This window comes from the organism of the source record quoted next, unplaced genomic scaffold (genome assembly GCF_019419815.1).
Source record: "Pyrus x bretschneideri cultivar Hongxiangsu unplaced genomic scaffold, Pyrus_bretschneideri_v1 Contig11, whole genome shotgun sequence".
NCBI classification, from domain to species: domain Eukaryota; kingdom Viridiplantae; phylum Streptophyta; class Magnoliopsida; order Rosales; family Rosaceae; genus Pyrus; species Pyrus x bretschneideri.
Window position 1 is genome coordinate 3,201,819 of NW_025999402.1, and position 130,987 is coordinate 3,332,805.

Genomic DNA, 130,987 nt, shown 5'->3' on the forward strand with positions numbered 1-130,987 from the left:
TTTAGTCACGCGCGAAACCCTGTCTAGAACTCCAAAAAATGCGCAAATTCTTTATTACTATGCTAATCTCATTTCTTGCACACACACCCTTGTTTTCTCCTTCAATAAAGTTCTCTGTAACTTACGTCACATTCATTTCATGTTTTGATACGACCTAGTATCTACTAATGGGAACGATTATATGAAAGCTTGTCTAACAAAGCTACTTATGCTATGTTTAATCATATTTATTTCTTGCACGCACCTTCTTTGGATATGTGTTTTTGAGACATGTAGTAGTTTTGATATATATTTTTCTAAAATTGTCAAAATAACTCATAGAGTTACGAATTCTCACATCATTGACCTTCCACCGCCAAGTTATACTTTATTATTTGGGTGTAGTATTGAAATTTCTCATGTTTTGCACCAATGGACGTCGTACTATGTTGAATAATAAATCTCATTTGATTGATGATAGTTAATTTTTTGTGTTTGATGGATGGAGGGGTCAACGGTGTAATAGCCTATAACTTTAAAAGTTAATTTTGGTTTGTCCAAAAAAAAAAAAAAAAAAATCTTATAAGGATGTCACATGCTATGCATGCGTTGGATGTTAAATTGTAGAGAAAATAAAAAGAAATTGAGTTAGAGGATTGACTGAAATTTCTGAAAAAGACAAAGCGGGAACCAATCAAACCGTCACTTGACATATTTCACTTTTTCCTTTTTACGTCATCCATATAAGTTGAACTCTATACCTTACACTTATAAGTAAAGAAAACCAAAGTTTAATTGAACCCTTTTCTTATCTCCTTTGCTGGAGGGGTTGATTTGGGCCTATGTCTTTTTCTCAGTGACAAACGTGTGCTAGCAAGCTAGTAGTGAGCTTTATCAAGATCTCATATCTAATGGGTTTTGTGTATTGTAGGCCCAGGAGGCTCTTCTAGCCATCTAAGGTAGGCTTTTTAGTCAAAATAGTCTATAAGATTTGCATAACTCCTCAATTTGGTCATTGAGATTTAAAATCAATAGAATTAGTCTCTAATTTTGTCCACCATCAATCATACTAGTCCTTCATTGAAAAATCTCCATAAATAAGAATAGAATGACTGAAATACCCTTAATTTTTATCAAATCATTTTGGCCATTGTTTATTAAATTGAGGATATATTTGTTACTTTGATCCTTATTTAACATAATTTTGCACGGAATGACTAAAATGATTAATGGTGGACAATCTCAATGACCACTTCTATTGATTTCAAATTTCAGGAACCAAATTATGTGTTATGCAAATCTCAAAGATCATTTTAGCTAACAAGCCAAAGAAAATTACTGGCACTTTCTCACGAACTTTTCTCTAGTGTACATCAAAAGTACAAATTTATGTTGCACATGTGAGCAACTAAATAGTTTGATCTAATTAAATTTAACGACTCTTATTTATATATAACTTAAATGCGCACTTTTTCATGTGTGAGAAAATTCAACTTTCTGACTCATTGAGTAATTGACTGGGAGAAGAAAGTTGCCTCAACTAGAGGCAAAGAATGCAAGTCACCCTGTCTAAAATCCGACCTAAAAACCACTTAATATTACGATTTGGTGATATTCCTTTTCATTTGGAAGTGAGAGGTCTTAGGTTCAAATCTCGCAGATGGTGAATTCAAGACCAAATTAGACTACTCATTATGTGGCTTAACCGAACTTCACATCTCGTTAATGTAAAACTATCAAAGTATTAAAAAAAAAATTCCGACCTAAAAATCAAATAATATTTTCAGCCAACCCAACCCAATCCAAGACCAGGTCCAGCTAACTAGTATTTTCATTTTCCTCGGGTCGATGACAACCCGGTAACCCAGGCGGAAACCAAGGCCTATGGCCCATTTACCATGAATTTTTGCAAAGTTTTTAATATTTATAAATTAACAATAAATGACCATCAGCTGGGTCGCGTGACACAGTAACTGTCCAAAGAGTAAACTCTACTACAACTATTTTTAAATAAATAAATTTCCAAAATTTTATGTGATCAAGTGAAGACCTGTAGGGATAAGGGATGAGTTTTGGAGGTTTTCTTGTTTATCAAAGAATTGCGAGGCCGGGCTATTTCAGAAATATTAAACGATAATAACTGTTTATAAGAAGATGGAGCATACTTAAAGTGGACTAAACTAGAAAGACGATAGACGCTCGGGTTGGCCAAGTCATTAACAACAAAATTCATCTCACAATAAGTACATGCATCATATTATATTTCCCGTGACGTTATTTTGTAATTTTCCTTTTGTCGGGTTATTAGCCCATTTACTTAAAAAAAATATTGATCAATGGTAAGTCTTGTATATGCTAAGTAAAAGTTATCATTTATCCATGATATTATTCTAACAAGTTACTTTTTACAGATCGAGAGACATAATTTGAACTTATGATCGTTCTCAATATCAGAAGGAGAAGTACCACTAAAATAAGAGCTACTTGATGTTTTAACAACCTTCAACATTGGAAGAGAGAATCAAACTTGCTATCAAAGTGCAATAGAGGATCTAGATTTGCTACTTAGCATAGCTTAGAGGGTGTTGGATAGAGGAATCAGCTTCTCACGACTAATTACATAATACTAACGCCAACTTGCATTTGCCTATATATAGGATAGCAAGTGTGATGTTTTATCGTAAACTGTCTCGGTACAATGCACAATATGATAAAGATCTTCATCAACAGGGCGACAAGACCATTGGCACATTACGGTTTCTTTCAACTAGCAAGTAATACCTCTCGATCACTGTCAAATTCTGCAACCAAGGCTTATTATTTCTTTCTTTCAACCAGCAAGTAACCGAAAAATCCACAATTTTTGTCATATGAAAGTTGGATTAATGCAATGAGTCGAATGACGTACGAATCTCCCAAAATATTCAATCCAAAACTTGATAGGCATTAGGCATTTTCCTTTTTTGTTTATCTACTCTACCCTTGATTCATCAGCCACAAATATTCACAAGACCCCTATAAAGAATGCAAATCTAATGGCGTGTTTATGAAACCGGAATGAAATAGAAAGAAAGTAAATTATACTTCTTGAAGCATTCGAGCGTTTATCAACATTTTAGTAACAAGTAAAAAAAGGTGGGATCCACTCAAAATCAAGAATTAAATTCTAAATCTCTTATAATTGGATCTCCTTCAAGGAGCTGGTATCTAAATTCCAAAGAGAAGCCTCTTTTAAGAATCCAACTTTTCTATCCAAACTATCCCTGCAACTTCTACCTTTCAGCCAAGTCTGCTGACTCCCTTGAACATTCACCAACTCAATCTCATCCATCATTGATAGGTTTCAAAGTTGAAGTTGATGAAGAATAGGTTGTTGTTGGTAAATATTAGATTTAGAACTTGTTTGGTGCACATCTAGCGAATACGAGATATAAAACTCGTTCAATGCGCATCTAGCGTTCCAAATTCATCCAACACTTAACAGGAATTAATTATGCATCCAAAATGTTTAAATTATTAGTAATGATAGATGAGTGAAAGTTACTAGTTACTAGTTCAACTTAAACCTATTTAGGCACACCAACGTAACGTTTGCCACTTTTTTCGTGCTTACCATTTGACACTAAAACAAATTAAGGGTTGAGATTGTCCGATCTGAAAAAGCAGTCATCACGGAGTATATGATGCTCAAACAGTTAAAAAAACAGTTGGTTGGGGTTGCAAAGCAAGATTCGATTCAATTCAATCCAAATTACCGATGACGTGTCCCCAAGCTACACGTGGCAACGGATCCGATCCTTTATCTCCCCACGAGGACCCCACCGCTATATATACCACAAGAACTCGATTGCTCATTAGGAAAAAGTGACAGAGACCCCCACTAGCAAACAACCCAATACTCTCTCTCTCTCTCTCTCTGTGGAAATCCAGAAAGCAACAAACTTTGAGTGCAAGAGCAGCTCGGGAGGGTTGATTCAGTGAGTCAGTGACCGAGTCATGAGGACCCTGTCGAGTCCGAGTTCGAGGGTGGCGGCAGAGAAGAAGTGGGTCGGCGGAGAAAATGTCTTTCTCCGCAAGCATGAACCTTGTTTCCTCAGGCCAAAGAGAAGCAGCGAGAATTTCCGGTTCTTGAATTTGGTGTGTTTTCTGAAACAGAGCAAGCCCATCAGACCACTCATTTGCCTCTCGTCAAAAACCCAGGTGGAATCTTTTTTTCGATTTTCTGAAAACTTTTCGTAATTTCAGTCAGTTATTTCGTTTCTTGTTTTTTAAAATTTTGATGAAGTTTCCATTTTTGTTTTCTCTGTTTTCAAAAATTCTAGAATGTGATGTTGTTCTTGCTTTTTGTGATCATTCTTTTCTTTGGGTTGCCAAGAAAGTTTGGAATCTTGCTTTTTCGGGTTGGGAAAGTTTGGAATCTTGCTTTTTTGGGCTGGGGCTAGATTCTTATTTTTTGTTTTTGTTTTTTGTATGTTTATTTATTTTGGAGTAGATTATTAATTGGCAGCTTTATGATGCATTGAAGATTATATAATCATTTTATTCGTTTAATTTATTTTTAATCTTGTTCTTGAAGCATTTTGTATCAGAGAATCAATCATGCTGTGTAATCGGATGTACAATATATACATATATATATATGTATGTATATTATAATGTATGTGTGTGTATATATTATATATACACAAAGCAATATGATTGTCTAAGATTTATGATCAGTCTAATAATTTGTTTTCATTCTTTAGGAATGTTGTCATAATTTAAAATATTTCTTTGAAGAAGTTGTTTCCATATCTGATTTCTGAGCACTCTCTTTGCAGACAGAATTGGAGGTTGCAGATTCTCAAATGCAGGAAGCATGTAAGTTCTTGCCTTTTCTTTTAAAATAATATATATATATATATATATATATGTGTGTGTGTGTGTGTGTGTGTCTATGTTTGTATGTATGGGCATATTAATCTTACTGACAATGCCATGTTGTGCAGATCATACAAAAACTATTCATGTGAAATTCCAGTTGCAGAAAGAGTGCTCGTTCGGTCAGGAGTTCCTCATTGTGGGGGATGATCCTATGTTCGGTTTGTGGGATCCTGCAAGCGCGATACCGATGAACTGGTCAGATGGGAATGTGTGGACTGTTGAGATGGTGAGTGAAATCTACCAACAAGTGCAATTTTTTTGTTAGGTGAATACCAGATTTGTGGTTTACTGTAAGTCTTTGTGTTTGATTAGGATATACCAGTTGGGAAATCGATTCAGTTCAAGTTCATACTAAAAGAAAGCACAGGGAATATCTCGTGGCAGCCTGGCCCTGATCGGATTTTCCAGACCTGGGAAACTAAGAATGCGATCACTGTTTGTGAAGACTGGGCAGATGCTGAGCTTCAGAAAATAATAGAGGAAGATCGGGTTTCAGATGAAAGCGATGGTTCCAATGTTAATGCAGATACGTTGATTGTGGATGAGAACCTGACACAGCCGAATGATGAACTGGCTTTCAATATAACCAATGAACCTACGATCACCAATAGTAACACTGATCTGGCAGAGAAGCCATTAGTGGAACCATGGAAGGAACAAATTGGTGCCGGAAATGGTTCTCCTTCACAAGAAAATGTGACCCCTAAATGGCCAAATGCATACGTGGAATCATATGAGGAACCAGTTGCTGCAAGAGCTGCAGTGCTTAATGAAGAGAGAGTTATTTTTCCGAGCGAGGATTGTGCAGCCATCTCAAGTAAGGAGTTGTTGGTGGCAGACAATATTTTCGGAAATAATGGTGGAGCTGCAACAGTAATGAACCTTTCAAGCACTCAAATCGAGGGAAGTCTAATTAACTACGAAGAAGGTCCTGTTCTGGTACCTGGGCTGACTCCTTCACCACCTGTTCCAACTGAAGAAGCGAACAAAGAGGGCATCGACAAACAGATGTCTTTTGATGGTTCGGTTGGAGCCTTTGAAGCTAAGGATCGTAATATGCCAGAGGTAACTGCTTGATGAGAGTGACGTATCTTTTATCTTTTTCTGTTTCTTCTTGTACTGCATTTACCTCATCCCTGAAATAACAATCCATTCCATTTCCGTAAAACTGCAAGTTGTCCAGGGCTATAGGAGAGATTCTTTACTACTAGGTAGTTTTTGGTTTCATCTTGTATGTTGTTGGAATCTATGTTTTCCTTGAAGAGAAGTTCATGATGATGGTGTATGGCAAGGCAATTATTTAATTTCATCGAAATTGAGCAATCGTCTATAAATTCTCATGAAGAAAAGTTCATGTTATATCTTACAATCATTAACCAACAAAGTAGACCATCTTCGCACGATATCATTGCAGTGTAATTAACGTTGTAAATATAAATCCCAGGCCAAACATTCTCCTATTGCGAATCGAAACTGCGCTGTCTGATTCAAATTGAAACTATTAACACTCTGGAATATGACATCCGAATTCTCTATCAAGCATTTTGTGTATATATTTTGTTTCTGCTGGCAATTCATGAGCATTTCCATATGGTCAACTATTCATATTTAGAGGGACCCTATTCCTAAAAGCATATGAAAGAGTTCATATAATCATAATTATGATCAAAGTTAGACCGCCAATCATGATGAATAATTTTTCAGTTGCCATGCGTAAGGCGATGTATTGTTGCTAAACAGCAGTATTTGATTTAGATGTTATTGTCCCTTGACTATGCTGTTATTGATGTTCTCCTTTCTGTTATCTCTTCATGGCCTCAAACAAATGGATTCAGCTAGAAGAGAAGCAAGAACAGTACAGTGACCTACCTCAAGAAGTAACAAATGTGATGATCAACGCTAATGAGGAGAATTTTGACGATGAAATCAAGCAAACACCTCACCCTGCAAATGAGGAAGAACAGTTCCACTCAGAGCCAGTCAATGATAAGGTCTTGTGCAATGACCAACCTCAATGTGGAAACAGCTGCCGCAATCAATGATAATGAAGAGAATTCTGCTAAAAAGGAAGAACAGTCTGACTCAGAGGCAATCAACGAGGTCTTGCACAATGACATGCAATGGGGTCGTAAGATGCTGCAGAACCTTCTGTCTAACTTCAGATTGCTATAGCATGCACATTGCCGATAACCTGGGAAGAAATTTAGGGAAATTGAGCCTGTAACTCACCTGCTTTGTTGCTGATGTTTTCTGGTGGCCTACAAAGAGGGGAGAGAAAGAGGCAATCTTATAAGCAAACTGTTATATGTGCATATGATATGAACATAGTTGTTTGGGACTAGTATTGCCACTTTCCTGTGATGTAAGAGTGCTCTGGTTTTTGTATTCTTTTGGTTTGGCATATTAGAATTTGTTCCAAATACAAAGTTTTGTAAAGCTTCTTCACAATGCTGATTTGGTAAGGATTGGGTTGCTTCTTTCTAGTACTGTCATAACGTGATGTTGGTTGAAAATATGCTACCCTTCGGGTTGAGCCCGGGGAGGGGGGCGGGAAAATGAGTCAGGATTGAAATAAGTCAAGACTCGAGAGTTCGATTCCTTACATTGTCTGAAATGGTATCAACTGATTAGCAAGATTTATTTTCTCACCACATTTTATATTAATCCCTTATAAAACCTTGCAATTAAAACGCTCTTTTTTCATCTATCAATATTCTTAACTGTCCGTGCATCAATTTAAATATTTTCCAAAATTTTAAAATTAGAACTGAAAAAAAAAAAAAACCAACTCCAACACCACCCAACACAATTTAACAACGCCCTTGAGCACCTTCTTCTTATGACGGCCTTGACATATCGTTTTTTCTGTGTGGTCTTTCTGCGTAGGCTTGTAAAAGGTGAGTTTTCTGAAATGGATGGCTGAGCTCTTTCTTTTCTTATTTTTTATTTTAATTTTTCAGTTGACAACTTCTTCCAATTTGAAGAAAGCCATGTGTTCTCTTTGCGTTTTTAATGTTTCTTGTACTTTTTCTTTTGGCTATAAAAATAGATTAGGATAATTTTTATAAGGGCATTAAAAGTCATTTTACACAAGGTCAGATGTAAAAAAAAATATTAAAACGTGGTAGGGAAATAGGGTTGTGTAGTGGGTGTAGTGGCGTTTTATGAGTGGTGATAAACTCACTCACTGTCATATCTTCCCACCCACATTTTAGTAAAAAATGTTAATGACATGTTTATCCTTTTATAAAAAGACTTTTAAACCCTTATTTATTTTATTATAATTAATGTTATTATAGCTCAAAAAGAAAACGTAGAAAATAAACCCAGCTACCATTTCCCCTGTTCCCACCCCATTTCTCTCTCCCCCTACCACCGTCTCTCCATCTCTCTCTCAAACTGGAAAAACTGAAAATCTCCCTCCTCATCACCCACCACCACTCCATAACCCAGCCCCCACCCCACTGTTGTCCACCTATGTTCCATCAAAATTGCATTTCAACCATCGCTGACAAAGAGAGGGGGTCTTCATTGTCTCTCTCCCGTGCTTCTCTTTCTTCCTACCCTCCCGTTTCTCTCTTCCTCCATTCATGTTTCTCTCTCTACTTCCCTCTCCCATTTTATTCTCTTCCCAAAGGAGATGCCACCGAGCATGTGTCAAAGGTTTTGGTTACTTACCGGGGTGGGTGACGTTTTGAGGGGGTGGTGCAGCGAGTGTGATGACATTCTAATCAATTAAAAGAAAATGAGTTTAGATATAAATTAGAGGGTATTTTAGGAATAATAGTGGATGAAGAAATAACATTTCAATTTTTTAACTTTTTATAGTGAGTCAAATTATAAGTTGGGTGGAGAAATAAAAGAATGGGATGGGTCTAATAACTCTTTTTTTTTTTTTTTTTTTTTTATATATGAACGATATTGAAAAGAAGAAATCAAAATTATAAACTTATTGTATCTAAAGGTGAATATTCTTAAACAACCGAACTACAAGCTTATTGAGGTCAGTCTATCCTCTAATGGGATTTATGATTTCAATCACTACAGCTAGATTATATTCTTTTTATCAGAGATTCTGAAGCTGGATTTATATAATTTTTTTTACTTTCACTTCAATCAAACAAGAATATTTTGGACATCAAAACTCACCATATCCTAACATATTTTTGGGGCAAATGACACCCACTTCCCGTTTCTTTTTCTTGACCCCTCGTTCATTTCTAACACCTGGATTGGATAAATCAACAGAAAATCAAATAATAGAAATGAAACATATGGGTTGTGCGAAAATCATTTCCCGACCAAAAAATAAGGTCAATATTTAATTTTCTTCTCCAGCGATTAGGGAAAGAGCTAGTCTTACATACTCGGAATCTGTTTGTATCTAACATACAGCCGGCATACGATTTAGCAAGGAAGCAATCACAATGTCATTATTTATCGACTTTGACGGGATAACAAATTTGTTACACGTCTTGGGAACAAGATGGATCTCAAATTTCAGTTTCCATGCTCAAATCTTATGATCAACCAGATTTACGTAAAATGTATGTTGTATTCAAATATGGCAATCCCGAACCTCAAGATTCACGACAATGTATGCAAGCAAGAAAAGATGGAGCAAGATGAAAAGAAATATAGCCCACCTTTCCACCAACAAAACTTACACGCCGCCTTGGCGATATTGAAACCAGCATTCCGCAAGGGGAAAAGATATTCTGAATGTACAAGATGCCAGAGTCGTGTGCCTCAAAACGCCAATCTTTTCAATTTTACTTGTTCCTTTGTTTTCCAAATCTTCAAGCTAGTGGTAAAATCGGAGGCTGGGAAGAGATGGAGGCACCGAACCTCTTCGAGACCTTCATTTCATTTGTGAGGAGAAGAATGTGCTAGCAGGAGCCTTGATTGAAATGACTTGTGTCTCAAAGTTTGTCTGTAACCCCATTCTTCTGTTGCCGTGAAAATGATAAACTTCGTGAACCATGCAGTATTTCTTCCTTGGATCGTTTTGCAACAGACTCTATCAATCTGCAAAAGGAAGGTAGACAGTGGTAATGAAAAAATTTGGGGAACAAAGATTTGTGAAATAAGGGCAATGAACTCATAGATCGTTTATTATTCAAGAAAGTTCCATGAGAATATCGGGGCCTTTTATTCTAGATCCCAGGCAGTGTCTGACCATCATCTTGTCCTATTCGTCAATCTTACAGATACACAATTGCGTATAGGCTAGAAGTTTGCTTTGTTTGGCTTCTAGCTTAGCAGCGGCAAGTGGGAAAAGAAAAAAGAAAAAAAGAACCTCATTGAATGCTTAAAATGGACCATGAAGACATCCAATAAACAAGCAGAAAGAAGCAGCCAAAAATCAACATTAACCATAACTTGGCCGTGCTCTGTCCAGCCAAGAACCCTTGAGGATTCCAGAATTAGCCCAGAAAATAACAGAGAAACTCAGTTTCGGACATGTCTCAACTCAAACAGGGTGAAAAGAAGCTTAATGTTACCTTGGGGAACTGGCATGCTTTAGAACTTGCTGACTCACCGTAGAAGTACTCCCGGGTTCAACTTCAGCAGCCTGTATATTTCGCATCGAAAAGACAGGAATTTAATCAGGAAATTCAACAAAGTCAAAAAGTTTACACGCTAGATTGAGGTCTCCTGTTTTCTATTCCTCCAGAAAAGGAAGAAACTTTGGGTTCAGAAGCTTCTCTTTCACAGGAGGAAAAAGGAGATGGTTTCCACAATGCACAAGTTAGATCCAGCACAAACATTGGGAAGAAAAATGAATCTGTGAGAAGTTTAAAACGAGTCTATGTGAAGTTTAACATTCAACTAGAAGCGATAATGGTGATGAGGACGTCTAAAAACCTATCGATTGAGGTACAAAATAATTGTTCACTCAAACCAAAAAGAGAAAAGAACATAGCTAAATCACGCACATTGGAATACTTGGATAACGGGTAGAAATGAGGGACTGACAACCAAGCCCATACCTTTCAAAACAGGAATTGATGGAACCAATAAGGCAGCAGTAGCAGACATTGAAGCCAGCTCAATCCGCTTTCAGTGTTTTAGCCATCACATCTTTGTCAGATGCAAAATTCAAAATGGGAGTGGTTCTCCTTTCGGTGTCTTGCCCACATACCCTTTATCCAAGCATCACCTATGTTTTTAAACATTGAAAATCAAATCAACTAATGAAAGCATCATCAATTATCCCCACCTCAGAAGTGCTTTCTGTAGGCAATCCATCCCTTAGTAGCTCAGCCGATCCTGGACCAACCATGTCCAATAGAAATCCGTTTTCATTTCCTTTATCTAAATCTCTGTCCACGACACCAGTATGAGGTGCAAGATATGCTGCATATTTATCTGCCATCCCACACAAGAAATATATTCAGCACATGCAAACAAAAACATCTCAAAATATTGCAAGGAAAAAAGAAACTTGTGGTTTTAAGAATAACATTACCAGCCAAGCTGTGAAGGGCATTCTCAGCAGCCTGTTGTTGAGCATCCTTCCTCGTCCTACCGGTTCCAAAACCTATCTTCTCTCCAGTGAAAAGAACCTTTAAAACAAAGTTAACAATGAGCACATTAGAGTCCAAAACTGATAAAAGATCACTCCTCAAATCAAAATTAAAACATAAATACAAAATGTATAAACAAAAAAATTGAGAAGGAAGCGAAGTCTTGAATTTTTCTCCAAGTTTCTTTTTCATTCTACCAAAGTAAAAAAAAAAAAAATTTATGACACTGTATTATTGATTTGACATTTTTTTTTCTGACTCTATTATTAATTTGTTCTGCTAAAGAAAGAAATATGACAAATCAGGGTCAGCTTATGTTAGGAAACACCACACCCTAAGACAACAATTTAGTTTTACAATATCTATTGTTTATAACTATATCATTTCACAACAACTTCATGCATTTAAGGCATGTAAATAATAAGTACAACAGCCGTGATGTAAATAAGTAGTAAAAACTACCAAAGTACAAAGGGAAAAAAAGTATAGAAGGAAAGTTCACTGACCTCAACAGAAAACTGCAAATCATTGCTGGTGCTTAAAACAGACCTGAACTCAATCTGAGCAATGGGCAACATCATGATAAACTCCGTTAGGAAAAATAAGAAAAGAGAAGAGAGAGAAAGGACGGAATGGGGCACTGTGTTGGGGAGATAAAACTAAAGCTATTTGTACCTTTGAACTGCACCTCCGTCCAATTTCCTGCAGCACTCCAATAGATAAAGGGGATGGCAGCAGGGTCACTTTACCAGATTCTATTTGAGCTTCTCTATTCAAAGAAGATGCTTGATTCTGGGATACACCCGCCTCTGAACGAAAAAACTAAGTTATAAAACGATAGGTATCACTCATAAAAAAACACCATACTATTAATCCTAAAGGAAGATTATAACTTAAAACCATACAAAAGCGAATGATAATCCTATTCCCATCCTCCAAGTTGTGAGGTTGGATAACAGGCTAAAATTAAAACGAAAGGATAGAAAGATAAAGAAGAGAGGAAGGCTCATTAGGCACGAAGCAGAAAACTTTCAGTCTCAAAACCAACACAACAATAATCTATACTAAAACGGAAGGACAGTAGCCTCGGACTCTTGATTTCTTCTTAATATCTCAAAAACATTCCTCATATAAACTTCAAAATTAAAAAGTAGAATGATGATTAGGCAGCAAGCATTTCAAATAAGAAAACCTCTCAAACCACTTGAGAGAACAAGGACACATCAAAAGGAAACTTAACAATCTATATCCAAGATTTTCCAAGGTCCAAGGAACATCAACGTCTCACATCTATGTTTAAAATTTGTAAATATATGGATTAATGCATTGACCACTCAAATCCAACACATCATTCAATGGATCTTACAAATCCATATGATACTTTCCATTTGTTTGACAATCTCTTCTCAGGTTACTTAACTTGTGCATGAAAAAGAGGACATAAGAAGACTCATTTGCACAGAGTGTACCATGAAACGTTGACTGCAAGCTATAGTGTTATTCTATAATATCATCAAGGTGACATGACCTAAAATACAATGCAAAGCCCAGCAACCTACTATTGAAAAGATGATGGCTAGGAAGTGAAAGATACATTCTAATGAAATCATCCAATTCATTCCAGTTCGACATGTAGGTTTCTACTACCAGGCGATAAATTAAATTACCTGACGGCTGACTTGGAAATGGAAGATTCTGTTTTTGCAAATCACGCCCAGAAGATACCTGCAAATAGAGAAAGTTTTGGTCACTGAGACATTTCTGGAATTCTTATAGTAACACCTTAATTCAAATTGTCAAAACAAGTGACTCTGAAAGAAATTTAACAAATTCTGGACATACCTCTTCCCTCTTCAAATCAGATTTGTGTGGGAGCAAACCAGTGGGTGTAGCAGGACCGAAAGGATTCTGGTAAACTAACTTTTCAGGTTTTGAAACACCAGGCTGTTGAACAAGCTCAGAAGTGTGATTACTCGAATGTCCTCTGTTGTTGTCATCATCAACCAACCATCCTCCTTGTGCATTTATTGAGGATGCTGGCAGTTGTAGAGGCACTTTAGATAACAGAGGGGGCTCAGCAGAGCTTTGACTCCTTATATCTAGACCAGGATTTGTACCAAGGAGTCCTCTCCTCATTTCATAGTCACGATCAGAAAAGCTATCTCGTCTAACAGGAAGTCCAAGCAGACCAGGTTTCTGAGAAGGTATGACCGGCCTCAAAGATGTCGTACCAGCAGCATTGGGAAGAATTGCAGCCGGTGCTTGAGAGTTGTCAGATCTTGACTCAGCATGATTTTTCACAGAATGAACCACCGACTCCACACCACCCTTATCATCAGATTGGTTTAATCTTCGTTCCACTTCGACACCATTCATTCCTTCACTAATGGGAGCATTAGCATTTCCATTTGGTGCAAAACCAGCATCCTCGGACATCAAGTAATTGCTCACATCAGGAGCAGGAGGCAAATTTACCACCTCATCTTCATAAAAAACTCCAGAAATTCTTCGCAACAAAATTTCATCAAACTCTTTGAAAAAACAACCTCTGACATTGCATGCAACATTTCTTGCTACACAGAGGACTGGAACTGCACTAGCTGTCTCTGCTTGAGGAGCATAATAAGGGCTGAAAGCCGGAACAACATGGACTCGAGGTTGATCCTTATCTTCCCAGACATTGGAACGGTCATCAATAACCAGTGCCATCTTTGGATGGCACACTCCTTGTTGGAAGACATTCAGTAAAGATTTCTTGGAGCCTGATTTAACACAAACAACACGGTCCAGAAGTTGCTTTGAGCCTATTAAGTGTGACCCCGGGTCAAGAAGCCTCCACATTTCTAAGGCATAATCTCTTTCAGCCATAGTGCAGACGTAAACTTCAAACCTCTTGCGTCCTTTTGCAGTTAAATAACTTCTCAAATCTTCCCATGCAGGTCGTAACCGCACAAGCACACTGGTATCACGAATCTGCAATAAACAACAAAATTGTATTGTAGTCTTTTGCACACTTGTATGAGAATATGTAGCTATATTTGCAGCTACTATGACGAGATTGACTTATCAGTAATCACTCATTCTACTTTTTTGTAAGATAACAGTTGTTTTACTAAATAACTTCTAAAAGCTTCCTACCTAATCAAACTGCCACATGAATTTTGGAGAACTCAAGGGAACATATCGCACAGATAGGTGAATGTATCAATGGATCAAAAAGTTAACAAACATATGTTGATCAAAAAAGCACTGCAAGTGTTTGGAAAACCTACCGAGGTCTAGCCAAATGAAAAAAAAATCTAAAATTCTGCAAACAACATTAGGCTACACTCCTAGCATGCAGCTAAATTATCTCTGCCTAAAGAACACACTACGTTGTTTTCATAAATTTTACATTAGGATGGTGTTGTTCTCAAGTCCTAGTAATGAATGATATTGCAACATATTGTCTCAATGCACTCATTCATTATCTCCAATGACAGCATTTAGGGTATTGAATTCCTATAAAACAAAAGGGAAACAAACATATAAAACATACAGAAATAAAAAATAAAAAAATAAAAAAACATGACTAGAGGATCACCTCAGGATTGATGCGAGTGAGCACAATGTTCTTCTCTGGCAATCTAATGATAGGCCGAATCATTTTCTCGTGGTTATCAGACAGTGGAGGAACCTCCTCCAGTTGAACCTTATACAACTTTCCATTATCCATCACACAATCGTTATCTATATACTGCTTCAACAGCCACCTCTCGTCCATGTACCGCTTCATTTCAGCAGACATACCGGCTATTCGCATCCCATCACTCTCCCGTGCAATCCAACTTCGTAAAGCCTCGATCCTATCCTCAAAAGATTTCATGGTGTTGGCAACAATCAACGTCTCATCGAGATCAAACACAATTGAGAGAACCCTCAGATTCAGCATTCCTAGAGAAGCACTGTACAGACCAACAGGAACCGCATAGCACCAAAAGCACGGAAATTTCTTCTGCTTACTAGGCATGGCTACCAAGTGAATCTCCTCATCCCCTACCAACACAATCGCCGTCTGCTTAAGACAATTAATCACCTTATTAGTACATTCCGCCTAATTAACTCGAAAAAAAGAAAAAAACTAAATCTGGATCACATTCTTGATTTAACCACGATACTAACTGAGCTAACTTTACTAGGTCAGTTAACTAAACGTTTATCCAATCGAATTCCCACCAAAAACTTCATATAAAAATTTCTGTGCTGCTGGTACATTTTCTTGGGAGCCAAACAGAAAGCTCAATCTAAACAATCTATATAAACAAATGCAAACATCGAAAAATGGAAGCAATTGAGTGGGAACCTTGAACTCGTAGAAGCAGGAGGCGTGGAGATTGATCAAATGCGGCTGTTCGGCAGGGAAGGCCGATTCGAGTTTGCATCGAACAGAAAACGAAGAAATCGTCTGGAGAATTGAGAGCGGAGGACACCTCTCGCTTTGCTGCGAAATCCGGTGGATACGAATCTCATTGTTCGGGAACTGGAAATTCCCGTCCGTCACCGGAATAGCGTCCAGCTCTCCCAAACGCAGCTCGCCATGGTAGACCACGGACTTGAACCCTAAACGGCTCATTAATTTAGATCAAATTTAAGAGGGAAAGCGCGAAGAATTTGAGGTCAATTCGTAAATGTTGAAAAGATCAGGGGGGTTTCTGTGAAAAATTGGGGAGTAATTCTCCAGTTTTGCTCTCTGCTCCTCCTTTCTCTCTCACTCCTCTCAGACCTCTTCGCTCTCTCTCGCTCTCTCTCTGCCTTCGGTTTCAAACAATGAGACTCGCCGGTTATTTATACGCCCAAGGGGGGAGGGGGGCGGTTATGTGTCCGAAATTACCATTATATCCATTCAGTCCTGAAGTCCGTTGATTTAGGATGGCCCCCTCTGGACCGTTTGATCAAAGGTATGATTTTGGACTTTTTTGCGCATCCTTCAGTTTTTTTTTTTTTTTTTAATGAGACAATTGACACAGTATCCATCATTTTTGGAAGTCAGAAGACTCACAAATGTATTTCAGCTTTTTTTTTACCAGAGTCAAGTAAACTCACCAGCTTAGGTCTCGAACCTAAAATCTCCTTCTTTTTATATTTTAGGAGCCGAAATTCACGCTCTTACAACTGGATCACTTGTTGTGGTTTGCGAATCTTTTAGTTCAAAATGCTTAAAGTTATAAGGTATTATATTTTATTTTATTTTGGGTTTAATTCTTTTTTATATTTTATTTTTAATCCGTGGGAATAATTTAATTTTTATCAGCTAACCAACGGAAAACAGGCTGAATTTTGTTGTTAATTAACCGTGGTCTTAAACATTAATCTTAGTAATGTTGGACTATTTGTAATTTTATATGAGATCCATTGGGCTTTATTTAAATGGGCCACTAAAAATTGCTTGCAGCAACTTGGCCCTCAAAATCCAAATAGAAAACCCAAATAGCATTTGACAACTCAATTTATTGAATGGAAAAAACCAAAAAACCAATTATGCAACAGAAAGTTCTAGAGCTTTTATTTCATAAATAAGAAGTTGGTAGGTTAGTTGGGCTAGTTTGGTATTATTGTGTTCTAAAAAAAAAAAAAAGATTGTTTTAAAAAAAAAAAAGGGTTGTTTTTGCTATGTTATGAGAATAAACAGCTGTAAAATAAAGTTGTTGAGTGCTTAGTAAATTTTTTTTATTGGTAATAGTGCTTTTAACAAAAAAAAAATGTGTCAAAGCTTTTGATAAACTTTTAGATAAATTGTTGTGAATATGTAAATAACTAAAAAGGATATGGTATTTAATGTGATATTAATAATTGTCACTGAGAATAATGTAGGGGCAATCATTGTAATTTTGTAAAATATGGTGAGATATATTTGTCATTTGAAAATTTCATTAAACGAGCACTGATTATTATGCTTTGAAAAAAAAAACACTTTTTTCAGAAGCATGATAAAACCTGCCTCTGATTTTCTATGATTTTGTACTGTCACTTACAGCAATTTTTTTAAAAAGTACTTTTTTTTAAGGGCAAAAGACTGTTTACTACCCTCATGTTTCATGGTTTTCAACATTTAGTACATCAAGTTTTTTTCGTCTCAAAGTCATACCTAAAGTGTAAATTTTGGAATAGTCTCATACATCCGTTAGTCAAACTGTTAAATCTCCCGTTAACTGTGACGCATCCTATGTGGACAATGACTGGGCTCCACGTGGGTCCTTGTGGATTTTTTTATTTTTTTTATCTTTTTAGAGAAGGGGTTTCAATGACAAAAAAAAATTCAAAATTCAAAATTCGCAACCCCCATCTCCCCTAGCAAAAGTAAAAAAGTGAAAAAGTGAAAAGTAATCGCGACCCCCCATCTCCGTCCGAAACCCTACCCACGGGCCGTCACTCCACCTTGCACGCCGTCACTCCACCTCTCACGCCATCGTACGTTGCGCACACGTTTCTGGGAAAGATTGTTGTGAAGTCATCGCTAGCGATGGGGTGGGAAAAAAGGAGGATCGAAGTGGGTGAAACACCACTTTATTGTAAGTAACCTACCTTTTTCGAAGTGTAGATAATATGGGTTTAGGCTTTCCGATTTTTCAATTTTGAATTTTAGGGATTAGGGATCTGTGAGTTCCAATCACTTTTTTTTCTATGGTTTCTGGAATTGTGTTTTGTAGTCGGTTGTGCATGTGGTTTTGTCTTCAATCGTGGTCCCCATGGTTTTGTTTTCACCTGTTTTTCTATGGTTTCAGGAAAAAAGGTGGAACTGTATTAATGGACCCCATGGTTTTGTTTTCACCTTTTTTCCTCATGGTCCTACTAGTGTTTTCACCTTTTTCCCCATGTGCTCCAGGATTTTATGTTGTTTTCACCTTTCTCCATGACTTTGCAAGCATGCCCAAATTATTTAGCCTTAAAATTAATCATGGTGAGAAGTGGTCTAAAAGTGCATATACAGGAGGGTTTGAGGCTTGGTTTGATTACGTAGACAAAGACTTCATGTCATTTTTCGAGATTGATGAAATGGTTAAGGAGTTAGGATATGATGGGTTTATGTTGTATCACTATAGGATTCCTATGATGTCTTATTGGGACGGATTAAGGCTTATTGAACGGAACCAAGATGTGGGTGAAATGTGCAAATATGTTCCAGGGGTTAGGGAAATAGAAATGTATCTAGAACATCTAAGTCTGAAGTAAGCTGCCTTGAAACATAAGCTTTTGATGAATCTAGATGAGAGTGCCATATTAAAAAAAAGGTGTCATTATAGAAGATATTGAGGAATCGAGGGTGGCGATTTCGATTACAAAGGGAAGTGGATCAAAACTGAAGAAGGGTAGAGCAAAAAGGGGTGCAGATGACTTAGAAAAATGGCTATGTCTTTTAATTGACATAGCCTACAATGGTGATGATGAACATGAGGCTGAAGCAACTGAGGAAGCATAAGGAAGTGGAGATAAGGCTGAAGATGGTCCTCTCAATGCTAATGATGAAGGTGAAGAAACTGAAGAAGGTCACGAAGCTGAAAAAGTTAATGAAGGGACCAAAGTAGAAGCTAATGCTAATGAAGGTAAAATTTTTGAAACATTTATTTTTACAATTTTAATTTCAGTATTCACTTATTTTTGCAAAGTTTAGGTATTTAACAAATATGCATTTTTTGTGGCAGTAAATGCAGAGGATGACACGACAGATAGTGAGTTTGTGGATAATGACTACAGTTTGGAAGATGATGATCATCATGAAGTAGATGATACGGCTGTAGAAAGTGTCGTTGGAGATGCTGAAAGGGGTGAAAGGGGTTGGGATCCAACATCCAGAAGACGTTATTGATGAAAGGGATGTAGAAGACGTTCCCCTTGATGATGAGAGACAAGACTCATATGGCCTGCACAATGTTGACGATTCAAGTTCAGAATGTGACGAGAAGGTCATTTATCCTGAGTTTAATGAAGAAGCCGACATGGATGATCCAAAGTTTGAAAAGGGATTGAAGTTCAGAGATGCTGCACAGTTGAGAGAGGCAATGTGGTCTCACTCCATTAAGAATGGTGCACCTTCTATTAAGCTAAAAAGGAATGAGAAATGGAAGATTAGTGCAAGGTCTGAGAAAAACTTTCCATGGAGATTGTATGCTTCCAGGATGTACAATGAAGATTTAATGCAAGTGAAAACCTATGTTAGGAAACATGAACGTCCGAGGATTTGGAAGGAAAATCCTCACTGCAAAGTGGCATGGCTTGTGAAGAGGTATGTGGACAAATTCAGACTCAACCCAAGCATGCCCATCACTACATTTATGGAGACAGTGAAAGAGGAAAGAATGGTTGAGATCCACATCAAGACAGCCTATAGAGTGAGAGCACAGTGTTTGAAAATCCTTAAGGGGAGTAACATGGATCAGTACACAAAGTTGTGGAAGTATTGTGATGAGCTTATGAGAACAAACCTGGGTAGTACAGTTCAGATGAAGGTGCTACTCTATGATGATGCTCATGTGATATTTCAGAGGATTTATATTTGTTTGGGGGCTTGTAAAAATGGATTTAAGAATGGATATAGGCAGCTTGTAGGGTTGGATGGTTGTCACTTGAAGGGAGTGTTGAAGGGTCACTTACTATTTGCAGTAGGAATGGATGCAAATAACCAAACTTAGGTATTGCATATGCTATAGTAGAGCTCGAGAACAAGGACAATTAGGTTTGGTTTCTGGAATTGCTAGCTACTGACTTGGGAATTGTGAACCAGCATGCATGGACTTTTATTTCTAACAAACAAAAGGGTTTATTATCAGTTTTTGAGAAGGTGGTGCATAATTGTAATCATCGATTCTGTGTTAGGCACTTATACACCAACTACAAGGTAGATGGGTTTAAAGGGAAAGAATTAAAGGATGCCTTGTGGAATGCTGCCAAGGCAACAACCATCGCTAATTTTAGGGAGAGTATTGCTGAGGTGAATAGGATGAATGAAGAAGCTTATAAATGGTTGGAGAATAGACCAGCCTTGCATTGGAGTAGGTCACACTTTGAGAGACACACTCATTGTGACATTCTTTTAAACAACCTCTGTGAGAGCTTCAATTTTTTTAGCCTCAGGTCTAGGGACAAGCCTATTATTACCATGTTGGAAACTATATGAGTTTTATTGATGAAGAGGATATGGTTGAGAAGAGATGCAATGAGGAAGGATAAAGGAGATATCTACCCAAAAATCTAGAAAACGTTGGAGGAGTATAAACTGAAAAGCTCACACACTATAGCTACATGGTCTGGAGGAGAAAATTTTGAAGTGGATGAAGGCAGAGGCAATGTATTTGTGGTGGATTTGAATGGGTGCACTTGCTTATGCAGAAGATGGGATTTGACAGGCTTTCCTTGCATACATGGTTGCTCAGCCATCTATTATGCAAGGAGACAGCCTGAGGAATTTGTTTCCTCTTGGTATAAGAATGAGAAGTACTTTGAAGCTTACGAAAACTTGATTCAACCCGTCCAAGGCATGAAATTTTGGGAGCCATCTGAAAACAAATGCATTCTTCCTCCAACTTTTAAAAGGTAGCTGGGGAGACCAAAAAAGAGGAGACATAGGGAGGGTGATGAAAATGAATTCAAGTTAAGCAAGAGAGGGCAAAAAAGTGTGAAGTGTAGTGTTTGCAAGGCCTCGGGACACAAAAAGGCCAGATGCCTTACCACTCATCCTCATCCAATTGCTAGAAAAGGAAGAAAAAGCAAGAAAAATGAGGTATAATTTTGATATTTTTTGTTGATTTTTCATTTGAATTTGTTATTTGTGAAGTGTAGTATCTGTCAGTGCTAAAGCTATATGGGTTCATTACTTAGGCCTCAACATCTAAGGCATCATAACCCTCTCAGTCATCGCAGCCATGCGCTCATAAAGCTCCACAACCTTCATCTCAGCCAACTCAAGCCTCTCAAATCATTTCAAAGTCTATTGCAAGAGGTCAGAAAAGGAGGAGGAACGTTCCATGATGCTGCTTTAATGCTTTAGGTTGTTTAAAGGTTCATTTTGTTATAGTTGAATATGCCCTTAGTTTTTTTGGAAACAACTTTTCGATAGATCTTTAGTGTTTTGGACAGAGCTCAATTAGTTGTTTAAGTTGACCCATTAGTATTTTGGACAGTGATTTGGACAGATCTTGAGTGTTTTTGGAAGAACACCTTGACCCATTAGTTGTAAAAGTTGTGGTCTTTTGATACTTTTGTGTGAATTGAAGGGTGTATATTGAACTTTGTTGTGAATTGAAAGTTGTTGACAATTCAAATTTGTTGGTAGTTTAAATGATGAATTTGCATATTTAGAATTCAAAGTTTGTTTAGAACTGAATTTGCAGATTTGGAATAGAAAGTTCTGGCTTTTTTTCCTATTTAATTTTTTTTTTTTTCAAAACGTTTTGGCGGGAAAAAAAATGTAAGGTACATGGTTGTGGGAAAAAAAATTTGGGCGGGAAAATTTTTTTTTGAACCCCTAAAAAAAAAATCCACATCGACCCACGTGGCGCCTAATCATTGTCCACATGGGCGCCACATCACAGTTAATGGGAGACTTAACAGTTTGACTAACGGATGTATGAGATTGTCTCAAAATTTACACTTTAGGTATGACTCTAAAACGAAAAAAACTTGATGTACTAAATGTTGAAAACTACAAAACTTCAGGGTAGTAAATTGAGTTAACCATTTTTTTTATTTTACCAAACACATTTTATGTTCCAAATTTGTTAATAAGCTTCTTTTTTTAGAAGCACCACCCTTAACTAAAAACACCTCTTATATTAGAGGTTCTAAATTCGATTCCTCCTCCTTGCTATTATTTGTATTAAATTTTTTTGAGTTTTTATAAAAAAAAATAGTTCCACCTCTTCAAGCTAGTTCCTGCAATTGAAAATCGTTCAATGTAGTCTTTGAAATGGATGTCTGAAATTAAGGGTTTAGGATTGTCAATTAACGTGGTCCTTCCTTCACAATTCTATCAAAGATTCTATTATGTGCTGATGTGGCACATAATCATGTTCCATAAGTCTAATTAAATATTACCATGTGAAATAAAAATATTTAAATAAAAAAATGTATAAATTAGGCAACGCACGAACCACACTGATAAGACAAACATGGTTTAGCATAAAATCTCGAACGAAGGATGTGAGGGTTAAATCATTCATGCGGATGTCGCCCGAACACTAATCAGTCTAGAGAAATGTTGAACAAAGAAACAATGTTCTGAGAACTATTGCCACATAAGCCAAAAATAATGTACTTTGTCTTAAGCTACTCGGGTAAGTCTTAATAGTCTGAGTTTTAGAGCTGTAAATTGGCTCGAAACAGATCGAACTTGTACCGGTTTCTACTGGTGTTTGGCTCGTCGAAGTTCGGTTCATGAAAGAACCAAGCCAAGCCTAGTTCAGCTTGATTAAAAAATAAGCCAAGTTTGAGCATTAGTATGTTTGCCTTGTAAAACTTGTGAACAACTCAAAATTTTTCATGAGACAGGTCAAGGTAAGCTTGAGCTCGGCTTGGTCATTCAGGCTCGACAACTATTGAGAAGTACGCATCTTGAGTCCCAAGTCTAACTAACTCAATTAACAAAACAAAGAATATCCATTTAATATTACAGTCTAGCTACGGTCTAGTGGTATTCCTCTTCACTTGAAGTGAGAAATCTTAGGTTCAAATTTATATAATGATGAGTTAGCAACTAATTTATTCCACCCGCTTACTATAAATATATTGTTGTATTAAGAAAACCTAGAAATGATACTTTGATGGGGGTTCTTTCTCATGGAACCAAGTACAAATAGGACTTCATGGTTGTCGCTCAAAGAAGCCTAAACCATACAACAAGATACGTAATGTCGCACTACGGACGTTACAAGTTTTCAAGAAATCACGCGTCACCTAACAAGATTAAAAATCAGCAACCGCTTGCATACTATAAGCTTTGTTACTCATTTTATACTAACAAATAAAAGGAAAAATGTGAAGCAGCCAGGAACTTTTGCAACGTTCCCGCAAAACAGTTATACGACACCGTGTGAACGATCATCTGGGAAGTATTTGTGTTTCAGAATCATCAAAGATCAACGAGCTGGTGGAAGTTATATCCGGGTTTGCTGTTGATTTCTTGCGTTTCTCTGAATGAGATGATGACGATGTCTCCTCCAACGAACTGGTACCGCCAAATTTTCCAGTTGCATGCATCCTCGGCCTTGGTTTTGTTAGTGCCTTCTCATGTTTCAATCGGAAGAGGACGTTTATTAACGATTAAAATGCGTAACATCATCATTCAGCACCTGGGAAATCAGAAGTACCTTCTCGTTTAGGTGGACCTCTTTGGAAAGCATTTCCACAACTTGCTTCATTGTTGGTCTCTGTTGTGCAGTGGCTTGAGTACAAAACAGTGCAACCTTGATAAAGCGCATAACCTCGGCCTCTGGATATGCAGTCAATTCTGGATCAACAAGTTCCAGGAGCCTTTCTTCTTCTCTTAGTTTCCATACCTGTAAAAGCATTTATACGATTGTCAAGGGACTCGGAATATACCTCTTGTAAGTATGTTTTAAGTTAAGATGAATGCACGCAAAACATCCTGTTAACGACCATTGCATCAAAACATGAAAAGGGTTTCTATGATTCATTGCCTAAGAATTTTGTACTTTGGCTGAGCACAATGTAAAAATTTATACATAACAGAAGCATACCCATTCGACGAGAACCAGCAGTTGCTCCCCGAAGGCTACCTTACTACTACTTCTGCCACTAATTATCTCAAGCAAGAGCACCCCAAAGCTGTACACATCTGCTTTCTTCGTAAGTTGTCCCAAAAGCGCATATTCTGGGGCGAGATATCCCCTGCAGAAGCAGAACATTATTGTTGTTAGTGCACAAAACATTAGTAGGAACATTTATATTATATCAGTTGCTAATGGCTATTGGTTCCTACTCTCCTACGCAGTACACACTACAAGATTATTGACTAAATTTCTGGCAGATTAAGAGCAACTATGTACTTCGTAAACTCTGATACTGAATTGAACTTGAAGTTACTACTCGATCATATTGGTCATTCATTTTAAAGTGGAAACCTCCAACACACCACATTCAAAAACTAAATTCTGAACTACATAGCTGGGTTGCAGTTGAATTAAATGTTATAAGAAATTCTTACTCCGTTCCAGCTACTCTAGTACTAAGATGAGTGACATTATCAGGAAAAAGTTTTGCCAGCCCAAAATCTCCAATTTTAGGACGAAAATTTGCATCAAGAAGTATATTGCTAGCCTTGATATCTCTGTGGACAATTTGCTGTTCAGCTTCCTCGTGAAGGAATGCAAGACCGGTAGCTGTACCAAGGCAAATCGAAACTCTCGTTGGCCAATCTAGAAAAACATATTTACTTCTCGAACCTGGAAAGATAGTTGTTGCATATTAGCATATACAGAATGTTTGACAGATTAGAATAAAAGGGAAAAACGATGAGATAAACAGCTCAACCAAGCGGGTTAAAAATCATGTCAATCCCCCCGCAGGTGGGTGAAAAATTAACTTTAGAAAATGAAATCTGAGATAAAACATAGTACTTAAATATTCCAATAATTACCAAGCAAAGATTTAGAAAGACTGTTGTTCTCCAGATATTCATATACCAATATCCGATGATTGTCCTCCACACAGCAACCAAGGAGCTCAACAAGGTTTGGATGTCGTATACGCGATATCACATTAATCTCTGTCAAAAATTCATTTGCTCCTTGTCTAGATTCTGCAGAAAGACATTTGATCGCAACTTGGGCATCGTCTCTTAGAACTCCCTGATGTGATAAATGATATTAAAGTATCAGAAATAAAGAAACCGTACAGTAGTCAATCTTGAACCTTTAGACCTAGGATTAAAAATCTTTCATTTTTAAGTGCTTCAATGCTGGCCATCATGAAGAAATTTAGACCTACTACACAAATAAAAGCTTCATTGACCTCACCCTATAGACAACTCCATAACCTCCTCCACCTATCCTGCTCGATGGATGAAAGTTCCTAGTAGCTGATCTCAGAGAATTATACGAGAAAAGCCTTACGTTGTTGTTGATAATCCCTAATTTCCATACATACAGACATAAAAACCCTTGTGAGATCAATTTATCCAGTTCAGAAATAATATAAGAAAACTTCTAATAGCATGTATGTATCCGACAGCATAATCTAAGCCTAACACAGTAATCTGCATACACATTTTTCGGTCTTTCTTTTCTGCTTCATATATGAGATTTCTAAATTCATTAGTTGAACCGATGGTCAAAGAGGTGGAAGTAGAAATAAATAAATAAATAATTAACAGGGTCTTGGAGAAATTAAAGACATAAGACATACGAATCTGCATAATTTTACTCTTCTAGCTTGCTATGAAAATTCAATTTATCAGGGAAAGAAAATAGAACCTGGACACAACCATTCACCATGGTGGTGATATACAAACACGACACTACCATTCGTCATGGTGATGAAATACAGACACAACACGACCAATTAATTTACGCTACAGCAACAATAGGAATCATTGTATTCGGGGAGCTTGTGTTCTGCTAGATTTGAGTACTCTCATTTCTTACGTGCAACACAATAGATGTTTCACAAGCTCAGAACTTGAGCTACATTGCGGCCGTTGCCCACAAAAATTTTACCCTTGTACATCCACTGAAAAGGTACAAAGGTGCAAACTAAAGCTCTAACAGAACCCTTTTGCATCCACTTGAAAAAAACCTAGACTTTGGTTCTGAAATTCAATAGAGACCCAAAAATCTGCAATCAAAACGATAATTATGCTACAAGCAACTTACAGAAGGGAAACACACAAAAATGGAAAGTATTTACTATTTTACTGCTTTTACCATATAAAGAGTTCATTTGCTAATTAATTACTAACAAATCCTTACCTTGCTCCTGGAAGGAAGACGAGGAAGCTCTCTCTTCTTTACGCCATTTCAGCACAGAGAAGCAACCACAAACCATTGCAGCACACAATTTAGTTGCCCTAAAACCCTAACACCATATCTCCTTAAACCCTCATCTGAAAATCACAGAATCAAGCTCCAAAATCCAGCACAACCCACTAAAAGCAAAAGCACAAAGAACCAAAATTAAAGTCGAGAACTTTTTGTTCTACAAAATGAAAATTGAAAAAGCAAAAGCTGGGAACTTTGAAATAAAGCAGATCACTGCGGAATCTGGAACCCTAACCTGAGTTGGGAACCTATGGAATTCTTCTTCTGTAACAGGAAAAAGCCAGAAAAGTGCTTTTGCCTTTCTGGGCCTGTTGGGTTTTTAAGCAAAAACGACAACCCAAATGGCATAGAAACAGGGAAGGCAGATGAAAGGTGGGAAATTAATAGTGGAGGATTAAATTGAAAACCCATGTTACCTATGAACAAGGGTATAAGAAATAACAAGAAGTGGGAAACCTGATAAATATGAAGGGGTCAAAAGTCTGCTATTTACAGAAACGAGTGAACCGCTTCTGATGGTGACATTGTTTTTCTTTGGTTTAATTTCTTACCCGAGTTGCAAGAGAAGGGAAAGATTAATCAAAATTAAAGTTGGGGTTTTGGCGGAGAGGGACATAGTGGGAGTGATCACATTGGTAAGTCAAAGTTGAAGATTTGGGCGTTTATCCTCCGTAATTCTTTAGGCCTTTTCTGGTGCTGGTAGGTAATCGGTCACACACGAATTGCTGTAGTTTCAAACTCACCCACCAAGTTTTTGATTCTTTTTTTTTATACGCGGCAACCATTTTCTTCCCTTGACCCCGACAATAGTTTTTTGAGAAAATTAATGAAAGTGGTTTAAAAACTTTGAGTTTTAACGATAAATACAAAATAAAAAGTAAAATAAACAATACCGGAAGTTTTTCGTTAAAATCTCCTAGTTTTTTTAGTGTACCCAAAGACCATCACGTAATATTAATTTTCAACGCATGACAAATGTTTCGAGTACACATAATTTCTCATATCCCACATCAATAAGCCACCTAAAATTAGTATAGACCAGATAGGAAAGTTGGCAAAACTGAAGTTAAAAAAAATATAAAAATAAAAATAAAGAGGGTCATTTTGGAGTTGATTGAGAATCGAACTTAAGTTAACATGTGGACGTTATCAACCCACCTAGTTATTCTTAATCTGTTTATGTTAAAAGGATACACACAAAATTAACATTCTTTAATTTATATTAAAGGTAGACATGCAAAATTGACATTCTCTAATATAAATAAGATCTCGTATTATGAGTTTTCTTTTCTTTGCTGGACTATGATTGAACACACAACACATCCATCTTTCTTTGATTTGTAAAAGTTTAGGAGGAGATTGGTTTCTCTCACTGCTAATGTCAGGACATACCCACAATCTCGAGCAGGAATAATTTACGTTTGGCATCTAACTACCGGTTGTCACCTGTAAGGATTTGTATAGGAATTTACAAATAGCAAACCAACAAGGACTGCTGACAGTGGAACTCGAACTTTGACGGAATGACACACAAAACAAGAACCTTACCAATCATTTGTTACTATTGAACAAATTTCTCCTTTAGTTTTCTTCTTATTCTTTGCCTTAACGCCCATTCGGGACAAGTTGGAAGAGGAATTCCCAATTCTTACACCGATGAGACCATTGAGCCAACCCTTGTTGGCAACACGTCAATCTTTCTTTCAAAGGTTTCCTTGTTAGAGTTGAATTAGACGAACCAACCACAGTCCACACCTTTCATTTCCCCTATGCATCATACTTTGACAAAACCCAAATGTTTTTTTTTTTTTTTTCTTCTTCTTTCTTTCTTTCTTTTTGTTAGACGATAGATTTTTAACTCGGTTAACAACATAAAGTGCTATAATAACAACCATCAAAATTCGATTTAACCATTGCACAAGCTGTAGAGCTGGTTACTACGATCAGGATTTTGCTTCTTTTCTTTTCAATGTACACCAACTTTAAGTCGGTTATGATTAATAAATAACACAATGTATACATCTTTAATTTAAAGATTAATTACCTAACCAGTCCTTGGAAATGGATTAGTTGAACTAACACCTTTCCCGCATCTGTTATATAAGAAGGCCCACATCTCAAAGTCTTTAACGATGGAGATTAACTGCTTAAAAACCATAGCTTTTTAATGTGTAATCCTATGAAAATAATAATGTTTTTGAGTCCCCACATTACTGTTCTAGATACATGATGCACAGAGAGAGATAAACACAAGAGAATAAACAACTGATTACATAGTAAAATCTTTTATGCACGTGTGAGCAATTCTTTTTTATTAATTCAAGCATTTTTTTAAGGAGATTTTTTCAAAGTAAGACTCTCAATAAATTATTAACAGTTTAACGTCAATTTCTATACCAATATTATAAAAAATTATGCTAAAAAATAAGTGACATAAAACGTGCAGAAAATCTCACGTCTGAAAAAGTCTTCTTAGCATTTCTCATTTTCAAAATATCTGTAAATAGGTTGGGTATTCTTGCCAGGACTAGTGGAGTCTGCACTTCTGAAGCAAAAAGAAAAGATTGAAGTTTGAACGTTTTCTTCCTTTTTGCTAATTTTTAGTTTATTACTGAGTGGGTTCGATGCGGAAGCAGTAGGGGAAGAACACGGGAAAATGTTGAATATCATATATATGCAAAGGGATCCGGATTAGGTGTGGAGCTCACTTCACGTCGAACTTTAACGATCCGAACTGTCTATTTTATAAGTCTCGATTGATCGATCATGCTTGCAAAAGTTCAATTCAATCCGAAACCATTTGTCTATTTAATTATCAAGATAAAATTTCATTATTTCTTATATAACAAAGTATTCGGTAATTTCTTTGAACTCAATTAAATATCTTAAACATTTCCGATTTAGCTAATATCTTGCAAGGATGATCTATGAAGTGCAACTTAAAAAATAGATGGTTCGGATCGTTAAAGTTCAATGTGGTATAGACCCTACAACTAATCCCATTTTATAAAATAAAATAAAAAATGGAATCCATTCCCTTAAAGGTTCCTATATAAGAAAAGGATTCTTGCCGGATTTTTTTTCTGAAAATCCTATGATCATGACCGTTCATCATATATCATGTGGTCCGATTCCCTCTATACATATGTGTTGACAATTGACAGGGACATGTATTCATTCACGCAGAGCATATGAACACTTGTTCGATTGTCAAACGTTTGTAATTTTGTCTCCCTCCGCAATATATATGTTGACAATTGACAGGGACATATTCATTCATGTGGAGCATACTTGAACAATTGTTCGATTGTCAAACGTTTGTAATTTTGACTCTCTTCGCAATCCGAATTGACTTGTTGTCTCTAGTTTTCAATTGCTTGGCCTTTTTCAAATAGAAGTTTTAACGAAAAGCTCACGTACTGTTTATTTTAACGAAAAACCATATTTTTACACTAAAAAGTTAATCTTGGTACTATTCACTTTACCCTTTATTTTGTCCTTATCATTAAAACTCAAAGTTTTCAAACCCTTTTCATTAGTTTTCATTTTTCAAATTACTTTAAACACCCGTTTCTTTCATTTGGTTGTCTATTGTCAAGATGCACGATTACGCAAGAACTGATTTCCACACTCCCATTTTCTCTTTTGCACTCCACCCTTTTTCGTTGTGTTTGGATTGAATAAATCAAAAGATAATGAACGGGCAAAGAAAAGGGGATAAGTGCAAAAGTAAACGGGAGCGTGTAAGCAACTCCCATGGAATGTCATGTCTAATATGATAGCAATATGAAGAATGAAACCTTAATAAATTTCAATTTTCAAGTTTCATAGTATGAACAGTAAATTGTAAATGCTGAAGGAGGTCTTCAACTTCCAAATCATCGAAATCTAGTACAAACAATCATGGCTACGGATAATATGGTTCATCAAAAGCACTTGATACTTGTTCTGGCATAGCGAGGACTGATACTCAGAATCGACATGACTCACAAACTTTCTCTAACATTTACAGATCAGCTTCGTTCAGGTATGCGCTGTAGCTTAAACATCGCGCTGAGTATGCCAATCCCCCGTGTAAAATAATACTGCTGGGAGAATGATGAGGTTGGCTGCAAATAATTCGGGGTCGATGGTCCCATGGGGCGGTCACCTACCTTGGTGTCTTGCAGGAGGAGTTTCCTCTCTCACTTCCAAGATCAATATCTTCAATTGCACACCCCTCTAAACTAAGAGGAATGTTGTTGACACTTGGTTCGGAGCTAGCATTGCTGCATGTGGCAAGAGGAGAGTCCATCGCACCAGTTGTATTGCTTTTTGTTGGTTTAATTCTGACACTATACCCAGAGGAAGCTGGAACATTTGTCAGAACTGGCCGTAGATTGCCTGGCATGCTTCGCCTTATATCCTGTATAAAGAAAATTCCAAAATTTAAGTTAAATGCTATTTCTAAAAACGGGTTTTGCTAGTCATGTGGATAATTTATGTATCACACCAAGCATAATTTGGAATTGGATAGTACAAAGTGGAATGCAAGATCCAAATGAAGGGAAACAACGTGCACTTGAACAAGGAAAGTGATGCATACCATGTGCCTCATAGCCATATCAATGGACTTCTTTGAAAGATTTCTTCCAAAGCCTGAGCTTTCAGAGGATGAAGACTTCCCACCGGAACCGTTATCAGTATTATGATGGTCATAATGCTTAGGTGGTGCCAATTTCCGCGAGTTTACTACTCTCTCAACCATTTGTGTTCCAATAAGTACAGGGTTCACATCATCATTGTCATGAGAAGATGCTCTGCTTATGACTCGATGAGAGTTCCCATTGGTAGTGGTACTAACATTTGAAGCCCGTGCTCTAGAAGGTGAACATGATTGCTGTCTTGGTTTTCCATTAGAACCAGCCATAACAGAAGATGATTTAACACTTGGCGCTCCAGGCCTATCCCTAGAGGCTGAAGCCGGCCTTTGTGGCACTGATGTTCTTAAAGTTGGGGGCGCATCATGTAAGAAACCAGGAATCTCAGAGGATTTCAAGGGCCTTGGTTTTACTGTTGGAGAACTTCCACGTGATGAAACAGGATTTTTTGAACTTGTGGGACGTAACTTTGATGCTGAAGAAGATCGACCAGGAGGGGCAGATACAGCAGATGCACCTGATGAACTTGGTCGATGGGTTGGTGTTGCTGATCTTGATGTTGACCTGGAAGCTGGTGCAGAGGGTCTGGTAGTTGGTGCAGAAGGTCTGCCAGTTGGTGTAGAAGAACGAGCTGTGGACCGAGAAGGAGTTGAACACCTTACGGGAGGAGCCACAGGCTTTGCGGATGATAAGGTGGCTCGAGAATTTGGGGTGGAGGATCTTGAGGGCTTGGTTGTTGAAGGTAATGTGGACCGTCCAGTTGGTGTTGCAGATCTACGAGTAGCAGGTGATGAGGGCCTTCTGTTACCAGGAACTGGAAGAGTTCAGTCCAGACGGCAATGTTGGCTGCTTAGATGTTATATTGTTCCTTGAAGCAGATTCTAGCTGGTTGTTTGATAGCTGAAAGTCCCAAGTTATGCGAAACATGACAAAATAAATTTGCAAATGACAACTTCATAAGTAAAACAAAATGTCTCCTAAAACAATCAATAGAACACCATTTGCAGTCGTAAGTTTGTAACTTGTAAGTAAGGAAGACTAAAAACTATGGGAAGATTCAAGTCCAACCTTACTATGACACACATACATCTCATAGAATCTACTATCAATGAGTCAAATGTACAATTGCTGCACATACATTTCTTAGAATTAACATCAATGAGTACAGATGCTGCGCATACACTTCATAAAATTAACAACAAATGAGTCAAATGTCCGAATGCTACACATACATCTCATAGAATTTAACGCTTATATGTATTTAGAACGTGTTAGCTAAAATCCTTACCCGAGATTTTGGGGCGGATGCACGGTCATTGGTAATCTCACTCTGATTCGTTGTAGTTTTCTGCACTTCCATATCCAAGGATGAGAAAAGTGGAGTAGCAGGTGGAGTAAGAAGCCTGGACACAGAAAAGATCACCGATAAATCCGATACCACAACAAATGACTCAACATTACTACGACGCCGGAGTCCAGACCAAAGCATAGAGATTAGAGTGAGAACTAGAAGTCTACAAAATTGAACAAGGATTTCTGTCATATGAAGGCTCAACCAGTTTTTCTTGAAAACAGTCCTTAGAAGCAGAACCGCCCCTGATTTTTCAAACACCTCAGCAAAATGTTTCAGAAATCAGATCCCAGTTCATTAGTCCTAGGATAATTTAATCCCACCCAATTTAGAAACCCAACAGTTTTCTTCATCAATTCAACAAGCTACCATAACCAGAGACTTAAACTTTGATTAGTCCTACGGAAATTTAATCCCACCAAAAAATAAGCATAAAATCAAAGACTTAAGCTTTGACAATAATTTACTCACCAATCGTAATCAGATTTCTCATTCTCCGAATTTAAAAACTCATCCACCCGGATCTTCGGCTGGGGCGGCGCCACCGTCCCAACAGTCCTGGAAACCGCTGCGCCTCCGCGGTTGTCAGATTCTGCAGAAACCAAACACAGCCCACCATCAAAACCAACCTCAAAACCCAAAAAAACAACGAAGACCGAAACTTGAAACCAAAAACAAGAAACCCAAATGCCGTCGTACCCGGAGGAGCAGCAGCAGCGCCAATAGGGTCGAGCTCGTCGACGTTCTTGTTCGGAGGAAGGAGGAGAAAGCCGCCATTTTTCTCCTTGTCCTTCTCGCGCCTCCGCATCTCAAGAAACAGAGCGAGCTCTTCGTCTCTGTCGTTGACGTTCACCACCTTCCCGAAGCTCCGTTCTCGCGCCCTCGACTCCACAGTAACTTCCATGGTCGACTCTGCAGCTCAGCAAACACAGAGGCTTCGAAAAGAGAGAGAGAGGAGCGGAGAATTTCAGCTGAAATTTCGGGTGCTGAGTTTTTTTTGTAGTATTTTTCTGATTGCTTTGACAAGAAATAGAATTTCTCAGTCAGTCGCTCTCTCTCTCTCTCTCTCTCTCTCTCGTTTTGGAAGCATTTAGAAATTTGAACAAAAAAACAAGGCATTGGGAAATTAATATTTTATTTAATGTGGGTAATTTATGAAGATTAGTGCTGAATATGGGCTGAGATATGGGGATAATTACGACTGTGCCATTGGATTTGCTCTTGCGAGACGTGGCCTTCTCTTGATCATTTTCCTCATAAACGGTAGACACGTGAAGATACAAGATTCGTGATGCATGTGAATTTTATTGAAAGCATTTTTATTTTGTTATTGTTTTAGTCTTTGGGATCCAACAGGATCGTTACCGAGGAACTTTTATTAAAACAAACACACATTTACAAAACAAACAAAGGCCCAATTTATTCCTATAAACAAACAAAGAATTGGTCTAAAAACAAAGAAATCACAGAAAATGAGCCCAACAACAGTGAAGCTCAAACACAACAGAATGTCCGAGAACCATCCACTGTGCTCTCCACCACCGATCTAAGAATCAGCCAGCCATCCGATTCTATGTCCACCACCAATCATCACCTCCATAGACGCCACTTGCACATAGCCATCAACCAGAGATAGTTGATGAGAGAAAAAACAACCATAAAAATAAGCGCCGGGAAATTCTCGAGCAACACCGCTGAAAACGGCAGACAACAAAAAGAACGTGGTGGTGTAGGAAACACCTGAGCAGGATAAAACACCGGAACTCTACACACGAACTCAACAAAAAACATGACTGAAACTAAATGATTTTGGGGTTAGTGAAAAGCTTAGAATTCCTGTTATAAGATGCTCATAATATTTGCAAAGAGGATGATCAAGATTTGAACACGTAATTTTAAGTGTGCAAGGCTAACGTTATTAACAACTTGAGTTACAAAATTTTTAATTTAACAATTTAGCTTGTAAGAAGTCATTGGGAGAGGATTACATGAGGTTAATTTTCACATTGTTTGTAACTATAGCCTATTAATTTGGTATATATATTATGTTCTTGATTTTTAATATTATGTATGACTAGTGATCACGTAAAATGTGTGATTAAGATTGACAATCTGACAACATAATATGTTGAGTGATAGAAAATACTATGCTATGACAGCAACCTCAACCATACCTAGGTTTTGCAGTTAAGCATAAGATAAAATCAATCATCAATTAATAGATAACCCTATGAATTTTGATGATAAACAAGTTTAATTTTATTAGAAAATATCTTCATACATCACAGTATGATTCTCTCTCCTTCAAATCTCCTCCCCTCCCTTTTAGTCTCCTCCTCTCTCACTTTCCTCTTTTTCTTTCCCTTTTTATAAAGATGTCAACACCAGATGTTAACGTGACTTAATCGTAACCGTTCAAATAGAAAATGGTAAGGACTGAGTCACTAAGGGACTAGAGTGGTCCCGGGCCCACCTTGACTACGGTGTGAGAAATTTCTCAGCGGTCCCAAGCTTGCAGTTACTATGAGACATGAGGAATAAGATGGATTGTTTCTTGTGAAGAAGTTGAGTCGGATCATGTTATACATTTTTGGTGAGTTTGTAAATGGGGGTTTAAGATTTTAATATTATTTCTAAAACAACATATTCATCTATTATTTGTGTACGTCCCTTTTGCCCTCCTCTTTCGAAAAGATGCAAACTTGAATTATTTGTGTATGTTCTTTCTATATTTTTAAATTTTTTAGCGGTTACCCTACTCTTTACCTCCCACTAAGTTGTATTGCAAAGTTTTTTTTATTCTCTCTATTAAACTGAATGGGTCTTTCAGTTTTGTAAAAATTACTTCAATTACTCACGCAATGAGTTCAAAAATTTTCTCATACATATATGAAAGGCACTTCCTCATGTAGAACCCTGACTCTACCACAGTGAGAGGACTAGAAAGAAGAGGAATTTGAAAGGAAGAGAATCCTACTCTCCATAAAAGATTGAAACTTGCATAAAATACTTGATTACTTGCAATAAAAGTAATCTCATAATTAATAGGTAACATTTCATTTTCTAATAATAATTGAGAGAACAATATCCCAGATTTGATGTTAATGACGAAATCTGTGGCAATATTGTAATTAAGTGCAACGACAAACCCATTTAATTATGAGATTTAAAACGGGATAGAAACATTCCCGTTAACAGTGGCACATGCTAGAAGCCAGGAGCCTTTGACACGACACGTCGTATTAAAACGCCGAGGAATTTAATTCAAACTTCGTTGCTCAAAAGATGCTCGGATTTAAACGTGGGCTGTTGGATTCCTTTCCTCGAGATGACCTAAGCATCGGACGGATGCTGTTGGTCGGCGAATTTAAAAGGGGCGCATGGCGTGGGTCCCGCCCCGAGAATCGTGTGGTTTAAATTTTGGGTATCTTGCTCAATTCGTGGGCCCCGATTAGATTGCAGATTACCGTGATTGGTCACTAACCTATGGCCCAAAAAAAGCCCAACCTGAAAAGGATCATTCATATGACTCTTATTTTTATTCAGCTAAAAAGTTCTTTAATTCTTTTCTTTATCAATAAATCTACACTTTTAGGCTTTTTTAGTTTAAGATAATTTTCACTTTGAATATGTAATTTAAGTTTTAGAAAATTTTAAACATGCATTTTGTGTACTAGTGTAATTTTGAGTTGCTAGTCTCATTAGAATTGACGATGAAATATGATATAACAGTACATACGTGTTTCATATGTTAAATTTTAAGACAAAGTCTTTCCAAATCAGTTCGAGAAAGGATTTTTAGCATTTGAACTAGATTTCCAAGGTTCGTGATGAAATATTAAATATGATTTTAGGGCACGTTTTTCGAAATCAACGCACTTAAAATGTCAACAAAGTACAATATAAGTAACAAAAATGATCCTTCCATTTTCAATCCTTAAACAAAAAACCCAGGAATCGCTTTTTATCAAATTTCATTTCCGCGTACCAAACATAGTGTGTTTTTAAGTTTCGAGACAAAAATGAGATAAGAGCAACATTTTGAGTATGGATAGGAATACACGTTTGTGTCACTTGTGGTATTTTTGGAAAAGGGATCATCTCCGGATCCCTTCCACCAAATTACCTGATCCGGGCCTTGGAAATTTGATCAAACGACTAAAGTTATTATAACTTTTAAAGAAACCTCATCTTTATAGTCGTTGGATCAAATTTCAAGGACCCGAATTGATTGATTTTGTGGATTTGATGGAAGGGATCGGAGAGGATCCCTTTCCGTATTTTTGGGGTCGGAAGCGAGTGAGACGTAGGGCATGTCGCATGCTTAATCCCCTATGTTTTGAGCCCCATGCAGTGGGTAGGGGCACGTGGTTGTCAGATTAAGTGTGGAATTTTTGGTGATGATCCGAGCAATCAGTGCTAAAGACATAAACAAGACAATGATCAGGTCCTATCGTCCCCAACGCATATAATGCATTTCTGGCTGCAGGGAATAAGAACAATAATTGCACGCTGGTGGGCATCACCACATAATTGCAAGGGAGAAGTTAGCGACCTTTTCAATCCAATATCCTTGTCTTACTTTTGTGGTTACCTTTTTCATTCTTGGTGATTCACATTGATTAAAATCGTTTACTTTTTAGATCACCCTTAACAACCAAATTATGAATCATTTAATGCACAGCTAACATTGTCAAGATTTTGGTGCTTAATTGTAATTGTCTATGATTAGATGAATGTTAGATGACTAAAAAAATTTCGGATTTGGTTGATTTTGGCGAGTTGATCTTTAAAGAGTGATCATCATGCAACATTGCAGATTAAGAAATAAAGCCGAGAATCTAGAACGACAAAGTTCAAACGAGAAGGTTGCTACCAGTCCTTTAATTGCAATATCTGATATTTCTGTCCATGTTCCTGATAGGGCAACTCAATCACTGTAGCGCGAATGTAAACTCAAGTGCCTAAGAGCAATTATTCGCTCCTGTCGCGGTAGGCTTGTGTCAAAATCTGTCGCAGGCAATTAGCTTCATGCATAAATGATGAGCTCATAAACAATATTTTGTTTCTGTTGGGCAACTTTTTACTAACTAGAAGCAACAGTTACAGGAAGGTGAACCTCTTCTAACCAGAAAAACAAAATGATCCATTTAATTAGACTCGCTCGGACTAAACAAAATCATCCGTTTCATCCTAGGACTTTCGAAGGTTCTTTGTCGGAAGAACCGTAACGCTGTCAGTTGGTTCTTCAGGAAAAGCGTCCAGCAACTCAATTCGCCATGGACTAACCACTGCTCCAACACCTCTCAACCCCGAAGAGGCACTGCATCCATATTAAAGCACTGAACGTGAGGAACCTCCGGTGGAAATTGGATGAGGCTATATGGGAAGATGAAGAATGGCGATCATGAAAACGGTCACACCACAATAGCCATCACAGAGGGGAGAAGAAGTGCAGACCATTATTCCTTTCACTCCAAAGATACCAATTGATGAATAGGAACCAACAAAGGTCCCGCCCTGACAAGACATGCCGCAGCTGCTTCAATAAATCCACACCAGCACCTCAACACCTTTGGGAAGTGCATCAGTAAAAGCCGTCATCTCCTACTTGCCCAAACCATACTGCATGTCAACGGTTCGGAACTCACCCCACATCTGAAGCATGAGGCTGAAAGGCATTTTTGTTTCCCAACCCAGTGCTTGGAAACAGAATGCAGGAATGCAGAAAGGCATGTCTTAAACAAAATAATCAAATCCTTGTACCTTGGAACTTCCCATTTACAAGAGTATCATATGTATTGTCATCTGGTACAAGGCCTTTGTCAAGCATTTCATCATGCAACCTAAAAGCCTCTTGCAAATTACCCTCCTTGAAGTTTCCAGTAATCAAAGTATTATAAAAATGAACACTAGGAGTCATACCCCGCCTATCCATGTCTTCCAAGTTCTTGCGTGCACTCTCTAGCTGTCCTTTGTTACGAAGGGCATTTATCAGAACCGTATATGTGTTTGTATCAGGTATAATTCCCTTCTGAAGCATCTCTGAGTAGAGATCCGTAGCAGATTGTAACTCACCTTCTCTTAGCAATCCATCGATTAATGTAGTGTATGCTTTCACATCACAAGGAATACCGTCTCTAATCATCTTGTTGTGCATGTCAATAGCTGCTTCCATGTTATTTAAATTCCGGAAGCCAGATATCATGCTACTGTAAACAACTACATTTGGAGATAAACCAACTTGCAGGAGTTCTGAAAAAAGTTCACGGGCAGTTCTCATGTCTCGTCTTTTGCAAAACCCATCAATGAGAGCAGAATATGCAGTAACATCCACTTCAATGCCCTTGTTTTTCATCTCATTCCACATTTTCAAAGCCATATCAATTTGATTGCTTTTGCAAAACCCATTAATAATGCTGGTGTAAGTGACAACATTGGGGGAGACTTCACGTTCACACATTTCGCTGTACACAGCCAGTGCAGAATTAATGTCACCCTCCTTGATATACCCATCAATAATGGTATTGTAACTAATACATCCAGGAACAAAACCCCTTGCAACAATTTTCTTTAGCATCTCACTTGCCTCAGACGTACGACCAGCTTTGCACAAGCCATCAATGACAATGCCAACTGTGAAGCCTGTGGGAGAAATCTTGGCAGCCACCATATCATCAAAGACATCAAAGGCACGCCCTACATCACTGTTCTTGAAGTAGCCATTTATCAAGATAGAATAAGTCACATCATTTGGTTTCAAACCCCGTTTAAGCATCTCCACGAATACAATATGTGCATGCTCCATATTCCCTATTCTGCAATAGCCATGTATCTTGCTATTGTAGGATACAACATTAGGTACCACACCTTTAGACATCATTTTATCCCATAAACTACAAGCTTCACTTACTTTACCTTCCCACATAGCCATGATAAGATATTATTATACGAGAAAACATTAGCAACACCACACTCAACGGCCTCATCAAAAAACTTAGAAGCATCTTCAAATGACCGATATTTCAAAAATCCTCGTATCAAATAATTTACAATGAAGACATCAGGCAAAATATCCATGTGTTTCATTTGCTTGTAAAGCTCATACGCCTTTTCCATGTTCCCATTCTTACAGCAGTATTCTATAAGAATTGCATATGTAACCCTGTTTGGAGTAAGTCCATCCTCTATAATCGTATTGAACAAAGCCAAAGCACTCTCCAAATTCCCTTGCACACAATAACCCTTCATCAAGCTTGTAGCAACAACCAAATTAATTGGGTTCCCACAACTTACCATTCCATCCTTAATCCTTGTGGCTTCAACCATATTCCTCTGCTTCACACAAGCCGCGATGACACTACTAAACGTGACCATGGAAGGAACCCACCCCATTTCTCTCATTTCATTCAACAACTCCAGAGCCAAACATGAATTGGGTTTCTTACAAAAAGCCTCAATAGCAACACTATATGATGCTGCATCAAGTTCTACCCCTCTTGCCCTCGCCTCTCTAAAGTACTCCTCTGCCTCATCCGGCTTCCCCTGCTTCAAACAACCACGCATCATAACGTGTAGAGTGACACGATCACCTCCAATTCCTCTCAAAGCCATTTTATCATACACCTCTCGTGCTTCCCCAATCATATTTCTCCTAACCAATTCTGTTAAAAGAATATTCACATACGTAACACAAGGATACATCTCAAGCTCTAGCATTCTATTAAAGCAATCAATCGCACATTCGATTCGATTGGCTCTAACATAACTGTTCAATAAATAGCCAAAAACCTGAGATTCTAGTTCAAAATCAAACCTTTTGGCGCAGTCCACCAAGTGATCGACAAAGACTCCTGGAACGGGGCCCGAATCACCTGAAACGTACTGGTTAAGCAACATCTTGGCACGCTCCTGAGTATTCGGAGAGCCCATCAAAATATGAAGCAACACACAGACGGCATCGACACCTCTGACAAAGCCTCGCTCCCTCTCAGCCCATTTGAAGTATTTAACTGCCGAATATGGCTTGCTTTTGTGGCTAAGAAGAGTGCTAATCACACTGGTTTGTGTTAATTCGGAGTCTTGTGAAGTTGGGGCGGCGAACTCGCCCTGATTGGGGTCTGATGCAACTGGGTTTTCGTGAAATTCGATTTCTAAAGTGGGTTTCCCGGGAAAATCAGATTTTGGAGCGATTTTCTCTGGAAAACCTGAGCTCGGATTGGGATTCTCGGAAAATGGTGGCGATTCTGAATGGGGTTTGGAGGATAGGAATTTAGGGTTTAAGGAAGGAAGGCGACGTAGTGGAGGAAGCGGTGAGGAATTGAGGGGCTTCATTGTTTTAGGGTTTTTGCTGCATAAGAAGAAATAGCAGAAACCCTAATCGAGATTAAAGGTTTCGGCTCGGCGGCGAGAGTGATGAAGTGAGGAAGGGGACGACAACAGAAGCTGTGGCGCGAGCTTTGGCCATTTTACGATTTACCCCTTTGAGTTAAAATTCAAAAGCCAAATACATATCAAGGATTTTTTTTTTTTTTTATGGGCAAATCAGAAAAATGGTGCTTGCTTTAAAAAAAAATTACCACATGATTATTTGTATATATGTGGATGTGTTAGGTTGGATTTTCGGATTGGGAGTTGAATACCACATGCATATGGTGGGCAAATTATGTGACATAAAAATACTACTATATTCCATGGAAAATGATTAAAACTTAGTGCTAATGGACGGAAATATTGACTAGACGAACTTATTTACTTCACATTTGCATTGCTTCTTGAATCATCTATTTTGTTTACCAAATAATTTGAGTGTTTCTTCTTATCCAGCGCCTTTAAGTTCATTTTGTAAGGGACTTGTAGCTCAAGTGGTTAAGAGTATTTAATTTAAAACTCGTTTGTTTTTTTAAGAAGAGAAAGTCAAACCTCGAGAGTGCAGAGGCAAATGCTTTAAATCACTTCTCCTACAATCCTGCTGCACTAGTAGTCTCTTTTTAAGATTAAATTTACTACTCCGTATAGTTTCTTTTACCAATCGAGAAATCAGTTGAATAGGATAAGCATCGAGAGTGTACTTAGTTCAAGAACTTGAATCCATGAGGCCATTTGCCCTATCTTTCGGAATATATCCCCGTACGAGTGTCTTACTAGTCACGTAATTTGGCTATGCGAAAAAGACTAGAGATTCAGTCTCGTCACATGGGGATTCATCTCCAATGAACCTAAAAGCAATAGCAAACCAGATGTACACTAATTTTTTTTATCCGAGAACTTGATTAACTGTTCTGTATTGGTATTCAATGACCATGTTCTAAAACAATTAGCAATTCACGACGGTACGAAGAACTTAAAGAGTCCTGGCCTACATCATCGATGAAGACATTTTTAATCCCAGTAGCCTACTCGACGAAAGAAAATAGGTTGCTAAGAATTTACATTTGAAATTAATAGTTCAATTTTCCTGAATGGATGGTAAATCAAAGCCTCATCAGTCATCACCATCGCTTCCACCAATCTGAGCTTCGAGAGCAATCGAGTAGTTGCTTCCATCAGGACCGAGAATCTGAAATCTGCTAAAGAACAAAGAAAATCACTCTAAAAACTTTTAATGCAGCAACCACAGACACCAATTTGGTTTTACCTCTCAAGGATAAACTTTCCTTCCTTGTACTTCTGGGATTTCTCATGTGCAGCCTCCTGAAACCGATAACCAAAATATGAGTTTCATACAGCCATCAGCGATGAAAGAACTGTAAATATCAACACAAAAAACATAGCTTTGGAGAAAATATCTTCTTACATATTTCCACCCCACATTTGAGCCACATGAAACACAAAATATGTCAGCAACGGTATGCAATCCTGTTATCATGATCCGCTCTTCTTGCTCTCCAAGTGTGACATTTACACTGCCATTGGGGAAACGAAAGGTTAATTCAGCATTCATATGTATAAGCTGCAGTAAGTGTGAGTTATGCATAAGCCGCCTTCATAGGATTCAAGTGAACGAAAATGCTTTTTTGAGACAAATATATTATGTTGTCATTGATTCATTATTCTCTTTCTTTTTCCATCCTTAAAGTTAAGCTCTCAAATTTATCAACATGAATAAATCTTCTGGCCAACGTCAAACCATGTTTGGTTTGCTGCTATAAGTCATTCTGTATCGGTGGACAAGAAAAAATACGTGCACATAGAATGAGCAAGTTTTTTGTCACAAGTGAGACCAAAATAACTTGCACACCCATGACCCTAAAAGTACATAAGCATGCATCAGCATAGCTATGGATGAATCAATTTCAAAATTTCAACATTAAAATAGTACTGCACTTACACTTTATCGAAAAGATAAGCCTTTCCATGTCTGCAGTGAAAAGACTGGAACAAAAACAAAAGCAAATCACAGGGTTCGAATGTCACTAATCAATCCTGATATCAAACATATAACATCTTAAAAGAGGGATTAATGTACTCAAGCATAAAGCAAGAAGTGGGAAGATATGATTGAAAAAGACAAGCCAAGAAAAACCTTGCTGCTCTCAGATGGGTAATGTAATCAGGACAGTATAAATACAGCTTTGCCGCATAAGTTTTACACCGATACAATATTTACAGGGATGTTCAAGCTACTTACAGTTAACCAGAATTTAAGAGTTATTATAGTGCGCAAATAAATAATTAAAGAGCTACTAAACTGCATCGCTTTTGTTTCCATATAGTTGACGTTGAAACAACAATAAGGCAAGTAACCCGGACAACATTTTGGTCTAGAATTAGAGTCTTAGAGAACAGAGACGCAAGTTCCCATCTAATCTTCCAGCCAAAGTTAACTATAAAACCAGGAAAGTGTAAAGTAGATATCTTCGACCTAATCTTAGCAGGAATTAAGTACCTAATTCTTCTCCAGCAAGTAAAGCCATAATCTGTGTTTCTAGATTTGCATAATTAAATCCAGTATCATCAAAGAGGCTTTACAGATAAAGGTTCTAAATTTTGAGCATTTTGCCTATCCGTTCATCAAACGTGCAAGCCATTTCACAAGAAGCCAAAGCTGATTGTAATGAGGCATAAACACAATTAGGAAATGAAACCCTGCACCACGAATAAAAGAAGGAACCGAGAATCAACCCAATGTTTAAGCTATCAATGTCAACCACTTTGAACATGAACGATCGCATTGCGCTACGGTATAAAGGTACCCCAACTCCTCAATATCACAAACAAAACACTCCAAAAAAATACCTAAAACCAACAATGTACATATCACAACTCCTATATATCCAATGATTAGACCCACACAAATTACATTCATACACCTAATACCGATAAATCTCTCTTCGAAAATCGCCACAGATTTACATATCACAACAATGCATCCCAATTTCACAGAGTTCATGAATGTGTAGGTAGAGTGCATTATGCAAATAAACAGTAACAATCCATAACAAACAGAATCACGGAGAAGGCCATTTCGGACCTTAGAGATTACGTCGTCCACAAGACCGAGATGGGTTCTGCAGTGCTTGCAGCTATACATGTTTTCCTCAAGAGTGGTCACAAACAGCCTTCCCATTTTCTCAAAACAATTCAGCTTCCTTAATTTCTTGATTTTCTTTCCTGCAAAAACACCAAGATCGGCCGCCATGTTAGAAATTCAAGCATTCCAAACGAAACCCAGAAATTATGTCGACGACAATTTGAGAAGCGTCAATGTGATTAAAACCTGAAAATTTAAGGGAAAAAATAACGAAAAAAAGAAAGAAAAGGTGTACAATGCAGGCATGTACTTCCAATAACTGTGTGATATGAAGAACAAGAAGAAGAACAGAACGACGACGCACAAATGGGTTTTGTGTGATCTTTGCCGGTAGTTACAGAGGTAGCTGAAGAGAAACGAAGGCTTTCATCGAGAATTGAGAAGACGAGAAGTGCCAGCTTTTAAACAGAGAAAGTGCTTTTCCGAGTGTAAATATACAATAAGACAATTAACTTTTTTCATTATTTCATTTTTATTTCTTTTATCTTTTTTAAGTAAAATAATTTGTCTTTAAATTATAGAAATGTAATTTTTTTTTTTTAAAACAAAATTAAATTAGAATGAATCTGATAACTTCAAGGAAAAAAATGTAGATTTTAAAGAAAAGATTAATACCAGGAAAATCTATGTGTTGGGTGGATTTGGAAGGCCTTGTTTTGGTATGTTGGGTTGTTTATCGCTAATCTCTCGTCCCTCGTTAGAGTTAGCAAAATAAATGATACGTTTTTTTTTTTAACAAATGTTATTATCTATACTAAAGAAAAGAGATGTAAGTTTAACTTCACAATGATTAGCATTAGTGTTTTTCAAATTTGCTTGTATTTAAAAGTTAGTATCCTTCTGCCACTTAGTACTACGGTTTGATGGTATTTCTCTTCACTTCAAAGTGAAAGGTCTTACGTTTGAATTTCGTGGATGGTGAATTTGATACCAAATTAGGTTGCCTATTGTGTGGCTTTGTCGATTTACTAAAAAAAAAAAAAGTTAGTATCCTTCTTTTAATTTGATATGTTAATCTAGAAACTGTTAATTAATAGTCTTTGCATCACTATCGGATAACGACTCGTCAGATTAAAAAGACAATGTATTTCATTATTATTCTTATACAAACAATATTTAACTCTAATCTAATCTAAACTGCACTAAAAGGGAAAAAGAGATTCAAACTCAAGCGTTAGGAGATCACTCCACTCGCTAACGTGACTACGTTCATATGCATCACGTTATTATTATTATTTTTCTGAAAGAAATAAGGTTTGGACATGTTTAAAACTTTTCAAAAGAAAAAATACCTCCATTTGAGGAAAAAGAAAAAAGAGGAAGAATTATCATGGCCTATTGTATGTTAATCTAGAAACTGTTAATTAATAGTCTTTGCATCACTATCGGATAACGACTCCTAGAATTAAAAAGACAATGTATTTCATTATTATTCTTATACAAACAATCTTTAACTCTAATCTAATCTAAACTGCACTAAGAGGGAAAAAAAGATTCAAACTCAAGCGTTAGGAGATCACTCCACTCGCTAACGTGACTACGTTCATATGCATCACGTTATTATTATTATTTTTCTGAAATAAATAAGGTTTGCACATGTTTAAAACTTTTCAAAAGAAAAAATACCTCCATTTGAGGAAAAAGAAAAAAAGGAAGAATTCTCATGGCCTATTGTATGTTAATCTAAACACTGTTAATTAATAGTCTTTGCATCACTATCGGATAATGACTCCTCTGATTAAAAAGACAATGTATTTCATTATTATTCTTATACAAACAATCTTTAACTCTAATCTAATCTAAACTGCACTAAGAGGGAAAAAAAGATTCAAACTCAAGCGTTAGGAGATCACTCCACTCGCTAACGTGACTACGTTCATATGCATCACGTTATTATTATTATTTTTCTGAAATAAATAAGGTTTGCACATGTTTAAAACTTTTCAAAAGAAAAAATACCTCCATGTGAGGAAAAAGAAAAAAAGGAAGAATTCTCATGGCCTATTGTATGTTAATCTAAACACTGTTAATTAATAGTCTTTGCATCACTATCGGATAATGACTCCTCTGATTAAAAAGACAATGTATTTCATTATTATTCTTATACAAATAATCTTTAACTCTGATCTAATTTAAACTGCACTAAAAGGGAAAAAGAGATTCAAACTCAAGTGTTAGGAGATCACTCCACTCGCTAACGTGACTACGTTCATATGCATCACGTTATTATTATTATTTTTCTGAAATAAATAAGGTTTGCACATGTTTAAAACTTTTCAAAAGAAAAAATACCTCCATTTGAGGAAAAAGAAAAAAAGGAAGAATTCTCATGGCCTATTGTATGTTAATCTAGAAACTGTTAATTAATAGTCTTTGCATCACTATCGGATAATGACTCCTCAGATTAAAAAGACAATGTATTTCATTATTATTCTTATACAAATAATCTTTAACTCTGATCTAATCTAAACTGCACTAAAAGGGAAAAAGAGATTCAAACTCAAACGTTAGGAGATCACTCCACTAACGTGAGTACGTTCATATGCATCACGTTATTATTATTATTATTATTATTTTTCAGAAATAAATAAGGTTTGCACATGTTTAAAACTTTTCAAAAGAAAAAATACCTCCGTTTGAGGAAAAAGAAAAAAGAGGAAGAATTCTCATGGCCTATTGTTTGGTAAAACAACTCGTCGCCAATAGGAAAAGGCGACGGTAGAAAGGGGTTGGAGAAAGAGTGCGAGGAGGAGAAAGCCATTATTTAGCGGGACATGCCATGAAACCAATGAGACTCTGATTTGGCTGGAGAACGGAGAGAAATATACAATTCACCAATCCCTTTCCCAAGACGGTGCCAAAGGACACGAAGGAAACGTTTCACTTGGTGTGACTAGACCAAAGCAGAAAAGGCCAACCCAATCCAACTAGACATGGTTCCACAAGTCCAGTGCCTAAACGTCTAGACTTCTGTAATTAAATATATTATATAACATATAAAAATGTTTATTTATACTTAAAAAAAATACATAATTGTTTAGCGATACATAAAATATAAAATAAAAGTTATCTATTTTTTATCTATGTAAAAGTTGCAACCTAGGCGGTCTACGCTCATTCTTATATTTTAAATGCCTATAAATTAATCATGACAGTGACAAACCACCTAACATCTAGGTGAGGCCTAAGCAGCCCTAAGTGGGGCTTTTTATTTAGAACACTAGACTTGCAACTTTTTTCTTTCGCCTTTGTTTTCCTCTTTTGACGAGAAAATTTATACCATCACTAGTTTTATGCAGTCATGTGTTTATCCTTGTTATCACGTGACTATTCACGCTGTGATGAGAGATAAATACGTAATTGCTCTTAGAGCTCGGTGATCCCACATCATATAATGTACCTTAATTCTTGAAGTGGTTTAAGGAGCTCTTGGTCACCCTTCCCTTACAAGTAGATTTTTAGGGGGAAGTAGAAGCTCTTAGTAATTGGTACCAGAGTTAGTTTCACCACGCAACTGGATCCAACTCCAGGGAAGGGGCAAGCCGCCTCAACGAAGGGCTACCGCTAGGTCAGGGTACAAAGCAAAACTTCCCCAGCCTCTAAATGAAATCAAACCAGTTTACAAAAAATTAACTCACAACGAAACTAAGTTTTTCTTGAAACGAAGTTTTTGTTGAATCAATAATCTAGAGACTGTTAAATTGACCAGTGGACGAGATTTAGCACAAGAAAATAACTAGATAGAGAACCAAACAAGAGCTAAGACAAGGAACTTGATGAGCTGATGGCTAAACCTCGAGGAGGGCCGGAAGTTCAAACGACCTTACTTGATCTTCCTTGACTAATAATATTCCAATAAAAGGCTGCTGCCATGGCAAATGGTCAAAATATAAGAACTCCAGAAAGAAAAAGTATATGTTCTCCCGTTCAAAAGTGGGGATCAGCAGGTGTGTCCAACTATGACGATGAAATCGTGTCTTGCGGTGTTATTCTCTCAACAGCACCCATTCTCTGAGGAGGCCACACAATGTGGGTAACCCTTCCTTGAACTAAACCCAGAGGAATCTGCCAACAACAGCTTGTTTAACTTAGCCAAAGTGTCCAAAAAGTAGAAGAAAGCCAACATTTTCAAATTAATTTGCAAAAATGCAATATGAATTCTGATGCAGACAATTGAACGAAAATGATCATAGGTAACTTCTGAAAGAAATTCCTAAAACATGTCAAGCATTACAAAAACATCTAGCATAACCTCGCGTTGCAAACTTCTTTCAAAATGATAAGTCTTGTGCTAATGCCAAACTAATTACCTATACAGCATTTCAACTTTATCATGTCCTGAAATAACATACTGTCTCATTTAAACGATTTCCATCCTACTCCGCATTTCAAAATTTTTTAGAGTATGCATAAACAAGCAGAGTGATTTGCCATAAATATACAGAAGTAAGTTCAGATACCTAGTCTGCGAAGGGTTTCACATCTTAGGCAGCAAATCAAACTAATGAAGGCCATGATAATAAATTATACTATCAGCTAAACTACTTGTTTGTAGTGCACAAACTTAGCAGTAAGGGGAACTTACTGGTCCAAACGACTTTGAATCCAAGCTAGAAGATGAATTGTCTCCCTCAACCCAACAATGTCCTTCTGGAATTTTCACCACATCATAGGAACGACGTGTTCCAATCCACTCACCAGGTAAGGCAGTTATTCTCTTTATGTGACTCTCCTTGTGGTTACTTGGGGAGCTGCAAAATGTTCCAACAAGTCTAGTTTCTTATTACAATTCACCAGACAGGCAGACACAAATGGTATTCGAGCAACATTGGGGGCAAAAATTACCGGAAAACTACCACGTCACCATGTGAAAACTTGTAGCTTTGAAGACACCGTTTCTCCACCAAAACATAGTCATCTGCAACCAAATCACAATCAGACCACTAAATAAACCATCACATTGCACAGCACAACAATCTTAATAAGATATCTTTCAATATACCAACCAATTGGCAAGCCCATCAAAGAAGTAGTTCCAGGGTTTAACGTAGGCGACATAGAGGAACCGCGCACCGGAGCAACACTCGCAAATCGGTCTGAAACATATAAGCCTATGATCCCACATGTGAAAAACTTGTTGCCGAAATTCCACAAACCACTCCGAGTTCCCATGTCCAATCTTTTTCCGTAAATATTCACATTTCATGCGCAACATGGAACCATCTGTAACATTATCATCAAATTTACCAAACATAAAAGACAGTTCATAGCTAACGTAAAAGATTTATACAAGCAAAAACAGTATCCAGTCTCTCAGAGGCAAACAATCAAACACCTGCTGAGCCCAATGGACGAGAGGGAAAGGAGAAGGTTACCATTAGGAATGTTTCGAATTAGCTGTCGAAGAAGCTTCCTTCGCCGGCGGGAGCCTTCGTTAATGGAGATGAGGAGGGAGGAGGAGGTCGTGTACTGCCGCCGTCGTGGACTCGTGATTTGGAGGAGAAGCGAAGTCTGGAATATTTTCCGGATTTTGAGCTAACAGATGCTTTTTGCTCAAGGGATTTGAATTTTACCGGATTTGGGCCGTTTGAAGTTGCAAAATTGGGAATTCTAAGCCCAATCCAATCAAAGAGTTAAGACTACTGTAGGAGGGGAGTTTGAATCTACACCGGTTGCAGTGATAAATATTCTTCGTCATTTGAGCTACAAAACCTTGTAGAACTCTATTTTTTTTTTTACGCGATAAAAAAATGACTCCAATTAAGTTGATTTATTGCAGTTTCGATCGTTTTTTTAAAAGAAAAACGATATTTTATATGGAGTGAGATTCTTATTCGTCGCCAAATTGGTAAGTTATGTTATTATGGTTGAATCTCGAACTTGATATGCTATGTTTTCTTTTCTTCAATTGGGTCCTTAGGGTTTTGAATTTTTCAATTAGATAATTGTAATTAGATTTTATTCACCCATAAGAACATCTTAAATAGTCGATCAAGGCTAAAAGAAATTGGTGAATGCAATATGTTTATTTTCAATCAAGTATATAAAGTGAAAAAAAGGTTAACTTTTTCTACCTTAAAAAATGACTAGTTGATGACTTCATGATTTCGACACATAAGTCCATCATATCGGAGGCTAGGAAGACTCATAGAGGCATTTCAACCTTCCCTAGTCACCATCATGTGATTCATGAACGTCCAAATCAAACTCAGAAAGTGTCATGTAAAATACGAGTTTAGAATTCATCCTCAACCACTGAGTCATCTCATGGTGGTTAAAAAATATACTTATTAACTCGAAATAAATTGTTTTACGTCTAAAGCAAGCAATGTAACATATCAACCATGTAGTCATTTAGCAAGTAGGAAAAGCTCACATGCCATTGCGTACACTAATCCTTTGATCCCATCACAATCTTTACAAGCTTAAGCAGTACATATCATGATTCAGCTGATTAACCAACGGTACATGATCATGGTCTACTGATTAAAAAACCAAACATGATATGCACATAAAGATACTTCTCTAAGAAGAGAAGGCGTCAATAATGGTGGTGTGGAGCGGGTCACTCAAATGGGTAGCCCAGTTGTTAAGTGGTCCCTTCCCGGTGACGGCGGCTTGCACGGCAAACCCCAGGAACGCAACCATGGCGAGGCGGGCGTGCTTGATTTCGGCCAGCTGAAGAGTGGCCTTCTTTTCCGGGTCAGCAGCAAGACCCAACGGGTCGAAGAACTTGCCACCCGGGTACAACCTCTTTTCCGGGTCGAGCTCGGCGTTCCTCTGGAACTCGATGTAGCCAATCACTAGAACTTCGATCCAGATCAACGTGGTTAGTGAGAAAGGCAGTGGTTGACCCAAGTAGGATGATCCTTCGATGAGCTCCACCTGTACAAATAGGTCAACATAATTAGTGTTGACTGGGTGAAGTGAACAGGCGAAAAAATACACTTCATGTAAGCATCGTCCTTGAAGGTTTTAAAAGATACTAGACATTAGCCAGGTGGTGGGTTAGAGCCTAAGGCTAAGGTTGGATTTAAAAAATTTTATTATTGTATAAATAAGTGTCTATTTCTACTTAAAAAATACATAATTTTATTGAGATACTAACTTGCAAAATAGAATAATATATAAATTATAAAGTATTAGAAGTTAATGAAAAGTATTCAACAAGTGTCTTAAAATTTATTTAAAAAAAAATGCAAACTAAAAATTATGTATTTTATGTCTAAGTGAGAGATATAACCTAGGCAGATACTTAGACAAGTATGAGCAGATTAGACGAGCGCATAAGCAGGTCTAGACATTATTTATTAATTTTCAAACGAATTAATCGGCGTGATAACCATAGAAAGAGCCTAATTTGTTTCTTTGTTGCTCTCTGAATTTTTTCTATTTAAGTGATCGTGAGGAGTGAATCAAATTACGAACTTCGAAACGAGGTAGAATATAGTCAATTTGATTTGGCGCCAAATCAAAACATGCAAAATGGAAGTTAATTACCTTTCCGGCGTCTTGCCATGTGATCCCGGTGAGGGACTCAACAGTGAGAGCACCGAGCGTGGCGAGCATGGCCCACCTTCCATGAATCAGCTCGCACTCCCTAAACCTCTGCAGCCCAAACACCTCCGTGTAAGGCTGAAACGGCGTCGACTGGACGTCCGCGGTTTCTGTTCGGGTCCCGATAATGTCACCCGCCAAGTTCTTGGCCAAATTCTGGTCCAACCCGTCGTAGTCGTACTGCAAATACTCCGCGGGTTTGCCCAAACCGAACGGGTCGAACCCGTAGTCGCCCACCAAGCTCCCGTCCAGCCATTCAGGAGCCTTGGCGCCCGGGTACCAGAGCGGGCGGTCTGTTGAGAAAGTGGGTTTTGTTTTCTTGGGCTTCTTGGCGCCGAATCCGAAACGGGCCTGGACCCGTCCCGAGTTCGAGTACGCGTCGGTCGGAAGGCGTGTCCCGATGAATGAGGATGCAGCGGCGGCAGCAGCTGTGGTTGTTGCCATGGTTGTGTGCTAAGATTGCAATGTATGTTTTAAGTGAATTTGATTGGGATTTATGTGGAGGTGGAAGTTGAAGTATTTTATCGGGTTCGAATGGATGATCCGGTGTGGCGGGTTCGTGGGCGTTGGATTGAGGAGAGTATCCATCTGACGGCTGCGAGGGTATCGGCCTTATCTTTGCCTTATCTGAAGGGAGGGTTTTGGAAATTTGGACACACTTGACTGTTGTGGCATTTCTTGTGGCTGAGGTTACAAGTACCATAAAATCTAGTTTGTTTTTTTCTTGTGGTTGCCACTTCCTCAGTGATTTTCTTCCATTTCGTATTAATTTTGTACAACAGAGCATTGCTCGACTTTTTTTTTCCTTAAACGAGTAATTTATTTTTACCACTACTTTTAACTTTTTTTTTTACCTAAAACTGTAATTATGTGAGATAAAGGTGTTTTCCTAAAGCTCAATCCACAAGGAAGACCCAAGTTGTCTTAGCATAAACCCATAAGATTAGAAAATAACTTACATATCAAGGTTTATTTTTATCACTACTTTTAGTTTTTTTTCATCCAAAACTGTGAAACAAAATGCTGAAGTTGAATGTTTATCAAACACATTTTTTTTTTTTTTATACCCGTTTTTTTTTCTTTTAAAACTCATCAGTACCAAGCTAGTACTACATAGGATCAAGCAATCGCCATCAAAATGCACTTGTTTCTGTACATATATGCTCACCTCTTTTGGATATTAATATCTGAACAGTTGATTCTATGTTGTAATGTTCAGCTTTAGATGCGTCATTGTCTTTTTAAGAGAGCTTGTGCATAAGCATCTGAAAATTGTAATGAATCATGTGTAGGTCACTATCGGCACGGCGTCTACCGCGGTCTGGATGATCGATGTGCGTGCGGCAGCGCCGCATCTTCCACCAAACAGGTTCCCGGCCCTTGGAAGAAAAATCGGGAACTGGTTGCTTACACACCGTGTTCCGCCTTGCCTTTCCACCAATAAAGAAAACAACTTTCATGCTTGCTTACAAAGATAAGGAACCTCTAAACTAACACAAATAAAATGGTAGTATTGCAATTAATTACAAATTAAAGAAAAAATTGTCAAAGTAATGCAACACTATTTACATTTTCCAATTTAAATGGGAAATATGGAAAGAATTGTAATGAGAATGTCCCCGTTGATACTCCAGCCCCTGTTAATTGTCCTTACTGATAACAAGGACCGAAAGAACATGCGAGTATAAACCCCTTACCGACGAAGATCATACGAAACAAACGCAGGATTTGGGGCGATGAGAGGAAGCTTATCGATGTACATAAAAAGTCTCTTCGAATTCTCCCTAGAGATTGCAGACAGATCAACAATCTCGCTGTTGCTGGTGTAGATCCAAAGATCACTTGAGTTGACTCTTTTGAGACTGTCCCGGCAGAAGGGGCACGATTGAGACCGTGTACGCCTAGATAAATCAAAGGGGAAATCTTCTCAGCTGTGCATATTTGCATGAATTGATGTAGCCAAAGGAAAAACATACGTCTTAGATTCCGATTATATATGCTAGTGATGACTCGACCTTCGTGCTATGTTATCACTTACGAGAACCGAACATCATCTTCTCACTTTCAATTCATTCTTGTTAGTGTTTGTCTCTAACTGTAATTCACTCTTGCAGTATAGAAACGTCTACCCAAGAAATATTTCCGTCATCTGGTATATCAACTGCTAAATTTCGAAGTATACCGATCTAAATTATTGTGTTTCAGCCAAATTTCAGCCTATCTATGTGCAAGTAAAGATTACTAGAATCTTCAACCACTTGTGCTTTCGTTAAGAAAAATGAGAAAATAAAATCAACAAGCAAAAGGGGAAAAAGAAGGACAAAGTAACAGCTGCTTACCAGTTTCGGTAGCACTTCATACACATAGAATGACTGCAATTGGGCAATACAACCTTGCTGTTCATCTCCATGCAAATACCACATTCTTCTTCTCGCTCTAAATCAATTTCGGTGAGCTTTCCTTTGTCCGTCTCATTTTTTCTCTTGTACTTGGCGGATAAGATTTCTTTCTGTTTCCTATCTTCTACATCAGTCATTCCTCTCTGGAGTTGCAATAACGAGGGAAATATCACGCCTGTTTTGAAACAGCCAAAATGGGATTGCTAAACAGTTGTACATCGTTATTTTATAAACACTTCTGTTCAAGAATTCGAATAAAAGAACACAAATCGCCATCAATTTACTTACCGTAGAACTCTTTTAGACTAGCTTCTCTTTCATGAATAGACATGGTGGTCTTCCCATCCTCGTACGCCTGCGACAAAATTGACACCATCACAGCAAAGACAAGAAGCTACCATTCTTTATTACCAATACACCAGATTAAAAGTTGGACGGAGGGGTCACTATCTATCAACTAAGCTAAAATAACATCACATAGGCGTGGAATAAACTGCAATTCACCTTGTATATTAGAATTCTGAGCAATCCCAAGGCTCCAGCAAGGTGACAATCAGTCCACCGAATAAGAAACCAGAAGAATTGTGCGGCCGGCCTATAGGATAGTCTCATTTGGAGGCAGGCCCCGTCGTATTCCCTCGGATAATCAGAAGCCCTGTATACAATAAAATTTCAATGGATAAAACCCATAAGATGCATATCTCCCTCAGAAAATTCCAAAGCAAATGATGCATCAAAACAAAATTTTCAGAAAGTAAAACATTAGATTATGCAGTGGACCAACAAAAGTTCCCAGATTGGCAAGATGTGAAGAGGACAGGATCAAAATTAACTGCAGATTTGAAGTTCTACCGAAATAAGTTACCCAACTTATCGGAAAATACCTAATTGCAGGTCCCACAATATCCACGTAAAAGCAGAAAGAACAAGCTCAAATCCCCCTATACCAAATAGTAAGAGTTTGAACAAGAACAACTACCAAATCAAGAGGCAGTTTGGATACATCGAGCCTAACATTGGAAACCGAAATTCTACAAGTATGCTAAGAATCGATAGCAACCAGCCTCACATCCTCAAATTGTAAATTGTGGGTCTGGAGCTGGATCACTTATTTTTAAATTTTGAATTATTCGATAATTCTCTACTTACAAGGACATGAAAAATGGATGCAAGAAAGCTCAGACCCTTATACAGTAACAGTAATATCCAGTAGTGAATTGTTCAACATATAGAAGTATGAGTAAATTCTGCAATACTAAGTACATGAAAAAAATCCAGAAACATAAGAGATTAACAAAAATTATGTGAAACAGAGAACCCAAATTCTGAAAAATCATCAAATTGCTAGTACGATAATTTTCCATAAAAATCACATAAACCCAAAAGAAAAATTGGGAATTGGGTACGACCCAGAATCTGAAAGTTTTACAAAAATTAACAAAAAGGGATGAAATTTGAGAGAAAGAACAGGAGTTCTTACAGAGTGTTGGCGAACTGGATATCAGCTTCGAGTGCCTTGATAGAATCCTTGAAAGACTTGCGCATTTTGCTTTTCTTGATCGTTTGTACTATTTTCTCATCCCTCCCATAGAAAACCCTAAACATCCATCACTCCCCACCCACCTCAAAAATCCTCTCTCTCCAAAAACAGCAGAAAATATATGACCCTTTCTCTCTCTACAACCGGAAGAAAAATCAGATCAAAACTTATAAAACTGGTTTTTGTGTTTGTGAATCTGTAACTCCTCAGGCGTTAGAGAGAGAGAGAATCGTGCACACTGAGAAGGGTTTTAGAGAGAGAGAGAGAGAGAGAGGGGTTGGGGCTTACTTGGTTTTCGCTTAGAGCACACGTAACAGTCTATTAATGAAGAAAAGAAGAGCGAAAAAGAACAGAAAAGAAAATATTAATTGTGAAATAACTAATTTACCCTTCTCTACCCGCTTCGAGATTCACGACGAGGCCGTTTGCCGATATCTTTCATCATCACCGCGCGAGTGACCGTTTAGCCTACCGACTCGCGATTTGTGTTTGCGGAAAACGACGTCGCTGAGGCGGTGGGGTGCAGAGGTGCTACGTGCACGGTGACAGGGACGAAGCCATATTCGAGCTGTTGGTGTGACGATCTGGTGCGACCGTTTGTTTGTGGGTCCCGCGTTTGGTGGTTGTTTCAAGCGCGACGTGTCGTGATTGGTGAAGCGACGGGGCTCTCTGAGCTGTATTGTAACATTGTTCTCCGAATCTCTTTCATCAAATTTTAGGAATTTAGATATTCAGAGTTTTGAAATTTCATCCAACAATTATAAATAGAAAGTTTCTTTAAAAGTTATAATAGTTGTAATCGTTAAATCAAATTTTTAGAATCCAATTTTCTAAATTCTTAGAATTTGGACGGAGAGATCCGTAGGAATCTCTTCCCTTGTTCATCATGGAGTCGGGAGTATGGTATTATTATTGGCCTATTATGTGGAAAATAATTGATATAATATAGCGACTCGGACATTTTGTTTTCATGCCCCATGTGAATAGAACTCTATCAGTTTGTACAACGAATAGAGTTCGTTTTTTGTAGAGATTTTTTTAGTAGAAATTGTATTATTGAATTAGAATGTTACGTAATGATAATTTCGTTTTATATAAATTACTTTTCTTTTATTGCTTCAGTCAATTTTGTTTGAGGCGTATGAGGTGCATTTCTTGGATGCAAGGCATAAATACAGTAAAATAATCAAAGTAAATTAAGGGAAACCTGAATGTATGATATATCAACTTATAAATAGTACCACACGTGATAAGTGTTCTAAGTACACATAAAAATATTATCATCAAACATAATATAGGTAATCAATGTTAAGACAGATTAACTATAGTTAATATATAATGTATCTCATTGTTAATGTATGGTAATGCTAGAACCATTTGGGATGGTGGTTCCCTGATGGGGAAAGATTATATATATATATATGCCATTAAAAAGGAGGTTTCTTGCAGAGTTGTAGTCCATATTAATGTATTTCTATTGCTTTAGAAATTAATTATTGTCCACCAACATTGTTTAACAAACACTAAGCAGAAAATAAAATAATTATCAAGATTAACACATTTTTTCTTATGCTGCACGGTGCGGAGTTGCCAATAAAAAATATCATAAAAAAATTACGGCATTTTGTACTGCTAAAACGTGCATAAAACTTCGTACATGCTGGTATATTCAAATGATTAAGTTAAAGACAATATTAATATTGATTAGAAATGAGAACTGCTAATTTAAAATCTTAACGTGATATTAGAGTAGACATGCTAAAATTTTGACGACCAACGTATAGTTATTAACAAGATGGTGTACAAATTAGAATTATCTTCATCAAATACCACTACTAACATACATTAAGCATTGAACTAACAAACGCAAGCAAATGCAATCAATTAAGGATTAGAGACTTAATGATTGATTAATTGGATGATAATGACAAGGCAACCCAAGAGAGATTGCATATATGATCAACAAATTAATTAACTTGGCTGCAAACAAGGGCAAGCATTCCCTTTTTGTGATTCGACATCAAACCACTAATACAAGTTGTATATAATTAAGTGCTCGATGGACTATTATGCATCACAAATTCTTTTCAAATATAAGATCAATAGCACTGGGATCTATTAACCCTTATATTTTTTATGGTTAAACTGTGGTTCAATCGCGTGAACTATTATCCCACTAGAAATTGATTCTCTGAATATTTTTTTTAATAAATTAACTCTGTGAATCAGGGTTGGTTCAGTTGGTAAGGACGTGCTTGTGGTTAACCCCAATCCAAGTTGGATCCCCGCTGCTAGCAGTTCTCGTTGGTGCGCGACTTGTAAATTCTTATGTAAATCCTTACTTGTGACAGCTGGCAGTTAGATGTCACACATAAGTCTTTTCCGGCTTGAGGTTGTGGGTATGCCCTAGTGACGGTGGTGAGAGTAGGCAATCTTCCCTCAAACTTTTTGTTACAAAAAAATAAAAATCAAGTAAATAAAAAAAATCAACCAATTAACCACTCACTGAAATATTCGATGACATTACATCCACTTTGATGTTAAATACTAGCATGACTTTACCCACAAGATTGATTCACGTGCCAGTATTTGACAGCAAGGTGGAGAAACTTCATCGAATTTGACCGGGAGGGGTTAATGGCTAATTTCAAATAGTTAAAGGTTCAATATCAACTAGGATAATAGTTTAGAGGTTAAACAACAATTTACTCATTTTTTAATGCCAGAGATATTGAGAGAGAGAGAAGTACAAATATGGGACGTGTGCTGAAGTAAAAGCTTTTACCGTTTGAGCTACAAACTCTTGACAATCGCTTCTTTAGTTAAATTATATAGGAAATATTTGGTTTAATTCTTAATTCTTTTACTTTGCCACTGATTGGATGAGTAGTGAGTAGTAAGCTGTTTATTGAGATAATCCAAGGCTAGAGTATGGGCAACAGGCAGAAACCTTCTAAAATGATCCAAGTTGAAACCTTGCCGTGCAAGATCCTTATCACTAGATTAACATAAAATGTAACTTCTAAGACAATATCTCTAATAGTATGGCCAATTTAAGTAAATAAAATTATATAATATAGGTTGATGTGGCATGTTGCTTACTTAAATGTTTTATGGACAAACTTGGCTGTTCTAAAGTGGTACAAAATTGTATTTTTTTTTGTAATTTTCTTATACAAAAAAGGATCAGCTGGTGGCTTTGTCACTGCAGTCCATCCTTCTGGGGGTTAGGAATTGATCCAGACCTCACCTTGGTACAATTTACTTCTTGGAAGAACTATCCAAACTCATCAACCTTGGTGCTTGTTCTGTCATCTGTGAAACCTACATGCCTATTTTGATGCCGGTATATGAAAACTCAAGCGGGGTTCAATTCATCAAGCGAGATTTCCTTGGGGACCTTCAGATTCATTTGATTTGTATCCCATCCACTTCCATTTAACTGCTGGATGAAGTCCTCGAACCGGTCTTCCATCTCCAACCGGCTTTCTGTAAGTTGGTCAAATGCATTTCCTAAGCTATTCCAGTTGGCATGGAGCCAATAAGCCTGCCACACACTTCGTAAGACCGAGATACTCGTAGCTCCAACCTGCATTAATATTATTCTTTTGTCATTTCAAGGTGGATGAAAAGTTGAGAACAACAATCTTCTGTATACCCTTACTAGCAATTTATATGCATACCTTGAACGAAACAAAGACCTCAAACTCGCTTATTTGTTGGTTCACGACAAGAATATACTTCTCCTTTGCGTATAATTCCAGAAGTTCCTTCACCTGTTATTAAGGGATGAAAGACGAGAAGATAAAAGAATGAAGGACTGTATAACAAACCACTGACAAACACAGATGGTGAGATGTTTGTAAGCGTAAACTTTACCATAGGAGCGGCTCTCTCTCCAGAAATCATCTCCTCCAAGGGCACACCAAATGTAATTCGTGGTTTCATGAATCTTTGCCATATTAATATGTTTTCTTCCCTATTGCAATCAACAACACCTAAATTAAACCACCAGAGAGAAAGGTCATTGTTTATGATATAACATCTCTATAAGCAGAGGATAAGAAAAAGGTACATATCTTACCAGGTACAATAGAATGTAATACATGCGATTTAATCAGTAGACGAGCACGCTTAAGATTTAGCTGTAAGAAAGTAAAACATAAAGAATAGTTTGTACATGAACTAACCCTTATATCAAATCTCCTAGTTTTCCCCTTATTATCCAGTGCAAGAGAGAGACAGTCTTACCGAGTTAAATTGGAGAACAGAAAGTGATTGATAACGTAACCAAAGATGTAGTAGTCGCATGAACGTCCATGTCGTTGCCAATACTGGGTATGCTTTTACAAGGCCTGGGGTATCCTGCATTCACGATTCTAGATCATTTAAATACATCAAAAAAAGAAGCTGGTCACTGCTAAGTTCACATTACTTTCTAGAGAATAAAGATCATCATCAAAAACAAAATAACTTACGAGGAACAGTATGCCCAAGCCCAAGCCAAGCAGCTGAGCAGCCACTTCCCATACTTCCTCCTGAAACATTTGATCAATTAATTATGAGAAGAGCGGTCTCTTTTAAAAATAGTTCAATGAAAGGGGAAAAGATATAGCGAGGCAATATTGCTTTACTAAATCACGAGAAGCTTTTGTCTTCTTTTGTTGACTAAATAACTATGTGAAGTTTGATTAAGTTAACTAAAAATGACCTTTGCTGCTATCTCCCCAAGATTTCCCTCAACTGCAAAATGATTTTGAATAACACGGTTTGAAGGATCTTTTAGCCCTCTCGCAACAGCCTGTTTAGATGCCAACATCATGTAAATATTGGAATACTCAATCATCAGCTGAATGCTGCTATGGTTGAAAAATATAGGATTAAAATGACTAGAGGGAATAATGCATTTTTCAGGAACCAAACTTATAGAGATAACAGAAGCTAGTGCTGCAGATGTGATTGTACAACCAATCTAGGCATCATAGGATAGCAGTTCTATACCTTTGCAAGATTTCCGAGAGATGCCAATGGCAGGAAATAGGCAGGATACAACTGGTGTAGTAAGATCGAAAATACTGCATAATATATTAAAAATCTAATCACCCAACAATTCATTTTAATTTCAATCATGCAATATCCAACAGAAAGTTTGTTAGATGAACCTTCCAGCACTGCCAATAAAGTCTGCATACAAGCGCCACTGCTTTGGATCATCATCAAAAACATTTCCAAATCGCCCACCTGAAAAAGGAGAGCATAGTCACTGACAAAATTCAGCACATAACCTTGTATTCCATTTAGCTCTCTTTATGATTGGCAAACCGATAAATAAGCGTCCAACAGCTCCAATTCCATCTTTTGAAACCCATCTGCAGAAACAATCTTATAGCCTACAGTTCAGTCTAACAAAAAGAATTGATACACAAACGTTGCTTTATACATAAAACATGCTGAACAGATGATGTCCTTTGCTTTCGAGTCTTAGGCAAATCTCTAGATTCAAATCCTAGAAGTTGAACGTAACTTGCACGTATGATTCCACAAAAATTAAAGATACAGAAAACAAAAAGGAATATCCACCTTATAGCAGCCGCTGAAGCAGCAGCCGTACTGCCTGAGAAAGAGCCAACACCGACAGCCTGCAAGTAGCGCATGATTACAATGTAAAACACCATTTTCAAAAGACAAATGATTCATCCACTAACTAACTAACTAACTAACCAACCAACCTTTAGGAGACTAGATGTGACTAAGGTATGGCATATCCATGCAGTAACATTGGTAGGGAACTGTAACAACATGTACAACAAATAATCATCAGAAACCGATCCTGCACGAAAGTGAAAAGCACGAAGTTAAAAACTTAGCACCGCGAATCATGTTTAGGTCTATTCTTCTATACAATCTATTAAATAAAGGTATGTCAGTCACCTGGGAAGCCTGCAGGAAAGATAAAATCTTTGACAATATCCGGAAGCCATGATAATTTTTCGTTGTTGAAATGTGAGCTCCCGGAACTATCTGATACCGAACCAATAAGTTCGTCCTCGACAAATGTCTGCACTTGAAATTCATCATCTACCACATACCTGCTCGCGAAACCAAACCACAATTCAATAAAAACAGCACAGAAATCAACAACATTTGGGGGTTTAAAATTTGAACAGGTTAATCAAATTTCAAATTTGCAATCTGACCTCTTAGCAGTGCCATTTCCATATCTCTCCACTAAAATCACTTGCGTCTGCCGTTGATTTCTGTTAAAAAAACACGAATTTACAATCCAATCCTACTCTTTTTCTTTTCCTGCAAAAATTTTCTCGGGAGCCAAACAGAGAACTCTTACCTGCCGTTTCCGGCTCGATTTTCGTCGTTAACATCTCCGTCTTGAGAGGAGGAGGAGGAGGAGGAGGATGCGACGGTTCGGAAACGGCAATGTCTGAAATTGAGAGGCTTTCGAGAAGATTTGTTGAAAGCGCAGGTAGGAAGCGAGAGTTGCAGAGCAGCAGCGCCACAAGGCATTGCGATTTGTTTGAAGGACGTTGAAAAGGGGGGGGTTTAATTAGGGTTTTTGAGGTTACAGAAGCTGCAGAGTCAGTCTTCTTCTTCTCCAAATCTCCACTGCTCGCTGCAGCAAAACGGAAATAACGGTCAAATCTATCTTCCATCTCTCTTCGATCCTCTACCACCCAAACTGTACGGACATTGATAACGGAGTTTATGCCTACTTACCCGCCTTCCAAAACGACCTCGTTTGGCCCCCTGAATGGAGGCTTTAAAGTGAGAAGGGGATGCCAATGTGGTGGTGTCCAAACCCGTTACCCGCATTTTAACTTATGATACCAACAAGGTGTCTGTGATTAATTTTTTTTTTTTTGTCGAAGTTGTGTGATTAATTTAAGATACCATCACTTTGAGTTCTCGTTTCATGCAATTCCTCCTGACATATACCGTCAATGTATTTTCACAAAACTTTGTATTATTAGCCTAGAAATTGATGCAACAGAAACGAGTTTTTTGCCGTAATACTTGCCCAGACACATTTTTCAGCAGTCATAAAATTTATAAACTAAGTGTCATAGACATGTTGACGTGTTATAATATCGTGTGTTCAATTCTGATATAACTGAGCCAAGAAAAGAATTACTACATGAAAATTATAATCAAAACAGCTTCCATTACCTGTAGCGATTACATTACAACAAGATTTTCTACCTAACATAATCTCAAACTCACTGCATAGCCAGGTGGAATACAAAATTCCATAAAAAATAGGCAACCTAACTAGAACTAGAACTAGAACTAATGATTGTCCTACAAAAATAGAACCTCGGAACAAAGCATTCACTGGGCAGCTCAGTCCTCACAATACAAGTCCCACATGATGTCGGGAACAAAATTTGGTGAAGGTTAAGCCTCCTAGTACTCGCGTAGTTTGGTGAGCCAAATACAATACAGCAGCACAAAATGTTGGACTGTTCAACTGACAGCCTTTTAACGGTGTTTACTGCGATTTTCCTCCACAATTCTCTGAAACTCTTTTTGGCTGGTTGAAATGAGACGCTTGACCATGTCGTAAGTAGTGAGCCTAATGCTGCAGTTGAAAGAAGGAGATTTCATCAGCTAATACAGTACGAGGCTTGAAGCATCGATAGATCCCCAAGCATGGAACAATAACCAAAACTGCGCTTAGGTATGAGATCATTCGACATATACTTTTAACATAATGCGAGAGGGAAACAATAGACAGGGTGTGCATGGAACCTGCTATTCGGTAAAGTTTTCAAAGCATTAGGCAAGAAACCCCTATATAAGCCTACAAGTCCATCACGCTCCACAATACCTGCACAAGCAACATCAACTCATATCAATGACTTTGACTATGGACCTAAAAATGTAACTTCATTACAAACAGAGACAGAAGCGAAGAACAAGATAATAAAATTTTCCTATATACCATAACTTGAGTCACACACACACACACAGACAAACCCGTTAATAGAGAGAACATGTGTGAAAATATTTAACACCATGCGTCACTTGTATCTCAGTGCCAGATGGTAAAAATATTTAACACCATGGGTTTACCTGGAATGGCATCCAAAACCGACTTGTAAGGTGTGCCCTTCATTTGCATCTGTCTTCTCACTGTGTCCAAAGGATAACATGTGAGTGTGGCAAGGGAAGCTGATACCAAACCCGTTAATAGAGATGCTTCAGCTTTCTTTTGAAAATCCTCCGGTAGAGACTTCTTCACCCTGCAATCCAAAGACAACTATAACTAACATAGAATACATTATTGTATTATCCTTATTGTGACAAAGAATGAGGTACGGGTGGACTCACAAGTCAAAAATGCAAAAGTTCACAGCAATATATGGAGCAATTCCAATTAGAGAAGGTCCAAGACCATAGTAGAAGGATGCAACTCCTTCCTCTTTTAGCATGTTTAAGGCAATCTGGAAACAACACTTCAAAATTCATCTTTCATGATGATAATGGCAGCTATTCATAAATAACACTATCAGGTCAGTCATACCTCAGACATAGTTCGGTACCCTGGTTCAACTGCTAGGCGCAACCTCAGAACATCCAATGGGTATGTTACCTACAAGGAGGAAAATGGTACATCTTTGAATAGTTCGACGTAACAGGTAGAACGAAAAAAGGTAGATAAAAAAATCAACAATATTAAAGACTACCCATAGAGTAGACTTTAGAAGTAAAATAAACGGTTTACATGTTCCATGGAGTACTACCCTGACAAACAGGTTGATGATAACACGAAAAGGCTCATCAAATAAAAATGTCGCAGTACCACAAATGACTATAAATGTATTACTCACAAAGGTGGATGTCATGCCAGCACAAGCACCTGCTGCAAGTCTTCCTATAAGAGATAGCTCACCATCTTTGCCCCTAAAGAGTTTCTTCAAAATCAAATTAAAAAAGAAGCTTTAACTTCTGAATACATGGAATGTTATACGAAACATTTTCGTAAAGAGGGTTTCACTATTACCTTATAAGCTTCATAAGCAAAAAGCTGGACAGCACTGTAAGGGAGAATCCGTATCACCTAAACAATCAAAAGAATTTTCAAAAATTAAATGCAACTCAAGCAAACCCTTCCGTAGAGCATAGGAAAGTAATATAACAAAATGGGAAATTTAATCAGCAAAGAACCTGAGGAAGGTTGCCTTTCCAGTACCCTTTAATCCCTTCTTCCTTCCCTATCATTGTTATAGCCTGCAGGGTATGACCCGACATTAAACATGAGGAGGTGATCATACAGGATAATGTCAAATGCTTCTAAAAGATATGTTAATAATAAAGTAATAAAATTTTGAAAGACCATAAACTACGCAACTCTTGAAAAAATCTTAAATCTACATTATGTAAGCCACAAAACCACAATATGAGAAATTAGCGAGCAGGCAATGGAGCTGAATGCATGACTGTAAGACAAATGCATATAATTTATGAGGTTTTAAAAACTGGGCAGAGCCAGAGGCTGGTCCGGACCAACCATAACATACCTCGACAAAACTGATAGCCTTCTTAGCGCTTTGTTGCCCAACTCGCACGCCATGAGTCTGCAAAGATGTGAACAGATTTTCGAGTACTGAACATTTCCAATTAAACTACTACTTGATTTAGATCGAAAGCAATAGTGAAGAATACGATTTGCTACTACCTTACGGCCCTTAACCACAACGCAATTAACAGAATAACAACTCAAATATTGAATTTTTTTCCCCGCAATCAGAAATCTTTGCCTTCCTTGCAGCAAAAGCAACCACCCAGAATTACTTTTGAAAATTCCAGAGTAATGTATTCTGTTCTATGCTATTTTCTCAAATTAGCTACTTCCAAAATTCACAAATGCACATAAAAATTCTAAATTTTGTAACGAATGCCTTCTTTAATTTCCCAGAAGCAACAACTTTTGAACATTCTATCTGTATTTTCACCGAAACCAGAAAGCAAAAGGCAAAGGGCCGCTACAATCTCTGCATACGACGCCGTACGGAAGCATATCGGGTAATAAAATTGTCGGAAATGTAATAAAATTAAAGGCAGAGAGAGAGAGAGAGAGAGATTAAGAGCACCTGCATAAGAATCTTGATGCGGTCAAGCGGAGCCGTGACGCTCTTAGCGGCGGCTCCAGCGACGGCTCCGGCAGCAAACAGAGCAACGTCTTTGGGCACGCATGCGAGAATAGCCAACGGATGCTTCAACAGCTGAGCCGAGGTCGGCGAAAACTCGTTCCTCTGTTCTCCCCTTTCCGCCACCGAAATGCAGGTGAAATTGCACCGAGTACTGCCGCCGCTGCTGAAGCTGAGCTGCGCGGTCGTCCACAGCGGTTCGTGGTGGTCCGCGGCGTCGGTGAGGGCACAGCGGGAGGTGTTGAGGCTCGGGATGCTCCGCCATGATACAATGGCTCTGGAATCTTCGACCATGGCGCGGGAATTTTGAAAAAGGGAGGTGGAAGAGTGAAGGGATAAGGCGAGGGAGGCAGTTGCAGAGCGAGAGAGAGCAGAGCACGGGAAGGTACACTTTGTTCCGACTCTCAAACCCGTAGAGACAGGCGCGTATATATTATTTGCTATGGAAAGAAATGCGCGTGTTCTAAAAAGGAGGCGACCTTTGGGGGCCTTGTTCATTTGCTTATATTACGTAAGGAATTGTTATTACGCGTTCTAAAAATCTTATTTGATATTTTAAAGTTTCTATAATTAAAAAGAAAAATATATTTGTGAGGAATGTATAATAAGATTTTTGAATTGCTAATAACAATTCTCTTTATGTATAATTGGGCTTTGTATAATATATGGCAACTACTTTTCTTTTAAAACAAACGATATTATCTACATTAGAGATAAGGGTTAATCTCACAATGGGCTTGTAATAATATGGTTCAAATTTGCTTTTGGCGAGAATTAAACATAAGACCTCTTACTTACAAGTGAAGAGAAATATCACTATACCGTAGTACTAAGTGACAATATATGGGAATGACTTAGATGGATGGAAATTTTTCATCACATGACGTATTTCTTCACATAGTAATGTATTGTTGGATTGAAAAACTAATTTATATTTTTATTAAAAAGAAAGAAATAAAGCAAAACCATGAAACCTAACCACCCACTAACATGGGAGTTTTTGTTTTTTTTTCTAAAGTTTTAAATTTAAATTCATTAAAAATTAAAACGTGGTGAATTATTTTATTTTATTTTATTTTGGTTCAATTGTAATTTTTGAAATTCTTAAAGGACAATTTATAGTATTTTGAATGTTTCACCATATTGGGATGCTCACTTTATATACATAGATTAGCCTCTTGCCACATGAAAACATGAAACCTAGCCACTCACTAATGTGGGAGTTTTTTTTTTTTTTTTTCCCTAAAATTTTAAGTTTAAATTCATTGAAAATTAAAATGTGGTAAATTACTTTAACTCAGTTTGGTTGAATTGTAATTTTTGAAATTCTTAAAGGACAATTCAAGGTATTTTGAATGTTTCACCATATTGGGGTGCACTTTATATATATAGAAGATGATGAACTCATTTCATAAAATTTGAGAAACTTGTTTATGTTATCGCAATACTGTTACTGATTTAGTTGATAATGTATAATATTTGTGTAGAGTTTAGTAGTTAGTAATGAGTAACATGTTGTGCGGTTTAGTCCTTTTTTTGTCAACAGTTTAAGTGGGGTTTTGTGAAGAAGGGAAGAAGGGTAGGGGAGCCTCGAACTCTAGTGAAGAGGGCCACAAGGGTGCTTGATTTCAAGGTTCTTCGCACCTGGATTTACCAGGACTCTTGTGCCCCGACCCTTGATCAGATAAAGCTTCCCGCCCTATGACCCACAATTAATAATGAGCCTTGCGACGAGACGTGGAAATTCCCCATGCTATAGTTCCCCCCAGTTTGTTCCCGAGTTGGGTTGGGGGACATCCGAGTGATTGCCCTTGTAGTTCCAAACGTGATCACAAGATGCACAATAAAAATAAGACCAATAAAGACTTCAAAAGGGACCATTTAATTTGCAGATCATAATGCTCCTAGAAAGGCATATGCAGTAGCCCTCCTCAGCTTAGCCCTTCTCTAAAGTAGAATACCTTGTGAGTTAAGCCATTAAAAATCGCGTATATATCTCATATACGTTTAATGACTTATCTCATTAAATTAGAATAATTTAGAATATCAATCTCGTATAAAAAAATATGCTTAATTATTTAATGCTGTATAGAAAATATGAACTGATCAATATATTTTGTAGCATGTGGATTAATGGCTATATTAAAAGGGTGCACAACATTTTTATATTATGGTGGACAAAAAGGTATATCGGCAATATTTGTATAGTGGTGGACAAAAATTACTCTTGTTAATAGTATAATAATTAACATAGAATCAAAATAACAGATACTTAGATTGAAAAATCAATTAGCACTTACAAATTTTGTTTCACAACCAAAATAGTGAAAGAGATTGAATAATCGAAGAGTATGAACGAATTGTTATAAAAGGGTTAAAGTTTGAGAGAATAACCTTTTCAGTAGTAGGTGCAAGGTAGATGTAAAATGTCACACTAAAACTTATAGCACAAGAGGATAACAAATAAAAGGCAGAGGAATAGATGATGTTACTGATATTTCTCTCTTGTTTTCTTCTTGTTATATATTCTGTTTTATGAAAACATGCAGAGTGCTCTATTTATAGAGCAACTCCAAACTGATGCAGTTAATGCATCTTGAAATTTATGAAATTTCGTCTGACTATACAATTACTTTCACTTTGCATGGGCATTAAAAACTTTGCCCATGCTGAAGACTTTTGCTTTGTGGGCATTCATTGTCATCAGACATCAGACTTTTCAACACGAATAAAGATATAAATAAAAATTGAGATGAGTGAGTCAACTTGTGAACTAAAACTTAAGTAAAACCGACTGGCTATGCTTATCTCTCAGATGCGTGAAATGAGATAAGAAATAGGCATAAAAATATAAAATCGTACGTGCTCAGCTCAGTTGTATATAAGTTTTTTCGTTGTTTATTAAACAAGCAAAATGGGTTAATTCTGGACTAAAAAGAAAGACCTAACCCTTACCTTGAATGAAGAAGGAGTTAGGCCGGCCCAACCTTCTGAAGCCCAAGTACAAAAATAAGCTGACCCAAATCATGGCACAATGGAGTCCATTCAAGGGGCCTAATAGCAGCCTTGAGTTCTCACCATAATCTCAAGTCAATGCCTCTAGGGTTGGAATGTTTAGATTTTTTTGGATTGAACCCCATGAAACTCATGAAACTCCAAGCCATCTTAAGAAATGAACCCCATGAAATTCTAAGGCTTAAGGGAGTGTAGTCAAACTCGGATTTAAAAGGATTTTAAAAGATTTTAAAATCCTAGTATAGTCAATTAAAAGATTTTAAAGGATTTTAAAATCCATTCAAATCTAAGTGTATTAAAAAAATTAAGATTTTGGAAGATTTTAATAAGTTGTGGATTTTGTGGGATTTGAGAGCTATAACCAAGACTAAAAAGAATCCAACTTCACCCTCTAGGATTTCAAATCCTTCCATCACAATTCATTCAAATTCTTTGAAATCCTATAAAATCTATCATTTTAAAAATCCTTTACGATCCTTTAAAATCTTAGTTTGACTACACTTATAATTTCTAAGGAAATCTTTGTATGAAATCATAGTCTGTCTGCTAAAATCCAATCATTTTGGCCTCTCGTTTCAATCACTTTCAAAATTTAAAGCATGCATTGTTTTGGTCCTTTTTGGCAACAAATATACGAGTCGGTTTGTACCCTAGATATTGTTAATTAGGTACATAAAAGAAATTAAAGTGCTTAAACAAGCGTTTTCCCTGAATCATACAAGAGAACAAATAAATTACAAAACCCATACCAATCTTGAATTTATTTATTCTTTTATTGGATTACAAATCAAAGAAATGGACCTCTATGCCATGTGCCACAACTTTATTCAGAACATGAAATGAAAAATCAGATGATAAAACGATCTGGAGCTATACATGACATATATATTATATCTATTCTGTAGCCGGTCATCATCAAGCTTCAACAGTGCTTCCAATTCGTTTTGGATCCCCAAGCAAAACGAAAATTGTTTGCTTTTAGACAGGCTCAAGAACACAAATTGAACTAACATAACTAAGCTGCATCCATCCAGCAAAACCTGCTGATCAAGGCTCAATCTTTTGTAATCGGGAAATAATGACCCCGAAACGCCAAATCTGCTTCAAAACCAATCAGTTGAGTTAATTCATGTGTTAATTAACTTTATAACTTGCTAGCTGGAATGTAAACATTTGCGTTGAACTATCGTAATGAACTTACACTTTAATTAAGCTCCACGAACTGCTCCAGTGGACGTTTGAAGTCCCGGGTTCAGGATGTTCGATTGATCTAAAGGGAAAAACGCATGTTTTAGATATGAAGAATTTTAATTGTTACATTAACAAGCAAATTAGATTGTTAAGCACTTACGAAGCGGAGATTTGTTTACGAAGAAGCAGGCTGCAATGATAATGTAGCACAGCAAAAGAACCAATCCCTTCAGGTAGTGGGAACTGCCATCCTATAAAATCAAGGAGAAAGTGAGATAAATGGTTGCTTGCCAGTTAATGAAGGAAAGCTGATTAGGTTAAGTTTAGCAATATTAGATTGTTAATTAATTACCTGTAATGTGAAGGCCACAGCAAGTATTGATAAAGCCAAAGAGCCAGTCTCAATGACACTGAAATTGAGATCCATGTTAATTCCCATTATCCAAGCAATGATCACGCACAACGGAACCTGAAAGTTCATTTAAATGGCATTAGAAATTAAGCTTGAATCAAATTTGAAAAGAAAAACTAGCATTAAATATTCTTAGTGTATATATACTTACCACAAACATGGCAATTTGAGTTGCAGACCCCAAAGCAACACCAAGAGTTATATCCTGCGTTTATCCGAAAGAATGTACTTGAGAACTTAGATTTCCAAATAAATAGTGGCAACAAAAACGTGCTGGAAAGATTAATCTTAATTATGTTTAGAAATGCACTGAGAAACTAATCAATGCGATTGATTGAAGACTCACCAGCTTGTTCTTGAAAGCAAATATGATTGCTCCTGCATGTTCTGCTGCATTGCCAACAATTGGTAGCAAGATTATGCTGATGAAGCTGACAGACAAGCCCCAAGAATCTGCTGCTTCCTGTTGAAAAAAGTTGTGAGGAAGTTTATATTAACATAGTAAACAACATAAGGTAACTAATTCAATCAGGGTGGTCTGACTTTTACCTCAATTGTTCCCACAACATACTCAGACAACAAGGCAATGACAGCAGTCATCCCAACCAGCCACACAATTCCACTCCAGAACCCTATATCAGGTGTTTCTTCAACAACATCATCGTCCGCTCCCTGATCATAACACCATAAACAAAATGTCTAGGTTAGTAATTATCAATGCTGCTAAAAATGTCCCGCAAATTCAGTTTCAAGAGTCTTGCATAACAATATTCTCCCCATGCTTGTGCTGGAAGACTGTGAATCTGAACGACACATTCAGGAAAGATTCCGACATATTTTGTGGTCCAAATTGGCAAAAGAACAGTTTCCCACAATTTCCTTAGTCGAACACCAGATTGTGAGATCATGAAAGGTGCAATTAAATTAGTTAACTTGTTTAATTATTTACCTCCTGAGCTTCAAATAATTCGCGGTGTGTCCACAGCTGGAAGATTATGTATGCAGCGTAAGCTAAGAGCATCACAATGCTGCTGGCTCTGGACAAATGGAGTGTGGGGTCCACTCCCACACCAGTAGAGCTCCCTGCAGCAGCAAACGTGAACAGCATTGGCAGCAAGTGGCACAACAGAGCCAGAAGCAGCATGAGGGAGTTCACATCAGCTTGTCTCTGCATGAACAACAACCAAACAACATATTTTAGATAAGCATGAAATGAAACCATACACTATCCAGGACAAGGATAAGTTTAAAAATGAAGAGATAATTGTTGGACTGTTATACAGACTTAATACGTCGACTTCCAACATTTATAAATTTCACCGAACAACGGCCATAACATTTATACAATTCAATTGAAATAGTCTAGTTCAAGCCAAGCCAGCTTACCCTGTCATATTTTTGTTCTTTTTTCATGTTGGCAATGCCACCACAAAAGAGAGAAGTGCCGAGGACTAAGAGAAGGTTTGAGAGAATGGAACCCAGTAGAGAGTACTTCACCACTGCTACTTTGTGTTGGGCTAGGGCAAATATTGCTATTATGAGCTCTGTAGCATTGCCACAGGTCGCATTTAGAAGGCCTCCCACTGCAAACCCAAAAATAAATAAATTAGAGTAAGATAAATCGATCATTTTCCGCACGTCTATGAGAAATTCATAAATCTGGTTCCTTCTTGTCTTGCCCTTTTGTGTACTTATAATTACATATATGGTAGGGCAAATAATAAGAATGAAATGAATTACCTGTTGGACCGGTGTAATAAGCAATTTGTCTGCATTTTTGGGAAAAGAAAAGTACAATGTTAGTGTGGTTTAATGCTTAGTTTATGTCAATGACAATGAAAATTACACTACTATAAGTACTAAAATAAAATAGTGCGAATGAAAAGTTAGCACTCCTCATTTAATTTCTCGCAGTCAAAACCAGTACAGGATTTTGATATACTTATGTGTGAGTCCGAGAATATAAGTTGTGAGTGTCAAAATCGCTACTAATAAAATTAGACTTACTCTGTCAAGAAGCTGACTCGTTCCGCTAGTGGCATGAGTCCAATTAAGCTCAGCGCAAACACCCAAGGCTGTTTAATATAAATTAGAATGTTGTAGTTAGAGAAAAACAGTCGGAACGGTTACAATCACAAAAGAATTAAGAACGGTTACGGTTATAGAAAAGAAATCAGAAGAGTTTTTTTTTTTTTTTTTTTGAGAAAAGAAATCAGAAGAGTTACAAGCACATAAAAGAAGTCAGAACGGTTACAGTAAAAAACATTTGCGTACATAATATGTAAACGATATAAACTCATTAGATTTATGCACCAAGTTTAAACTCATTAGATTTATTTACCAAATGATATATTGAAATATCATTTAGTTTATGTACATATATACTGGAGTAATCAATATATGCATAATTATTTGGCTCATTCTTGTAAGGAATCATTTCTCCTAACCTTAAAAGAAAAGTTTCTGCATAATTGTAAAATGGTAAGTAACGCCGCAAGGAGGAATGAATTTTTCTAGAGAAGGAGCCAGATATTTTCTATTTTTATGCATGAGACACTAATGTGAGGATATGAAGGTAAAATAGTTTCACATTGGCGAAATGAGAAACTTTGCAAGGGCTTATAAGAGGTTGGGCTACTCCCATATTGCCAATTGGTTTTATAGTAGAATTTCAACTTTCTTCATGGTATTAGAGCAGGTTGGCTCACATGTGAAGCCCAACGGTCACACATGCTCCACGTCAAACCTTGCAAGGGCTTCAATGGCGTAACCATGATTTTCAAACAATGGGGTCATAATATCAACAAAAAAAGTTTATGCGGTCATTTTGCCGAACACCTAGTAGGCAACTTCCAATTCTTGTCAACATATGCTGAAAATTTATGTCGACATTTGTTGAGGCTTGTCAAGGGTGATGCAGGATACTGGAAAGTAATGTTGAAGACTGCCAAGGCCTAGTAGGCACTTTCCAATTCTTGTCAACATATGCTGAAAATTTATGTCGACATTTGTTGAGGATTGTCAAGGGTGATGCAGGATACTGGAGAGTAATATTGAAGACTGCCAAGACTTTTCAACTAAAGTATTTCATACAAGAAGAGAGAAAAAAAAGATAAATATGACAGAAGAAAATAGAAGAAGTAGAAGGTGGATGTTGTAATTTAGTTTGTCTTATCTGTTTATAGGGGTGAAATACAATACATAAACAAATATAAATGGGTTTTTGAAGTTGTTGGGTCAAGGACAACCAATAACTCTTTGTTAGCTCCGCCACTGAAAGGCTTATAAATGGTTGGAATACTCTCCATATTGCTAATTGGTTTTATGGTGAAATCCCAACTTTCTTCAATTAATCTTTTAATTGAAAATATGACTATAACCCCTCAAATTCAATTTTTTTCCATATAAAACCCGACATAATTTTTTTACTCAAAAAAACCCCAAGTGATTAGGATCCGCCTAAGTGAATTCATTAATTACATATACTTTACACATTTTTACATTTTTTAGATACTTAAAATACCCCTATTGCATATTTGATGTGCACAATAATTCCATGCAGATTGTAAGGAGAGAGTTAATGATTTTGCAAAAAGAAAAATAAGACATTAATGTTAAAAAATTCATTGCATATTAGTATCAAATATGAAAATTGTTGGCTTAATTCTATGTGACACACCCAGATTCGAAATGTCCGCTAGGACTCCAAATTAAGCTGTGTTGGCCCAAACAGACACCCCGACCCGGAATGCCCACTAGAACTCCAAATTGAGATGTGCTGGCCAACACTTGGAAGGTGACGAAGCCATAGAATGTGATAATATGTAAAATGTGAATAAATTTAAAACTAAAAGTGCCTATATACACAAGTGCGCGGTGAGCGAGTATGGACCAGGTGTCGGCCAGCATAACTTGATTCAGAGTCCTAACGGACATTCTGGGTCGAGGTGTGTCACTATGTGCATGGCATTATGAGTTCATATATATATTTTTACACAAAAAAAGAAAGAAAAGAAAAGCCTAATATATGTAATAATACATAAAAAAGGTAATTTACCTACCATGTACAAAAATGTTATTTGATTCAAAATGTGTGTGTATTTATATAATTAGACCATATTAATTTACCTACCTACTATTTGAAATGTTCATTTCCAATTATGCAAAATATTGCATAAACTTAGGAATTGGATCATGCTTTTGATTTTATCTTTTACCTACAAACAATCATATACATATTACTTTATATATTTTTACCAAAAAATGCCCCTAATAGGCTAATATATGTAATAATACATGAAAATAATTTATCTACCATGTATACAAAAATGTTATTTGATTCAAAATATTTAATCTATGTTTTCTCAAAAAAAAAAAATTAATATATATATATATATATATATAATCTAGGTGTAGTGTGTGTGTGTGTGTGTGTGTGTGTATTTATATAATTGGAACAAATTAATTTAATTCTCAATTAATGCAAAATATATATATATATATATAAAGGTAAATTTTTGGTATGATATGGATACAATTAATCCAATACAACATTTTATATATTTTATTTCAATTTTTCTACAACTTTTATTTCAAATAAATTTAGGGATTAGGAAAAGTGGCATGGGTGTAAATAAATTGTATTAGTAGGTTAATAGTGTTCTGATGTGGTTGCCGATTTTAAATTTGAATTTTTATTGGACGTTTATATGTAGATGGGTCTTTATCTATGAATCATAAATTGTAAGGGCCAAAATCTAAAGCACCCTAATTTTAATCAAGTTTGAAAAAATGACGTTTTGAAATTAACTAAATAAAAATGTTGTTTTTCACTGTTTTATTGAAACCCTTAAAGTGAAACTCACTCTTGCAAAGCCAAAGCACTGAGCAGCGATGGCAAGAGGGATGGCTGGGAATAAAAAAGCGAGTTTAGTCCCCAGTAAAACCTCTTGCAAATTCGCCAGAAACTGTCTGAGAAGGGCACATGGAACTTTGGAGACAAGTGTGCGGTCGGACTTCTTCCGAAGTGAAGAGGATGACATGTTGTGCGCAGTCCGTCCGGTCCGGCCGGTCTCCTTGGTTAAACCCTTGAGGGTGCCATTTTCTAGCAGCCATGGCTGGTCGGGGTTTGAAGCCATGATCGATGGTGGTTCAACACAAAAATGTAGAAGAAAAACAAGGCAAGGTATGCAGCAGGCTCGCTATCTAGCTAGCTCAATAGTATCTGTTGAGATGAAGTAGACTGTGGAGTTACACGGTTTAAATAGAGACTTGCAATGTCTTTTGTATTTGCCAACTAGGCTTCCAGGAAGTTCTTCTTCTTTTTTTTTTATTTCTTTTTTTTAAATTTTTTAAATTTTAATTTATTTTTTTAAATACAGCTTACAGGCTTATTACGGCATGTATTTCTTAAAATAAGAGATAAAAAATAAAGTAAATTGTAGCAATGGTCCATCAATTTTAATCAAATTAGAGCAATGGTCCCTCAACTAAAAATCCATTACCATTGGTCCCTCAATTCATCAAATGTATAGTTATGATCTTTTTCATCAACTTCGTCAAAATTTTGTCAAAATAATCTATGTTGGAATGATCATTGCTACAATTAGGGTCCTTTACTCATCAAAACGTATAAGCTATGGTTCTTTTCGTCAACTTTGTCAAAATTTTGTCAAACCGAGTTATGTTGAAAGGACCATTGCCACATTTGGGTTAAAGTTGAGGGACTATTGCTCGAATTGGGTTAAAGTTGAGGGATCATTTATCCAGTTGGATTAAAGTTGAGAGATCAATAGTAATTGATTTTTAGTTGAAGGATCATTGCTCCAATTAAGTTAAAATTAAAGAATTATTGCTACAATTTACTCTAAAAAATAATAATAATATTTGGATCAGTACCCATTTTACTCATTAACTTACTTGGCCCAATAAAAACTAGACATGTGTTAAATGTTTAAGTTTTATAACTAAATAACCAAACATCGTTTCTCTTATTAAACCCTTAACCAAATAGACCACTTGGTCTTTCTCCTCCAAGTCTGCGAATCTTACAAGCCATGGCCGGCATGGCTTCTCTTCTCCGGCGACCCTAACAGGCCACCTCCACCACCAATCCTTCTTTTCTCCAGCGACCCACCTCCAATCCCTCTCTTCTGCAGCAACTGTAAATAGTCGTCCTCCGTCGTGGACGACGGCCATTGTTAAGGACGGTCTCCCGCAGTGGATCGACGTCGTCGTTCCAAAAGAGTATTGCTCCGCGATTGCTAAAATCTACAGCTTGTATCTTGCAAACGATGGCGGCGGAGTCGACGAGGTAGCCGTGGTCGCGGACTTGTTGTGGAGGACGGAAGATATGTTGGACAAGGGAATGGAGGTGGGGTTGACGGAGGAGAGTTGAATTGGCTGGTGAGATCTGCCATGGAAGAAGCGAGGGGAAGAAGATGCTGCTGTTTAGTTAGGGACATAAGGTGACAGTTGGGTGTTTGGGTATTACGTCAGCAACTGTTGGGATAGGTTTCAAATGACAGATGTTTAAATTCAATTGATCCACGTAGTGGTCAGTAATATTGGTGTGCTGATTGTCCAGAAAATAATATGTATATTCGTCCTGCATTAGACAATGCTACGCTTCTTAATCCTTTTTTTTTTCCTTTCAAACTAACATGATACTATAACGCAGTTGATTTTTCGATACAATAATATAACGTGCAATTCAAATTCAATTCTCCATACTATCGTAGTAAATCTGGTGGTTAAGATTAAAAGAGATCCAAATTCAATTCTCGCTAATAACTACACACAAATATCTTACTTTGGTAAATGTTGATTATATGAGAAACCAACTAAATAATATTTGCAGTTTGAGGAATTTTGATGTGGTAGTGTTCCTTTTATATGGTGATTGAGATCTATGTGCATATAACAGTACGAAATTTTGAGTACCCATAAAGTATGAAATTTTGTTTTTTTTTTTTTTTGGCATAATTTAGTCCAGGTCAATGCTATCACTTAGCTTTAATAATTTATATCTTTTGCACCTGAATTTTGCAGTTCAAAATATACATCTGATCATATGTTTAATTAAAAAATGGTCCAGAACATTGCATTTGCTCTGGGTAAGATATAAGGAATTAATAAACCAGTGTCGGCGGTGGCAGGCGTGTGTATAGGGTATATCAAATTAGAAAGGTACTCGCAAATCGACAATTTAGCAACTTGACGTTTATTAATTACGAACATAATAAGCAAAGGGCTATAGACTTGCAACAGATAATTCATAATATATGCCCCTTACTACTTCGTTTTAGTGATATTTTTCTTCACTTGTAAGTAAGAGATCTTAGATTCAATTATCACCAAAGACGAATTTGAACCATATTAGTGTAGATAATATCATTTATTCAAAAAAAAAAAATCATGATATATGTTGTTTGGTATAGAGGATTGTATTAGAATGAGAAACACTCTAAATTCAAGCACTACAAGAGGCGTAAGTTATGGAATTTTACGTGATGCCCAAAAATATAAATGAATCATTTTTTATTTTGAGGAGATTGTCATTTTATGGTGGATAGGAATCTATAAGTTTTCTTTTTGAATAATATTCATCTCCTACCTCCAAGATAGTAACAAATTTACCATTTCTTCCTTTCAACATACCTTGCAAATATTGTGTTATCTATTCAAATCTAATCCTCATATTGCTAATTAATTAAATAAGTAGTATATTCATAGCAATCAAGAAAGAAAAAAACGGCATCCTATTTTTGACTGAAGATAAAATACTTGTTGTGCAATTCATGAAAGAATAGGCAAAAATTCAGTAGAGAAAGAAAAGTTGCATAAAACCCACTTGAAGAAAGAATACAGATAGAAAATTATTATAGAAAGTTGGGGTTTCACTATAAAATAAATTTACAATATAAGGAGCAGCTCAATCTCTTATAAGTTCTTGTAAAGTTTTTACATTCACTAATGTGGAGCCTTTTACCTTTACATCCTCCAAAGGCCTCTCATGTGTGGCGCATTTTCAAGCCAAACATGTGAACCACACGAATTGGGTGAAATGAAGCATGTGGTGCCATTTGGCAAATGTGGGTAACATGCTCTGATACTATGAATAAATTTGAGATTCTACTTTTAAAGCAATTGACAATATAATGGGGAGTACCTCAATCTCTTAGACTTGCTCTAACTCTTAAAGTAAAACTCAAATTTTAGATTTTAAACCTACCCCAATTTGATCTCACCTTGGGCCAAATATAACTTTTAACCCAAAACTCATTTATAGGGCAATTTAGCCTATAATTTCCCCTAGGTTAGTGGGCTTGGTCAATATATGTATTTTTTTTTTTTAAGTTTTTATATTTATGCATTGAATCCAACGGCTAAGACCTAAAATAATAAAGTCTAATGGTTAAAAAAAAAAAAAAGATCTAATAGTCAAAATTTAAATCCAACTGCTAAATTAATTCAAAAAAAAAAAATCTTTCATGTGTATCTTATTCTTCCATAGTGTTCCACGAGTTTCATGATGTCGGTTTAGTGATTTTGAATATTTACTTGAATCTACATATTTTTAGGTTAAAATGTTTATAAAATAAAATTAGAATTACATAATTTTTTTTTTAAAGTTACTTCAAGAACAAAATTATCCTAAATTGTTTCTTTAATAATTGCAGGCTAACAATTTAATCTAGAAGGGTTGGGCAAAAAAACTGTTTTTGGATTAAAACCTAAATTTTCTGGTTTAAAAATTTAAGTTCTAACCCAGAAGTTGGAGATGGTTTTGTAAGTCCTTACAAGATTTTCCTTTCACCGATGTAGGACATCTTCACAAATCCTCTCACGTGTGGCGAATTTTCAAGTCAAGCACGTGAATAACACAAACTAGGCGACATAGAGCATGTGTTGCCATTGGACACACGAGGGTTAGCATGCTCTGATATTATGAAGAAAGTTGGGGTTCCACCATGAAAGCAATTGATAATATTATGGGAGTAGCTCAACCTCTTATAAGCTCTTGCAAGAGACATTTTCACAAGCCTCTCACATGTGGTGAATTTTCAAGCTAAACACATGGACAACAAGATTAGGTGACATGAAGCATATGTGGCCCTCAAGTTTCACACGTAGTTCAACCTGACTTGATACTTGAAGAAAGTTGGAGTTCCCCCATAAAACAAATTGGCAATATGGGGAGTAGCCCAACTTATATAGGTCCTTACAAAGTTTTTTCTTTCACCAATTTGGGATTCTTTTGTTAGAATGTGAAGGTAAAAGAGTTCTACATTGGTGAAAAGATAAGCCTTGCAATGACGTACAAGAGGTTGGGCTACTCCCCATATTGTCAATTGGTTTTATGGTGGAACTCCAGCTTCTTCATGGTATCAAAGCAGGTTGGCCCACATGTGAAGTCTAACGGGCACACGTGCTCCACATCACCCAATTCGTCTTGTCCATGTGTTTGGCTTGAAAATCCCCACACGTGAGGGGGCGTGTGAGAATGTGAAGATAAAAGAGTCCTACATTAGTGAAAGGATAAACCTTGCAATGACTTATAAGAGGTTGGCTACTCCACATGTTACCAATTGATTTTATATGGAACCCTAACTTTCTTACCTTCACATCCTCACAACCATTAACGTGTTTTTTTAATAATTAATTAAATAATTTCACATTGATTTTAAACCACGTATATCCAATATAATTATGAGGAAAAAAAAAACAAATAAGTCCAAAGGTTAGCACATAAAAAATTATACGCAAAATATTTTCCATGGAGACAACAAAGAGAAATAATATTAACGATGGTGATGTCATGACTCATGACCATACATATGCAAATATACAATTGCGTATTATTATTTTTTTTTAGTATTAACTGGGCCAAATGCATGCCACATGTATCAGATAATGACTGAGAACTCTCAGAAGTAGTTGTGTACACAACCCTGCGTATTCTTACATACGAACCTTCCTGGAAACTCCTCCATGGATCGATTATCTCTGATCATATCTCTAAATTTTAATCCCAAGTAGAACAACTTTCGACGGTTATGCTTAGCTTTCCATGCTCGAACAAAATCTCGAGTGAGCTATATCATGAAGTTCTTGCTAGGCAGGAATGGCAGGCTCACATGGAGTTGCACATGAGCATATACGATCGTTTTTGTTTTTGATTCGATATTTGTTTGTTTGCTTTGGATGGTCTCCTCCTATTACGGTATTAGCCCGTTGATTTTACGTTGGATATTCACATTCCAGCATGACGATGTCTCTCGAGATACCTATGTCGGAATAAGAGACTGCTTAGGAAAGAAAAGATTAATTTACGTATCAACTATCAAGTCACTTTCTTGCTTAATTACCATACACATACAATACAAAACTACCTTCTTTTATGCACTTGGGTATGTTTATAATTTGAACAAATTAATGAGTCGTAATCAACTAATTAACAAGAAGCAAAGTGACAAAATTAGGGAAGGTAGAAAGAAATTTCGTGCTATATCATACTATTTAAGGACAAATTCCTATATATATGTTTGCGGCTCGATTAGATTTTCAATTTTGCACAATATTTACAGGTGAATTTCGGGTGTCCAAGTTTGAAACTGCGCTATCAACGGTTGTGTTGTTTGAAGGGTTTAATTCTTGCTAGTTGCTTTGTTTAGTTGTAGAATTTATGCTCCATTTAATTTGCTTATTTTTACTGCATTCTATCATTGTGTTCATGAACGTATATATGTACACGTATGCTCATGACCCTACTCTTAATTTTCAGCTTTGAATTTCTGGTATAAGTTGCTTTCACAACTTCTTAAATATAAAATCTTCTTTGGGGTTACTCTATTCATGAAGATTATTAAGCAACCAAATTAATTTGACTAGTATTTTCTTATTCATAAGTTGATCTCTACTGTCTCTGATAGCCTTTTTAAAATAAAATAAATATGTGTTTGAGATATAAGGAAAGTATGTTATAGAAGTGGTGAAGAAGAGAGGTGGGAGGGAGAAAGGAAGAAACAAATTAAGAAGAATAATTTTTTTTTTTTTTTAAAAAAAAAAAAAAAGTCTTGAAAGTATAACAATTTTTTTTTTTGAACAAACAATAATATCTACATGAAGAGAGTGAGGGAGTTGGTTAAGTTTTAAAATGTGCTTGCCATAATAATGTGGTTTAACTTGGCATTTGGCGAGAATTGAAACCTCTCACTTACAAGTGAAGAGGAATATCACTAGCTAGGCCATTGTATTAAGCAGCTTAAAAGTATAACAATTACAATAGTTTTTTGTTTTTACTTTTCTTTTATGCGCATTTCGTCTACCTCTCCGTAAAAAAAAAAAAAAAAATACCAAACACAGCGTTATATTGTGTGCTTTTCTTTGCTCTTTTATCTTCTATATATAAAGGAGCACACTAAAATGGTGAAGCTTCAATGTCCCCAAATAGCCCTCCCTAATTAGAATTCTAAAATAAAACAATTTATTATAAAAAAAAATCCAAACTAAACAAACTGTCACACGCATGTATATCTAATTTTCTCATCTATTATCCCTTTATTTATAACACAACATAAGAAAAATAATTATCAAACGGATCATTTATTTATCGTCTTGCGCTGCCATGCTCAAGTAATTTGGTAATTAAAATTTTTGAGGCCAAATTAGTATGTACTGTAATGAGTGGTAAAATTCTGATGTGGTCCCTTTCGTTAAGAACGATATATATAAACCTTTGAATTACCACTGTTAGTTGTTCAAAATCTATATTGGTTGCTTGGAAAAAAGTACGAATTGGTTTCAAAGAAGGGAAAGAAAGAATTACTTTGTCATATATCAACCTCAATCATACTTCGATCCTTATAAACTATTGAATTATTAGAGCTCTTATCACATTATTTAACATCTACCCACACTACAAAAACATGTCTTGCTCTCGTTCATTATGTCTTCGCTAGAATATCCACATACACCTGTAAGTATATTTGCCCTCCACTCGATCCCTGACTGTGGAACACTAGACAGAAGTTTCCACGAAGCTTCCTCCATCTATTTAGGTATCCAGCCCATATTTTTGTGGCCACGTCCGTGACTCCGTACACATCTCCATCACGTCGTTCTCTATATGTACATGCATGATTTTGTACAAGATCTCAGCTGGGTCATGCATGCGATTTATGTAATACGTTTTGGATGAATAAGGACGAAATTGTAGTTCTGGGATGTAATCATACGTGGGGTTTGGGACATTATGCTCGAACAGAAATTTCCACGAACTTTCCTCCCAATCAGGGGTCACACTCTTAGGGCGCGTTTGGTTGAAGTGAAGGTAAATTTAGCGATTTACATGACATTGTTGTTAATCTACTGTGCGAAGTCTTAGGTTCGACTTTCGTTAAAGGCGAATTTGAATTTTATTATTACTAACTCATTGTAAAATTTAACGCACTCTTCACATTCTTAGTGTAGATACTATTGTTTGCTATAATAAAAAAAAAAAAAAAAAATGACGTTACGATTTAAGTTGGGTTTTATATATTTAACTCTATGCATGCAAGTCAATATTTAGACTAAAAGAGAAGAAATAAAACAAATCGAATTAAATTAAAATCTACAGATGGTGCAGAAGAATTCGTTCAAGATTTGGACTGTGTGCTGCTGACAGTGAGAAGGTTCACGTCATTACCATATTAAAGCCTGATTAATGTACTAATTGTATCATCCACAACTTACTTTTCTACTTCCGTACCAGTCACACCTAGGTGGTTGACTCGACATATACTGGTAAAGCTCAACATCAAAGCCAAGTCTAGAAAAATTTGGATTTTGTACTTTAGCTAGTGGAGAGTTTCATATATTTGGATTTCCTAATTATCAAATAATTGAAAGAATCGGTAAGATTGGGAGTCGAATGATCCCAGAAGAAATAAAAGTTTGGTTGACAAAATGAAAGGAAACAAATAAAAGGTTACGTAATTTTTTTTTTTTTTTTTAAGAGAGACGACAGTTTTTATTGAATCAACAAAATTCAAACAACATCAACGAGGGCCTCCACAATCAGATCTGGAGGCTCCGCAAACCAACAAAACTCAATAGGAAAAGACATAGCCAATTTGGCCATACCATGTGGCGCATTATTCATAGAACGGTGCACATAACAAACCTGAGAATCCACAAGGTTCGCAAATTAGCACGAATGTCATCCACCAGAGAGAAGACCCCTGGAATCAGTTGCCAACAGCTTGAACCACCTGCAACAAGTCACATTCCACAATAATGCGATTCAAATTCCTTTCCACTACTCAACGAATTCCCTCATGGACTGCCAGAAACTTTAGCATAGTGGAGCACAATGCAGAAGGTATTTGGCGAACAAAACCTCCAGCATAGCTACCAGCTTCGTCACGAAATACCCCTCCACCACCCACATTCGACCTAGAAAGGAAAGAACCATTAACATTGACTTTCACCTGTCCAGCTGGAGTGGTATATGTACACTTTAATTTGACATGTAATACTGTAAATAATAACATTTAAGTATAATTTCCTATTTTAACAATGTAATCTGACGACTACACCGTAAATGGTAACTTTGTTAGTTAGTATTTTTACGTGTAATTAATTATATTGTTAGATAATTATGTAACTCAAGAGTGTAATTTTGAATAATTATAGTGTAACCTTATCTCATACATTTGATGTGAACTTCTTGTTGTATCTCATACATTCGATGTGAACGTCATGCTGTAGTAAAACCATTATGATGTAATGTAATTTTATCATATTACTATTAAGGGAGGAGGAAGGTTCAAAACTTTTACAATAATTTAGGAAGAGAAGTTTCGAAACCGAAACACATGAGTGAAACCTAGATACTATTCAGTAGAATAGTGGACCACATGCTCATTTCTTGGAAATGTGAAATGAGATGAAAAGAATAAAAGTAAAACCACTTCGTACTACAGTCTAATAATATTCATCTTAATTTATAAGTGAGAGGTCTTAGATTAGAATATTGTGATTGGCGAGTTTGATGTCAATTTATTCTCAAGGATCCTTTAGAGCTCGCTTGGAAGTTTTTTTTTTTAAATGACTGAAAGCGTTTTTAGCGAAAATATTTTTGGTTCTAAAAGCAATTAAAATGTTTTATGTAAGAAGCACATAACTGGTACTTGGAGGAAACACTTTAAGTGTTTTTGTATGATTCACTTGTTCTAAAAACATTTTTAACAAAAACGTTTTCAGCCATTTTAAAAGCACTTCTAAACAAGCTTTTTAACTACTAAACTATAGTACAAAGTATTAGATTTAATTCTCGTGGATTGTGAGTTCAAACTAATATATATGACTTAGTCCATTATGTAGCCTAATTCAAATTTCCGACCTCTTAATATAAATATATAGTCATATTAAAAGAAAATAAAAGAATAAAAGAAAAACCGTAGCCAGGGCTGGGAAGCCCTTTATTTGAATAACAAATCAATCTGGCCAATGTTAACGAAATCAACTGGGCCCAAATAATTTATCTCGTCGCAGGCTAAGGAAGGAAGCATATTTCCACTTTTGGGAGTGACCTTGAACCAATCCTGCCCTCAAGTTTCTCCAACGTCAATCAAAGGATGTGAATACTGTTCAAATATGGTTTCTATATATATGCGTGTAGAGAGCTTTGAGAATTGAAAAGGGTTGGTGTTTACAGCATTTTTAATTACCGAGAGTGATTTCTACATGCCTCTTTTTACCTTCTATTTGCGCCTATTAAAGTTGACCACCCTTGATTCGAACCAAAGACCAAAAAAGAATAGTGGTGTACAGGATGTGAAAAAGTGTATGCAGAAGTCACTTCTCTTCTAACTACTCACCGATCGAGGGGTGTTTCGTATACGAAGAAGCAGATTCCAATGACAACGTAGCAGAGAATAAGAACCAATCCCTTCACATAATGTGAAGTCCCATCCTAAAAAAAAAATCAAGGTTAAAAACATATGAGAAAGTATGATATACTTAATACATATGAAGTTATGTATGATTAATCATGTGAGTATTACTTGTAGAGCAAAGGCTGCTGTGATCACTGCTAGAGCAAATGACAGTGTCTCAATCAGATTGAAGTTCAGATCCATGTTAACTCCCATTATCCAACCAACGACAGCGCAGCACGGAACCTGCGTCATGCGTATATAAAGAAAAGAGTTTTAGTTAATGGAACTTTTGTTCTTCTGGTTTGGAAAGAGACTACAGTAATTGAGCTTAGGTTATGAACACGAACCACAAACATTGCAATCTGAGTTGCAGACCCCAAAGAGACTGCTAAAGATATATCCTGCCATTGTGCAAAACAGAAGAATGTAAACTTAATTATAGCTTCCTGCAAGAAGAGGAGATCAACTTAATCAAAGATATAGGATTACTCACCAACTTGTTCTTGAGAGCAAATATGATCGATCCTGCATGCTCAGCTGCATTTCCAAGAATCGGTACAAGGATGAGGCTGAGGAAGCTGACTGACAAACCCCAGGATCTTGACGCATCCTAATATAATACACGAATTCAGTGAATGTGCATGTCTTGATGAGAAGGTTTACAAACCCACTAAACAACATAGTGTACTAATTAATTACCTCAATTGTGCCCACCACATACTCAGACAGCAAAGCTGTGATGGTAGTGACAACAAACAACCAAGAAAATCCACTCCAGAAACCGACCTCAGCCACATCTTCTTGAACATCCTCGTCGCCATCAACTTCCGATACCTGCTAAGTTGCATTTTTCCTAATGACTTAGCTGAGCTCTAACATTTCAACAACTTGTTTTTGTGAAAGGAAGCACTGAAAATGCAAGTTTAATGCACATATCATCAATTGCTTTAACATAAATTCTCTTTGTTTTGGGATCTTCACTCTCTTAGATCAGCTCGGTATGAAGACTTGCATGACAAGTAAGCAGAAAAAAAATAAACAGATGAAAAGTTTCGTCAATAGTAGCATGAATTTTCATGTAACGATTCTTCTGCATTATATAATTAGATTGATGTTTTATTATATCATCTATTTCCTACGCAGTACTCATCAGACAGACGGTGGAATCATGAAAATAAAATCATGATTGCAGCAAAAAAATTAGGATAATTACTTGCTGAGATTCGAAATATCCATGGTGAGTCCACAGTTGGAAGAATAAGAATGCAGTATAAGAAAGTAGCATTACGATACTAAAGGCCCTTGAGATTTGGAGTGTTTGGTCCACTGCTACTGCAGAGTCCCCAGCGTATCGAAGCAACATCGGCAGCATGTGGCAGAATGTGCCTAGAAGTAGAAGGAGAGAGTTCACATTCGCCTGTCTCTGATGAAAACAATATGCATATAAAGTTTATAAGAAAAAGCAATTCAGGTATACGCAGCAACATATAATTCGGATAATTTAAAAAGAAAGTTCAAACCAAAGAATTACGGAAGTTAAAATCCGAAAATTATTCTTAGTATTCTTACTCTTTCAAATTTTTGCTCCCCTCTGAGGTTGGCAAGGCCACCGCAGAAAAGGGAGGTGCCAAGGACCAAGAGAAGGTTGGAAAGAACAGAACCCAAGAGAGAATACTTGAGCAAAGCTATGTTATTTTGGCTTAGAGCAGATATTGCTATGATCAGCTCTGTGGCATTACCAAATGTTGCATTCAGAAGCCCCCCAACTGCAAACCAAAACCACAAAATATTGTGAGAGTCAAATTCTGTTAATGTCAATTTCATACTTCAGTCTCGTTCTCCAAGGGTTCGTCTTGTCAAGGATTGGATTAGATGTTGTGCGGAAGCTTCAAATATGAAACCAAAGCTAATACGGCAAAATATGACAAGACAAATAATCCAAAAAAAAGGCACAAGGATTTATACTGGTTCGGCGTAAGCCTACATCCAGTTCCGAGACGGCGAGGAAATTCCACTAATGTCAAAAGGAGATTACAAATAGAGTTTTAACTCTCAAACCCAATAGCCCACATACACCCAATAGCTCTCACTCTCACAAAGAACAAATGGAGAAGATGGAAACATATACCAAATTCCTTCTCTCCCAAAAGCCACAAAATGTAGCACAAATATCTTTGATTGAGTGATTACTAACAAAGGAGGGGAAGAGCTTCAAATGGGAGAACCGAATGCTTTCCCTGGCTATCGTCCGCTCCGCTGCACCCCCCCCCGCACCCTCCATTCAACCATAAGGCATAACAAATGCCTTAATATAAAATGTTCAACTTTTTCCCATGGGAGAGCCGAATGCTCTCCCCTTGGATGCTTCTTTATGCTTTCTGCCCACTGCTCTCTGCCAAAGCACATGGGGTGCCAAGTTTCAAAGAGAAGCCGAAAGCACCACCTATAGCCAAACAAAGGAACAAACATTCAACAAACAACATGATGCTTCCTCATCATGATGTTCCTTCATCATTTTCTTATTTCTTGCTTTCGGCTTCTTTAACAAATGCAGCAGTTGCTGCCAATTAAAACAATAGGAAAACCACCCCGTGGCTTTCACATGGACCAAATAAACAAAACAACTTAACGGGCAATTGGGTCAATAAGTGGACCACCACAATTTGGCCACCAATCCAACATTAGATTCGATAACTCACTATATTCAAGATACGTTTAAAGAAGTAACGAAGAGATTAGAAGGCATAAAATTCATTCGTGTCTAATCCCTTCTAATCCATTCAAAATGAAAAATTATTCAGCTCTACGTACGTTCGACATAACCTTGAATCGTATGTTTTATCCAATACCATCAAATCCTAGGCACCAAACGAGCCATCATAAGTAACAATATAAAAAATAAAATAAAAAATGAATACAATTTACCTGTTGGACCAGTGTAGTATGATATTTGTCTGCAATTTGAAGTACAAAATCATATTGGCAAAGATTAATCCAAGCATAATTTTGAAGAAAGTCTAACTGATTGTGTAAAACGCCTTACTCTGTAAGGAAACTGATCCGCTCAGCAAGTAAGGTTATTGCAAGTAAGCTCAGAGCGAAAATCCAGGCTGCCAAAAGACGAAGGTTAGTCGTTTTTAACACGCCTTTTTATAGCCCGTAGTGATTTTCGTACTCCTGTTATGTCACTTGATTCTCTTTTGATTAAAATGTAGAAGGAAGGCAGGAATGCATGCAGAGAAAATGGGTGCGAAAATCACCAAAAATGCTGAGTGAAAAAAATATTAAAAAATATTCAATTTAGAGTCCAACGGATAAAAAAAGGTGTACGAAATTCATCACCAAATTGTATGGAATATTTAATGTTAATTAAGTGAAAGCACTCACCTTTCCAAAGCCATAGCACACAGCAATAATGGATAGAGGAATGGTGGGAAGGAGAACTGAAAGCTTAGTCCCAAAAAGAACAACTTGAAGATTTACGAGCAACTGCCTAAGGTGGCGGTTCTGGACACCATTTGCTAGTGAAGGATCCGACTTTCTAGCGCAGCGAAGACGCTGACATTTGCCTGGCTGTCCTGCCATGGTGGTGGTTCACCTCCTCCTCCTCCTCCCTTGTGTCATTAATAGGGTTGCCGTTTTCCAAGAGGCATTCTTGGTTGGAAGCCATTTTTGGTTTGAGAGTTAGAGATCAAACCCCGGTACAAGGGGACGGACATAAACACTCTGGTTGAGAGTAGAGAGAGAGAGAGAGAGAGAAATTATTATGTCATCTGAGTAATGAAGGCACATATATTGTATCGGCATGCATGGTTGCCAGATGTGGAGACGATCACAAATACATGTCAGTCACAGAGCAAACAAAACATTAACTCCATCAGTTTGTTGTTGAGGTGTGCCATGAGTTTCAAGGCCCATTCATATTGCTTCCTTTTGTGCATGGAAAGGGATCACTCTCCGGATCCCTTCCACTTAATCCTCCTCATCAAACAATTCGAACCCTTGAAATTTGATCCAACGACTACAAACACAAGTCCACTCTAAAAGTTATAATAACTTTAACCGTTGAATCAAATTTCAAAGGCCCGAATTGTTTGATGAGTAGGATTAGGTGAAAGAGATCTGGAGATGATACCTTCCCTTTTTGCATATCATTTTTTTCAATACGAGTGTCATGAGTTTCATGGCCCATTCATACTGTTTCCTTTGTGCATGTTATTTTTTTCAATGCGACATTCTAATTTACGAGAAAGATTATTTAAATTAAAGTACAATACGATATTCTCTATATTATTCTAATTTACAAGAACGATGATTTAGATTGAGATTTTTTTTTTTTTTAATTTAAGAGAAAGATGATTCAAATTGTTGTACAAAAGGACGGGAAATTGGCCTAACCCACATCTATCCGGGCATCATATTATGAACTACATAAATTGCTCAAATATTCGTAGGAAAAGAAGAATTTGATCCACTGACCTCCCAAATTCCAGAAGCCACCAATCCTCGACTAATGTTTTAGGCAATTTTGACAGTTGCTTGAGTTTCTCCTTTGAAGAAATTAAAAAAATATAAAAAATCCCATTCGAAGTAACCATGTTATTTGGAAGCTTTGGCAACGGCTATCTCCACCTCCCATGAAGAGAGAAGCCAGGCTTCTTTTGGGGAAATGTTCAAATTACCTCAACCATAACCTTGCATACTTTTGGCTTAATTTCTTATTTTGGTGGATTAACATTAACCAATTTTTGGTAAATATTATTAACCATCCATCCAATTAGTATTATGATGGATATTCTTGGAAAATCTAAAAACCACCACACTAATGAGAATTAGAATTCACAGATCTGGGTTTGGCCAGTCGATCAAGATAATGTACCCGCATCCTTACAAGTTAGTAGTTTAGAGTATCATTTTGTCAATATGTTAATCCTTCATGTCCAAGTCTTTATGTGTACTTAATTATCCTTAAACAACATCAATAATAATTAAGGCATAACTAAGACAAACTAAGGATTGTTTAAATATCTTCAAAAGTTATTCTGCTACTTCCTACATCCCATGTGCAATTGCAGAAAGATCAAATATTGATATCAGCTACCCAAAAAAAAGGATCGCCTTGCCATGGCTACTTCTCAAACAAATATAGCTTCTAAACCTTCCCTATTTGGTCGCCGTGGGAAGTTGCTTCTCTTGGTTTGATGCAGTACACACGAGATCCCAGATGCTTTACTTCAAGGCCAGCATCCTCGCAACCAGTGAAGAAAAGTGATTCATCCTCTTTTCCGATTCTGCGTCTCCAACTCATCAGAAATGCTGGCCGGGGCAAACTAAAAGGGTCTCCTGTGAGCAAGAGGTGAATAAGAATGAGCATAGTGTCAACATATACTACTTATACTGGACAAATTTGTCAGCATAGTACCACCACTTTGTTCATCCTTTGCTTGAGGCTGTGCTTTACCATCCTTCGGCTTGTAAGATTTGAGGAGAAACAAAAGGGTTTTTATCAAATTTGGATACTGCTTCACATCTGCAAGTAGTCAAGAAAAAGGAACCATTAGCATACCGTTAATGTGCAGCCTCCATGAGCATCAGTTTATTTACAATCAAGAGGATATTCAGTACTACAAACATCGGAATAAAGATTCCGACTCTCCAAGGTTTGAAGAAAGATACTTGAGTGAAATCACAACAGGAGAAACTTACACAATAAGATATCACTAGCAATGATTAGGTCCCAGTCTGGATCAGCAGTAGGGAAACTGTCGCCCCATGTATCTGAAAAATTAGCATCCATCTTATGAATTTAATAGAATCCCAACACAAATTTAAGAAACAGTCAGTCAATTAGAATTTCAACACACTATGTTTTTAGGCAGTAAAAGAAACCCAAGATAAAAAACAATAGTGAAATAAAATGCTCAAGAGTGAAGAAACTGAAGGACAACTCAGTCCAGAAAAGGATGACATACGCTTTATATGAGGAAGGACAGGTGTAATTCCATTTACCCTGCAGTTATGAGCTATATTATCTTCAATTTCTTGATCATTATAGTCTGATGTGGTAATGTCAAGATTAAACAATCTTCGTAGAAAAATTGCCAAAGCACCCGTGCCACTGCCAATCAGTAGACAAACCAACATCAGCTTACAAGCAACAAAGGGTTTCCCCTATGTGAAAAAAGCATCCATGTGATGCAGTCAGTACCTATGATCAACACTAAAAAGTGCGAGGAACAAGAAAAAGAGAAGGATTCAAGTAATCCTTCCATGCAGGAGTAGATGATTGCATACACATATGAAGAGAAACAGTCGAGAAAAACCTGCCCAGTTCAAGACAATGCCTTCCTTCAATTGATGGCCTGTGTTCAACTAACCATTCTGCAAATGCAAATGTCCCAGGCCAGAGTAAATTGGCATTCAACTGATGAAACGAAAATTCTCGGACGACCAACTCCTGTACCAATCCGAATCACTTATCTTAGTTTAAAGTACTAAAAGTTCTATACTACCAAACTCTACAAAGAAGCAATCAAGAACCAAGCTGAAATATAAACTAAAACTAGAACTCGAAATAACTCTTTTGGCGTTCAACGAAAGGCCGAATACCCCCTGAAATGAATGCACCTAAGCACTCAATTCCACGGAATTGAACTCAGATATGTGCTTTTGAGTTTTGATTTATCCATGGAACAAATGATACATATGAATGTAAATGCTGTCTCTAAACTATAAATCGCGTAATATTAAACTCTAGCCTGTTTACGAAATTTCATTTCATTAAGTGATTTCAAATGGGAAAGAGATTAAAAAAAACACAAATTCAACAAATCAGAACAGAAAAGAAAAAATATGAAAAATTACAGTTAGAGGAAGTGAAAGACAAATTCACGTTTCTGGGTGTTACCCAGATGAAGGAATAGACATACCATCCCAGGAAACTCGTGCCTCCTCTCTACGAAGTTTTGCTGGCTCTCTGTGTTTTCCTCACCTGCAACTTAGACCCACTAAGTTAGAGAGAGAGTGGAGAGAGAGAGAGAGAGAGAGAGAGAGAGAGAATATACCACTGGAAGAGTCATCGTCGTCATGAAAAAGCGAAGATGGGGAAAAGAGAGCAATGTCCATCGTCGTCGTTCTTCTGCTCAGAAACAGAAGCTGCGAGAAGGCAAAACCTACCTGGAGAAGAAAACAAGGATTGGAAATTAAAATCCTGCCCCCAAAACACTAAAAATTCAGAAATCAGTCTCAATATTTTGAGTATTCTTCTTTTCTTCTTGTATTTGAGGGAAAATATTGTTAATTCCCCCCTTATATTTGAGAAACTCTCGCGGTTTACCCAATAAAATTTTATCATTTTGTTTCCAAATACAAATAGGTTTTCGTTCACAAATTAGGAAATTATTAAATAATTTATGTTCTTGAAATTTAATCCAACGATTATAAATAGGAGCAAACTTTAAAAAGTTATAATAACTTTAGCTTTAGATCAAATTTTAAGTGTCCGAATTACATAATAAGGAGGATTAGGTGGAAGGGATCTGACCACAAATTAAACATCAAATACTTCAAAGTTTGAATTTTCTGTTCTTTTTATTTTACTTTTTATAGATTGATTTTTTATATTAAGATTTGAAAGAATAAACTTCATCATCCACTAAATTTGTAACTTAGGAACACTTCTAATTTTGCTCTTCAAATTTTTTATATTTAAAATTAAAATACATTTATTTAACAAACGATAATATTTATACTAAGGGAGTAAGAGTGGGCAAAGTCTCACATTGAGTTACCCATAATAATATGGTTTAAATGCGTCTTTTGCGAGAATTAAACCTAAGACTTCTCACTTACAAGTGAAGATAGAAATACCACTATACGGTAACATTAAATGATAATTAAAAATATACTTTAAAAAATATAAAATAATATTTTTAGAGTCCAAATAACAGTACAATTTAATATATATATATATATATATATATATATATATCAAATGGGAAGGAAGGATTATAATGTTTGGCAAAAAGGGAACGAAGAGGAATCGAACCCCCAACCTCGTGCATAGAGTTAGAAAGACTAATAAACCATTGAAACAGGTCAGCCTCCCTCCCTCTCGCCTCCCTGTCTCTCTCTCATATCGGCGTCGCCGGAGCCACCGAATCCATCGCTGCTAGGGTCATCCACCACCACCACAAACCCAGCCACCAGACTAAAAGCCCGAGTCCATCAGGATTCCATAGTTTCGGAACACAAGGACCACCACTATAAATAAATTTGCCCACCACTCTCTCTAATTTAAAGAGTTACTATTTACTTCTCTCCACGAAAGAAGCGCTGCGCTGCGATGACGACAGAGACATCAGAGGACGCCGTACGCCGTCGCACTGCGGTTTTCGACTACCGCAAAAAGTTACTCCAGCACAAGGAGCTCGACTCCCGAGTTCGCGCAGGTCAATTCCGCACCCTCAAACCCTATCCCCTTTTTCAGTTATCAAATTAATTGTTCAAATTAGTAAGCTTTTAGTATGGCTCTGCTCTCCCTTTTAGGGTTTCGATTCACATTTCACTTGAGCGATTCTGCTCTGATTTAGGTTTGTTTGGAGCTTTCTGTTGTGAATTGGGAAATTTAGATATTTTGAAGAAACACAATTGATTTGTTTTGCAATGGTGGAACGGTTTGCAGTGAGGGAGAACTTGCGGACTGCAAGGAAAGAATTTGGGAAAACTGAAGATGATTTGAAGTCCCTTCAAAGCGTTGGACAGATTATTGGTGAAGTTCTTCGGCCTCTCGATAATGAACGCTGTAAGCAGATTGTTTTCTTAATGCTTGTTTTATTGTTTAAAGTTTAATTGTTGGAAACCCTGTTAGAACTGCCAATCTAATGGCCATTGTGTTTGCTGCCTCAGTGATTGTGAAGGCCAGTAGTGGCCCTAGATATGTTGTTGGGTGTCGCAGTAAGGTTGACAAGGAAAAACTAGTGACTGGCACGCGTGTTGTTTTGGATATGACAACTTTGACAATCATGCGGGCTCTTCCCAGAGAAGTAATTATTATCCGCTATCATCTGATTATTTATTATAAAGTTGGACACTTTACTCATCTATTCATGAACATTCTTTCATATTTTTGTTGGCAGGTTGATCCCATTGTATATAATATGCTTCATGAAGATCCTGGTAATGTTAGTTACTCGGCTGTGGGAGGACTATCAGATCAGATCCGAGAACTTAGGGAATCCATAGAACTGCCTCTAATGAATCCTGAACTTTTTCTTAGAGTGGGGATCAAACCTCCCAAGGTAATTTTAAACTGTTGTTGGTGTTCTTCGTATTCTTAGCAATATTTTCAGAAACCTAGAAACTTAGAATTTTCAAATAGAACTTTTCTTTTCTTATTGTATTCACCTTTCAAATTTTTTCAGGGTGTTCTTCTGTATGGTCCTCCGGGAACAGGGAAGACATTACTAGCCAGAGCAATTGCTAGCAACATAGATGCTAACTTTTTAAAGGTTATTCATTCTTCTAGATAGCAGCTTGTTTATTACGTTATAAGTTGTATTGCTGCATATGTAGTTACGTGTTTCTTTGAACAAGACTAGAATCTTTTTAATTGTTTCAACTTATCTTTGATATTGGCTACTGCTATGCCTGGCCTAGGTTGTATCAAGTGCCATTATTGATAAGTATATCGGTGAAAGTGCAAGATTGATAAGGGAAATGTTTGGTTATGCCCGTGATCACCAGGTATGAGCTGGAAATTTTTTTTAGCATTATAACATTAAATATTCCTATTTGAAAGCATGCTTAATTTTGTTGACTTTGTGTCTAGCCTTGTATCATTTTTATGGATGAGATTGATGCTATTGGTGGACGGCGTTTTAGTGAAGGGACTAGTGCAGACCGAGAAATTCAGCGAACTCTCATGGAGTTGCTTAACCAGTTAGATGGATTTGATCAGCTTGGAAAGGTAAGTATATTTTGATTTAAATCAAGATTGATTTTTTTGGTTTGGTCACAACAGACAGATGAAACTCGCTTACTGGTCATGCTTGTGTAAACCTTTAATGGCATAAAAGTAGATCATAGCTTGGCATGGATTATGGAAGTTGATTAATTTCATTTTGCAGGTGAAAATGATCATGGCAACTAATAGGCCTGATGTCCTGGATCCTGCACTTCTGCGTCCTGGGCGACTAGACCGCAAGATAGAGATCCCATTGCCTAATGAGCAATCAAGAATGGAAATTCTCAAAATCCATGCCGCCGGGATTGCCAAACATGGGGAAATTGATTATGAGGCAGTTGTGAAGCTTGCTGAGGTAAGCATGATTATCTATTTCAAAAGAGTCTGTTACATGCTTTGCCTCAATGATTTGATGCATTGTCTTCATTCAGGGTTTTAATGGAGCTGATCTCCGTAATGTCTGCACTGAAGCTGGGATGTGTGCAATCCGTGCAGAGAGGGATTATGTCATCCATGAAGATTTCATGAAGGTACGCGTTAAATCAATTATGTCCATTCCTGAAAATTATGGAAGTCCCAATGCTTCATTTGCGGAGCTACTCCCATACCTTGTTCTAACAATTAGAGATGGAACCCAAGAATGTCTTTGGCGGTGTTTAGGGTTGTCTATTTCATGTTGTTCTAGGTCACAATCTTTAACTTTCTCTTTTGATGGCTTTGTTGGGTTTGACACCTATGGGGTTTGACTACCTACTATCTTAAGGGTCATCGAACCCAAGACCTCAAGGGACAGAATAAGAGTGTGCTACTAAAGTCAAGTGTCGTCAAATATTTGGTGTTTGTCTTGCTCGTTTGGCACTGTGCATGCAAACAATCGATTTTTTATATCTTGCTTCTAAGGGTGTGTTTTTTATGTCTCAGGCTGTACGGAAACTGAATGAAGCAAAGAAACTTGAATCTAGTTCCCACTACAACGCAGATTTTGGGAAGGAATGAAACCAAATTTGAATTTTGAACCTACATGAAGAGTTACGTAAAAGTTAAAAACTCCGATCATGTTCGGGCTGTTGTGCTGTATTTTCTTTACGAGATGTGGCTGGTGCCCGGTGGTACTGCAACATAGCTTCTAAGAATGTGTTTGCCACCAGACTCGCATTTTGAATTGCATTTTGACTCACATTTTCTTTACATGAAGAATGTAAGTCAATGTTCAATTCGGGGTTCAAAGATTAATTATTTTCACTAGTTTGCTTCTTTCATAAGAACACGAGCAGAGGTTGCTATGATTCATCGGCATTAAGCTGGATGCTGTCTCCTTCCAAATCGTCTTTCTTACCGTTACAGTCGGGAATGTCGCTAATGAATCCAACTCCTCGTCGGCATGACATCTACAAATCTAGCAACTGCGTTGATAATACAAGCTTTCGCAACACAAAACTAAGTCGTTATATGTCGCTACGATGGTTGGCAACTCATCAAACGTTGAAAACTCATGATTCGTCTGAGTACCGTTAGTACATTGGGCGACGACTTTTTACTGTAAGGGGAAACCCTCCGCTTTACTGCTCTACTGCTCTACTGCTTATCAGCGTGCGTATCTTCGGAGTTCTCTTAGCACTTTGGACATTTACAAAGCGGCCAATAAAATAAGAATCTCTGATGATCGAGCTCCAACGCTTGGACACATTGTAAAACAAATTTAGTGCAGGTAAGCCGGTAAAAGATTTCAACCTACACACCGTCAGGAAGATCATCAATTGACGATAGTCCTCTCTGTGATGATGAAGACGATATGTTTGATCTTTTGAACTGACTAGAGGTTGGCAATCCGAGAGACGTCCGGGATGTCTTTCCTTTTGTATTGGAGGACAACATTCTGCTACTCTTGCACAACTCTGGTGACTTTGCAGATGTGGGTGGCAACATCTTTAGCCGCATCACTTGATGTCTCAATTCCTGCAAGATTATGGTACTCATAAAATAAAACAAGAGTCGCTGACACTATAGTTTTATTCAAGTATTGAGTTTGAAGTATATTTTAACATAGACCTCAAGAAAAAGTTGGGTGGACATGTTGGAATAAAGGAATTCTCAGAGTCGATGCTATCTCGGAGTTTCCCAACGTAGTTCGAAAATCTAGATAAATTATAATTCATATAATTTTTATTTAAATGTTCTGATAGATTCAAAGCGTAATACACCTCTAGTATTTCTAGAGCAATCATTTTTAAATTATTTTTAATTCAATTGAACACAAATATGTAAGACATGAGTTGACTAGTTGACTAGGATCGCGGCCGTTTCTTGGAAGTTTGGACATCACTTTATCCAGAAAAAGAATTCTTTAAAATTTCCGTTGGCCTTGCACACTATTTGCAGCTTGTTTGGTTTTCCTTCCCTTTAAATCCGAGTTTGAATCCCCTCCCCCTATATCTAGGGTAATCAACTTGGTGCCAAAAATTGTTTCTGATTTTTCTACTAGCGTTGTAAATAAAAAATCAACTATATATATATAGAAGCCTAAACCTAATCCAACCATAACGTAAGAAAGGAGAAAGAGAGAGAGAGAGAGAGAGAGAGAGAGAGAGAGAGAGATGGTCGGACCAACAAGACCTCAGTTTGTGATATTTGGCTCGTCCATTGTCCAGTTAAGCTTCGGCAATGGAGGATGGAGTGCCATTCTCGCTGACCTCTATGCTCGTAAGGTACTTCATCAAATTTCTTTCTCGTCATCTCTTTTCCTCAAGAATGTTTATATACACATGATCAATTAATTTCACTTTTATAATTACTTACAAAAAAAACAAGTGTGATTTTCTTTTTCGAAGACGTAAATTTCGTGCACTCTTTATTAAAAACCGTCTCTTAATTCTCTTTTACTTTGTGATACAATATTGCATAATACTAATTGGAAAGCAATGTGTGAACCAGCATGATGATGAAATCTGAATTTTTGGTACAATTTCTCCTCCATTTGTAACACAAATATGAAAACTAAAAACTAAAGATGAAATGCTTATCAAATAGGCTCTGCATTTTCATGTCCTAGATAAAGTTCCATGTTAATGGCATTACCGACCTTAATCTCTTCGGGAATATAGGCCGACGTACTGGTGCGAGGATACGCTGGTTGGAACTCGAGGCGTGCTTTGCTGGTTTTGGATCAAGTATTTCCCAAGGTACGTGTATATGGAGATCTTACCTGAGGGTCTTTAACCGAGGGATAATACATTCAAGGACTTTATTAATTCACTTTAATGAGTGACATGTTTGGATATCTGTGTCAAAGCCATACGAGCAGTACTTCTAATTGTATGTCTGTGCGTTTGCGGGTGTATGTACTGAATTAGAACTCAGGTTCAAGAACATATAGAATATAGCTCATACATTTGGTGTCCGGAAACTGCATAGGAGATGCTTCTTCCTAATACGTACTTATACATGTAGTTTTGATGCTGATGTTGTGTGATTATAATTGACATATACAGGATGCCACAATTCAGCCATCTTTGGTGATAGTCTATTTTGGTGGTAATGATTCGGTGGATCCTCATCCGTCAGGGCTAGGCGCTCATGTACCACTTCCTGAATATAAAGAAAATATGAGAAAGATTGGTAAACATTTAAAGGTAATAATCTGTAGAGAGGTGAAAATCTGCAAGATATGGATGACATTTGTATAAACAACTTTGTTGGCGCGTAATGCATATAATTCCAACAGTATAACTAACAGATTCATCTGGTTGCCAGAGTCTTTCAGAAAAAACTCGCGTTATCTTTCTTACTGCTCCTCCTGTCAACGAGGAACAAATTCATGAAGCCAGTGACTATGTTCCGCCAAAGAATCGAACAAACGAGTCCTGCAAAGCATATTCAGATGCTTGTTTAGACGTGTGCCGGGAGTTGGATATCAAAGGTGTTGATTTATGGACTTCAATTCAAAAAAGAAAAGACTGGTCTACTACGTGCTTTACGTATGTTCAATTTCATGTTATAAATTATCTTTCCACTTAATCAGATAAGATTTGTTATTGGCACTTTGAAAATATCATCTTGCATTTCTACTTTATTATTTATTTCACAAATGCAAAATGCATGATGACCTTTTTGGAGTGTCAATAACAGCTCCCAAGCGTTTAACAATTCCACTTATCTAACGATTTGGTGTGTGTATGATGCTGATCTGTCCAGGGATGGAGTCCATTTTTCATCCGAAGGGAGCAAGATTGTGGGGGAGGAGATACTGAAGGTGCTTAGGGAAGCAGACTGGGAGCCCCGCCTACACTGGAAATCGTTGCCAACGGAATTTTCGGAGGATTCGCCTTATGATCCGCCCGCTGCTGATGGAAAAACAACTATAAACATCGCTGAGATCAGCGTTAATGAGGGTGTCAAGCACTTGGGGACTAAGCAATGAGATTTAAGATATAGTGCAAGTTTGCTTTGCTTTTCCCCCCCCCCCACACACATATGTAGATATAATTCAATAGCAGAACCCTAGCTGAATCATACAGCCGAAGGTAGATAATGGCTGTATAGAATTCGGCCTGTTAATTACTAAGAGTACTTTGCATAAGTGATAATAATTGAGGACTTGTACATACAATAGTAGAGAGTATTCAAGCTCAAGAGAAGAGTTCAACTCCCGCTCTTCCTCAACCTCGGCCTAAGGCCTCCTTTGTACCGATGCTAAAGGAAAATTATAAGTGAATGATATTCTGAATTTACATATGATAAAGATTCAGCTGCCTGAAATGTTTTGAGACAAATGGTTATTAAAACCCTCCCCAGAATCCAAGCACTCATCAGTCATCACTACGTGCTCGTCAGATGAACACGCATCTTCTTGTAAGTGAGATCACTGGTAGCAAATACTTCTTTCACGGCAAAAATGAATTTTAACGTGTGAAACAAATTAATCGGAGATGCTAAACTATTACATAATAAGATATATTATTGATACTCTAAAAAAATTATTGAATTGCACAATGATCTTTTTTAAGGTGTCAATGACAACACCCTAAATAATATCCACGCAACGCATCTTATACTAAACACTTGTTGCTTTTAGAGATTTGATTAAATTCTTTTTCTACAATTTTGGTGACATATGTCTCATATTTCGTATACCAAAATTACAAAGTTTGCCACACTCTCCTCGTTAAAAAATAGAAAATTGTTACTGTCACTTCAAAAATTTATTTCGCACTTCAAAATTTATATATTTAGAAAGAAAATACAATTGTGAGGAGTTCAAAATGAGATTTTTAAACTGCTAGTTCAAAAAAAAAAAACAATTTTTTGATTTAGAGAGAACTGACTTCTTATAATCCAGTTTTTTCATTCCCACTAACAAAGGTGGTTTTTTTTTTTTTCATTAAGAAAATTTTATATTAGTGTTGGACCAGTTTATCTGACAAGGGAAGAAAGAGGGTTCGGCAAGAGATGGGAGAAAATGTAGGGATTTCTTTGTGTGTGTGAGTTCTTGTTATCCCTTTAAAGAATGCATTTATTTATAGTAGTAAAGAGGTGAATAATCCTTGTCCTCAATTAATTATAAAAATGTCAGATTTTACTAGTTGGTTTGAGTTGTACCTGCTCCCCTATGCAGTTCGAATTCCTTCTCCTTGTCACTTTGTTCGAATCCCATCCCATTTGAATTAGTTAAAATTTCATCCCCAATGTCTACGAAAAAGACATGTAACATGATACAATGTTTCGTATCAATAAATAAAAAAATATGTTAATTCATATTCATATTTTTGTATTATTGACACGTGATGTTGTCACGGAACGAATAATCGCCGTACAAGATGCTCTACAGGGTTGTCAGCTTGTGTACGCAACCAAGTGGTGAATAGTATGTTTCCTACTTGCGTTCCGAATTACAAAAATAAAATAGAGAAAAGTAAAAATATGTTTGTAAAAGCTACCGACCTCGGGCATAACGTTGTAGTGTTTGCAGCAAAGAAGGTATCCAGGTCAGAGAGAACTACAGAGAGCTAGCGGGAGACACTGTTCTAGAGAGAGAGAGAGAGAGAGAGAGAGAGGGAGATGGTTGGACCAGAAAGACCTCAGTTTGTGATATTTGGTTCGTCCATCGTCCAGTTCAGTTACAGCCATGGAGGATGGGGTGCCGTTCTCGCTGACCTATATGCTCGTAAGGTGTTCTTCATCAAATTTCTTCTCATCATCTCTTTTCCTCACGAATTTTTATATATGGTTAATTAATTTCAGTTTTATAATTGCTTATAAACAAAATTTATAGCGATTTTCTGTATCAATTTTTCAAAGACATGCATTGATGCCTGATAAACTTTTCATGTTGATTGATGGGCAATCTTTATTCTTAGTCGTGGGTGAGTCATCACGCTTTTTATTAATCTCTCTAAGTTTATACATATATACATACATGTACATATACATACATATATATATATATATACATATTAATGCATGTATTGCCGTTGACGTGTAATTAACTAATAAGCATGAATTAAAATGATTTGTTATGTGGAGAGTAAATAAAGATGGTGAGATTCGTTACCATCTTAAGTTGCAAAGCACAAATTAAACACGTCATAAACTTTCGGATTAGTAGGTAAATCCCACCCTCAACTTGGCAAATCAACTTGACAATGTATGCATAGATGTCCTTATATGCATGATCTTGTTATCTTTATTTGAACTCTTCTAGTTCACACATTCATGAACTAGCTAGAAAAAGCTTTCTTTAACTGTCAGTTTCCATCAATAATTTATGTTATTTAATTTTTCTTTAATGTTCCATTAGTGTATATTTATCATTATCTAGGACAAGGAACTTTTCCGGATCCTCTTTATGGGGATCCGAGATTCAATTAATCGTGTTCGTTCATCGTACATTATATGAACAATTTTCGTTAAAGACTATTTATATTTAATTTAAATTTTAAAATGATTTATAACCGCACGATGTACAATAAATGAACACGATTGATTGATGAGGATCCAAAGAGGATCCTATTCCCATTATCTCGACCACCAGCAACTGAGTCTGGGATTTTTTACTCTGGGAAATGTATAATCTGAGTGTAATTATATTGCATATAATAATCGTTGATGCCCTTGACAATAAAGCAAAGACAAAGTGGTGAAAGATAATCATAGTTTAATTACATCGACCGTTCAGCTTTGAGTTCGTTTTTTACGTAGTCCATAAGTTTTAAAAAATTCAGATTGCATCTTGAGATTTGACATTGTATTAATTTAAGACAAAGTACAAAAAATTACCTTAACTATTGGTGTCATGACACTTTCATACCTTATTTTTTAAAATTGACAATGTCATACCTTATTTTTAGAATTTAGTCAAATGTTATACATTCCGTTACTTAGCCGTTTACTTTTCAGTTAAATGTTGACCGGACTTTATTCGGAACCCACTTTCTATTAAAAAATTATTAAAATATTATTAAAACTATAAAAAAAAATCTTATTTAATATTTTTTAAATAATAAAAAGTAAAAAAAAAAAAAAAAAAAATTCCAACCCAACCCTATGTTCGGCCCTTCCCATTCTCTCTCTCCCCATCTTCATCTTATTCCCTTCTTAATCTTCAACCAACAAAAAAAAAAAATCCGACCCAACCCAACCCAATTTGCCCCCCCCCCCCTCCCCAACAAACCCCCTGCAACCCAGAAAGGAGGAAGAAGAGAGAGGGGGAAGAAGAAGAGGAAAAAAAATTAAATTAAATAAATAAACCCAACCCAACCCAGTTCGTCCCCCCCCCCAACCAAACCCCCTGCCAACCCCAAATCCACCACTATCATCATTCTTCACATCCTCTTCCGCACCCATTTCCCGCCGACGGGATCTGGGTTTTTTTTTTTTTTGGTTTTTTCTAGGTGCAGGAGGGAGAAGAGGGGGTGGGGAGGGGGGGAAGACAAACTGAGGGTGGGTGCGGGGGGAAGACATATTGGAATTTTTTTTTTTTTACTTTTTTTTATTATTTTAATATTTAAAAAATATTAAATAAATTTTTTAGTTTTTAATAATTTTTTAATAAGAAAATGGGCCCGAATCAAACTATTTTAGTATTTAATGAAAAGTAAATGGCCAATAACGGAAGGTATAACATTGGACCAAATTCTAAAGATGAGGTATGACATTGTCAATTTTAAAAGATGAGGTATGAAAGTGTCATGACACTAATAGTTGAGGTATTTTTTTGTACTTTACCCATTAATTTATATATGGATTTAGATCCTCTCCTGAGCCCAAGAAGAGGATCCTCTTGATCAAGACAAGTGGGCCGTTAGATTTTATCTAACAACTATAATTATTATAGCTTTAAAGTAATTCCCTTGTTTGTAGTCGTTGAATAAAAATTCAACGGTTCACATATCTTGGTCAGGAGGATCTCTTCTTGGCTCTGGTCAGGAGGATCTCTTGGCTCAGAAGAGGATCCAAATACTTTATATATATATATATATATATATATATATATATATATATTTGGCGTTTGAACCTCTAGTCATTTGTTAAATAGACGACCTGTCATGTGTGGGACCTGTTCTTGGGTTCTTATATATTACTTACACCCCCAATAGTTTGGACCAAAATATACGATTGGTTATCTTTTTTTTTGTATACACAACATTGATTTAAGTGAAGCAAAGGCTGATGATGATTCATTTGTTCGTCCGCGTGGTGCAATGTGGCGTATACGTCAACCTAAAAGCTAGTCTTACACTCATCACATCATCAATTTCAGAATTAGTACAATATGAGAAAATTAAAATTTTGTGGTATATTTTGAAAATCAGCTTAAACATAAAGAGATGTTAACCCAAGTAATTATTATGGAATTAATTATGCTAGCTAATTAGAACTAGTTGTTAAAGCAATGTTTGGACCACCATTAGGATGAATTTTGGATTTTTGACAATGGGGACCTCATACTTTACTTTCTGCCCTTTTCTTTTAAACGAAGAATCAAGAAAGGAAGATTCGATGAATGAGGTACAAAATATTGGATTTATCTGATAGTTACTTTTCCAAAGTGAAAGTAGTCTTGATTTCCATGTATATATTTGTTTGTGCATCTTTGTCAAATATATTGGTGTAAGAAGGAAGGCTGTGGCACGATTAGTTTTTTCATATACGTATTATTTCAAAATTATTACACATTGAAATGATGAGTCATGTACAAGTAATATTTCTCTCTTTTTTCTAAAGACCAATACGTGTTTCTTTCATTTATGTTCTTTTTCCCAGTTTATATTTATTTTTCGATTCTTCTCCAGGGTCTCTTTAGTTTGTTGGTAAATTTGTACTGTAATTGTCTTTTAGTTTTATCCTTGTTTAAGAGAACTTCTAGTTGGTGCCCTTTTTGTTTTTTGTTTTTAATTTTCACCTTTCATGCTTGAAATATGAGAAATGTATATAAGCGAAAAAAAGAGATAAAGAAGAAATAATGAAAACAAAATCTTGGAAGTGAAAAAACCTTAAAACGATTTTTCGGTATTAGTCTTCATTTTGTGTGCCTTTCTATTAAATTTCTTCTACATCTCTATCATCTTTCCTCCATTCTTTATTTCCGTCATTTCTCTCGCATACTTTTCATCTATCTCTCTCACAAAAAATGAGAACTGCTAAAGATGAAATGTTTATAAAGTTTCATGTTAATTAATAACATCACTGATCTTAAACCTTTTCGAGCATAGGCGGACGTACTGCTGCGAGGATATGCTGGTTGGAACTCGAGGCGTGCTCTGCAGGTTTTGGAGCAAGTTTTTCCTAAGGTATATGTTCATCAACATCTCGCCTTGGGGACTTTATGGGCAATGCATTCAAAGGGCTGTATAAATTCACATCAACGACGCACTGACTTCAACATTTGTGTCAAATCCAACTATCAGTATAGCATGTCTGCGCGTTTATGCTTGCATGGAACATGGCTCGTACGATTGGTGTCTGAAAATTGCATACGAGATACTTCTTCCTAATACGTGGTAGTTTTGATGCTGATGTGTGTGATTAAATTTGACATATACAGGATGCTACAACTCAGCCATCTTTGGTGATAGTTTATTTCGGTGGTAATGATTCAATGCATCCTCATCCGTCGGGCCTAGGCGCTCATGTACCACTTAATGAATATGTAGAAAATATGCGGAAGATTGCTAAACATTTAAAGGTAATAATCTGTAGAACAGTGAAAATATACAGATCCGGAATCATGGATCATGACATTTATATAAGCAACTTCTTGGTGTGTAATGCATATAAATCTAACAGTACTAACGGATACATATTTTTTGCCAGAGCCTTTCAGAAAAAACTCGGGTCATCTTTCTTACTGCTCCTCCTGTCAACGAGGAACAAATACGTGAAAACTTGAGGTGTGCTTTGTCGTGATGAGTTCTATCTTTCATTTTTCTGATCAGTTCTAAGAGCTTTGTTTTCTTTATCTTGTTCTTCCTAAACACAAAATCAGTGATCAAACTTCGCCGCAGAAGCGAACTAACGAGTCCTGCAAAATATATTCGGATGCTTGTTTAGAGGTGTGCCAGGAGTTTGATGTCAAAGGTGTTGATTTGTGGACTTCAATTCAGAAAATAAAAGACTGGTCTACTACTTGCTTTAGGTACGTATAATTTCATATGTAAATTATCTTTCCAATTATTCAGACATTATATTGTTTATCAACTCCACTTAATTAAGCTAATCGTTGGACTTACCATTTGTGGGGTGGGTGGGTGTGTATGTTTGGTACTGTTCTGCACAGGGATGGAATCCATTTTTCATCCGAAGGGAGCAAGATTGTGGCGGAGGAGATACTGAAGGTTCTTAGGGAAGCAGACTGGGAGCCCTGCCTACACTGGAAGTCGTTGCCAACAGAATTTTTGGAGGATTCACCTTATGACCCGCCCAGTGCTGATGGAACCACAACCGTGAACATTGCTGAGCAGAGCGCTGCGGCAAGTCCCATGAAGTGGGGGCTAAGCAATGAGATTTAAGATATATGATTAGCAGAAACCTAGCTGAATCATATAGCTGAAGGCAAGGGATGTATTAAGCCTGTTACTTTGCAGAATTGATAATAATTGACGACTCGTATGTAGATCCAATAGTAGAGAGCATTCGAGTTCAAGGCAAGAGTTCAACTCTCGCGCCTTCGGCCTAAGGCCTCCTTTGTACCAAAAGGAGAATTGTAACTGAATAATCTGATTTATTCATGATACTAAAAGATTTTACTCGGATTTTTAAGGCAAATGGTTATTTTGGAAAGGCGTCTGCAGAATTAATCCATGGAAAATTTTATGTCGCCGGTCTATTATTAAGGGTATTGGTACCCTTCGTCAGATAGAGTATGTGACGTTAAGGCTGTTACTATGGAGACACATATGGATCCAAGTCAGTAAAGCGAACCGAGTCCAGGTCATTGTACAGCTTGTCCTTGTCATCTCTTAAGAGTTCTATGTATGCAGAAAGGATCAAACTGCAGACATCCGTACCAAGGTTTCTGATACTTGCAGTCCAAGTTTTCTCTTGGTTTCCCTCCATTCAGACACTAACTACAGATTATTGACTGAGCTCCAGCACTTATATAAGTCTCGATCCATCTGTACATGAAAATATGCAGATTTTAACAGTGAAGAGAAACATTTGGTTTGCCAGATCTTTCGGAAAATATTCGTTTTATCTCTCTTACTGCTCATCCTCTCGACGAGGAACAAATACGTCTAAATTACAGGTGTTTATGGGCCTAGGGTGACGATTTTGTGTTAGTTTCTTTATTTTCCTAATCAGCTCTAAGAGCTTGGTTTCAAACCAAAATCAGTGGCAGGATTCTGGAGCAGGTTCGAACAAACGAGTGCTGCAAAATGTCTTTAGATGCTTGTTTAGAGGTGTGCAGGTAGTTCGGTGTCAAGGCTGTTGATCTATGGACTTTCAATTCAGAAAACAAAAGACTGGCCTACTGTTTGCTCTAAGTATGTGCAGTTTCCACATGGTAATTTATCTTCCCACTTAATCGGATGTTAATCGAATATTAGTCCTTGGGTTTACCACTTGATATGGCAGGGATGGAATCCATTTTTCGTCCGAAAGGAACACAGTTATGGTGGAGGAGATGCTGAAGGTGCTTAGAGAAGCAGACTGGAAGCCCAGCCTACAATGGGAGTCATTACCAACAGAATTCGCATAGGATTCGCCTTATGAACCGCCCCGGGCTGATGGCACTGCAAGTCTGCAACTGTAAACACTGCTGAACACAGCATCGCGGGCGAGTCACATGAATTGGGGACTAAGCATTGAGATTTAAGATATATTCAGATGTGATTTGCAGAACACTGTTGAATCATAGTTGAGGACTTGTAGAGAGTTTAACTCTCGCTCTTCCCCGTCCTCGTCCTTGGGCCTCCTTTGTAACAAAAGGAAAATTTACAAGTGAACTATCTGATTCATGATGATTCCAAATCCTGCCCTTGCAAATGGCCCTTTATGTGGAAAGAAGTTGTGCCTTTGCAATTCGACGTGGATTTGAACTCCGTGAACTGTCTAATCTAACATATAACCACTAATGCAATCGTTTTATAATAAAATATCCTGCCCGAATTTTTTCAAGGCAAATGGTTATTTTTGAAAGAGCAAATTGTAGCAATGGTCCCTCAACTAAATATTCATGATTATTGATCTCTTAACTCATCAAAAAGTGCAACTATGATTCTTTCGTCAACTGTCAGAATTTCGTCAAAATGATTCATGTTAAAAGGACCATGCTGCAATTGGATTAAAGTTAAAAGCATTATTGTTCCAATTAGGTTAAAGTTGAAATACCATTTCTCCAATTAGGTTAAAGTTGAAGGACCATTGCTATCATTTTTGTCAATTGGTTTTCCCTAATTATCTTTGATTCAACCTCATGTGCCACGCACGTAACTCATTTTGACAGAAATTCTAACGGAGTTGACAAAAAAGACCATAGATACACGATTCGTTGAGTTACGCGACCCATAGTCACGAATTTTATTTGAGAGACTATTACTCCAATTAAGTTAAAGTTGAGAAACCATTGCTACAATTTCCTCTTTTCGAAACACTAGTGTGTGTTCAGAGACTCATGAAGAGGTATATATCACATTTCATAAAGACAAAACGAACTGCTTACCATAAAGCAAATATGAAGTAAAATGGTCATGACTCATGTAGAGTATATTCGTGGGGATTTTGAGTCATATAGTATCGTGTCTAAAATCGCTACCCGTAAAAGTGAGCAAATATGAAACTAAAATGGCTGCTCGTACAATAATTTGTTCCCAGTGGTTATGTTACATCAACGGCAGTTCCAGGGATCCAGTTTCCACGTCTGCAAAGGATTAACACGATTACAAGACCAAACCAATTTATAACACAAGAAGTCAAATAAAGGAAATTTACATACAAACAGGGGGGAAACAATCGGCGGTGGCAGCAGGAGAACACTGAACATGCTACTCCCCCTGCACTAACCCAATGCAAACTCCGATGATATCCGCCTACTCCTCCAAAACCTTTCAACATTAGATCAAAACTAGGCATATGCATCCAAATGTGAAAACACACCGAAAAGAGATGATAAAACCGGGAATTCCAACAGCTACAAGTGGGTGCATGCTGCTCTAGGGAAAACGTAAATTAAGACGAAAGTTGGAACCTGCCACTAGGTTTTTTTCTTCTCCATCCCTGAAATTTTAAACCAATAATACTTTACTCTTGAAAGCCCGTAGAAAAGACTAATAAACCAAAAAAAAAGAACATACAGTTAGAAAACATACAAAAGCAGCATAGTACACAAACGTCAGTCCCGCCAGGACAATAAATGCAATTTGGAACACATTGTACCTGTAATGCAAATACCAAAATGTATAACCATATCAGTAGAACATACATACATAATACAAGTCTAATTAGATTGAATCGGAGAAAACAAAACAGCTCACTTGTACAGATATCTAATTCCACGAAGAGATTGCAAGGTGTGACCAAATATTTCTTGTGCTGCAGTTGCTTGAGCATAGTATGCAAACGCTGTGGAGCAGAACTGAATCACACTGAAACAGTGGAAACCAGTAATAATTACAATCGTGATTTATAGAAATCTTCAGAAATTTAGGGAACCATGAACACGCAGTCTTCATCTCATATGTAAATGAGAATCACAAAGATACTAACCTGATGGAGCTAAGCAGTATAAGTCCCACGTTAAATAAAAATGAATTCATTAGAGTAGCACCCCACCTGAAATGAGTAAATTAAATTTATGAGCAACCAAGCCTTTTGGTGATTAAACTATGAAGGTGCATACAAAAACTGTTAAATACGTAAGGCCGGAAACAGAAATATCATTACTTCATCGGATGAATTGTGATGAAAACTAATTTCATCCCAAGCATCATGGCCCCAGCAATAACTGCAAGCAGGAGGTAGAAGCAGAAGAATGCAAACGCAACAGTGCCTAAAAGACCTGATGAAGAAGATAAGCAGATCAAACTCATTCAGAAGAAGAAACTATATAATGTAGAGGCAAGAGAACTATATTATGAAAGTACCCCAAACATCATCCAGCTTGATGAAAACTTCATTCAAGAAAGGAGAAAATGGAGGGCTAATCAATAGATATATGACGATATGAGCAATCCAAGCCACTGAAACAATCAATCTGAAAAACACGGGCAAAAGGTTTCAGTATGAATAAATCATCAGTCATTAAAGAAAGCATGACACACAAGAAAACAAGAACTATGGCAGTAGATGCTATGACAAAAATCATGAATGATAACAAGTCATAGCCTTACAGAGAATAAAGTATTCCTAACCACCCAAGCTATATAAATGTTACAGCATAATCAAGCTATATTCAAACATCACTGCCTACGGTGAGCACGAACAAAAATATACCATAGTGAAATGCATATATTATAATTATAAGTTATATCAAATGCTTGAATTTCTCTTCCACAACATAATCTTTCTTCTTCCTTGTCTAAGACTTTCTGCTCTCAAATATCTATCTCATCTCAATCATCTCAGGAAGCCAGAGCCGTTTAAATCACTAAGCATAATTAGATATTACAATGATTAAATGGACAACATCAGCACTCACCCTAAAATTCCCAACACAAGTTTTGCCAAGTACCCAAGAACCGTCATAGCCCAAGCAGTCTCAGCCTGAATTGACGCAGGACAATTAGAATAGAAGAGAGCTATATATATCAAATGTACAACAAGTCGCATGTGTAATTCCCCTTACCTTCTCTCCTTGAGGATACACCTCTTCTAGAAGTTTTACATCTTCTTCTAATTGAAGCAGCTCCTGCAAAATTAAGCAAAGAAAACTTTTGATGACTTAAGTTGTTAAAACAAGACAGAACAAAAAAATAAAAACTGATGCCTAACTGTGAAATAAAATTTACACTATATGCAGAAATTGGATATACCTTTTCCACTGCCTTTACATTTTTACGCCATTTTCTACCCTTAGAGCCGCCTCTTTCTTCTTGATGAAGCGCATCAGCTGCTTTCTTCAACTCTTTCGCTTTCTTGCCCAGTTCAGTAGCTTCCTAGAATATAACAAGGAAAACTACCCATAAGCAATCAAAACAATCTTCATCATCTTAAACTTTACGCTTGATAGAAAATAAAGTAGTACCTTGATATACTGTGACCGAGTAATAACAGCCTTTGGACGCCGGATGAATGAAAATATGAGTCCCAGCGGTAGACAAGCAATGCCAATACCACCGAATATCTGGATGATAAAGAAGGATGTGGATTTAATATATTTTATACTATATAAAAAGTAGATGGGAAAATGCAATGACACTATAATATCTTTTCATCAAGCAATAGTTCTCAAGATTTAAACAAAAGAAGCTCATCTCTTTTCATCATCCACACTCATTTATCTAAAAATGGGTAAAGACTCCCCAGTTATCACATGCATATTCAATAGCAACACAAATATGTGACGAATTCTGGGAATAAACTTACGGTAAAAAGCACGGATCCAACAATGGTAGCAAGAGCAACGACATATTCTGGAAAGGTAGTACGCATTGTCCATGTTTTCTCTGACGTATCACTTGCAAGATATGCAGAGCACTGTAAGAACAAGAGAAGCAGGACACAAATAAAACCAATATGAGTAAGAGGACCAAGTTGGTGCAATCATAGGCCAATATAACACCATGTGACAAGCACATACCGCCTTTGCGCCATTTATGCATTCATTACTGCTAGAAAAGTCAAATGAACTAAAGGAAGCTGTGGAAGAAGAGAGGTGCCTAATAGTAAAGTCCACCTTCCCAACTAGCCCTGGTAAACAATCAAAGAGTAAACAAACGATACACAATCCAGAGTCTTCTAACAAAACATGTACAACAAAGAATCAAAATTTAACCAAACAAATACTTAAAACTCGTGACGCACAGTTGTCGAGAAAAGAACAATTCTTTCAGTGCAAAGCAATAAATGTTCAGATGAAAATGACAAGTGAAGCGAACCAACCGTATAAGATTCCGAGCACAAGAGCGCAGACAATGGCAGTCACCCCTACCCACAACAAAGCGCTTCCAATCCGTTTTCCAACACTCCTGAACACAAAAACACAAACTCAATTCACAAATCAGCAATAGCAAGCTGAATAAACACAAGAATCTGACGAGCATTCATAAGAAAATCATAATTTTGATCAAAAACCCTACAAGTACCTACTTGTCCTGGTCTCCTTCGTAGTAGAACATAGCAAAGGGGATGATGAAGAATACGAGCACGGCGTCAAGGATATAGATTGCGAGCCACAGATCCTTCATCGGGAGAGTGAGATTGCACGCGCCATTATATATCGCGTGGCGACACGCCTGGCGGTTGGCCACGTCGGCCGGCAGCATGAGTATTGAAATTGCGGCGACGGAGAGCCCCAAAACGACGACGAATTTGGGGAAGTATGCCTGGTTCTTATCGTCGGGGTGCTGGTAATTGACGAGCAGGTAGACATTGAAGACGAAGACGATGATGCAGAGAACAATGGCAACGATGACGAGCGCGAGGTTGAAATCGCCCATCGCGGCGGCGTCGTTTCAGCTGCTCTCGATTCGAATCGAATCGAATCGGAGAGATCGAGAAGGGGAATCAGAAATTAGGGTTAGGGATGTGAAATTGCGCGTTCGAGTGATCGCAGATCTCTGTCGCTGGTTCGAAGAGAAGCAGAGCCGTTGAGGGAGAGAAAGGGAAAACCGGGAAAGGTTGAAGTCTCGGTTCCAGTGAGGTGGTGTAGGACCTGTAGGTCCGTTTTGCCGTTGGAGTTATAATTACGGTTCTGTCCTTGAAGAGATAAGGGCGGCGAGGGAGGTGGTTCGGGGGTTTTATTGTAAAATGAGGGGCTGTCCGCGACAAACAGCGACAGGCTGTCAAACATTGAGGCAATGCGGCTAGAGGCCGGTTCGAGACATGTATAAATCGCTCGAAAGCTCCGCGGCGGAAATGACGTGACTGACGTCATTAATGCGGGAGAGTGTTCAAACTAAAAAGTGGGACCGTCTTCAATTTATTTTTGAAAGTTTTAACAAAGGTCTCGGTACTGTTTATTTTTAACGAAAAATTACATTTTTAACTGATACTATTCATTACACATTTATTTGTTATTTTTTATTCAAATTAAAGTTTTTTTAAACTTTTCGTTAGTTTTCTTTTATGAAATTTTTTTATATTTTATGGATAATTTCATATTTGCTCCCTATACTGTTGAGGATTGTTCACTTTGGTTCTTCTTCTTCAACTTCACTGGTGTTAGTGCAAAATACTTCCTAGTTAAAATGTGTTCAAAGTTCAAACGAACAAATAAACCGAATTGAATTTGCACTCACTTTAAATCTTTTTTGTTTTTGTCACTATTATTCTAATTTAACACATATTTAAGAGTTTAATTGCTGGTTGGAATTAAAAAATAGCGAAACAACTTTCTCGAATTTGCTTATTGAATTTCCCTCAAATAAATAACTATTTTCAAATTTGCTTATTGAAACTTGGATTTTTGCATACCCGTTCCGCACATTCTAGCCTCTTATTCTCCGTAGATTTTTTCAATCGATGGCTAATAGAGAGAGTTGTATAAGAGATGAAAAAAAATGTGCAGAAATCATTTCCTTTTGATAATAGTCAATAATCTGTAGACTATTAAGTATCTAGAGTAAGGTAGTATTTTAAGGTGATTATATCAAATTTTCAACAATATATGCAACCTAAATTCTTCTTATGATAAAATGAGAAACAAAGAAAATTAGGGTTTGCGAGAGCCGAGAGTAGAGAGAGATGGAGGAGCTGCAGACTCAGAAGGTGAAACGAGGGAGGGTGCAGTCTGAGAAGGAGAATAGGTCTTTGTATATTTGCATGGTCCAGTACGTGGGGGATCACCCTCGTTACATTGTCCACTCCATCGATTTCGCAGATTTTGTTATCATGCTCCTGTAAGATTCACGCTCAACCTCCTACTGTTGACGGCGATGAGCTCGTGACAACCAAAGTATGCGACTTCTGTTCCTCCGGCTCCGGTGAATTGCCCCTGCTGCGGAATTAATTTGGCTTCCATACATGACGAGAATCTTTGCTACTCGCCTGGCTGTGGCGTCTTCGGCTCCCAAATTACTTTTGCCGGCGGCTTGGAACCCGATAGGATAAAGTCAGGACCCTCATTGACTGCAAGTAAGAAGATTTATGTGTTTGAGACAGGTTCTATTGTCGAATCGAATCCTTCCATTAAGCCCCTTTCTGAAAGCAGCCGCAGGATTATAACCGAGGAATTCATAGGGCGAAAAAACCCAACCGTGTATGGTTGAGTTCAACGGGGACGACGGGAAGAATGATCTCTATGCTCTCTCCCGTTCTCCTTTTTCTTTGTGTCTCCCTCCCACTTTTGAGGTACTTTATGAGACATCCAAGGAATGGGTTACTCTGCCGGAAACTCCATTCTTCCACCTTCGTAGTGGTCCTTATTTTTCTTATGCTGTTGTGGGCACTAAGGTATTGGTCTCCAGCCTCGAAACTCCTGTGTTCTGCTTTGACGTGGCCGAGAAGGATCCCGAACGGCAACACTGGAGACAACTGTCTTCCATGTTCTTCAATGGCATGGACTTTCCCTTCGCGGGCAAGGCTTCAGTCCTCGACTTGGATGATAGTGACGATGAAAAGCTAATGTTTGCGTATCAAGAGACCGACCAAGAACATTCTCTTTGAGGCCTAGCTGCTTACCGCATGATGGAAGACAATGAATCTGTTGAGCTCCTTGGCTCTAATCTGATCCCCTGATCAGTTGCCTTTTCAATTTCGCAGTTATGGATCGCACAAGTATAGAAGGCAGCGCTCCAAGATGCGTTTTCTTGTCATAAGATTTCACTTTTCCGTTTCAAGGTCGACTAGTAGTATCTCTGTCGACATCCTTGCGTCTTGCATCTTTGAATACGATTTCTATATGGAATCGCCTTGCCGCACCTCCATTGCCCAAATGGTTGGTTGCTTTCTGATAGCCAAGCCAACCTTAGAGAGCAAGTGCCATCCATGGACTCGTGAATGATATTGACCGCTCACGCTCCACTGCTTGCTTCTGCTTTGTGCTGTACAACCTTAAGAAGCTTACCTAATAGGATTGAGGAAAGGCCAACAGCTGCTCAAGAGGCCGACGATAATTAGGACTTGTTTTTAATTACCAGATTATAAGGTCAACTATTTCTACTTATATTTTTTAAGGGATGTTCGTCTTGTTTGGATTGGATGTACGAATTTGTTACATATTTATAGTAAGAGAATAAGATGCAAAATATTTGTGTTTATATTGTATTTCTAGTTCAAGGGTTTTGTCAGACGCACCATGTCATAGCTGCCTCTAATTTGTGCACGTCTGTCGCAGCGGGAGGCAACTCCGGCAGCAGCAAAGCGTTTTGTCGGTGTGGCGAAGGGTGGGAATGTGTCATCACTAGGACCGAAGGACCGGATGCTTGCAAGGCCTTCTTCAGCTGTGGTGTAAATTGCACCTGTGTTATGTATGTCAATCAGCGTAGGAACAAACTAATCTAAATTATTTACAGTTTACAAGTACAAGGAACAATACTTGGCTCAGGATTCCTTTCAATGACGACGTGACAACAATTTACTGTACAATTGTTATAATTGGAACTATTCATTCTTTTTATGACCTTAAATATTGATGTCCCATTATTACTGAAAGAGGAATGACTCCTATGTAAGGAGCCTAGCAGTGTCCGTAAATTAGTTCATATATGGTCGTAACGATAATGCCTAATTCTTTGACAGTTATGAAGACGGGATAGTGACAGAGGAGGCCATGACGGTGAAGGAGGAGGTAGAAAATTTAGGTGCAAACGAAGGAGGAGGTAGAAAATTTAGGTGCAAACGAAGCGTACTGCGAGTGTGGCGAAAGCTAGAAATGTGTCATCTTCAAGGTTGAACCTGAAGGACCTGATGCTGGCAAGAGCTCCTTCATCGAATGTGCTGGTAGTTGCAGCTGTGTGACTGATAGCTATAGGGCGCACCAAGAAAGTGCATATGTAATGGGTTGAACCCTAAACCCTAAATTATAGCTTGTAGAAATTAAACCCTACCCCATGCATGCTTGATATTAAATTATTAATGGCCTGGTAAACATGTATATGCATGTTCGATTCTGTATGTGTTTCCTATACAAATAATCAGTTCATGTTTGGAGAACGCTGTTTTGCTGAAGCGTTGAAATGTGCTGATTCAATTAACAGTGCTGTAATATATTGGATAAAAGCTGTTGATTTTTCAAATAACCAAATTAATTTCACTTGTTGTACAAGAAAATAAAGATAATTGAAGGGGAGAAATACAAGGCGTCAAGCCTTGAATTCTTGAAACCCTAATTAAATAATTGAACCCTTCATATTTGATAATGCTCTATAATCTAGACATGAATATATAATTATAAGGCTAAATTTTTTTCTTGATCCCTGTGGTGAGATATTACTTTTAAATCGACCCATGTGGTGAAAAAAGTGTTAATCTTAACCATGTGGTGAAGTTCGTTATCAATCGTAATCCAAATTGAAATTTCTGTTAAAATCTCATCCACATGCAAGGGTAAAAAGATCATTCCATTCTTTTTTCTTTTCTTTTTGGTAATTCTACTTTTTATAATCAACAAAAATAGAAGGAAAAAGAAAAATGAAATCCCTCCCCAATCCCTACCCTTGTCAGCCACAGCCCACCCACCACCTTCCCCCCTCTCTCTCACATAACCCTAGACATCCCGTCCATCATTGTTCTTAAAATGAAAGTAAATGCAATGTTTGCATAATAACTTATATTCTAATCTAAACGCGGCGAGGTACTTTGTGATTTTTTAAATCTTGAATTTGAACTCTTGGTTCTCTTGAAATGAGAAAGTTTGATAATATGAACCTTGTAATTTTATTGTTTATTTTTTTTTATTGTAGCTCTAAAAGTTTAAAAAAAAAAAAAAAATTATGTCCATATAACGTTTTATGATTCGTTGATGGAATCAATAAAAACGAAAATAACAATTTTGCCTCTACAAATGACAGAAGAATGAGGAAAAATCCAATTTGGACTATGATTGATAACGAATTTCACCACAAGATTACAATTAATAGTTTTTTCACCACAGAAGTCTATTTAAAAGTAGGGTATCATCACAAGGATCACGAAAAAAATTTGGCCATAATTATAATGATATACACCAACACTTACACCATGAACTCGACCATGGAGATCAAGCAAGGAATGACGTTTTCTCAACGCGTGCATTTTTTCTGTCTAAAGAACAATTGGTTTTTATATATCAAAGTATCAACGTTGCATACATTCTAAATTTTTACGTTGAGATTCTCAAAGGCATCATTTGGTATATCGATCACTTCTTATATTTTGAGACGGATTCGAAGACACGGATTCGAAGAGTGTACCATCCTTTCTTGCATACTGTGACGACCTTCCCTCCATGTGTGCTAAACACCTTCTTCATTTTCTTAGTTTTCTGCTTAACCTGCTCCGTCAGTTCTGCCATCTAATTCAAAACAAGTATTGAATGAGATCGACGGGAAAGTAGGCAATCCTTTTTTTCCAAAATATATGATATTAATCGCAGCTTTTTGAGAACATATATAGCTTGCTACTTGCCACCTTAACCTTTCTAAATTAGCAAACCGAGACTTCTTAAAATAGTTGACATGGGAAATTAGTTGATGTCCTGGATGGTTGGGTTGTTTTTTTTGGTTGACTACGTTTTTTTATGTCAGAAAGTTTAATGGGAGGGGAGGCTACTACATCCCAGGACCAGGCATACCACAATCCTTTTTTAGGACTTACAGAGGGTTTTGTGCCCCCTTTGTTGGTTTTTCAGATCACCTACCAACACAAGATTGCTGGCAGCGGAATGCGAACCTTAGTGGGGCGACACACAAGGCAGGGACCTTACTAACTGAACCAATATGTGTTGACTTTTCGTTGACTACTTTGCATAAGTGTCATCACTTCAAAACGCTAATATAAGTTGTAACTAAAAAGGTATTAAAAAAAAAAAGTTAAAAAGTGTTTCTGTAACGAAACTTATGTGTGTTCTCTTGCTTTTGAAATGGTTGGCCAAAAGAGCAAAAGTAAAAATGTTAGGATACTTCTTTAGTCTAAACAGCAACAAAAAATAAGACCAATAATGCAGAAATACAACATTTCCATGTGCAACACAGAACATTTTGACAAGGATTGTCAGCAGCATTATTGCTGACTTATGCTTCCTTCAATAAATTTCTATCTCCCAACGTTGACGTTTTAAAATCCATTAACGATAAATTTTTATATGCATGAGCAACTTAGATAGACTGAACACACTTTTACAGTAACACCTCAATCTAATAACGCAATAGTACGTGCAATATCATTTCACGCCACTATAGTTATATACGACTTCATCTAACTCCTCATATGTTACAAACTTTTATGGTACATATGGTCAATAGAGATGACAATAATATTTGGGGTGTGCTATCTACACACATCCTTTTACTTCTCTCACACCCTTTATTAACTTCTGTCATTTTATCTGCTTTAATTCAGTAGATCTGACAACCGCAAATTAAACACACCCTGTAGTATTTTATGTATCATTCAAGAGCCATGGTTTCAAACATACCCCATCAAATTGGTAGACGCCGAAAACTTGAGGTTCCAAAATGAAGATGTGAATAGAATGCTGGATAAATTATAAATGTATACTGCAACTGCAACCTCACTCATTATAAATTAATCAGAGATTGATACTGAACAATGAAATGATGGGAGGTCTTCGATCCTAGGACCATCTACAAACTAAGATTCTAAAATCATGTTACACGAATTATTGCAACTTAAAAGTACAAGTTGTTATGGAATAAGCCAATTGAAAAAGAAGACGGCATCCGCGAATCTGGTTTCTTGTCCTCCAAGCTATATCTTGAGGTTGGTTCGAACTCGATACCACCCTCTTTTCCAAACGCCGACGACCTTCCATCCTTGTTGCTCGAAGAAGGACCGAAGATCTCGACTCATTTCCCTCATTTGTTTACGTCGCTCTCCCGTACTGAAAGCCACAATTCTCGAATCGAATCGATTTAAATGGCGAATCTCTTTGCTCCCTTCACTTTTGATTTCGCTTTAATTTGCCTATGGCTATATATGTAGATGGTAGAACTTTCCTTGCCCTAATTAGTAGATTCAGTTTTGTTGGAAGCTCGTTCACTGGTTTGCTCATTTAGTATGTAGAGGAGAAGGTTCGAGCCGTTTTCTCCGTTTGGTTAGGTGGCTTGGAGAATGGAGGCTCTTACTTTACTAAAAATTCCTTAACAAACAATTTCGTTGGACATCATAGCTCCAACTTGTTTCATTGATTTAAAAGGTAAAACCATTTTTTATCCACTAATAGAAATTACCGTACTCTTTTTTTTTTTGGCAAAGTAATTTAGCGTATTTTTAGACACTAACTTCGAAACGTGTTTAGTCATTTTAAAAAAAATTAACTTTGATGGTAAAACTGTTAAAGTTTTGAAGAGACAGGTTTCCATTATTAATAGCATTAATATTGTTCGCACTTAATCACTCGTGCAATCAATATGTGTGTAATTTTTATGCTTAGAAATGGAAACATTTAATATAAGTTATGGGTTATTTCGTAAGATTGCCAAAGTGGGTCTTTTTGCTTTATCCAACACTAACTCCTTTCACTTACAATGAAAGTTCATTTTAGAGAAACTAATACGCAAAGTCTATCACATCTATTTTATAAAGAAATTATAATAATATAATAGCTAAATTACATAAAACTACTTCAACTATTGGATCATTAGTAGTTTCATACCTTGTTTTTAAAAGTTTCAATATCATACCTCATTTACGAATTTTTTACAATTTCATACATTCCGTCAGTTTTCTGTCAATTATTCCGTTAAAATATTAAAAAATTAATTAAATATTAAAAACTTAAAAATAAAATTATTTAATAATTTTTTTAAATGGGGACCCACCCTTCACGCCTTCTTCTTCTTCGGCTCTTCCCGTGTCCTCCCCCCAAAACTTCTTTCGCCCCTTCTTCTTCTTCTTCGGTTCTTTCCGTGTCTCCCCCACCCCCCCCCCCCCCCAAGCTTCCTTCACCACCCTTTCTTCCTCCATCTCCAAACCTACAACCCACCTAAACAGTCCCTTAACTCCATCATTGCCGCTCTCTCTTCCTCATCCTTCAAATTCAACCCCACAATCGCCTCCCCCAACCCACAGCTGGCCTACGCCCAGACATTCGGGTCCCGATAGGGCGGAGGAGAGCGACTGGGATGAGTTTCCAGAGCGGAAATCGGCTGGGAGGAGAGAACAAAAGAGCTAGGAATCGGACGCCACCAAGGACAACGAAGCTAGGGATGGGCGAGGAGGGGGAAAATCGACGCCGACGAGGGGGTTGATGCTGGAAAATCGGAGAGGGGAGGTGGAGAGCCAGTGGCGCTTGAGAATAGGGGAGAATGTGATAAAGGGGGCAGTGATGAGGAAGAAGCCGTCGGCGCCGAAGAAAGAGGAGGACTGAGGGGAAGGTGGGGGAGGGGAGACGGAACTAGAGGAAGATAGGGTCGAAGATGAACGACTGGTTGAAGTTGGAGGAGACATTGTGGGATTTGGGCTTGGGGAAGTTGGGAGGGAGAAGAAAGGGTGAGGGGGATAAGGGGTGGGTCTCCATTTAAAAAAATTATTAAATAATTTTATTTTTATAGTTTTAATTAATTTTTTAATATTTTAACGAAATAATTGACAGAAAACTGACGGAAGGTATGAAATTGTAAAAAAATTCATAGATGAGTTATAACATTAAAATTTTTTAAAGACGAGGTATGAAATTGTTAATGACCCAATAAATGAGGTATAAGAGTTGCATCTCATTCTTTAATTGAACCTCATGTCCACCTCTTTCATTGACCATGACCAATCAACTCTCACATGTCTCTTTTCTATAAAAATAACATAAATATTACTTGTACCACTTATTTGTACCGGCATTGTATCATCTTCTAATAGAGGTGAGATCCACATGTGTTGACGAACCTATACCTCTAAAAATAGGTGGTAAGTGTAGCGTACTTTAAAAACAAAAAAAAATCTACATTTGAGCACATTATCCAATTCAGCATTCGATTACTACTACAAGCCAACTTTTAACATCAAATTGTAGTAGTCATCGGAGTTGGAGTTGGAGGTGTGTGTGGGTGGGAAGCGTCATTGGCCGGTAGAAACACAAGTTTAAGAGCATTTTTAAAAGAGACATCACAAAGTCAATTTCAGCAATAACAATAAAAATGATAATATTAATATTTTCAGCTGAAATGTCAATTTTTATGTGACATGACGTGGATTGACAGCAAAGTGGTTGCTGTAAAAGTTGACTTCAAATCTATTGTTTCTAAGAAATTATTTATTACTTTAGAAATGCTCTAAGACACCGAATTGGATCCGCTCCAGATCTTGGAGTTCGAAGTCTAAGGAAAAACTAATCTCAAATTGAATCCACAGGCCTCCATTCACTCATTTTTTTGGCCTACCACTCGCAAACCAACAATTCTAGTTTCTTTTACGCACCAATCAATGGTCCATATGGATTATTCCTTGTCTAAGGTCGGAGCTAATCCAATTTCCTAAAACACCATAAAAAACAGACACCCTTCTCAGCTACCAGTCCTTCGGAGAAGAAGAAAGACTGACTGGTGAGTGGACCAGTTACTCACCCGCGCCTCCTTCCCTCCATGGACCTTCTTCCTCAGACCTCCACAGGTGCGTTACCTTTCCCTCTCTCTTTGCAATGGAAGACCAACCGTCGTCTTCCTCCTCCTCCGCCTCCTCATCTTCTTCTTCTGCTGCTGCTGCTTCGACCAGTAGGGACACTTCTGGCGGTGCTGCTGCTTCTGTCGCTACGACGTCGTCTTCGAACGCTTCCCAGGTGCGGGAAGAGGAGGACGATGACAATCGGTACCAGCAACACAACCATTTCCGGCATCCGGAGCTGGAGCAAAACCACGAATTCGGCACTTTGTACGGTGGAAATGTGCCCGCGTTCGATGAGGTGTCGACGGTGATTACGGATGACACGTGGTCCTGCATCATCGTCCTCCTAACCTTCTGGTTCTTCGGTTTGTATCCAATTGTAAAATTATCTGTCTCAGGTTTTTATGGTTAATTAATTACTTGATTATCCATAATTTGATGGTAATTGGATGTTTCAGTGTCGATGACTTTGATTTTGGGAGTTTACGGGTCTTCGAGTTTGGAACTTGGCCCTAATACTTCAATTCTTCTGCAACCTAACCCATTTTTTGTGCAGTCTATTAAGGTAGTTTTTGCTCTAATTTTTGCCATTTTCCATTTTTTGATGGAATGCCTGCTTTTTTGTGCTGTTTGGCAATCTGGGTTGGTTTTTTGTTTGGTCTTTGTTAGGTACAAGAGCTGAATATATCAAATCCCGGGCCTATACTATATGGTTTCTACAGTAGTCCACCTCTTGATACTGCCACCATTTGGTCTGAAACGCGTACTGTCTCGGTTAAAGCTGATTCCCATACGGCAAGTTTGCATTCTGTCACAAGAATTTTTGAAATCTTTTTTGAGCATGTGTTAGTTGTTGATTAGGATGATAATTCGTTGTGCTTCTTCTTCAGGACTGGATATATTACCTAAATGCGGGGTCTCAAATAAGTATATCATACAGCGTGAACTCTCCGAGCTCATCTGTTTTTCTTATTATTGCTCAAGGTATATAACCTACATTTCCTTTTCTTTCCCACGCAAAATGCTCCTCATTTTAGAAATACTCATGCTTGTTAGTATCTATGCTTTATATATACTACTACAGCAATTGAAGTTTAATATCTTTACTTGTAATTTTTGAGTAAGTTTGAGTATGTTTTGGTTAGTGTAGCGGGCTGCTGAGGAAATTGGAATACCAATTGATTAGTTTCGTGATGGCTGCTATGCAGTCATCGACCCTTCACTCAAATTCCTGGGTATATACCTAGAAATACTGTTTTATAGATAGCAAGCCACATAAGTGAGCGAAGACTGCAGACCAACTTTTTAACTGAAGTCATAATTAGCCACTTAGACCAACTCCAATGGTGGGCTAAAAGCCAAATTATCCCCCAAAATTTCCTCCCAAACCCACTCCAACCCAAGGGGAAATTTTGAGCTAAATGCTAAATGCTAAACCAATGCCAAATTCCCCCCAAAATTTAGCCCAGAAATCAGAGTGGACTCCACCCAATATTTATCGAAATTTATATTTTTTTAGATTAAAATGTTCATAAAATTAATTTACGATAGTCTACAAATTTATTTTTAAAAAAAAATTTAATTTAACAAAAAAAAAAAGCCTAAGTTCATTCTTTAATAATCCTGGGCTAAAATGGTTGGAGCAGAAAAATTGTTTTTGGGCTAAAAGCTAAATTTTTCGGGTTAAAAAATTTGGCTTTTAGCCCAACCATTGAAGATGGTCTTACACGACCTATTTCTCCGATTTCTTTTTCTGTGGTGTCTTTGTGCATTATTTGAAAAATAAGAATTTTCTGCAGTTGTCCATGCATTTTTCTTTATTGCAAAGTTTATTCAACCTCCATAGCATTCTGAAGCCAGAACGTTGTAGGTAAAGAAGGCCTTGCTCAGTGGCTCGAAGAACCGACATACCCTAATACTACTTTATCATGGAACCACATTCATGGTGAGACGAAGTGTGGAATATGATCTTATTGTCTTCTCAACACAATCGTACTATACTAATGTCAGTAATTGCTTCCTCACAGGTAGTGGTATGATTGAGCAGGACCTATCAAAGTCTTCTACCTACTATGTTTCTGTGGGTAACTTGAACGCAGATGATGTGGAGGTAATTGTGGAACATGTAGAATAAACTATAACCTAGGAATTAATGCAGATGTTACTATGGTCTGTACTCATCCGATTAAAATATTGGGAAATGGTACTTATGAGATTAATACAATCCTTGTTGCCCGCAGCATACTGCTACAGTGAGTAACAGGTTGAGTGAGAGTAAGAATGCAAAACCTAATTTTGCGCTAGGCATAGATCCTGATTTGTTGGTCTTGGGAGTATCTCTTGCAAGGGCCTCTATTTTCCCCTTTTCCGAATGCTATTATAGCTCACATTAAAGAATTTTGTTGCTGGTCTGATGTTGATTTGTTACCCATTCACGGTATTCACTTGTGTTCCTCTTGACGTTGAACAGGTGCAATTAAACTTCACAATGAATGCTTTAGTGTATAATACAAATACGGCTTATTCCAAATGTACTTTCGTGGATGAATCCTGTACTTTGAAAATTTTGTTTCCGGAGGGAAATGTGGCTGTGTTGACCACTCCTGGTACAGAGCAGGTAAAACTAATCTAGTGGATTATCAAATAAATAGGCTACGCTGGAAGTTGGTACTCTTTCTTCTTACGTTTTTTGGTTTCCTCAGGATACTCCTATGGCAAACCAGTATGTCAAATTATCATATGGCCCAAGATGGACCACATATATCGTTGGTATAGGTAGGCTCGTTTTCTTATTTCTTTTCATAGTGTAACCTTTGTCTGTTAATCTGTATCATATTTAATTATTTCAGCCTGTGTAGGTGGGATGACTGTGCTCATGTTGTTGGCCTTCAACTTCTTAAACAAGTACCGATGTACCAATGAAGATGGAATAAGAGTACAACATGATGAGTTCAGATCTGAGAGAGCCCCATTGCTTGCCTACAAAGATGATGATCAATCAAGTTGGGGCTCATCTTATGATTCTGCCTCAAACGATGAGGGGGATCTTGAAGACTTTCTGGCTGGAGAAGGGAAGTCGTCAAGAGATGGTGAAAGTAATAACACTCGTCGTCTTTGCGCAATCTGCTTTGATGCTCCCAGGGACTGCTTTTTCCTTCCCTGCGGGCATTGTGTGGCTTGTTCTGAGTGTGCAACAAGGTATTTTTCTCAATCGTTTATAACTTTCTATAGTCATATCTAACTGAGAAGTTGCTCTGCGCTGTACCCTGCAACAATTTCACAAACTAGTTATGTCAGTTGGCGAGGCCAATGCCCATTAGGCTATCAAAAGTTCTGATTTCATACAAGGTTCATCCAATAAGCTTCTAGAATACTAGTGAACTGTGTTCCACACGTCATATTTGTCCTGTTTATCTGTTTCAGATCCAATTTAGTGATTGATTACGTTTTTCAAATTTTCACAGGATTGCGGAGGCAGCTGCTACTTGTCCAGTTTGTCGGAGGAACATAAAGAAGGTGAGAAAGATCTTTACAGTTTAAGTAATTCAACCTCCTTGTAGTGCTGGTGTGCGCCATTCTTTACTACCTGCCAATATAACTGATCAGAGCTAAATTTAGATGGTTACCTACTTACCTGGGTAGTTTCTGAGTGTGGATTAAAAAAGGCCATGCCCTGTCGTTTTACAACAGCTTACCCATATGTATTATTATTTCCGGGTATAGAGAGCCTCGATACACCTAAATAGGATAAAGAATTCAAAATTCTCGATTCTTTTCTTTCCCACGTTGTAGGTTGGGTTAAGTTATTTGATTTTAAGCTGTAATCTTCAACGATAATAATGTTGTTGATGTATATTGTTTGTTCAACCCCTTTTCAGACTGCTCTACAAATTTATGCATCTTATTTTGTGTGATTGAACTCAATTTGTCACTAGACCTTGTTAATGTAGGGAAAAAGAACTGGTTGTAAAACCGGGTTCATGAATGTTTGTTCCCAAGTTTAATCTCCTCCTGTTTAAGTGTTTGAGAAGGCTGATGTGTTGGCCAGGACAGTTTTGCTCGTCTGTTTGTACCCAAGTTCGATCGTTTCTTGTCTACGTGTATATGTAGGGTTTGGGCAGTTGGTTAGAATAATGTGTTTGTGGTTTGTTTCTGGTGAGACCCTCTCTCATAAATTAGAACTAGAGCAGCCTTGTCAAACAAAATCACTAGCAACACGGGCATCTTACTTTTCGAGGTTTGCTCACCCATGCACCTGGATTGTGTGCACGGTGTATTGACTGCGTATCTCCACTATAGTGTGTCGTCATTATACTGGACGGATACATCCGCAAACCGTACGCACAATGGCCCATAGCAACGGAATATATTCATTGCTAATTGGTAAACAGTTAGAAATATCTAAGATGAATTGCATTGATGAAAGTCAGGTCATCTCTAATGGAGAGGGTTAAAGGTCTAAAAGTCAAAAAATGACATGATTTGCCCAAAAATTTATTTTCAACCGATGACTATGCTATAGTTTTATAGAGCTCACCAGACTATTATTTGGCCAAAGGGGCATTAGGTTGGCCAAATATAGCCTTTCTCTTAGCCTTTTTTTGGGGTTCAACTCTTCAGTTGCAATAATTAATTCAAATTGACCGACTAGATTTAAAAACATTCAACAGTAGTTTAACTAAATTAACCAATAAGTATAAACTTAAAACTAATAAAATATTGAGGCAGCTATGTAGAGCCCATTCGGTTGGAGATGGTATATGAATATGGGCATGACATTGTTAAATTAAAAATAATTTTTGCAAGGCTATAATTCTATACAGGGTTATGTTTAGCCATTTCGGTTGGAGATGACCTAAAAGGCATAAAAGTGGAACAAAGATTTGGTTTTGTCCTTTGTCTGTGTGTTGCGAAACAGACTGTCCAATAATGTAGTCCTCCAAAACTACCCCTCCCAAAAATCCAAACTGAAGTAGTTTCGGCTCCCTCTCTAAAAATCTCCTCTTTTCTCTCTCTAAAACGCTCTATGTGAAACACAATTCTAGAAACTTTTGCCGCCGGCCCTAGCCTTTGGCCTGGGTGCCGGAGGCATCCACCCCTCCTTCCTTCCTTTCTTCTTTTCCTTTCTCTTCTCTATTTCCTCTTGAGTTTTTCTCAATTTCTTTCTTCTTTGCCCTCCCCCTCTTTTCCTCCCCCTCTCATCTTCCTTCCCCTCCCAGCTTCCATCCTCCTCTTCCTTCACCTTTACCAGTTTTCTCCCTTCCTTTTTAATTCTTGGTTCTCCCCTGAGTTGAATCTTAGTTTTCCTTAAGCCAAATCTCAACTATCCCGGACTTCATGCCTAGTGTTTTTCGCCTGCTTTTACTACTTTTTGTCTTTAAATTTTCCTTCCTCCCCCCTCCCTAGCTGTGATACCATCCCATCCCACCATGTGCTCGAATTGGTGAGCTTCGATTAGAAATTGGATATCAAATCCACTTCCCTCCCTTGCTTTCCCTCCCCTAACCAGCATGCGGGATCCCCATCGAGGCCAAGTGTTGGGTATTTTACATACCCCTTAGTCTCACTCTCTGCCCATATGTTACTTTGTTTGTATAGATTTGTAGGGGTTCGTGAAGGGACTTGGATATGGTGTTTACTTTCTTGGTTTGGCTTGGCTCCTCTGAGGATGTGACGTCAATGATGATGTGGTCTTTGCTGGAGATTAGGGTCTATTGTTTATTTTTTGCAGCCTTCGGGCCTAAGCTTGTGTGCACCTCCATTGTATTATGGGTTGCCGCTTTCATTTTGCTTGGATTTGTACTTTATGTGTAGTTGTTTAACTGGTTCTTTTTAGATCTTTTACTAGTTTTTAATGTAATGAAAGATAGTTTCGTTATAAATAAAATAAAATAAATTGTCAACTGAAAGATAACATTAAATAAAGAAAAGAGGCCAAGTTGAAGACGCCTTTCTCCTCTTACTAGTGCAAGTCTGTGAGTCTGCGACGACGGCATAAAATATGGTGAAAGCATGTGCTGGTCAAAAGGTGCCTTTAAACTGATGGCTAATTTCTTTAATAAACCCATTGTCTAGTTCCATTTCTTTAATAAACCCATTGTCTAGTTCCATTTTCATCACTTTTTTCGACTTGTTTAAGAGAAATGGGGTGTATGTTTAAGAGTGAGGTTGAGAAAGAAAATTGCAATTTTTGCTCTTTCACTAGTCTTATATTTATCTACTTACTTGGAACCAAAGCAACCAAAATCATGAAACATATTATTCTTTAGGTTTGAATCATGAATTATAATGTGACAGTTATATATTTTTTGTTTATTTATTATGGATGTGTTAAGTTATGCATTTGAATTCAGGTAGCAATAAGCCTAATATTCGAGTTCCACTGCCAGCAATCCTTTTTGGTGGACGTTCTATAAAATCTAAAAGGGGCTAAGACCTCTTCTATAAGTCTTTAAAAAGGGCTGTGATATGTCATGGCTATGGGATGAGGTAGCCTCATCTCTCCCTAAACTTTTTGTAACACAAAAAAATCTATAGGTTGGTAAACACAGAGAAAATCATCCAAACTCATTTCAAACAAGTAAACTTGCCATTATTGTCACATACTAATCCAATATCTTGCATTTACTCATCATATGAAACGAATCTTATACATTCAATCCTCTTATACATGAGTTACATACCAAATGAACGAGAAATACAAAAGATAAAGAGTGCTTGACTCTGAGTTCATAAAATAAACACTTGTAACTATTTGAACTACAGATCCTTAGAGTATACGATTGTAAGGAAATCTTTGGAACTTGAACGGTTGAGATTAAAAATGTTAATTGCATATTTATTTATGAATTGATAAAGAGAATTAATAATTCGAAAAATAAACATATTCAAGATTCGAGGCAGCACAGTCACAGTCTCTACATTTTTATCACCAACGATTGGAACCCCCACTTCCCACGTAGCTAACCGATTCAGCTCATTAAATTGCGTGGCCTCTACTCAAACAAACTACCAAGCGGGCCTCTCCACAACAACCAGTGGCAGCTCCCACCCTTCCAACCGTCCGATCAACATACTTCCCATCATTCAACCGATGACTCCGAAACAAAAACAAATCCAACGCTCAATATTAATCACACGACCTAACCCCACCGAGTAACCCCACGCGACTCCACGCCACCCTATATAACCCCACCCCCAAATCCTTTCCCCTCCCAAAACCCTCGCCAGTCGCCACCCTCTTTCCTCACCCCCCTTTCTCTCTCTAGATCCTTCACTCTTTCTCTCTCTCTATAACCTTCACTCTTTCTCTCTAGAAATGGCAGGTTCAGGGGTGGTCGCGGTGTACGGAAACGGTGCAATTTCCGAGAGCAAGCAGTCGCCTTTTTCCGTCAAAGTCGGCCTCGCCCAAATGCTCCGCGGCGGCGTGATTATGGACGTCGTGAACGCCGAGCAGGCTCGGGTCGCTGAGGAGGCAGGTGCGTGCGCCGTCATGGCCCTGGAGCGCGTCCCCGCCGACATCCGCGCCCAAGGCGGCGTCGCCCGGATGTCCGACCCCCAACTCATCAAAGAAATCAAGCAGGCTGTGACTATCCCCGTCATGGCAAAGGCCAGAATCGGGCACTTCGTCGAGGCCCAAATCCTCGAAGCTATCGGCGTCGATTACGTCGACGAGAGCGAGGTTTTGACCCTCGCCGACGAGGAACACCACATCAACAAGCACAATTTCCGGGTGCCGTTCGTCTGCGGGTGCCGGAACCTCGGCGAGGCCCTCCGCCGTGTCCGGGAGGGCGCGGCGATGATCCGGACAAAGGGCGAGGCCGGAACTGGAAACATCATCGAGGCGGTACGGCACGTGCGGTCCGTGATGGGGACATTAGGGTTTTGCGGAACATGGACGACGACGAGGTGTTCACCTTCGCGAAGAAGATCGCGGCGCCGTACGATCTGGTGATGCAGACGAAGCAGCTGGGGAGGCTTCCGGTGGTGCACTTTGCGGCGGGAGGAGTGGCGACGCCGGCGGACGCGGCGCTGATGATGCAGCTGGGGTGCGACGGGGTGTTTGTCGGGTCGGGCGTGTTCAAGAGCGGTGACCCGGCGAAGCGGGCGAGGGCGATTGTGCAAGCGGTGACGCACTATCAGGACCCGGATGTGCTGGCGGAGGTTAGCTGCGGGTTGGGGGAGGCGATGGTGGGGTTGAATTTGAAGGATGAGAAGGTGGAGAGGTTTGCGAATCGGTCTGAGTGATGGAGTTAATGGACTGTTTGGGTGGATTGGTGGGTTTAAGGGACTGTTTGGATGGGTTTAGTGGGTTTTTCACATGTAAAAAATTAAGATAATGTCGTGGGTCACCGGGGTTTTGGGTTTCTTTGTTGTTGGAAACTTGGATGTTGTATTGATTTTGTTTGCGTAATAATGGATTAAGTTATGTTTTCTGCTTTTGGCTTATTAATTAAGCGTAATTTGCGACACAGCATGCAATTTTTGCTGGGTGTGATCTTCCCCAACAGGTTAATTGGGCTCCAAGTTTTCGGCCGAAACCGCTTGGGTGCTCGAGACTAACGGTACTCCGGTGTTTTAACTGTTAGATGCTGATGTGTTTACATTTACAACCAGGGAAAGTGCTATAGTAACTTCAAAAATCTTATTTTACATCCTTCACAATAATATTTTTCTTTTTAAATATAGAAAATTTGGAACGTAGAATGAGAATTTTGGAATATCAATAACAATTCATTTCAATAAAGATTTAACATTTGGAGTATCAGTAATCTAAAGTACCCAAGAAAGTTCCAGAAAGATTCGGGTTTGAGTTTGGGTCATCGGCCCAAGTTTGAGTTTGGGTCAATGGCCCAAGTTTGAGTTATGGGCAATTTTCAACCGTTGTGGTGTTACTAATTAGTTGGATAATGTTATGTGTCGGTTTGATTGTCATATTGACAGGTTTATCAAAAATGGTGTTACTAATTAGTTGGATAATGTTATGTGTCGGTTTGATTGTCACATTGACAGGTTTATCAGAAATTACAGGTTTATCAAAAATTACAGTATTGAAAATCAAAATATTAGTTATTAGACATTATCCCATCTAATTCTTCATTACCATATTATCAGGTCAGGAGTTGTTTAGTTACCATGGTAAAACACTTATGCCCCAACATCAATAGCATTAGCAATTGTAGATCATTGATATTTATAAATAGACACTTCACGAAGTCAATTGAAGAAGGGGAAAAAACCCTTCAACCATGGCAAAGTAAGAAGGATTTTATAGAATATTGCGTTTGAAATGTTTTTCACAAGCGTAATATAATTTTGATGTGTAGAATATGAACTAGAAGATAAAAGAAACAATAATTTTCCTCTCATAAAAGGAAATATGGATGAAATATCGTGAACTACTGTTTTAATAGGCAAGTAAGTGAATGGTTCTAGAAAAATCCATACATACATGGTCTATGTAACTTTATTAAGGGTTCATTTGGAAG

General features: G+C 37.4%; 19 protein-coding genes and 1 pseudogene across 28 annotated transcripts; 6 read left to right on the forward strand and 14 right to left on the reverse strand.

The window, feature by feature from the left end:
• Positions 1 to 3,828: 3,828 nt before the first annotated feature.
• LOC103966354 lies at positions 3,829 to 7,385 on the forward strand. Its single transcript, XM_009379519.3, has 5 exons — positions 3,829 to 4,179; positions 4,800 to 4,839; positions 4,968 to 5,128; positions 5,215 to 5,967; positions 6,738 to 7,385. Exons 1-5 carry the CDS (start codon positions 3,976 to 3,978, stop codon positions 6,942 to 6,944), a joined length of 1,365 nt encoding a protein of 454 aa, XP_009377794.2. The 5' UTR covers positions 3,829 to 3,975; the 3' UTR covers positions 6,945 to 7,385.
• Positions 7,386 to 9,316: 1,931 nt separating this feature from the next.
• LOC103966353 (RNA polymerase II C-terminal domain phosphatase-like 2) lies at positions 9,317 to 16,240 on the reverse strand. 3 transcript variants are annotated; one of them, XR_670162.3, is made up of 11 exons: positions 15,775 to 16,240; positions 15,016 to 15,486; positions 13,275 to 14,405; positions 13,100 to 13,157; positions 12,108 to 12,241; positions 11,939 to 11,992; positions 11,375 to 11,471; positions 11,126 to 11,274; positions 10,896 to 11,048; positions 10,407 to 10,477; positions 9,901 to 9,930 (listed from the first exon to the last, which is right to left on the reverse strand). XR_670162.3 is itself a non-coding variant. In XM_009379518.3 (10 exons), the coding sequence occupies exons 1-10, from the start codon at positions 16,042 to 16,044 to the stop codon at positions 9,825 to 9,827; spliced, it is 2,541 nt and encodes an 846-aa protein (XP_009377793.1). In that variant the 5' UTR covers positions 16,045 to 16,240; the 3' UTR covers positions 9,317 to 9,824. The 3 variants fall into 3 exon arrangements, 1 of the variants encoding a protein (XP_009377793.1); XR_670163.3 differs by having other exon boundaries at positions 10,896 to 11,065; XM_009379518.3 differs by lacking the exon at positions 10,896 to 11,048 and having other exon boundaries at positions 9,317 to 9,930.
• Positions 16,241 to 23,175: 6,935 nt separating this feature from the next.
• Positions 23,176 to 27,091, reverse strand: LOC103966351 (putative serine/threonine-protein kinase). 2 transcript variants are annotated; one of them, XM_018652165.2, is made up of 8 exons: positions 26,694 to 27,091; positions 26,390 to 26,565; positions 25,439 to 25,551; positions 25,060 to 25,270; positions 24,628 to 24,865; positions 24,161 to 24,311; positions 23,771 to 23,959; positions 23,176 to 23,684 (listed from the first exon to the last, which is right to left on the reverse strand). In XM_018652165.2, exons 2-8 carry the CDS (start codon positions 26,463 to 26,465, stop codon positions 23,502 to 23,504), a joined length of 1,161 nt encoding a protein of 386 aa, XP_018507681.1. In that variant the 5' UTR covers positions 26,466 to 26,565; positions 26,694 to 27,091; the 3' UTR covers positions 23,176 to 23,501. The 2 variants fall into 2 exon arrangements, with proteins under 2 accessions (XP_018507681.1, XP_009377791.1); XM_009379516.3 differs by lacking the exon at positions 26,694 to 27,091 and adding an exon at positions 25,895 to 26,255 and having other exon boundaries at positions 26,390 to 26,686.
• Positions 27,092 to 30,245: 3,154 nt separating this feature from the next.
• Positions 30,246 to 33,536, reverse strand: LOC103966350 (annotated as a pseudogene).
• A 3,960-nt stretch (positions 33,537 to 37,496) lies between these two features.
• Positions 37,497 to 40,954, reverse strand: LOC103966349 (pentatricopeptide repeat-containing protein At3g54980, mitochondrial). The gene is given in 2 exon segments (XM_048574587.1): positions 37,497 to 39,373; positions 39,376 to 40,954. Coding segments are annotated over 2 exon segments (2,580 nt in total). The 5' UTR covers positions 40,784 to 40,954; the 3' UTR covers positions 37,497 to 38,201.
• Positions 40,955 to 41,772: 818 nt separating this feature from the next.
• Positions 41,773 to 44,442, reverse strand: LOC103966347 (protein yippee-like). Its single transcript, XM_009379510.3, has 6 exons — positions 44,287 to 44,442; positions 43,923 to 44,062; positions 42,780 to 42,823; positions 42,246 to 42,354; positions 42,087 to 42,142; positions 41,773 to 42,015 (listed from the first exon to the last, which is right to left on the reverse strand). The coding sequence occupies exons 2-6, from the start codon at positions 44,016 to 44,018 to the stop codon at positions 41,934 to 41,936; spliced, it is 387 nt and encodes a 128-aa protein (XP_009377785.1). The 5' UTR covers positions 44,019 to 44,062; positions 44,287 to 44,442; the 3' UTR covers positions 41,773 to 41,933.
• A 3,115-nt stretch (positions 44,443 to 47,557) lies between these two features.
• Positions 47,558 to 49,573, reverse strand: LOC103966343 (mitochondrial inner membrane protease subunit 2). Its single transcript, XM_009379504.3, has 5 exons — positions 49,358 to 49,573; positions 48,989 to 49,205; positions 48,828 to 48,900; positions 48,568 to 48,733; positions 47,558 to 48,047 (listed from the first exon to the last, which is right to left on the reverse strand). Exons 2-5 carry the CDS (start codon positions 49,152 to 49,154, stop codon positions 47,940 to 47,942), a joined length of 513 nt encoding a protein of 170 aa, XP_009377779.2. The 5' UTR covers positions 49,155 to 49,205; positions 49,358 to 49,573; the 3' UTR covers positions 47,558 to 47,939.
• Positions 49,574 to 50,344: 771 nt separating this feature from the next.
• Positions 50,345 to 52,029, reverse strand: LOC103966344 (chlorophyll a-b binding protein CP29.1, chloroplastic). The gene is made up of 2 exons (XM_009379505.3): positions 51,483 to 52,029; positions 50,345 to 50,867 (listed from the first exon to the last, which is right to left on the reverse strand). The coding sequence occupies exons 1-2, from the start codon at positions 51,981 to 51,983 to the stop codon at positions 50,508 to 50,510; spliced, it is 861 nt and encodes a 286-aa protein (XP_009377780.1). The 5' UTR covers positions 51,984 to 52,029; the 3' UTR covers positions 50,345 to 50,507.
• Positions 52,030 to 52,463: 434 nt separating this feature from the next.
• LOC103966345 (E3 ubiquitin-protein ligase AIRP2) lies at positions 52,464 to 55,929 on the reverse strand. The gene is made up of 6 exons (XM_009379506.3): positions 55,419 to 55,929; positions 54,443 to 54,593; positions 54,227 to 54,293; positions 53,879 to 54,113; positions 53,237 to 53,440; positions 52,464 to 52,969 (listed from the first exon to the last, which is right to left on the reverse strand). The coding sequence occupies exons 1-6, from the start codon at positions 55,541 to 55,543 to the stop codon at positions 52,822 to 52,824; spliced, it is 930 nt and encodes a 309-aa protein (XP_009377781.2). The 5' UTR covers positions 55,544 to 55,929; the 3' UTR covers positions 52,464 to 52,821.
• Positions 55,930 to 58,536: 2,607 nt separating this feature from the next.
• On the reverse strand, positions 58,537 to 62,219 carry LOC103966346 (protein root UVB sensitive 5). The gene is given in 16 exon segments (XM_009379508.3): positions 58,537 to 59,067; positions 59,162 to 59,254; positions 59,358 to 59,476; positions 59,563 to 59,623; positions 59,730 to 59,843; positions 59,957 to 60,016; positions 60,190 to 60,279; positions 60,480 to 60,533; positions 60,535 to 60,553; positions 60,641 to 60,719; positions 60,801 to 60,847; positions 61,059 to 61,117; positions 61,208 to 61,308; positions 61,410 to 61,567; positions 61,676 to 61,735; positions 61,825 to 62,219. Coding segments are annotated over 16 exon segments (1,521 nt in total). The 5' UTR covers positions 62,001 to 62,219; the 3' UTR covers positions 58,537 to 58,836.
• A 352-nt stretch (positions 62,220 to 62,571) lies between these two features.
• On the reverse strand, positions 62,572 to 66,047 carry LOC103966342 (probable envelope ADP,ATP carrier protein, chloroplastic). 2 transcript variants are annotated; one of them, XM_009379503.3, is made up of 10 exons: positions 65,588 to 66,047; positions 65,015 to 65,071; positions 64,662 to 64,724; positions 64,498 to 64,554; positions 64,325 to 64,408; positions 64,018 to 64,086; positions 63,825 to 63,937; positions 63,567 to 63,736; positions 63,243 to 63,321; positions 62,572 to 63,072 (listed from the first exon to the last, which is right to left on the reverse strand). In XM_009379503.3, exons 1-10 carry the CDS (start codon positions 65,936 to 65,938, stop codon positions 62,973 to 62,975), a joined length of 1,143 nt encoding a protein of 380 aa, XP_009377778.2. In that variant the 5' UTR covers positions 65,939 to 66,047; the 3' UTR covers positions 62,572 to 62,972. The 2 variants fall into 2 exon arrangements, with proteins under 2 accessions (XP_009377778.2, XP_048428473.1); XM_048572516.1 differs by having other exon boundaries at positions 63,195 to 63,321.
• A 3,346-nt stretch (positions 66,048 to 69,393) lies between these two features.
• LOC103966341 (vacuolar cation/proton exchanger 3) lies at positions 69,394 to 75,507 on the reverse strand. Of its 2 annotated transcripts, none has more exons than XM_009379500.3 (12): positions 75,128 to 75,507; positions 72,270 to 72,337; positions 72,003 to 72,031; positions 71,649 to 71,845; positions 71,212 to 71,430; positions 70,812 to 70,934; positions 70,609 to 70,725; positions 70,414 to 70,467; positions 70,203 to 70,319; positions 70,011 to 70,101; positions 69,861 to 69,929; positions 69,394 to 69,760 (listed from the first exon to the last, which is right to left on the reverse strand). In XM_009379500.3, the coding sequence occupies exons 1-11, from the start codon at positions 75,398 to 75,400 to the stop codon at positions 69,868 to 69,870; spliced, it is 1,350 nt and encodes a 449-aa protein (XP_009377775.1). In that variant the 5' UTR covers positions 75,401 to 75,507; the 3' UTR covers positions 69,394 to 69,760; positions 69,861 to 69,867. The 2 variants fall into 2 exon arrangements, with proteins under 2 accessions (XP_009377775.1, XP_018507682.1); XM_018652166.2 differs by having other exon boundaries at positions 69,394 to 69,757; positions 75,128 to 75,506.
• A 9,496-nt stretch (positions 75,508 to 85,003) lies between these two features.
• Positions 85,004 to 88,874, reverse strand: LOC103966338 (vacuolar cation/proton exchanger 3). Its single transcript, XM_048574622.1, is given in 11 exon segments — positions 85,004 to 85,224; positions 85,316 to 85,432; positions 85,537 to 85,590; positions 85,683 to 85,799; positions 85,889 to 86,023; positions 86,403 to 86,612; positions 86,759 to 86,955; positions 88,115 to 88,143; positions 88,233 to 88,299; positions 88,573 to 88,732; positions 88,734 to 88,874. Coding segments are annotated over 11 exon segments (1,311 nt in total). The 5' UTR covers positions 88,860 to 88,874; the 3' UTR covers positions 85,004 to 85,125.
• A 1,315-nt stretch (positions 88,875 to 90,189) lies between these two features.
• On the reverse strand, positions 90,190 to 92,498 carry LOC103966339 (histone-arginine methyltransferase METTL23). Of its 2 annotated transcripts, none has more exons than XM_048572523.1 (7): positions 92,254 to 92,498; positions 92,119 to 92,180; positions 91,513 to 91,646; positions 91,162 to 91,307; positions 90,896 to 90,967; positions 90,615 to 90,719; positions 90,190 to 90,532 (listed from the first exon to the last, which is right to left on the reverse strand). In XM_048572523.1, exons 1-7 carry the CDS (start codon positions 92,312 to 92,314, stop codon positions 90,342 to 90,344), a joined length of 771 nt encoding a protein of 256 aa, XP_048428480.1. In that variant the 5' UTR covers positions 92,315 to 92,498; the 3' UTR covers positions 90,190 to 90,341. The 2 variants fall into 2 exon arrangements, with proteins under 2 accessions (XP_048428480.1, XP_009377771.1); XM_009379496.3 differs by having other exon boundaries at positions 90,612 to 90,719; positions 92,254 to 92,492.
• Positions 92,499 to 93,206: 708 nt separating this feature from the next.
• LOC103966337 (26S proteasome regulatory subunit 10B homolog A) lies at positions 93,207 to 96,398 on the forward strand. The gene is made up of 10 exons (XM_009379493.3): positions 93,207 to 93,639; positions 93,873 to 93,992; positions 94,097 to 94,233; positions 94,327 to 94,488; positions 94,612 to 94,698; positions 94,847 to 94,933; positions 95,019 to 95,156; positions 95,317 to 95,508; positions 95,585 to 95,683; positions 96,075 to 96,398. The coding sequence occupies exons 1-10, from the start codon at positions 93,534 to 93,536 to the stop codon at positions 96,147 to 96,149; spliced, it is 1,203 nt and encodes a 400-aa protein (XP_009377768.1). The 5' UTR covers positions 93,207 to 93,533; the 3' UTR covers positions 96,150 to 96,398.
• Positions 96,399 to 97,747: 1,349 nt separating this feature from the next.
• On the forward strand, positions 97,748 to 99,596 carry LOC103966336 (GDSL esterase/lipase CPRD49-like). The gene is made up of 5 exons (XM_009379491.3): positions 97,748 to 97,858; positions 98,255 to 98,332; positions 98,642 to 98,782; positions 98,904 to 99,127; positions 99,345 to 99,596. The coding sequence occupies exons 1-5, from the start codon at positions 97,748 to 97,750 to the stop codon at positions 99,568 to 99,570; spliced, it is 780 nt and encodes a 259-aa protein (XP_009377766.2). The 3' UTR covers positions 99,571 to 99,596.
• A 1,463-nt stretch (positions 99,597 to 101,059) lies between these two features.
• LOC103966334 (GDSL esterase/lipase CPRD49) lies at positions 101,060 to 106,399 on the forward strand. Of its 3 annotated transcripts, none has more exons than XM_009379487.3 (6): positions 101,065 to 101,318; positions 104,861 to 104,938; positions 105,193 to 105,333; positions 105,462 to 105,538; positions 105,634 to 105,783; positions 105,925 to 106,399. In XM_009379487.3, the coding sequence occupies exons 1-6, from the start codon at positions 101,208 to 101,210 to the stop codon at positions 106,154 to 106,156; spliced, it is 789 nt and encodes a 262-aa protein (XP_009377762.2). In that variant the 5' UTR covers positions 101,065 to 101,207; the 3' UTR covers positions 106,157 to 106,399. The 3 variants fall into 3 exon arrangements, with proteins under 3 accessions (XP_048430597.1, XP_009377762.2, XP_048430592.1); XM_048574635.1 differs by having other exon boundaries at positions 101,098 to 101,313; XM_048574640.1 differs by lacking the exon at positions 105,193 to 105,333 and having other exon boundaries at positions 101,060 to 101,318.
• Positions 106,400 to 108,421: 2,022 nt separating this feature from the next.
• LOC125472795 (LIMR family protein At5g01460) lies at positions 108,422 to 112,535 on the reverse strand. 2 transcript variants are annotated; one of them, XR_007254699.1, is made up of 15 exons: positions 111,894 to 112,535; positions 111,687 to 111,772; positions 111,385 to 111,494; positions 111,171 to 111,281; positions 110,830 to 110,928; positions 110,618 to 110,740; positions 110,431 to 110,493; positions 110,284 to 110,348; positions 109,730 to 109,839; positions 109,530 to 109,644; positions 109,353 to 109,418; positions 109,121 to 109,231; positions 108,956 to 109,022; positions 108,583 to 108,863; positions 108,422 to 108,507 (listed from the first exon to the last, which is right to left on the reverse strand). XR_007254699.1 is itself a non-coding variant. In XM_048574645.1 (14 exons), exons 1-14 carry the CDS (start codon positions 112,241 to 112,243, stop codon positions 108,816 to 108,818), a joined length of 1,524 nt encoding a protein of 507 aa, XP_048430602.1. In that variant the 5' UTR covers positions 112,244 to 112,535; the 3' UTR covers positions 108,422 to 108,815. The 2 variants fall into 2 exon arrangements, 1 of the variants encoding a protein (XP_048430602.1); XM_048574645.1 differs by having other exon boundaries at positions 108,422 to 108,863.
• Positions 112,536 to 121,531: 8,996 nt separating this feature from the next.
• Positions 121,532 to 125,418, forward strand: LOC103966331 (E3 ubiquitin-protein ligase APD2). Its single transcript, XM_009379486.2, has 10 exons — positions 121,532 to 121,864; positions 121,958 to 122,064; positions 122,169 to 122,294; positions 122,390 to 122,483; positions 123,370 to 123,444; positions 123,527 to 123,609; positions 123,970 to 124,116; positions 124,202 to 124,274; positions 124,358 to 124,697; positions 124,964 to 125,418. Exons 1-10 carry the CDS (start codon positions 121,537 to 121,539, stop codon positions 125,037 to 125,039), a joined length of 1,449 nt encoding a protein of 482 aa, XP_009377761.2. The 5' UTR covers positions 121,532 to 121,536; the 3' UTR covers positions 125,040 to 125,418.
• Positions 125,419 to 128,700: 3,282 nt separating this feature from the next.
• Positions 128,701 to 129,934, forward strand: LOC125472804 (pyridoxal 5'-phosphate synthase subunit PDX1.3). Its single transcript, XM_048574655.1, is given in 2 exon segments — positions 128,701 to 129,370; positions 129,373 to 129,934. Coding segments are annotated over 2 exon segments (927 nt in total). The 5' UTR covers positions 128,701 to 128,817; the 3' UTR covers positions 129,747 to 129,934.
• The last annotated feature ends 1,053 nt before the right edge of the window (positions 129,935 to 130,987 follow it).

Excerpts from the sequence above, each read along its gene's own strand:
- LOC103966334 (XM_009379487.3), top strand. The coding sequence starts at position 101,208 with ATGGTTGGACCAGAAAGACCTCAGTTTGTGATATTTGGTTCGTCCATC. Across the intron at positions 105,334-105,461 it reads AGATTGCTAAACATTTAAAG|AGCCTTTCAGAAAAAACTCG; the intron begins GTAATAATCTGT and ends ATTTTTTGCCAG. Across the intron at positions 105,784-105,924 it reads TGGTCTACTACTTGCTTTAG|GGATGGAATCCATTTTTCAT; the intron begins GTACGTATAATT and ends TGTTCTGCACAG.
- LOC103966345 (XM_009379506.3), bottom strand. The coding sequence starts at position 55,543 with ATGTTTAGGGTTTTCTATGGGAGGGATGAGAAAATAGTACAAACGATC. Across the intron at positions 54,594-55,418 it reads ATCCAGTTCGCCAACACTCT|GGCTTCTGATTATCCGAGGG; the intron begins GTAAGAACTCCT and ends TATTGTATACAG. Across the intron at positions 54,114-54,226 it reads TAGTCTAAAAGAGTTCTACG|GCGTGATATTTCCCTCGTTA; the intron begins GTAAGTAAATTG and ends GTTTCAAAACAG.
- LOC103966353 (XM_009379518.3), bottom strand. The coding sequence starts at position 16,044 with ATGAGCCGTTTAGGGTTCAAGTCCGTGGTCTACCATGGCGAGCTGCGT. Across the intron at positions 12,242-13,099 it reads ATTTCCAAGTCAGCCGTCAG|AGGCGGGTGTATCCCAGAAT; the intron begins GTAATTTAATTT and ends TTTTTCGTTCAG. Across the intron at positions 9,931-10,406 it reads AAGCATGCCAGTTCCCCAAG|ATTGATAGAGTCTGTTGCAA; the intron begins GTAACATTAAGC and ends TTCCTTTTGCAG.
- LOC103966331 (XM_009379486.2), top strand. The coding sequence starts at position 121,537 with ATGGAAGACCAACCGTCGTCTTCCTCCTCCTCCGCCTCCTCATCTTCT. Across the intron at positions 122,295-122,389 it reads TTAAAGCTGATTCCCATACG|GACTGGATATATTACCTAAA; the intron begins GCAAGTTTGCAT and ends CTTCTTCTTCAG. Across the intron at positions 124,275-124,357 it reads CACATATATCGTTGGTATAG|GTGGGATGACTGTGCTCATG; the intron begins GTAGGCTCGTTT and ends CAGCCTGTGTAG.
- LOC103966354 (XM_009379519.3), top strand. The coding sequence starts at position 3,976 with ATGAGGACCCTGTCGAGTCCGAGTTCGAGGGTGGCGGCAGAGAAGAAG. Across the intron at positions 4,180-4,799 it reads GCCTCTCGTCAAAAACCCAG|ACAGAATTGGAGGTTGCAGA; the intron begins GTGGAATCTTTT and ends CTCTCTTTGCAG. Across the intron at positions 4,840-4,967 it reads TTCTCAAATGCAGGAAGCAT|ATCATACAAAAACTATTCAT; the intron begins GTAAGTTCTTGC and ends CATGTTGTGCAG.
- LOC103966351 (XM_018652165.2), bottom strand. The coding sequence starts at position 26,465 with ATGGTTTGTGGTTGCTTCTCTGTGCTGAAATGGCGTAAAGAAGAGAGA. Across the intron at positions 24,866-25,059 it reads TCTTTCTAAATCTTTGCTTG|GTTCGAGAAGTAAATATGTT; the intron begins GTAATTATTGGA and ends CTATCTTTCCAG. Across the intron at positions 23,960-24,160 it reads TGCTGGTTCTCGTCGAATGG|GTATGGAAACTAAGAGAAGA; the intron begins GTATGCTTCTGT and ends ATGCTTTTACAG.
- LOC125472795 (XM_048574645.1), bottom strand. The coding sequence starts at position 112,243 with ATGGGCGATTTCAACCTCGCGCTCGTCATCGTTGCCATTGTTCTCTGC. Across the intron at positions 110,741-110,829 it reads CTCGGTCACAGTATATCAAG|GAAGCTACTGAACTGGGCAA; the intron begins GTACTACTTTAT and ends GTTATATTCTAG. Across the intron at positions 109,840-110,283 it reads CTTGTGTTGGGAATTTTAGG|ATTGATTGTTTCAGTGGCTT; the intron begins GTGAGTGCTGAT and ends CGTGTTTTTCAG.
- LOC103966343 (XM_009379504.3), bottom strand. The coding sequence starts at position 49,154 with ATGGGAACTCGGAGTGGTTTGTGGAATTTCGGCAACAAGTTTTTCACA. Across the intron at positions 48,734-48,827 it reads GGTGACGTGGTAGTTTTCCG|CTCCCCAAGTAACCACAAGG; the intron begins GTAATTTTTGCC and ends AACATTTTGCAG. Across the intron at positions 48,048-48,567 it reads ATTCAAAGTCGTTTGGACCA|ATTCCTCTGGGTTTAGTTCA; the intron begins GTAAGTTCCCCT and ends TGTTGTTGGCAG.
- LOC103966337 (XM_009379493.3), top strand. The coding sequence starts at position 93,534 with ATGACGACAGAGACATCAGAGGACGCCGTACGCCGTCGCACTGCGGTT. Across the intron at positions 94,934-95,018 it reads GTTATGCCCGTGATCACCAG|CCTTGTATCATTTTTATGGA; the intron begins GTATGAGCTGGA and ends CTTTGTGTCTAG. Across the intron at positions 95,509-95,584 it reads CAGTTGTGAAGCTTGCTGAG|GGTTTTAATGGAGCTGATCT; the intron begins GTAAGCATGATT and ends GTCTTCATTCAG.
- LOC103966336 (XM_009379491.3), top strand. The coding sequence starts at position 97,748 with ATGGTCGGACCAACAAGACCTCAGTTTGTGATATTTGGCTCGTCCATT. Across the intron at positions 97,859-98,254 it reads CTGACCTCTATGCTCGTAAG|GCCGACGTACTGGTGCGAGG; the intron begins GTACTTCATCAA and ends TCGGGAATATAG. Across the intron at positions 98,333-98,641 it reads TGGATCAAGTATTTCCCAAG|GATGCCACAATTCAGCCATC; the intron begins GTACGTGTATAT and ends TGACATATACAG.
- LOC103966342 (XM_009379503.3), bottom strand. The coding sequence starts at position 65,938 with ATGGTCGAAGATTCCAGAGCCATTGTATCATGGCGGAGCATCCCGAGC. Across the intron at positions 65,072-65,587 it reads GCATCAAGATTCTTATGCAG|ACTCATGGCGTGCGAGTTGG; the intron begins GTGCTCTTAATC and ends ACATCTTTGCAG. Across the intron at positions 63,073-63,242 it reads AAAACTTTACCGAATAGCAG|CATTAGGCTCACTACTTACG; the intron begins GTTCCATGCACA and ends TTTCAACTGCAG.
- LOC103966341 (XM_009379500.3), bottom strand. The coding sequence starts at position 75,400 with ATGGCTTCAAACCCCGACCAGCCATGGCTGCTAGAAAATGGCACCCTC. Across the intron at positions 71,431-71,648 it reads AAGAACAAAAATATGACAGG|AGACAAGCTGATGTGAACTC; the intron begins GTAAGCTGGCTT and ends TTGTTCATGCAG. Across the intron at positions 70,468-70,608 it reads TTGCTTTCAAGAACAAGCTG|GATATAACTCTTGGTGTTGC; the intron begins GTGAGTCTTCAA and ends GGATAAACGCAG.
- LOC103966344 (XM_009379505.3), bottom strand. The coding sequence starts at position 51,983 with ATGGCAACAACCACAGCTGCTGCCGCCGCTGCATCCTCATTCATCGGG. Across the intron at positions 50,868-51,482 it reads CATGGCAAGACGCCGGAAAG|GTGGAGCTCATCGAAGGATC; the intron begins GTAATTAACTTC and ends CTATTTGTACAG.
- LOC103966339 (XM_009379496.3), bottom strand. The coding sequence starts at position 92,314 with ATGGACATTGCTCTCTTTTCCCCATCTTCGCTTTTTCATGACGACGAT. Across the intron at positions 90,968-91,161 it reads TGTCCTTCCTCATATAAAGC|ATACATGGGGCGACAGTTTC; the intron begins GTATGTCATCCT and ends CTAATTTTTCAG. Across the intron at positions 90,720-90,895 it reads TGCTAGTGATATCTTATTGT|ATGTGAAGCAGTATCCAAAT; the intron begins GTAAGTTTCTCC and ends GACTACTTGCAG.
- LOC103966347 (XM_009379510.3), bottom strand. The coding sequence starts at position 44,018 with ATGGGAAGGCTGTTTGTGACCACTCTTGAGGAAAACATGTATAGCTGC. Across the intron at positions 42,355-42,779 it reads GCTTATCTTTTCGATAAAGT|TGTAAATGTCACACTTGGAG; the intron begins GTAAGTGCAGTA and ends CCCCAATGGCAG. Across the intron at positions 42,143-42,245 it reads CAAATGTGGGGTGGAAATAT|GAGGCTGCACATGAGAAATC; the intron begins GTAAGAAGATAT and ends TATCGGTTTCAG.